The following is a 142,253-nucleotide window of genomic DNA, read 5'->3' as shown; positions in this document are numbered from 1 at the left end:
GCTAAAGCCAGAGTGGGGTGATTTTGGCATTAAAAAATAAATGCATATATACATATATAAGATTATTTGTTTTAAAACATACTTATTTTATGATATACCAGCAGAAACAGCCTTTTCTGTAATGCTTTGGGAAACTGGGGTGATACTGTGCAGAGGGAAATCCCCCAGAAGGTGTAGATCTGATCTCCCTACCCATCACATCACTCCTTTGATGTCGGTGGCCGTGATTTCTCATTTACACACTGTGATGTGCAACGAGCTCTGTGACTCAACAGGGACTGCAGGGTTATTGACCTCACAAAAATATGTAAGTAAACAGAGAGATGTAGATAGATAGATAGATAGATGATAGATAGATGAGATACAGATAGAGAGATAGAGAGATAGATAGATAAATAGATAGATATAAGTGAATAAATAGATAAATAAACAAATAAATCCTGATTCAGTGTAATTACTGAAATGTTTTGTTGAAACACAGTGTTTTGGGGGAGTCCAATGACTCATGGGCATGTGGGATCTCACACTGTCCTCTCTTGGAGCTGGGGATAAAAGCAAAGCATCTAACATGGGAATTTATTGGGACCCATGAACACTGTGATTCCCCAGTGGCCATAAAACAAATCCTTCACCTTGTGAATTCAGGAGGTTTGCATTTCCAGCTCAGAAGCTGTAACAAGATGGGCTGGACTTAGCACAACCAATATTCAAAATATCTAGACTTGAGATGCTGAAAATCAGGTGTTAGTTACAGAACTTAAAAAAAAGATCTCATCTCAGTGTTGAGATTTATACATATGCAAGTTCAATTTAAATCCTTCTGAATCTGGAAGCTGAAACATTTGTAAAGGGAGATTTCCCCTCTCTAGGAAGTGCCCCCCTGCACCTTGCAGACGCACTCCCTATTTGTTTACCAGCCTTATTTTAGAACTAATATTAACCAGCATTGCTCTCTTGGCAGAGATTTTTTTCCCCCTCAATGGTGAAATTGCATGTGAATTCTGAATTTTCCAGTTAATTGAGCGAGATAAGCACTGGCAGTGCAACAAGCCCCTGTAATGTACATATGCTTTATTCCGTTTTTCCTCAAGGGGTCCATATTAGAATAGTCATAAGGAAAAGAAAAGACCAAAAGAAATTCTTTAAAAATTAAAAACAAGGAAGACACTTTCTCTAGCTTGCATGGCTTCTGAAACAGCTTATTCTTCTCTGTATTTTGGGGGTTATCTCAGGATCCCCCAGAAGCAGTGATGCCTCCGTGAGTGATAGTTTTGAGGGGAAAAGGGCTCATAGGAGTTGGGAGGAACAGAAGTGACTGGAAATGGGACCCCTCTTCAGAGGCAAACACCAGGGAATGGCCATTCTGGGATGGAAATTTCAGCCTTTCCCAGGAATCTGGATGTTCTGGGTTAGGTTAAGGAGTAAAAGTGCAATAGGATGGGTGCACAGCAAGATAAGGGCTCAGACCTGGAATGGGGTAACCCAGAAAATCCCTCTCCAGTGTAAACAACCTGTTTGGCCACCCTACCATGGAGCCAACAGCATCCCAAGATGCACTTCAGTGGGTAAATGATGCAGTTGGGCTCAATGATCTTTAAGGTCTTTTCCAGCATTAATAACTCTTTATTTCTATGAAAGACACTCCATCAGCTCTGTGATACAAAACCCATCAGCTCCAAGGCGAAGTGTAATTGAGGGCCAGGTCCTTCTCCGGTGTAAAGCATTGTGGCTCCACTGACACCCAGCAGCAGAAAGCCGATGGGACAATTCCAATTTACACCCAGCAGGGAGCTGGCCCTGTATCCAAACACGCATTAAATCTCCATTTGGGCGACGGGATTTCATTTAACAGATGTTCCTCATTGACAGGGTTTGTTTTATGTGGAAGAGGATTTGCGTTAGGAGCATTGGCAAGAGCAGCAGATGTATGTAAACAGCACGCTCAGCAATGGCTCTGCCCCCCATGCTGGAGGGGACAAGACTGGTTATGTCCCTTGGCTGAATAAAGCTCCATATTTTGCAGACAGGGCTTGATTTCTCATACAGGTTTGGGACTGAGTTGCCAGTCAAAATATGAGTCAGGTGTGACTTCCACTGCTGGTGTTAGTGCAGTAAATTTCTTCCCTTTTCACACACACAAAAAAAAATAAGTATTATTCTCCCCCCATTTGAAGAGGGGCTATGCAGAAATTCTCCTTCCCATAGCTGAAAGCCAGGGATGGAAAACCCATGTGTTGCCTCTCCACGAGTTCAAAATGTCATAGAATCATGGAATGTCCTGAGTTGGAAGGGACCCACAAGGATCATTGAGTCCAACTCCTGTCCCTGCACGGGACAAGCCCGAAATTCACATCATGTCCTTAAAACAGAGAGGGACTGATTTCCATCCTCCTATTTTTAACCTGAATTTTAAGGCCCAAAGAAGACTTCTTACTTAAATGTTCCACTTATATTTCCCAAGGTATTTCTTTCTATCCTTCTGACCACTAGAAACCAAGATTTTAGCCATTTAAAGGTCTCCCGTGTTCCTTCTGTGCCTCACATTGGAAATTTGGGAAACTATAGCTGTTTTATCCCTTCCCCATCTTCCCTCTCAACCAGCTCTCCCACTGCCTTTTCTTTCACCACTCTGAGCTCATATACCCCTTACACTTCTTTTCCTCTTCCCTTGCAAGGGTTAAGAATAAATCACCTTTGAGTAGCCCAGCCACTTACTCCCAGAAACCCGTTCAAGTGGGACCTGCTGCCAACGCCGGAACATATTTATATCCCACTGTTCCCAGCCGTGTGGCAGGTGATTCTTAGTCACAACAAATTTGCTCTGCTCCTGCACGACTGTCATCTAGTGTTTACTCCGGGACCGCAGGAAAGAAATCACTGGTTGGAGGCAGGGCTTGAACATGGGAACAACTCATTTGCCATCTTGCACGGGGTGTCACAATTTTATTAAAATCCAGACAAGCCTGACACCTCGGTGGCAGAATATAGTTTCCATGACCAAATGGCTTGACGCCAAAAATTAGGCTAAATTGCATTATTTTAAAGGAGCAGATGGGAATGCTAAATATTTACCCAGGGAAATGCCTAGATTACCACAGTCCATTATTGCTGTGGCACGGCGGGGTACCTAATGGCCTCCATTAGCAGAAGCCACAGGTAAAAGTCCATCCCTGGGTGGTCATGTTCCTTTGCAAAAAATAGCTTTATTCCTCCCCAGACACAGCAGACCTGGAGATCCTGGAGTAGAAGATCAGGTTTATAGTGAGGCTGTGAACATAAGAAGGTTAAAGGGTCAAAGCGTGACCTGTGGTGGTACCTCTGCTTCCCATCCACACCGTGGACTGCTTGGCCGGCTACATAGAATCATGGAATAGTTTGGGTTGGAAGGGACATTCCCAGCTCCCCCAGTGCCACCCCTGCCATGAGCAGGGACATCTTCACCAGCTCAGGTTGCTCAGAGCCTGGCCTGGGATGTCTCCATGGAGAAGACATCTTCAGAGACATCCCACTTGGTATTGACTGAACCTTTCACAAGCGAATCCTCCCTGTGCAGCTCAAGTACAGGACTACAGCAAGGTGATTCCTGCACCATATGGTCTTTGCAGCTTTTATTCAAGCCGAGGTGACAGCACAGTCTCCACGAATGAGCATTACTGCCTTTCCAAGCTATGCATGGCCAAGCAAACCAGGAGAGCCCACATTTCTCAAGCAGGCGGTAGGAGACAATGTCCCTGGGGAAGGAGATGGAAGAAGGCGAGGAAGAAAACGTGAGAAATTTCCTTCAGCCAGCAGCAGGCTGTCAACACCCAGCCCCAGGAGATGGAGAGGGACCTGCAGGTCCCAGCAGAGCTCCAGCCTTGGTAGGACAGCCAGGTCAGGAGGTGGCAGTCCTCTGCCCAGGGCCCTCTGCCACCACTGGCAGACCTGCTGGTTTCTTTTCCCTTGAGGCACAGCTGAGCTCATTGTGTCCATATTCAGCACAGCTGCCCAAGCAAGGTCTGACCCAAATCAGAGCTCGGTTTGAGCACTGCTGAGTTTTAATAACCCGAAAAAGCCCTTGTGCTTGCCAGATCTTCATTTCTGCCTCAGAGCTGTCTTGCAATCGGCTCCAACGATGAGCAGAGTGAAATCCATGCTGACAAGTAACCCATGTCTTTCCTTGGACAGCAAGTTTTCCACAACTTATATCTTTCTGGTGGCACTTTTTTGAATGCTTTCCAAATGGTCGATGTGCTTTTTGAATCAAGGATTCCACGTTCAACCAGTTATGTCAACAGTTTTGGAGAAGGATGGCACATTCACCTCTCTTGTCGCACACCCGAAGTCCTCAGGACTTGCCAGCCCCATCCCTGATCTGAAACATCGTCAGCTATGAAGTGTCTGTAAAAAAAACAAAACAACCCAGAAAACCCAGGGCAATTTCTAGAAATGCAAACCCAAGTCCAAATTGGAGTGGATTGGACAATTTCTGCAGACTCTGGAAGCAGAAATGCAAGGAGTGTTTAAGAAACAGTTGGAAGAAAGCAATCAAGAAGATGACAACAATAACAACAACAAAAAAAGGAGAAGTGGACGTGAAAAAACAAACTTGATGTGCTGGAAACAGCAGTGCTTTAGCTGGAAAGAGACCCCCCCAAGAGAGCAAACAGATGATGTTGAGCAGGAGGAAAGGGGAGGAAACAGCATCAGAGAAAAAAATACAGTGAAGAGACTGAGCTGGGGAAGAGCCACAAAACAGGCAGAGAGAACACAAAGCAATCATTAATTAGAGGAGCAAAAAGAAATAATGTGCAACAAATTGCAGAGAGCACTGGCAATTAGGAGCAAGGAATCCATTCCCTTCTGCACACAATAGACGCCAGATAAGAACATCCATTTCGGGATGTTTTGCTCAAGTGTTGCTGGAGGGCAAGGAGCCACCTCAGTGCTGCTGGCGCCGCCACTGCAAGGGGAGAGGGAATTGTCATGAGAGGGAACAGCTGGCTGGGGTGAACACAAAGAGACTGGGAAAGTGTGTGTGGCAAAGTATTTAAGAAAAGCATTCCTATTTGATAATATTTTGAATAAGCTGAAATGTGTGTTTGAGACCCCCTTGCAGTGCTGGTCCAGCTCTGGGTCCTCAGCACAGGACACACATGGACCTGCTGAGAGGGGCCAGAGGAGCCACAGAAATGACCCGAGGCTGGAACAGCTCTGTTGGGAGGACGGGCTGAGAGAGTTGGGGTGTTCAGCTGGAGAAGAGAAGCTCCAGGGAGACCTTAGTGCGGCCTTTCTGGACTTAAATGGGGCTGATAAGGAAGACTGGGACAGACTTTTGAGCAGGGCCTGTTGTGATAGGACAAGGGGTGATGGTTTTAAACTAAAAGAGGAGATTTAGACTGGACACAAGGAAGAAATTGTTGTCCCTGAGGGTGGTGAGAGCCTGGCCCAGGTTGGGCAGAGAGGTGGTGGCTGAACCATCCCTGGAGACATCCCAGGCCAGGCTGGACGGGGCTCTGAGCAACCTGAGCTGGTGAAGATGTCCCTGCTCATGGCAGGGGTGGCACTGGATGAGCGTTGAAGGTCACTTCCAACCCAAACTATTCTGTGATTCTATGTTCTCTGCATACAAAAGAGTGGATCTGAAACACCAACACCCCCAGGTCCTTTTCCACCAGGCACTTTCCAGCCACTCTTCCCCAAGCCTGTAGCATTCATGGGGTTGTTGTGACCCCAGCGCTCAATCCAGCGCTTGGCCTTGTTGAACTTCATACAGTTGGTTTGGCCCATTGATCCAGCCTGTCCCACATGATGGGAAATGTGGGTGACAGGGGTGGTGGGAGGCATGGAGGAGGAAGAGGAGATGCAATAGAAGATCAGGCAGGGTTGGTGGTACATGGGTTGCACCTGAGGGCAGTGAGGGAAGTGGCAGGTGTTGCTGGCTCAAGAGGTGGTGTGGGGCTCAGGGGGTGATAGGGCAGTAAGGGATGGGGGAAAGGGTAAACAAATCTCTGATCCTTGGAGAACTTGGTAATCCTGGAGCCAGTAGAAAAGGTCAAACCCTTCCTATACTCCTCCCAGAGCTGCTGTCCTCTTCAGGGTGAACATCAGTCTTGGAGAAAAATAAATTAGCCATGTCCCTCACTTCTCGCTTCACACCTCTCTGTCGTTTTCAGCGAGTTAAGCACCACTGAAAGCCATGAAAACCCTGGGAAAGCCAGATAAAACCCTGCCCTGACTAAAGACAGCAGTGCAGGGACAAGAGGTCTCATTTAGGTGATTTGTCAAACGTCTTTGAAGACATCACTACTGCAGGATTGGAAGAAAATTACTCTCTCAGCCTGTGCTTTTTTTTTGCAAAGGGCATCTCAGAAGGTTTCATCTGTGAGATAAATGGTTGAAGTGAAGGGTTGGGGAGTGAGACGAAGGATGGAAAAAGCAGTTGGGAGCACAAACCAGTTAGAGAATGGGCAAAAAACCAATGCCAGAGGTAGGAACCATCTGAGCTCGGAAAGAAAACACAGGACAAGCTACATCAACAAGGCCATCGGGGCAGCTGTGATCTATAATGAGAAGGCAGCAAAACAATGCAAAGGAAAAGAGTGGGCAAAGCACTTGCAAGGCACACAAAGGACCTAAAGAGCCTAAATCTCTTCTCGAAATAGACACAGGCATCTACAATGGTTTTTTCCCTCAGATTTAAAGACCTTTTTCACTGGCTTTCACCAGTGCAGGGCCATGCCATAGCGCAACCTTTAGCTCCTGCAGTGCGGAAGGAAAACAAACCAACCTGAACAGTTCCTTTGAAATTCATAGGATTGGGATATAACCGAGTAAAATTATTATCATACAATTCTCCCCCACAAAAGAAGAAGAGAGAAACATGGTCTGAAGCAAAGGGGAAAGGTGCAGACATGGAATCTGTCTGTTCAGTAGAGCCAAACAGCATTTCAGATCCAAATTGGAGTTTGCAAATGAACATCTCACTGTAATTTTGTTTTCTAGGGCTCCTATTTCATCTTTTCTCATGAAAGGAATTAATGAAATATCCAGGAAAATTCTTGCGTTTCCAATATGAGTCTTACGCCTTTCACTTTCAAAAAAACCCAACTTTTCAACAATTAAAAATGAGAAGAATTCGATTCAACCCGAACTAAAAAGCACATCTTGTTTTGTTTCTAAATTTCTTAGCAAAAAAATCAAATCTTCCCATTTAAAGTGTTATTCTACATTCATGTCAGCACTATTCTGAGAGAGCGCGCGTTTGGAAACCAGAGTTTTGTCAACCAGCCTGTGGTACTAGGAAATTATTCCTTCTGAGCAGCTGAAGCAGCACGTTGACACTGAGAAAACCTCCTACATTCAATATTAGAATATGAACCTCACGCATGTACCAAATATCTGGTTACCATGCATCTTTTTACCTCTTTTCTTGAATTTTTTTCAATTCCTCTATCAGAGGTGCCATTCACTTTTCAGGTAAATATTTCATCCGGGAGCAATGGATTCTTTTTTTGGATAAATATCTGTCACTGCCTCCCATCAGCAGTAATTAAAGTCATATGATGCAGCTCTCAGCGTCACAGGTGATGAGCGGTTCGTGGCTGTTGTTGATGGGTAGCAAATTCTTTTGGGGAAGGAGCTGACAGTCACTTTACTGATAAAAACCACCACCAGCTCCTGGGTTCTCCCAGGTTGAAGAGGCCACAGGGATCCACCATCACACTGTTCCTAGGATACAGCAACTAATTTTCTTCATCAGGAGACACTGATGCTGCAGCTGGCAACAAAACCTGGCTTACTAGAGTCATGCTCATCCTTAGAACGGTCTTTCCCTGGCCACAACCTGCTTCACTCAACACAAGGTCTAGAAAAGTTCTGGTTTTTCTTTTTCAAAGGTCCTCTTTCCTTCCATCTCCATCTCACTGACCTCTCACACCAGCCACCTCATGCATCTCCATTCAACCCAACCCACCTCCGCCTGCCCAGGTTGTTCATCCCATAACTCTGGCTCCGTGTTGCTCAGATCTAAATATTTGTCTGTCCATAAATACATCTATTGGACAGATATAACTAAGCTTAATTGTCTTACATATTAATGGAGACAAGAAGGTGGCTGTGACACCCAGGCATTTCCTTACAGCTCAGACCACTGTTTTCCTACAAAACACCACGTCCCAGGGATTGCCAAAATGAAAACGAGGCCCCAAAAATTACAACCATCCCCTTCCCACTGAAAAGAAAACCTGGATGAGCTCAGAAATGCTCATAACTTGTTCTGCCACTGTTTCTCAGGTGAAGATCCCAACCTCCCTCCCTCCTGCTGCACCTAAGTCCATCCAGCCCTCAGGAATGGATAGACCTTATCCTTACATTAAGTTTGTTGCCCCTGAGGGTGGTGAGAGCCTGGCCCAGGTTGGGCAGAGAGGTGGTGGATGAACCATCCCTGGAGACATCCCAGGCCAGGCTGGACGGGGCTCTGAGCAACCTGAGCTGCTGAAGATGTCCCTGCTCATGGCAGGGGGGGCACTGGGGGAGCTTTGATAATTAACCCAAACTATTCTATGATTCTTACCCATATCCTTCTCCTGTTTGCACCATAGACTTGGCTTAAATATGTCCCCAGGTCATGGTAAAGAGGTGGAGAGGCTCCATCTACTTTTGATCTCAAAGCATGACAGACTCCCCATCCCCAGGAAACTGAGGTGAAGGGGATGAAGTGACATTCTGGATCACCCTACAAACAGTACATGTTTAACTTAGTCACGATGCCGCCAAGGAGGCTGGAAATGTATTAACTGGATTTCCTTCAGTCTACACCACACATCCATACACCACCACATGCACCAGATGTCCTTCCACCCCCAGACACACAAGCCACAAAACACAAACCACGTATGGACACTGCTCTCTGCCCCCAGAGCTAAAGCATCAGTCAGAGCATGGAAGCCAAGCAGGAGAGATGGTGGTTCTTATTTTCATTCAGTTCAGCATCCTCAAGAAGCAAAGCCACGCAGAGACACCGATAGTGGATTTCATAAAAAGTAATCAGAATGCAATAATATTCTCCCCAGTAACCGTCCTGGCAAAAGCCTGGGAGATGTTGACATTATTTGCATCTTTATTGTTCCTGAGCAGTAGAGCAATGATGTTTCTGTGTTTTGACTAAATAGACAGAGAGAGATGTTTTGTTGCTTCCTTGAGTGTAGAAAGATTAAGCCCAATTACACTTTCACTCCATCTCCCCCCGTTCACACATACAGATTCCACCTTTGCCGAAATTGCAGAACCACCCTGCAATTTATTTAAGGCGGGCTTTAACGGAGAGCGAGTATCATCTGCATGAAATGGAAGGGAACACTACCCTCCAAGGAGGTTTATAATGATTTTTTCTAGATTGCTTGAGGGTGGTGGTGCACAGGAGGTTCATGGCACCCCACGAGGCCCCATGGTCCTGGTCCCAGCCCCAGACACGTTCAGGTGCCAGCGTTAACACACCCAGCCTGTGGTCAGTCTGGTAAAGGGAGCTTGTGTGCTTCATTGCGTCCCCTTTTGCTCTGTTGGAGGAGAGAGGACAGGCCCTGGTCCCCAAGCTGTAGGAACATCCAAGCAAGGCCCTCAGGAGTCCATGAGTCACCTCCCCATGGAGATCACAAGTGGGGCTGCAGTATTTCTGCATCCGCAGCATCTCCAGGGAGGACATGGCAAGAACGGGTGCAGTACTGATCACCCAAGGGTGAGCACCCATCACCAAATCCCCTGCCTTCCAGTGCAGAGGGAACCACAATCCAGCACACTCCCCGGGAGATCAAACCCATCTTCCCAAAACTGCAGAGAGCTTTACAAGGCAATTCCCATCCTTCATCCTTCCTTCCCCCGCTTTTTTGCTTTGTGTGTCCTCAGACAACCCAGACTTCTGCTGTTCCCTTGCCAAGCAGAAAATCACGATGTCACTTTGGCTGTCAGGCTTCTGGCTTGGCATCAGCAAACGTCCAGAGGAGGAGGAGAAGGAGGAAGGTCACGGGGAAGAGGGAGGAGGAGAGTGACGGGAGAGAAGAGGAAAGCAAGCAAAGGTTTGTGCAGTTAAGTGGGCAACAGCTGCTGCTGCAAAATGCAAATGGCAAAGGGCCAGCACGAAGGATGGATTTTGCTCTCTGGCCTTCCCACCTGGAGGGAAGAAGGAACCATCGGTTGAAGATCTAGAATGAAAATTAAAGTCCAGGTGGTGAGGCTGACTGGAGGCAGCCTGCATTAACCAGGCAATGGTGGCATCTGGTCTTCCCCAGCTTACTAAGAAAATAACCATGCTTTACCACCCTTAAATCTAGTTTTGGGGGTGCTGGGCAATGAAGTTGGCATCTACATGCAGACTAAACCTGGGGTTACTATTGAGTGGTTTGGATAGTTTAGATTGGATATTAGGAACAATTTCTTCCCCAAAGGGCTGTGGGGCATTGGAACAGGCTGCTCAGGGTGGTGGTGGAGTCACCATCCCTGGAGGGGTTGAACAAACAGAGATGAGGTACTTAGGCACACAGGTTAGTGGCAGAGTTAGGTTATGGCTGGACACAATCTTGAGGGTCTTTTCCAAACTAAATGATTCTATGATGGAATTAGTAGGACCATCCTGGGCTAAAAAAACTAATAACCACCCTTCGTGGTGCCTCTCCACCTTTCTCTGACCCTCCAGATTCGGTATTTGTGCACCAGCAGGTCATGATTCCACACGCACACAGAAAACATCAAGGGATGGATGGTGCAAGCTGGGATGGTGACTCCTCATCCCACCTTTGCAGGACCTCCCTCACTAACCTGCTCCTCCATCTCTCTGCTGATGCCCTCCCCAAGGGACCTTTTTGCAACCCACCACAAGCTTCACCACCACCACCACCTGCATCTCCCCAGCCTCGATGGATGGAGATTACTCAAATCGCTGTGTAAACAGCATTTTCCTGCCCATGCATCATGAATCTCTCTCACCCTGAAAAAGGAAGAGCACGGTCCCACTTCTTTCCTGCCTTCCAGGTGATTTATTTAAGCTCCTGTCACCCCACTAGGCAGGAGGCTTTGCTAAGCTTAATGCATGGCAACAGCTGCTCCTTTTTCCACATCTAGTCTTCTCCTTCCACAATTTGTTCCACAAGTTTCTGTCCATCCCTCTCTCTGTGTCCTCCAGAGGTTTTTAAGCTGCAGATTCCCCAGGGACCTGTGTTTTTTCTAGGCTTTTCCCTAGATTTTCTAGATCAAGACACCCACAAAAAGTAAGTTGAACTAGGAGAGCCTTATGGGTTTGCCTTTTTTATCATAACATATTGGGGATTCACAAAGAAAAAGGTTGAAAACTGCAGGTGTAGGTGATTCCTTCTTGTCTTGTTTCACATACCTCAGAAGTCCAGGCTTTCAGTGAAGCTTCCTAAACACACCGCAGGGTCCAGCAGCACCCGTTTGTCCTCATCCCTCAGGTATCATCTTGGCATCTCTCCCTTCTTCTGTCCCTGTGGCACCCCAAGGAAGTAAGAAATAAAAGGAAATTCATGTATATTCCCCATGTTGCTTCCTCCAGAACTTGGTCCTACCTGCATTGCATCTCACCATTTTTCAAACACCCTGCAAAACAACAAGAAACTCAATTTTCCTAGGGGGAGAGCTGGCTTCATCTGCTGTGTCCACACTTTGCTTCACCCTTACATCAGAAGCCAAAGACAATTAAGGGTAATTAATGGCCACATGCTGCCAGGGCTACTTCATTTTTCACCCTGGAGTAACTGAGCTGTCACCAATTAAAACTCCTTTTCTCACACTTCCCCACCTTCAGTGAGAACAGGAATAGATACTGTTTGATTTGGTTTTCTTGTTCAAATGAAGAGAGTCTGCTAAACTCTAATTGCAGCCCCATCCACAGCTTAGCAAAATTATCTAATTATCCACAAACGCAACAGAAAGATGTTTGAAAGTGCAACAAGAAGCTGACCATCACTTAGCACGGAGGCAAGAACCAGCTTTAGCTTTTTCATAATAAAAAATAACAGGAGGGTGATGTTTATGGGGTGGCTTTGAGTTCTCCAAGGGTCTCCATTCATTGAGCAACGTGTTCCTACCTAAGGGAAGAACCCAGAAGCAAACATGAGTTTGGGGAGGAACATGGAGTTGCAGTGATGATCACCTGGTGCAGCCCAGCTGGGATGAGAGCTGATAAATCCTGCCACAGCAAAGCAGTGAATCTGGATCCACTGGTCTGTAATAACCCACCCTGCAGGATGGAAGAATTTTAAGAACATACAGATGGTAAGAAATCATTATTTTGTTTTTGAGCAGGGAACAAATGGAAATCACTGTGGAGATGGCCCTGGGTTGCTGGTTTTGGCCATGGGGTGCAGCATCTCTGGGGTTAATGGTGCTTGGAAGCTTTTTCCCCCCAGTTCAGTGCCTGAAGAATGAGCAACCCCTGTCTCCTGTGGACAGGAGATCAGCCCAAGGCAACAAGCACTGCGTTTTCTGCTCCCACCACCTCCTCCCAGGATCTGGGAAGGCTTTCAAACAGCCCATTTTTGTCATTAGCCACCAAGAAAGAACGGCTAGTTGCTTTCCGCCCTGGGTTGCCACTGCTTGAATCCTGCACATGGAGGCAACAGGCACAAAGCCACCGTTGACAGCAGCTGCTTTCAAGTGCCACCCAAGCTCAGTGGAAAATGGGGAATGTGAGTCACTAATTAGACAGTTAGCTTAAAGCCCCATCACAATCCTGCTTTTCTAGGATGCTTTTGTTGCTCTCCTTCGGTGAAATTCACCCCCCGTGTAAGAGCTGCGCACAATTTCAACCTGAATTTGAGGATCTAATGAATGTACCAGCCCCTGGCTGGTGTGAATTTCCAGCTCTTACCTCCCATTTTACCCACCACTTCCCATCTCAGGACCTTTCACCTCTCCCCAGCCATTGCAATCTATCCAATAGCGAATTTTTAAGTATCTGTCCCATCCAACCTGAGGGGCAATCACATACTGCTGCTTACAAATGTTTTTTAGTGTGCAAAACCCAGGCATTAACTTTCTTACTCTGGAGTGGGAGTTTTTGTGCTTGTAAGTCTTAATCCTACTAATACTTAGCTTTCAGACTTCACCAGGTTTTCAGCACCTCTCTTTATTCTTTCCCTGCTCTGAGCCTCCTGGAGAGGAGTCCCACCCTTTCCCCATTGGCATGGGGAGACCTCTTACCCATCTTCTCATCTGTTTGCTCCTCTGCACAACTCCAGTGCGATGCCCACATGTTTCTCCAGCTCTATTTTCTTCAGGGAGCAATCCCAGCAGCAAATTCAAAGCTAGGATTGGGTCACACATGCTCTTCTATTTCTAAGAAGAGGGTTTACAATGTTTTCCCAGCTCCAGATGCTTGGTTTGAGAGAAGCGCTTGGAGTCACACCTTGTAAGTTTGGATCTTCTCCAATTTCATAGAACCATAGAATCATTTTGGTTGGATGAGACCTTCAAGACTGAGTCCAACCATTAACCCACCCCTGGCACTACCCCATGTCCCTGAGAACCTCATGTCCGTCTGTCCAACTCTCCAGGGATGGTGACTCCACCACTGCCCTGTTCCAATGCCCAACAGCCCTTTCTGAGAATAATTTTTTCCTAATATCTAATCTAAACCTCTCATGGCACCATTTGAGGCTGTTTCCTCTCATCCTGACACTTGTTCCTTAGGAGAAAAAGCATTTTTTATGAGTAGAAACAACATCAAGGAGACCAGGGACATCAGCCCTGTGGTCCCTCCAATCCAGCATAGCCAGACCCCAGCCACCTCCAAACCAGTAACCTTGGCTGGTGTGACAGCTCCTATGAGACACAGCATGGGTGTCTGCCCACCTGCCAGGGGGATTACAGCCCTGAAATGTGATATATGTTAGGCTCCTGGTTTCACATAGTCACTGCTGTACTTACTTGACAGCCAGGACAACCTGTATCTGGTGCAGTAAGACCTCTGCTGAGCTTTCTGGCCTCTTTGGATCTTCACTGGAGAGCACTCAGCATGGTTTAGCCTGTGATATGATGGGCTTAAATGAAGGAAAGTAAGCATAGGTGTGCTTGTTACCCCTCACTTAAGATAAATGGGTCCTTGACCTGCTGGAGACAGCAAAAGCAATGTCCAACCCATAGTCTTGGGTGAAGACCTCCTGGAAAAAAGCCTTCTGCTTGTGTTATGGTTCATCTCCTTTAACCCCACCAGCACATCTGTATCTCGGTAGGAACCAATGGGATTTAACTGCATTAGCAAAATTACATCCCTTTTCTTTCTGGGGGTTTTACAAAAAAAAAAAAATCCTTCTAATTGGCTTTCAGGGTGTTGTCCTCCAAAATCCATGGGGTACCTTGGGAAAAGGATTTGGAAATGCTGGGTTCTTGCTGAATTTGAGTATCGAGCACATTCCCTAGGGGACTAATGCTGCTCATGCCTCTAAAAGTCTGGCTTAGTTAACACCAAAAGGATCAGAAAGTCCTTCCCTGCTGAAATAGGGTTTAAATGGCAGCATTTCTGCGCTTCTCAGTGACATCAGGGATGGTGATTGTGGGGTAGGAGGGTGGTGAGAAAAGTTCTATGATTAAGTGATTGAGCTGAAGAAAAACATTCTTTTGGACCCTTCGGAAAGGTATACTTTTCAATTTTTCACTGGCAAATCATTTGAAGAAAATAAGCCCATTTTGTTTACCTGCGAACTTCTTTCCATTTAAAATAAATAGTTCTGTGTTTTAAGTCAAAGTGAAGCAAGTGAAATATTGTTTCAAACAGAGACATCAAACTGTTTATGGTGGGGGGGAAAGGTAAATTGAAGCTTTTCTTCTTCAAAATTGTCTATTTTGGTTATTTCAACCCAAACAACAAACCAAGATTGATATAAAACCCCAGCATGTTGCAGGTGACCTGAAAGTGTATCTTTCAGCGTAAAAAGTTCCAGGTGAAAATGTTTTCCTGGCTTCAGCAGTGATTGATTCATGAGCAGAATGAGGATTTTAAGCTTGGGCCACACAGTTTAATTCACACACCCCCCCTCCTCAAACCCAGCCAAATCTGCTTTGAACACAACCAGGGTGGAGGAGAAAGGGGGGGGGCAGAGAAATCTGCAGGGGAAATAAAAGAGCAGCCTTAGAAGGCTGTGGCATCCACTTAACTCGAAAATGAGAAATAAAGCAGTGTAAAACCAGGACAATTAGATCCTGAGCAACACGGACCTTTCCAGAAATGAAAGACAGCAAGGGGAATTAATGGGCATAAATGCAACCCAGTAATTAATTGATAAATGGCATTAGAGAGTTTTCTAAAGAGGAAGACTCCAACGTGACTTATCTTCCCAAAGGCAGAAGACAATTTCTCTCTCCTTTCACCTTGCAGATAAGGACAGAGAACAGGGATCTTTCAGTTTCGAAGCTTAAGAGGGATCTGGAATTTGAAGAAAAGAGAGAAAGTAAAAAGCCCTGCATGGTAGGAAGAACACGGGGAGCTGTCGTTATTAACTAAGCTGCCAAAGCCAGAGAAGAGCAACCTGCCAATGTTGGCCACTAAATAATTCCTCTTGCAAGGGTGGGACCGAAGCGAGGAGTAAAATGTGAGTGGTAGCAAACTGAGTCTTGATACAAAGGCAAAGATATTATTTGAGGGTGGTAAAGCACTGGCCCAGGTTGGGCAGAGAGGTGGTGGATGAACCATCCCTGGAGACATCCCAGGCCAGGCTGGATGGGGCTCTGAGCAACCTGAGCTGGTGAAAATGTCCCTGCTCATGGCAGGGGTGGCACTGGGGGAGCTGGGAAGGTCCCTTCAACCAAAATTACTCTATATTTTGCAGGGAAGGGGGCAAAGCCAGGGGCTAGTTTGGCCCACAGCTTTCTGCATGGACCCCCTTGTTCCCCCCACTAGGCAGTGGGGTAGGTCTGCAGCATGGGACCACTTCTGTTTGCTGCAGCTGCAATTCCCAGCCAGCCCCTTGAACATGGGCATTGTCCACCCTGGACAAGATGAAGCCCGGTTGTGGGCTCTCCATCTGCTCTTCTTGTTGCTTCCATGCTGGGTTTTCTGTGTTTGGAAAGCAAGGCAGGGCTGTGAGGTGGCACAATGCACACCCAGGTCTTGTTCCTACAGGGACGATAGGGTTTAGCTAGGACATACTTCTGGTTCTGGGAACTAGGAAGACCTTGGCTTCCCCATCCCAGGCACCATCTCTGGTCCCATGAGCTGGTGATGGTGAAGTAAGGTCTCTGACTTGGAAATGCATCATTTAGAATCATAGAATAGTTTGAGTTGGAAGGGACCTTCAAAGCTCATCCAGTGCCACCCCTGCCATGAGCAGGGACATCTTCACCAGCTCAGGTTGCTCAGAGCCCCGTCCAGCCTGGCCTGGGATGTCTCCAGGGATGGTTCAGCCACCACCTCTCTGGCCAACCTGGGCCAGGCTCTCACCACCCTCAGGGCCAACAATTTCTTCCTTGTGTCCAGCCTGAATCTCCCTCCTTTAGTTTAAAACCATCGCCCCTTGTCCTATCACAACAGGCCCTGCTGAAAAGTCTGTCCCCATCTTTCTTCTCAGCCCCTCTTAAGTACAGAAGGGCTGCAATAAGGTCTCCCCGGAGCTTCTCTTCTCCAGCTGAACACCCCAACTCTCTCAGCCTGTCCTCCCAGCAGAGCTGTTCCAGCCTCGGGTCATTCCTGTGGCTCCTCTGGCCCCTCTCCAGCAGCTCCATGTGTGTCCTGTGCTGGGGACCCCAGAGCTGGACGCAGTTCTCTGACACCCTGGCTCTCCCAGGAGCAGTTCCTCCATTCCCAGTCCCGCTGGGCAGCAGGCGGACAGAACAGTTCAGCAGCTCTTCATTCTTGTCATGAAAATCGGTGTAATCTCCAGCCAACGCGCCAACCCATTTCAGTGAAAACCTCCACAATTGCCCTGAGCTGAATCAATAGCCCCCCAGCTTCATCGCTGGAACAGGTCACCCGCTTATCGAGGGAGAGCTGAAATAATTCATAGGATGCTTGTGGTTTCACTGTCCTTGCAATGGCTTTCCTGAACTCTGTCCGAAGCAGAGAGACATGTCATTTAGATTCTATTAAAACAAAGGTGCACGGCTGCACGTGCGGGAAGAGATGGAGGGAAGAGAAAAGAAAGAGGGAGCTGGATGTCCCCGAGGTCATGTCATCTAACAAATCACTGAGAAGCCATTAGCACCACGAGATGACAGGAGGCAAAACAAGGCAGAACATTAAGCGCCCAGCGCTACCAAATCCATCAGCTGCCTTCGTTGTTCTGATGGTGTGTCGGTGCAGCATATAATCATCAAAATTGGTATTCTGCTGCGAATCATCCGTCTCCTGCTTTCTCTCCAGGCTGAGTTTCGCTGGTCATTAGGAATCAAGGAGAAAGGACAGAGTCCACCTCGCATCAGTTCTGGCGCAAGGTCTGCGCAGCCCTGCTTCATCGGCAGAGCAAGCAAGCAGGGCCATAAATGCAATAACTCCTGTTTTGTCCCTGTAAGGAGGGGAAATAACTGGGACACAGGCTTAATCAGCCTTAAAGTCATGACAACTACAAGTGTGACGTTGTTTTGGAGGTGAGTGGTGGCAAAGGTAGCGATGTGCTAGATCTTCAGGGCCTTGGGGCTGGGTTGGTGTTTGGCAGAGTCCTTGTGTCGTTTGCAGACTTGTGATGGTATAAAAGCAGATCACCACCATCGGGACTGCAACAACCTGATGCTGGCAGGTGGTGTAGCCCATATGTGTGCACATGGAGCTGCCACTCAGGGGACACAGGCTGAAAGGGGCCCTGAGGGGTCTTACAATGCTCTTACTCAGCATGGGACTTGTCCTTCCAGCACAGCTCAGGCTTTATAAGACTCCCTTGTTGAAGCTGGTAGGGATGTTAGAATTGACCAGACACTAAGTACCATCAGCACCAGGTTTTTCATGGAAAGAAGAAGAGGAAAGGCTCTAAGCACACCCTCCAGACAGCCAATGGAGATCCTTTCCAGCCAGCACCTCTGGAATTCTTCAGAATGCATGGAAAATACGTTCTGCAAATGAAGAGAGGGGCTCGTCCCATGCCGAGGATCACAGAGCTTTGTAGCACCAGAAGATCTCCATCAGAGACAGAGCTTGCCCTGGGGTGGTTGCCAGCAACCCCATGGTCATTCCCGAGTCCTCAAGGAGAGACCAACATTGCAAGCTCTACTTGAGAGACCTCCCAGGACCTCTGCTCTCTGTAGATCATGTCCAGGGAGCAAAGTCCAGGCCAGATATGATGCTACCACGACTATTTCACAGATAAAATGTCCAGCAGCTCTTAAGGCTGGTTTTACACCAAGCTTTTGTCTGAACAGTGTTGGAGATCCAGCACGTAGCTGATGGGCATCCAAAAGGGCAGTCATGTTGCTTCTACCTGCTCCTCCATCCTTAAGCCTGGACACAAGACATTCCCACTGTGCTGTCAGACAACTGAAAGGAACAGCATCATGTTTGGGGTGGCCCAGTCTCTGCTCTGCAAGCCCTGGAGAAGATCCCGACCTCGTGCTGAAAATGCAGCAGAGCTCCATTCAGCAATACTCAAGGGCCTGTTCTCTAGCAAGATGGAGCAGGAAAGAAGAGCAGCCGTTTCCCATCCCAGAAAACACTGTGTTTTTTGAAGTTTAATGGGTAGAGTTCTCCAGCCAATTGACTGGTGGTTTTTCTAAAAGGTTTTGTGCATGTCACTCAGTGCCAAGGGTTTCAAAGTGTGTCATCGTTGATTTTCTTTTGTCATTAACTGCCTGGTTTGAGGGGTGGTTCAGAGCTGAGCCGGAGGAATATCGGAGGCAAAGCGGACGTGATTAAGACTGTGTTTTGAAACCTTTCTACATCTTGTTTAAATTGTTTTTCCTTCCGCTTCTGCTCAAAAAGAGGAAGAAAAAATAGAAGATCTCCATCCAAGGGAACATCAAAGGGAACTGAGCTATTTTCACTGCTGGTATAAAACCGAAAAACATGCAAAGACCAAACTGCACTACTGATGCTAATAAAGTGCCTGGGGACAGAGCCCTGCAGAGACGAGGCACAGGAATGGACAATAATACCTTGACTCAGTCCTCAGACACTTGCAATACAAAAGCTTCACGTGCACAAAACCCTCCTGCAAAAGACACTGTTGAGGAGAGAGCACGATGAGAGGAATCATGCCAGGAATGATTTGAAACTCAAAGAATGACTTGCAGTCGTGGCTTTTCTTTCTGGAAAGGGCAAGCGGGGAGAGAAAACCCAACAAAATGAAGCAGAAGAAAATAAAATAGTTGAAAAAGCCACCTGTTATTTTCATGCCCAGGAGAAAATGAGGCTCTTTGTGCAAACTGTGGCTCAGTTTGGATTCACTAAGCAAAGCCAGCAGAACAACTTGGCAGGTTGAACCCCAGCCTTTGGTTGTTTCAAAGACTATTAGGTCCAAAAGGGTAAATTCACACCTTGCTAGAAAATTAGTCCAAGAACTGTATTGAGTTGATCCACATGGGATTATTAAGGTGACTATTCATAAACAAAAGGCACCTTGCAAGGGTGTTAACATTTTCTTGTTCCTCGTATACACCACTGAGCACGGGAATAACTGGCTTCTCACAATGGAAGTGGATGTTGGCACCAGGGACTCCTCATCTAGACATTTAGAGGTACCTCTTAGATCAGTCCTTTTGCACTGATGTTGTCTAAGGTGACTGAAGGACTCTTCTTTTGTCTTTACCCCTTCTCTACCAACCACAGCCGGAAGCAGAAGGGACAAAAATGGACCATCCTTGATCGAGGAGAGCCACAGAGGTGAAACATTTTCCTTCTCAGCCTAGTCCCAAAATCTGTGTCTGTACTCGTGAGCTGAACAGTGACCTGAACTCAAGCTGCTGAATTGTTGGTCCTTCCTGGCACTCGTTTGGCCGTAGCACAAAGCACTGTACGACTCTTGCGTGGGTCAGCCACTTAAATGCCCCATGAATCATCCCAGCAGACAGTTTGCTGAAGGCCACTTTGTTTTGAAGGCAGGAGAATTTAATAACACAGATGAAGACTGCTCTGTGCCATTGGCCTCCGGACCCCCGAAATGTTCCCAAGCACATTTAATCTGCGAGCACAGCAATGACCAAAACTCCTTGCCCTGCAAGCCTAGGGATGACAAAGTGGATGAAGTCCCTCAGTCACAGAGGCTGCTTTGGACTGAAACTGCTTCTTTTCTTTATGCAAACCAATGAAGTTTAAATTATCTCTTTATGACGACAAATTAATCTTATTCCAGTTTATTTAAAACACCTTTGGGTACAAAAGAAGTGGCAGTAATAGCAATAAATAGCCCTGGGCGAGTGTCCCACCAGCCTTCCCTGTCCAAGTATGAAGGATGGTGAGCAACACCCCAACCTTCAGTGCTCTTCTGCAAGCAAATGAAGTGAAGGTGTGGGCTGGGGGGTGACTGCAAACTCAACCATTCTCCTGGGCCCTCTCAGCCCTGTTCAGTCCCTGGTTAGTCATGACTGCCCTCTGCATGCATCTCGTAGCAAACAATCAGTGACCACTGTGTAAAAGAGGCCAGGAAAGCACTTTGAGATGTGTTCCTCAAGGCAGTAATTCCATGCATCTTTGCTAATTAGGCCAGATTAGCTTTTTCTTCGTTTATATATCTCGCTTGTTGACAAGAGCTGGACACCTGGATTGCGTGCAGCACATTTGAAGCTGCACTGTGGTGTTTCCACCCCCATTTCTACATTCTCCAGCTTCCTCATTTTACTTCTTTAGAATGGTTTGGTTTGATTTTCTTAGCCGAGCATTTGGGACCAGAACAGGAGCATTACACACGCTCTCTGAAATCCAGATGCAACCCTATCTCCCCTCACAGATGCTCTTCAAACCATGGTGGACAACAGAAGCAGCGTCTTTGCATCCAGATGCTGCATCATCATGAAGCCACCAGGCAGGGCTTCTCCTCAGCTCCAAACATTGTCCAGACTTGCTCTGATTTCTGAACTTGTTTCTCTGCGGAAGGTTTAAAAACAGAAAGGAGAGCTGGAGAGGGAGAGCTGCTTTGACACAGCTGACACAAAAGTGCTCCATCTCCAAGCTCACTTTGTACTTCACAGCACTGGGACTTGAAAGACACTCAGTTCTTTAAGACGCACTTGGAAATTAGAGAGATAAGACATCAGCTTTAGGCAACACTTCAGTGACAGAACTCAACAGGACCCCAGTCTTCTTAGCATGTGTGTGTGTGTGTGGATAATATTATGAATTTATTTCTCTCCTTCCCTCCTTATATAGAGAAATGTTGACACCGTGAATTAAAATCAAGCTGCACTTTATACTTTCATTTTTAATGGGACCATTCTTGACTCCAAGGAGAGAGCTATCGGCCCCTGAATGGGTGGAGAGAGCAATCGTCTTCTGCCAAAGACAAATAAAGTATAAGGAAAGAAAAGGTGCTGGAAGATGATGAATGGCTCGACTCCCTCAGCTGCGGGAACCTCTTCATTAGCTGCCTCACTGCCTTTTTTTCCCATTTTTCAGTTCTTTTTTCCATTCGCCTCTCTGCCTGCAGCTCTGCATGCCCACGAGTGTGTTGTCTCCCTGCAGCTGGTCCCAGCTCAGGTGTCTGTCCCCCTTATCTCTCCCACCCCAGGATGCAGCATTAAAATGAGAAAAGTAAAAGGTTGTTTTACATTTTACACAAGCAACGTCACCTCAAGCCACATCCCAAGGGACGGAGCCTGCCTGGTGCCAGGACACCCACAATTAACTCGGTGCAAACCCAAGGAACCTTGAAACTCAGGCTCCAGAGAGTCAAGGGGGACACTTCATGTCCCAAGATGTCTTCCCCAGTGTGCTCTAGAAAAGCTCCACAATTTCGGAAGCTCATTGGAAGTCACTGGGGATTCAGCATCTCAGTGCAGTAGGATGATGGAGACTGTAAAAGCAGATCAAAGTTGGAGAAAATATTTGTATGCACAGGAAGATGCTCCCTGGAGCAGTGTGGGGTCTCCATCACTGAAAGGTTGATGAACATAAGGGCAATTATACCCAAACAAATGGCTGGCACCAGGCTCCATCAGTCAGGTTAAAATCTGAAAGGAGCCGGGCTTTGCTCCACCTGTCTTCCAAAATATCCGGATCTTGTTGCAGTTCAACATTGGATTTCAGACTAACTGGACTAAGGGGATGGGCCCATCTTGTCTTCCAAGACGTTACTGGGAATTAAAAGTGTGGTTGCATATACAAGCTACAGCCATAGAATTTGATATAGGAGCTTTCTCTTGAGCTAGAGAGGAGGTTTTTTTGTCGTCCCCATTTTGATCTCACAAGCTCCACCGCATAGTAAGTACAAGTACTGCTAGATAAATGAGAAATGAATATGCAAGAAGACTACTCAAACCAGCAGCGAAGCATTAGCCTGAGCCTCTCAGGCTCAGCCCTTGCTCAAGACCTCACTTGACATGGAGAGTTTCAGGACATCTCCACAACCGCTGTTCCAGGTTCTCTCTTACCTGACTGGAGGGGAAACAGCGAGGTCCAGCATCCCAGCAGATGTGGTATTTTGCGGACATTTAATCCCAAAAGGCAACAAGACCAATGCCAAAAAATGCAGGTGGGCTAAGGCAGGTCACAGCACTCAGTGTACTCACCCTGGTCCTGGTCTCCACATTGAAGTGCCTACAGGGACAGACGTGATATATGAGTTGGCCTCTACAGCAAAGCACCCAAAATGCCAAGGTGATGAAGGTAAAAGTGGTCTGATCTTCTTACCCCACACTCACCCTCTCCAAGCAACAAATGGATGTCTCAGTGTCCCCAAGTCTCAGTGAAACGACTGAGATGGGACAGCCAACATGGAAGTCTTCTCCTTTCTCCTTCACCAAGCACATGCTGTCTGAACAAGGCTCAGTTGGCCCAGAAGGTGCCTTTGATGCTTGAAGACACAGTACAGTGAAAGGCTGTGGTCATTTTCCAAAGGTACCCAAGCTTGCAACAGACCCCTTTAGAAAGGAGAAAGCTCCACTTGGACAGAATTCAAGCTCAACAGCTCGCAGAGGAACTTGGCAGCTTTCATGTCCAGCTCACGCTTTTAATGGATTTGCAGATGATGGAACAGGGGAGAAAGAACAAGGAGAAAAGCTGCATATGAGGATCTGGTCCCTGGAAATCCCAGCAACATCTCAGAGGGAAGGCTGAGCAGGGGATTTGCTGAGCATCTGCTGCCATCTAGTGTCATCTGAACACCCAAAAGCCCTCTCTGGATTCATGAATTTCTCTAACCAGGCCTCAAGTTCTGCCCAGCCCATGGACAACAGGCTACATCTTAATATTTGTGGATGCATCAGGATGTATTTCATCCATCTGCACCCCCTGTGGCCACCTCAAGTTAGACAGAACTCGTGAACAGACGAATGTGCACCATCCCTAAATGATAACCCCTCCTTATACCGCTGCTCCCAGAGGGGACCCAGTGTGCAGGTTGTTCTGGGCATGAGGACTAGGAGGGTCATTCCCAGCTCTGCTTCTCTTGCCTGGGGAGGCAACAGGTCATTCTGCACCACAGCACAGCCAATCTGCCTCAAGAGAAATCCACTGGTGCACACAAGGGCATCTCCCAGGCAAGAGAAAGGGTCTTTGATAAGCGTAAAAATACCTTTGAGCACTTACTACGCTGCTGAGCAGAGCCCTAGACCAGTACTTCTTTGCAGCATCCCTGTGATCAAAAATGGGGCGTTCTATTAACTCCTTTCTAGCTTGAATATCTCAAATTTAGCCCCCGAATGTGCATGTCCTGGCTCAGCACTGTCGGTGAAGTTTGGGTGGCTGTAGAGGGTGAACTGCCCATCTCTCCCCACTGCCAACAGGAGGAGACGAAGGGAAGTGTGATGGCCAGGTGGGTGACATTAATGGGCAAGAATCCAAGGCCAGGGACATTGCATCAGCTTGACATCATCACTTAATTGCTGACCCCCCAAATTAAGTTGGGATTTTTTGACTGCAGCACCATCATCCCTCACTTTGTCATTAAGCTGATGGTCCAACTCATTGAGAAAAGTTTTTCCAACCACTTCATCATTGCAGTGGCTTCTCCAAACCCTCTCCAACTGTTCAGCCCATAGCAGGGAGGACATTCACAGGCAGGGAGCAGGGTTTCCCCTCTTCAGGAGCTTTTAGGCTCTTCCTCAAGTCTGACCCTGCCAGAAGTCCTTGGGAGATCACTGGGGAAAAAATGAGACCTCAGAAACGTTTAGGGGGCAGTTCATTTATGCTGTCCTCTGGAGGTCCCTTTCAATCTAAATGACTCTGTGATTTAGTGACTTGTCATTGGATTAAGATGAGCTGCTGGATCCTACATCCTGCCTGGATATCCACTGACCAAGAAAACTATGGAAGTACTAGAGATGCTTCAAGGAAGACCCACGGGCACGACTAAAGACAGCGAAACAAAGCCTGATAGCGGAACGACAGCTTAGGTTAAGGTGGCCTTAAACACAACCTGTGATTAGCAGCCCATTTTTTAACATTGGGGATAATGAAACACCAGAACAGTTTCTTGAGGGTTGTCCCAGAGCCTACATCCTAAAGAACCTTTACATTGGTTGGACATTGCTCAAAAAAAGACCTGCCCTAGGTCAGATGGGATCTACCCAGGGTAGTTGATGTGTTGGACCAAATGATCCCAGGTTTAAGGACTAACAGAAGGGGCTCCAGGGATATCTGTTTGCACTGGTGTGGTGGGAGACACAGAACTTTCGGTGTCTAAAGCAACTTCTGAGTGATAAAAGAGCCAGAGGAGCCAAGGGACTGTACAAAGCCTTTGTTCGCATTTCAGACCCTGACAGAGCCGCATGTCAAGTCATAGGAAAGTGGCACCATATAGTACTGTGCAGGTCAACAGCACCTTTCATCTGAGGATTGTAAAGCCCTTTCAAGATATCAGTTTGTTAAACCTCACAACACCCCTGTGAGGTAGGTATTACCCCCCCATTTTACAGACGGGGGGAACTGAGGCACAGAGAAATGCAATGGCTTGGCCAAGACCTTTGGGCAAGCCAATGACTCAGGCAGGAGGTCTTCCTGCTCTTGTTCCCGACTTGTGGCTCCTTCCCCCTTTGGACAGCAGAGTGTTAGCAGCTCACAGAGCCACTGCTGGGCTTGTCCCACGGGCGGGGAACATGCAATGTTGATGGGGGGCTCCTGAGCCCTTTGAAAGCACCCTGGTAACCAGTTGCCACCAATACTCCAGACATTAAACCATTTCCCAGACAGCTTCTCCTTCCAGGTAGGACCCCAGGATTGTCACTGTTTTCTCTTGTGCAATCAGCCCGGAGGAGCCTGAGAACTTGGATCCTTGATGGAAACGTCCAAGCACAGTCCAAACTGGGAACCACGTTCTTCTCATGACAAATGTCTCCCCAAAGACAATGCCCAGCAATGAGCTCTGGTGGCAATGGGTGGGGGTTGAGGGGTCTCATCAGGTATGGAGGAGAAGGTGGAGGTAGCTAGAAGGATATTATATGGCTTTTGCTGCCAATGTCATCAGCATCTTTCATCAGTGTTGGATGTTCCCTTGACCCCAGGTCACCCCATCCCAGCCCATGTGCAATGTCAATAGGAAATTAAAGCTGGGGTGTAGATTGGCCAGGAAGCGATGCCAGGAGTGGTGGTGGAGTCTCCATCATGGTATCCCCACCACCAGCCCACCCGAACCCTTGGTTATGTCATGGTACCGATTTCCCCTCTCCTCCCCCCACCACTACAGTTTTTGTGCTGAATACATATTGTCTTATAAAAATAGTCCTCTGGTATCAAAAGACAAATAAGAGAGGAATAAAAGACCCCTGTCGCCAGCATCAGTGCAAATCAGGAGGGCCAGCTCAGGAAGGATGGGCTTAAGGTGTCCTTGGTCTGTCACTTCTTCAAGGGGAAGGAGGTTGATTGGACTTTGATGGCTGGGACTGGCCTAGAGCAAGAAGAAAGGAAACAACTTATTTGAGTGCAAAGACCAAGCATCCTCCACTTCCACCACAACCATCTTTCCACAGCTCAGGGAAGACAGACCAGCTGCTGTCCCCGAGACCTGAGGGGACCTGGGGCAGTCATGCTCACCCATGTCCTCTCTCAAAAATACACCACCAAATCGGATCACTTGGAGGTGTTTTCCTTTGGTGTACCCTCAAAACCCCAATAGGATGCAGAGTCCACCAAAGCAGATGATGGCACCAGGCAGTAACCAGCAGTAACCAACTGGAGCCCACCGGCCCCAGGAGTGATGTCCCCGAAGGAGTTACTGCTCGTGGCTTCCCAAGAACAGCCAAGGTGGTTTGTGCACTACCAAGAGACATCACCAAATCAGACAACCCGATATGGACCCTATAGTCCATCTTGGGAATCCATGAAATCTTTCACCTCATCCATCCAGGGAAGACAGCAGTTCCCTGGCCCTCTCCTACCACATTGACAGTCTCAAGTCATGAATTCCAGACCAGGACCACAGGGATGTCCTGCTCCCTGGCACAAGTCTGGCCCTGCCGGTCAACCCTTTCTGGTCTGGGCACCATTTCAAGAGAAGATGGCCAGGGACTGCTCCTGGAGCAAGGACAAAACCACGCTGTCTGGGGAGGGAGCCAAGTTTGGCTGCTGGGATGTGCCAAATCTTTCCCTTTTGGGACCACAGAAAGGCCTGTCATATCTACTAGAAGAAACAAGCGATAGTGATTGAGTTACACTGAGAAATTTTGAGGCATATTCAGCCTCCTTGTGGTGACAACTACAAAGGCATTAGAATCTAAAATGGTCCAAGATGGTCGAAGTAGTAATTAGCAAAGCAGACTGTCTGGACATGAGGGTCAACTTCAGTCCAGAGCGGTCCCTTCTCTCCGTGGTCTACAGGAGGATATGGAAGTGCAGTCCCGTGAGGTTCCACTGACCCATTTCCAGAGGATTTAGCAATACAGCAAGAGCTGAAAGCATTAGCGATATTGTAAAGGACTTAGACTGAATCTCCCGGTTCCAAACTGGGAAGTCCATGTCCTCCATTCCCTTGGACACAGCTGCACAAGCCCTGCTATTGAGTACTAAGAGGAACAATATCCTGCTCATCTAAGAGCCCCTGAGAAGGGGGACCTTTACTCTTCAGTCTCTTGAGCCCCAGCCCAGTGCTTAACCAAAGGCCACCCCCACAAGCAGCACAGACCATCCCCCCGTGGTTCTGCGTGGTGCCTGTGACTCACCTTTGAGGTGGCATCGGTCTGTAGGGAGGAAAGATGAAACAGAGCATCAGTGTCCATCCCTCCACTCGCTCCCAGCATCTCACCAGCAGCCCTCTCTGTGCTTTGAGACTGGGGGCCATACACATTCATTCATGTCCCTTAACCTATCAGGACCCTATAAGACCCAAAGTCCCAAACTTGGTCACCAGCTTTGCCCAAACCCTGTAGGCTCCTATCAGGTGGGGGCACGGCTGCAGACCCCAGACACCCACAGCTACCTTGTGCTGGTGGTCAGGAGGCTTTTCTCCTGCATCATGCAAGATGAAGCATGGGCACAGGGTTGTTTGTGTACACAGGGTACACTGGGACATCTGATTTGCTTTCTATCTGTTGTTGCTGCCCCAAGATGCTCCATACAAGATCCCCAACAGCCTACAGACCAGTTACCTCAAAGCTGGTGGGCTTCAAATGTCTCTATAGCTACAGCAGCAGGTACAGACTTGCAGAACCCAGAGCATTTCTCCTGCTCCTCAGCAGCCTGACCTGTACACACCAACCATATTGTGGAGGAGCAGGAGAAACCCTGGTCATGGTGAAGACACCATGAGGGCCAGACCAGAGCACATCAGTGACATTTGGGACATCCCACCCAGAAATGACCCACAAGACCCCCCACTGCATCCACCTGCAGGACCCCAGCAATGGTGGGAGGTAGCTCAGCTTCTCTCCCCACTTACTTTAACGGCCTCGTGGGGTGGCTCATGGCGCTTATACCCGACGCCTTGAAGTTGGTAGGAGGGACCATGACCAGCAGGGTCTGTCCATGTGCAGGAGGCAGCTCTTTGGCCAGAAGAGGACTTCCAGGCAGAGGCCGACGGGGAGGCTGGTGCTTTGGGACGACCTGGGATCACAAAGTGTATGGGGAGAGAAAACATCCTTAGAAAACACCCAATGACCTTCTACAAACATCTATCCCCTGCTGCAGAACTGAGATGCTTCAAAGCATGTAGGAACACCACTCAAACTACCTTAATATATTCTCATTACCTAATGAGCTTTCCTCACCATTGCAACAGATTCATCTCTTAGGGTGGAATGACAGCTCCTTAATAGTGCCCAACCCATAGAATCATAGAGTCATTTTGGCTGGAAAAGACCCTCAAGATCATCGAGTCCAGCAGTCCACCCAGGACTGCCAAGTCCACCACTGACCCATGTCCCTGAGAACCTCATCTCCATCTGTTCAATCCCTCCAGGGATGGTGACTCCAGCACTGCCCTGGGCAGCCTGTTCCAATGCCCCACAGCCCTTTGGGGAAGAAATTGTTCCACAGATCCAACCTCAACCTCCCCTGGCCCAACTTGAGGCCGTTTCCTCTGCTCCTGGCGCTTGTTCCTGGGGAGCAGAGCCCAACCCCCCCTGGCTCCAAGCTCCTTTCAGGCAGTTCAGAGATCAGAAGGTCTCCCCTCAGCTCCTGTTCTCCAGCTGAACCCCCCAGGTCCCTCAGCTGCTCTTCATAAGACTTGTGCTCCAGCTCCATAAAACTTGTGCTCCAGCTCCGTTCCCTTCTCTCAACTCACTCCAGCACCACAAGGACTTTCTTGGCTTGAGGGGCCCAAAACTGACCCCAGGATTCACAGTTGGGCCTCACCACGTCCCAGCACAGGGATGGTCACTGCCCTGGGCCTGCTGGCCACACCAGTGCTGGTACAAACCAGGATGCTGATAGCCTTCTTGGCCACCTGGGCACACTGCTGGCAACCCAAAAGAGCCACAGGCAGCCAAAAACTAGGGGATTTCTTTAAGTCTGGAAGGAAAGTACAGCCAACCAGCAAAACTCACCAGTGGGGTCCTCACGGGGCTGCAGGGAAGAGGTTTCTTTGGAGGTGGCAACTTGACCTGGGAGACAGCTGTTTTGGTGGGGACCATGGGTGATCTGCTGGCTGGTGGAGGTGGCCTGGCAGGCTTGGGATCTCTTGGGCGTGGAGGGATGGAGTGGGGAGCCGGGCGAAGAGGATGGACAATGTTGACAGGCTGGGAGCTGGGCTGGTGAGCGCTGGGTTTGGGGGGGAACGTGGCCCGTGGTGCCTGCAGGGATGAGAAGAAAAGAATTATGGAGGAAATCCTTAGGTGTGGTTTCCTGGGTGCTGAAACGCAGATGTCACCTCAAGGTCTGGGTGCTAGGGAGTTGCAGGAGGACCATTGGGTATTTATTCCATTTTCTGGGACCACCACTGTCACCATCCTGCCCAAGAGCTGAAAGTTTTTGCTCCTTGCTAACCCTATGCTGGGCTCAGGAGACCTGGAGCAGGGCCAGCTCTGGTGAATCTATACCAGATCTCCACCAGACAGAAGACACCATCCATTCTGACCTGTACCAGTTGCTTGTCCAGTTGGTAGAGGGAGATGTGACCACCCATGAGTATCAAGTCTCAGAGAGGGAAAGCAAACCTGGAAGGTGAATTATTACTTACTTTATTAGTGTGGCTGCAGGTGGAAATGTTCCGCAAGGTAAAAGCAGCTTTGGGATGGCCACCGGTTGACTTCCGACTGATGGTTTTGTTCCTGCCCGGGATCAAAACGTAAATCACAGTTGGCAAAATAAAGCAACCACTTTTGCAACATCTGCTTCCCCGAAATGCTGCACGTCAGTGAAATCCTGTCACCATTAACAGATCGTTAACAGTCTCGCAGTGCTGGGCGAGCAGGGATGACAAGTCTGTCTTGAGATAATGAGGGTAATGAAGTAGGTTGTTTGGTTCTGGTGTTTTTTCTCAAATTATTGCAGGGGCTTTGACGTTTGTGTGCGTGCGTCTGTACTGAGAGGGGAAATAATGAGAATATCTAAATTCGGTGCTACTTCAGAGCCCTTCCGACTCTTGTAGCCTGCGAGGAGCACATGGTGAGAAATCTCCTCAGTACCAGGCCAGGTTCATCATCACTCTCTGGGGTTGACCTGTCCAAGAGACCATTCCTGCCCTCCTCAGATTGTCCCAGGAGAGAGTTCTTCATATCTCAACCAGGTCTCCTATCAGTTGGGAACAGGCCCTGTGCACCATCAGCTCCCCCACAAACCATTCCTACCAGGCTGGATGCTGCCAGTGGCAAGAAAAGGTTTCAGGGTCACACTGGGTCTTCAAGAGAGAAGGGGGTTAGGACATAACACCCACCTATATGTCTCCTGGCTCCTCCTCCTCATCTCCTTTATCCATTTATTCAGGAGCGAGTTCTCCTGCCGATACCAGAAGTAGGTGATGATCATCAGGGCCGGGAGGAAGACCAGGAAGATGAGCAGAAGGGATATGAAGATGGCTTCGTGATCTGGCAGGGAAAGCACAAAGGTGAGCATGGGGCTGGGAGACCCAGCAGCCTCCAGCTTCACTCAATGCAAACATCAGTCCCGTATCCTCATTCCCAGCCACCCAGGCTGGAAATATCAGTGCTGATCGCACCTCCAGAAAGGGAGCGGTACCATCTGGTGGCTTCTGATTAAAATGGGTGGCCACAGAATCACAGAATCACAGACTGGTTGGGTTGAAGGGACGTCTGGAGATCACCCAGTCCAACCCACCTGCTCATGCAGGGTCACCAGAGCAGATCACATGGGATCATGTCCAGGTGGGTTTGAATGTCTCAGAGAAGGAGACTCCACAACCTCTCTGGGCAGCCTGGGCCAGGCTCTGACGCCTCAAAGTGAAGAAGTTTCTCCTCATATTGAGATGGAACCTCCTGTGTTTCAGTCTGTGCCCGTTGCCCCTCACCCTGTCATTCGGCATCACTGAACAGAGTCTGGTCCATCCTCTTGACACCCACCCTGAAGATATTTATCACCATAAATAAGGTCCACTCTCAGCCTTCTCTTCTCCAGGTTGCCACCAAGAAACAAGAGCTGGGCACAGCCTGTGAGTCAACCTGAACGCACCCAACCCAGCACATTTGGGAGCAGAGCTGTCAGCAGCTTTATGGCCCCATCTCCCCCTCTGGTGTCATCACTCCAGCCCCACCAGTGTCACAAGGCACTGGACCAGGAGTCGTGACTCACTGTCGCGCTGCACGGGGCCACTGTCCACGCTGCCACCCAAGCCTGGCTTCTCGCAATAGGGGGGAGCCCAGCCAGCATCACAGTGACAGTTCTTGTTGCTGTTGCAGACCTGCAGGATGAGAAGGAGGGTTGGAGACCACAAGGGACACATGGAAACGATGGTCCGTATGGTGGGGATGAGAGAGGTGGCCAATGATAGGAGTCTGGGTTGAAGGACCTTAATCCCTCCCAATATTCACTCCTTGAACATCACTCAGATTGTGACTGTGTGGCCCTCAAATGTGTGACTGCAATATACAGAGGTGTTCTCTTAATGACACTTCAATTTCTCTGATTTTTGCAGAAACCTTGAACAGGTATCTGATATCTCCAGTTTTCACACCGCTCAATTGGACAAGCTTGATGCCCTTAATACTTTGTATTAGGCCAGAAGTTTGTTAAACATCTTCCCCTCAGGGTTTTTCCCATTAAGCCACAGCAGTTCTGAGGTGGAGATCCCAAACCAAGAGCCTTGATGACGCTGAGCAGAATGGAAGGGTAAATTTGGGTGGTTTACATATCACATTTCTCTACATAATCCAGCAGTGATTTTGTTGTTGCTTTATCTGACTAAGCCCTGCATTTTGCAGAGGTCAAGTCTTTGTAGCCTTTAAGCTTTGGACAATAGCAGCTCCTATTTGCTGAACCATTTCCCTGTCTTTTTGCAGTCCCAGCTGTGTTACACAGCTCTAAACACTTCTCCATTTCAAACTGGACCCTAATCCAAATTTTGCAGATGGTCCTTACATCACGAACGATCTTCCTCTAACTTGGACACGGGTAAGCAAAGACCTCAGCTCTTTCTCACCCATAGCTGATGCATGTGAGAGTTATGAAAAGCAGATGCCCACCACCCTGTAAGGCTCATCCCTGCGGAAGATGCTTAAAAATCTGCTCTCATCCCAGGAGTTTGCCATAGGTCTGGGGCAGTAACTCACCCCATGGCCGTTGCACCGGGAAACACACTTTTCCAGCTCAAAAAGGGAGGCATTCTGGCACCGGCGATCTTTGCAAACCTGGGAGAGAGCCAAGAAGCTGAGGTCAGAGAAAGACCCAAGAGAAGGGGTACGGTGATCTTCTGGCTTCACAGATGGGAGCCCTCTGGAAGGATGTTGTCCTTTGGAAATGCAGGTTGGTTAAGTCGTGTTGTTGCACGTCAATGCATTTCACTCCAGGTTTTGGCACAGCCCAGGAAACCTCTGCCATCCCCGCATCCAGGACAGCTCAGCAGAGACCAGCCACCCTCCTCCCATGACAACCCACCTGGCAGCTCCTGGAGAAGGCATTTCCCACCTGGCCCTAAAAGGCATTTCCTATCTGGCCCTAAAATACAGTCACCAGCCAAAAAAAAAAGACACGGTGTTGCAAAACAAGCCATCCTTTCTCATTAAAATGTCAACATTTTGGCCTTCCATCCCAAACCAGGATGAAAATTTCACAATTAAAACAGCAAATAGCAAAGGCCCTATCTCCACTGTGAGCTCTGTCTGGCATGCATCCCTGCTACTGTGTTGTCTACCAGGCTTGTGCCCTTTCTCAGCTGAACTGACCCTCTGTAAAGTACTTGGAGATGCAGGGGATGTAAAATAGACTAATGCTCAGTTACCAGCATCAGTTTGGATTCGTCATCTTGATTCCTACCATGGCTTTCCCCTGGGAAAGTTTATTCGTAGGAGGAAGCCTCATCCATCAAGCCCTGGGGCATGAAATTCTTTTTGGGGTTGCTCCACTATGCATTAAATCAGTAAAGTGTGGAGGACAGAGAGAAAAATTTGGTGGCCTACACAAGTATCTGGTGATGTCTAGAAATGCCTCAGCTGAGATGTCACCAGGGCAATGTCTACGAGTGTGTGGGAAACCACATCCCACGGCCAAGCTGTAACACAGACAAGAGTCAATGATCACACTGGTGCTGGGAAAAGAATCATAGAATCAAAGAAACATAGAATCATTTTGGTTGGAAAAGACCCTCAAGATCGAGTCCAGCCATTAACTCAACCCTGACACTACCCCATGTCCCTGAGAACCTCATCTCTGTGTCTGTTCAACCCCTCCAGGCATGGTGACTCCACCACTGCCGTGGGCAGCCTGTTCCAATGCTCCTGAAGGAGATCCCATCTCTAGGAAGATGTACTCACCATCCCATCTCCACATTTCGTCCCAGTCATCACCAGCCCAGGGTCAGACAGGTCTTCTTCATCATCCTTCGCTGTGTACATGTAGGTGCCCCGGCACTTCACCTCCCGCCCGTTGAAACGGATGGTGGTGTCGATGGAGACGGTGTTGGTCCCCTGGGGCTTCTTAGCTGAGCTCTGGCACTGGATCTTCCCACACATCGCATCCCTGGGAGCAGGACACAGCCGAGGTGAGGGCAGGAGATGTGGGTACCAGCCACCTCACCCTCCCTGCCCCTTCACCCCCTGCCCGCAGGGTCGCCTCCCTCTGAATTTATGGCCGCAGGAGACCATGATGGGAGAGGCCCAGCAGGGTCATAGAATCACAGAATCATGGAACCATTTCGGTTGGAGGAGACCCTCAAGATCATTGAGTCCAAACATAACCTAACTCTAGCACTACCCCATGTCCCTGAGAACCTCATCTCCGCGTCCGTCCAACCCCTCCAGGGATGGTGACTCCACCACTGCCCTGGGCAGCCTGTTCCAATGCCCAACAGCCCTTTCCAAGAAGAATTTTCTCCTAATATCCAATCTACACCTCCCCTGGTGTAACTTGAGGCTGTTTCCTCTCATCCCCTGGTCAGAAAGGGCCTTAGATAAATCACGGACAGCACAGAGAAATGCTGGAGGGAACAGGCAGGGTTGTCTCTCTAACATCCCCAGTTTAACTGGGAACACTGGAGAGCACACTCTCCCTAAATAGCATCTCATGCTGATGCTGTCTCTGATTTTCCCTCCATGCTGGGCTGGGAGGTGGTGCATGGTGGGACAACCTCCCAGCACTGATGGGGACTGAGCCCAGGAAGGACCTGGTGGTTTGCTCAGGTCCAAAACAGAGCTGTCCCAAGCGGTGATGCCAGGAGGGTGGGCAGCAGAGGGCTGCGGGTGCAGGAGGAGGAGATGAGGCACCCATGGGTGCCAGCGCTGCACCCACCTCTTGTCGCATTTCACGTAGCGCCCTTGGCTGTCTTTGCCGCAGTTGCCATAGGTGTTGCCAGCCATGTTCACATCCTGGAAACAGGCGTCGGGGGCTGGCCAGGCACCTGCAGGGAGGGAGGAAAGGTCCTATATGAGATGGGAAATCATAAAATCATAGAATCACAGAATACAATGTTGGAAAGAACCATGAGGATCATCTGGTCCAACCTTTCTTGGCAAAAGTTCAGTCTAGATAAGCTGGCCCAGCACCCTGTCCAACTGAATCTAAAACATGTCCAATCTTGGGGAATCCACCACTTCCCTGGGGAGATTATTCCAATGGCTGATTGTTCTCATCGTGTTCCAGCCTTGGATCATTTCTGGGGCTCCTCTGGCCCCTCTCCAGCAGGTCCGTGTGTGTCCTGTGCTGAGGACCCAGAGCTGGACCAGCACTGCAGGGGGGTCTCACCAGAGCAGGGCAGAGGGGCAGAATCATGTAATGTATGGACTGTTTGTAATGTGTGGGCTGTATGTAATGTACGGGCTGTATGCAGTGTGGGGTCCATAGGCAGAGGGTAGATGGGCTGTGCAGAGCAGAGAACCAGACACCTATGGATGTGTGTGCAAAGCACCCCCAGACCTCCATGCCAGCCTCATGGATGCAAACCCCAACCCTGGATGGGGCCAGCAAGGACCATGGGGATGCAGAGACCCAACGTGGCTCCTGCTCTGGAAAGAGGTGACAAGGAGGCAAGGCTGGGGCTGGTGGGACTCACCAGGTCCCCAGAGCTGGACACATTGCTGGTGGTGGGTCATGCACATGCCGTTGTTGCAATAAGCCTCGCCGTAGGCGCAGGAGGAGCCGTCCAGCAGGTAGACGTTGGCCGGGCAGTAGGGTGAGGCACCCGTGCAGTATTCGGGGAGGTCGCAGGATCCCGCCGCTTCCCTGCAGATCGTCCCAGCCACCTTGAGCTGCCGCAGGAGGAGAGAGAAGCATCAGGACCAAGGGGCAGCGAAGGGGCTAAGATAGGAGTGACGCTGCCTCCCAGCAGAGCTTGGGGCCATAAACCATCTATAATGTCCCCTGTGGAACTATATGGGGCTGCCAAGGTATAAATCCACATAGATAAAGATATCGATATAGATAAAGATATCTATAATGATATAAATATCTATATAGATATCTATAAAGATATCTATCTATATAGATATCTATCTATATAGATATATAGATATATAGATATATAAAGCTGGGCTCCAGCCACAAAGCAGCCAGTAAAGATTCCTCTGCAGACACAAGTTTATCAGTAACCATCTGGCGTCAGGGGGCCTTTGGCCATATGGACATGAAGCACACGAGTCCTGAGGGAATGCTGGGGATATGTATGTCCCTGCTCAGCCCATGGGCATGATGGGGGCACACTGGGGTCTTACCTTGCAGTTCTGACAGCAATCGCCATGGGCACACTGAGCTCCTGCCTTCAGCGTGCAGTTATGCGCGTTGCAGCATGGGTTGGTGCATTCCTGGGTGGGGAGAAGAAGGAGGAGACACCACCATGACCAGTGAGTCCATCCCTTCCCCTTTGCTGCCCCCAGCCCCTTTTCCACCCATCGCAGTAGTGCTTTTCTCATTTTGCTGATGGGGAAACTGAGGCAGGAGGAGGTTGAGGAAAACCTGAGCACTCTGGGGCAATGTCAAGAAGAAAACCAGGATGCTTTCCAGAGGTGGTAGGTGCTCCATCCCTGGAGATACCCCAGGCCAGGCTGGACAAGGCTCTGAGCAACCTGAGCTGGTGAAGATGTCCCTGCTCATGGCAGGGGTGGCACTGGGGGAGCTGGGAAGGTCCCTTCAACCCAAATTATTCTGTAATTCTGTGATCAGGTTAAATAGATTTAGGACGATGGGACCAGGAAAAACATTTGGGATGGAGACCCTGTGGTGACCAGCAAACACCTTTCCCTTGGAAATACCCCTCTATACATGGTCTACATCCTGCCACCCACCACCTGAGCTGAGCTGCAAAAGCCTCTGCAGGAAAGCGATGCAGCACCCAGCACCATACCTCCACCTCCCCACAGTCACAGTCTTCTCCTTCCTCCAGAAAGCCGTTGCCGCATTTCCGTCCCACCACCAGGTCCTTGGTGTCGGGCAGGTTGAAGAGACACATGCCACCTCCCTTCTGGAAGTAGTTCTCCAGCTGCCTCTTGCTGCAGGAGCTGAACACGCGAGGGAAGGGATGTCTGTGCAGGGGAGGGACGAGAATTGAGGTGATCGGGACATGGAGAAGGTGGAAAACCACAGTGAGAGCTGGGAAATAAGGACACGGGAAAACAGGCACAAAGCCTTCCAAGAGGAGAGGACACCATCATGCATTAAGATCACTAACATAAGATGGCCTCAAGTTGTGCCAGGGGAGGTTGAGGTTGGATGTGGGAACAATTTCTTCCCCAAAGGGCTGTGGGGCATTGGAACAGGCTGCCCAGGGCAGTGCTGGAGTCACCATCCCTGGAGGGCTGGACAGACGGACATGAGGTTCTCAGGGACATGGGCAGTGCGAGGGGTGGGGGAACGGTTGGACTCCATGAACTTGATGATCTCTTCCAACCAAAATGATTCTGTGAACCTCAAAGTTCACCCATGTCTGCAGGCTCTGCCAGCTCGATGCTGGTGTAGGTGTCACCTCTGTGCCTCAGTCCCCTGCACCTGGGACACCGCAGCCCCCCTGTCCCAACCGCAAGGCGGGTCTGCACATCTGCAGTGACTATCTGCCCAGGATGTGCGCTCAGGATGTGCCTGCTCTCACTGAGCCGCTGACGGGAAATACCCGTTTGGGGCTACGTAAATAACTCTGAGACCGAGATGGAGAAAAATCCTCTGAAAAATAAAAATGTGAAAGAAACACCAAAAACTGAATTAAATCATTCACAAGGCCTGAATAGCAGAAAAATAATTAAAACGACCATTCTACATTTTATCTCCTTTTTCTAACAGCCCAACTGGCCTTTCCCCTAAGGAGCCAGAGGGAAACGGTGATTTTCTAGAGGAGCTCTGAGCACGGCTCTTCTCTAATTTTGCACAAGCTCATGGGGTTTTTTTGGTGTGCAGTGCATAAAGGAGGAAGCAGAGAGTATGAGCTGCGCAGCGCTCTCCGCTTCAGACCTGGTTTCATTTCCTTCTATCGCTGAAAAAACAGATTTTCATTGCATATGAGGACATCTCAATTTCCGAGATGACACAGAGGGCTTTTTCTAAAAGTAATTTTGAAGTCTGGGGGAAATCTCTTGAGCTATAGGGAAAGCTCTAAGTCCACGTAAATTATGGGAGGGTGTGCAAATAAATATATCTATAAGCTGGTGTGTGAAGGTGCAAAGAGGGACAGGCTGAAGATCGTCAAAAATGTGTTTTCTGCCCATGTGGGGGGAAAATAATTCAGTAAAAGAAGGAAGAAATGTCACGGGAGATGTCAGCTTTGCCTGGGTGGGGTGAGCAGGGGCAGAGCTACAGCATCTGCTATTGCTTTGCACTGGTGGGTGGGGGCAGGATAGTTAATTAGTAGAAAGGCAGGATAATTAATTAGTGGGAGAACTAAACAAACAAGGGCACAACTGTCTCATCCTGGAAAATTGGTGATTTTGCCCAACACAATCCACCTAGGCAGAGATTAACCTTGTGGGGTTATGGAAAAACAGCATGAGGACACCCCAAAACCACAGTGTGGGGTTTGGCTGTTATTCATTAATTGGAAGAGCTGGTGGGTTCAAATAAGGGGAATAAACAGCCGCTTTACTGCAGTGCAGTAAAATTTGGGATGACTGTGTTTTGGGGAGTTGGAAAACCCCACAGGAGAAGGAATTTTGGAAAGTGGCACCAACCAGCTGAATTTCATACAGCCCTGGGATGAATGAAAGGGGGAAAAAAAACCCTGGAGGGATATTAGAGGGTTTAAAAGCCAATGGCTGCCTCTCCAGAGCATTCTGCACCCAGATTTAGTGGGGTTGGGGTGAGGGATGTGAGCTCACCCCCCCACAGCATGGCTGGGGACTGCGCACCCCTTGGCCCCTCTAGTCTTACAATAAAGAACAATTCCATTGTGCCGAGGTGTGGGTTAGCACAGGAAAATATTTTGGATTCCTGTAACGTGTCTAGCAGATAACGTGATAAGGACGCTGAGGGGAGACCTTCCGATCTCTGAACTGCCTGAAAGGAGCTTGGAGCCACGGGGGTCGGGCTCTGCTCCCCAGGAACAAGCGCCAGGAGCAGAGGAAACGGCCTCAAGTTGCACCAGGGGAGGTTGAGGTTGGATCTGGGAACAATTTCTTCCCCAAAGGGCTGTGGGGCATTGGAACAGGCTGCCCAGGGCAGTGCTGGAGTCACCATCCCTGGAGGGTTGGACAGACGGACATGAGGTTCTCAGGGACATGAGGCAGTGCCAGGGGTGGGTTATGGTTAGACTGAATGATCTTGAGGGGTTTTTCCAACCAAAATGATTCTCTGATTCTATGCAATGGGACACTGCGCCCATGGGAGACTTGCAGGATAGGACCCCTTCCCTGCTACCCAGCCCACCACATCCCATCCCATCCCATCCCATCCCCATCACCACTTACCCAGTGGCCGCTGCCATGACACAACCGCCTTGTTCTGGGGTGGCCTCCACACAGCAGCCAGTGCTGTCGTGGCTCATGCCAAAATTGTGGCCAATTTCATGAGCCATGGTGGCAGCTGCTCCGATGGGCTGCTCCGAGTGGTCCTGTGTAGGGATGGGGGATGTGTCAGCACAGCAGCTGGGAGCGATGGAGAGGGGTGATCCCACAGCAGGGAATGGGGCTGGGGTGATGGACGGACCACAACATCCCTGGGATGGCAACTGGATGCCATGGGAGGAACAGAGGGAGGAATGGCGGAGGATTCGGGGTAGAAGTGGGCTTTGGTCTCCTAAAAGTCCAATGTGGGACTGTTGGGAAGCTCTTATGCTGGAGACAACTGCTGAAAACCTGGAGCCTTGGAAGGTGCATCCCAGAAACCTCAGTACCCCTTACCACCACCCTACCCAGGCACCACAGGTTACCAGGGCCACCATCTCCCCATCAGGAGGAGAATAAGAGTTATCTGAGGTGGAGGTGACCCTACAAATCCAGAGAGTGCAAGCAGGGAATAAGCAGGGACTGTTCAATATGAGGGGCAGAAGCAACATAGGAGATCCCCATGCTGCTGCAAGCTGGGGGTGTACATGGGCTGGGAGACCTTTAAATCAGTCCTTACTCTCCTTGGTACTTGGCCAACATCAATGAGGGTGGTAAAACACTGGCCCAGGTTGGCCAGAGAGGTGGTGGCTGAACCATCCCTGGAGACATCCCAGGCCAGGCTGGACGGGGCTCTGAGCAACCTGAGCTGGTGAAGATGTCCCTGCTCATGGCAGGGGGGGCACTGGGGGAGCTGGGAAGGTCCCTTCAACACAAACTGTTCTATGATTCTATGATCTGAGAGGAGTAAGGGGTTACCAGCATCGCTATTCCCTCTCAGTCTGCATCCCAGGATCAACCCCAGAAGGTTGGTCCTCCCATCCCATGAAGAATGCCAGCAAGACAGGATGGTGTTGGGTTCTCCCAGCCTGGAAGGAACACCTGGGACCTCCCTGTGTCCCTCTTACCACGCTGACACCCCCGGAGTTATCCGCACTGCACATCCCCTCCAGCGGGGCCATGCCGATGGTTGTCCCCCTGAACGTCTTCCCTCTGCCCAGAAAGGAGAACAAGGTGACAATTAGCACCCCGGAGTGGTTTGGAGACCCCAGTCCAAGCTGGGACCTCTAGCCCCAATGTCCCCATATGCAAAGGGCAGCTCACGTCAGCAGCTGGGCATTGTCGTGCTTCTTGCGTGACCTCAGGGCCTTCTTCCACTGCAGGAAGGACCAGAGCGTGGCGTTGGCATCGCTGGTGACTGCACACTGGTCCCGCTCTGTCCACACCTCCAGGCCGATCAGGGCCACCTTGATATTCAGTGACCTGTAAAACTGCAGGGAGAGGACAGGGATGGAGGGGACAGGAGTGGCATATGCTGTACATCCTCCATCCCTGGCACCGCGTTGCAGCTGACAGGTCTCCATGCTTTCCTTCCAGCTGAGTGACCCAGGGACACACTTGTCCCAAATCCATTGGCAAGTATGAGCTCTACAGGCACAGATGTGGGCACAGGAGCCAGTCGGAGTGGCACAATGCCATCCATCAGCTGACAATACCTAAACAAGTCCCTCTTTGTTTGAAGGATACCAGCATGATCCCCACAACCATCTAATTCCTAGCCCTAGTGACATGGGGACAGTCCCTGAGGGCCACCACCAGGCTGGCCCAGAGCTCAGGTGCTTTCACAGGCACTGGGAACGATGGAGATGGTCAAAGGGACCTGCAGGTCCCTCTCATCAGCAGTTACCTTGTCCACGTAGTTTGCGATCTCCACAATGCGCTGCTTGGTGTGGCCCAGGTTGAGGTGCTGGTTCCTGTACTGCAGAGAGATGGGGATGGGGAAGAGTCAGCAGAGAAAAGCAGGGAGGAAGACACAGAGGAGTCCTGGCTTTCAGCAAAGGACCAGGTTTCTGCTGCCCCCAGCACTCACCAGTGTGTGATCGGCAACAATGAAGAGCTCCATGTACTTCATGGTCCTCCAGGCATCTCTCTTCGCCTGCAAGACAGACAGAGAGCAAGGTTTGGAGGAGCAAAGGATTAAACAGTGCATGGCTCTGGGAATCTGAGGCTTGCCAGACACCACGGAGCTGCTCAGGAAGAAGAGCTGAGAGGGGAAACTGAGGCATGAGGCGACAAGGAAAGTTTCATAGACTCATAGAATAGTTTGGGTTGGAAGGGACCTTCGAAGCTCATCCAGTCCCACCATGAGCAGGGACATCTTCACCAGTTCAGGTTGCTCACAGCCCCGTCCAGCCTGGCCTTGATTAAAATTTGACTGGCTACAGTGTGATGCCCAATGTCACCTCACATCATGTCCCACACGGCTTGATGCAGCACCAGTACCCAACCCATACATATTCCCTTTGAGGTCTCCTGCCCAGATTCAAACCAGATCAGCTGCTCACACAGACACCTCACAACCCATCTGCTTGGGCAACCCCAACCAGGATCACAAAACTGTTCCCCCACCCCTGTCCCTGCCCCATGTCCTGAGAACCTCATGTCTGTCTGCCCAACCCTCCAGGGATGGTGACTCCAGCACTGCCCTGGGCAGCCTGTTCCAATGCCCCACAGCCCTTTGGGGAAGAAACTGTTCTCAAGATTCAACCTCAACCTCCCCTCAACCTCAACCTCCCCACACACTGCAGGGATGTATTAGGGACACAGACAATTCCTCTGCCCCTCCATGAGTGAAGGAACCCCACGCTGGACTTACTCGGTGATTAACTGGCTGGAAGAGCTGAGCGATGTCAGCGATGGTGCTCCCCAAATCATCGCCGTGGCCGCAGGTCCCACCTTGGATGGGCAAGTGCTCTGCTCGGTGGATGACATGGTGGTGGCCCGGCTCGGCGGTCCTCAGGGGTTTCAGGTAGTAGCTGGAGTTGTTGCTCAGCACTATCAGACCCCTGGAAATGGAGAACAGCCCCCGATGGCTCCTGTGGTGTTTTCACTTCACACTCGCAGCCCCTGCTGAGACCCCGCAAACTCACTGCACCTCAGCTTGGCCCACACTTGGGGAGGGAAGGGGACAGACAAGAGGTGGGTGTCTCTGTCCATCCTTGGCATTAAAACCCCTGTGCTGGTCAGACCACGCAAATGCGGGACAGCAGCTGGTGGTTGCAACAAGACAAAGCTCATTTCTGGGGCACCCGCTGTGGGGTGCAGGGTCTTGTTTTCCCCAGAGACAAATTTTCCTGAAAGCAGCTCGTGCTGCCAGAAAAATGTCCTCTCCCCACCCTCAGGCTCGGGTGAAGGCTGGGAGAATTACAGAAGGGTTTGGGTGGAAGGGACCTTCCCAGCTCCCCCAGTGCCACCCCTGCCATGACAGGGACATCTTCACCAGCTCAGGTTGCTCAGAGCCCCGTCCAGCCTGGCCTGGGATGTCTCCAGGGATGGTTCATCCACCACCTCTCTGCCCAACCTGGGCCAGGCTCTCACCACCCTCAGGGCCAACAATTTCTTCCTCATGTCAAGCCTGAATCTCTCTCCTTTATCTTAAAACCATCACACCTTGTCCTATCCCAACAGACCCTGCTGAAAAGTCTGTCCCCATTGGGGAGCAATGGAAAATCAGCCCCACGCAGCACCCAGAGCTGGGCTTGCAGGACCATTGGGGCTGCTCTGGGGGTTCCCTGCAGAGAAGAAGGGGGCAGCTGGATCCACCTCCCCATCACCAGCCCCACAAGTTCCCCCACCCCACACTTCTCCGTACCGTATTCCCGAGCAGGTGCTGAGGACAACCCAGGAGCCACCGTAACCCTGGACGTGCCCATGGTAGTAACAGTGGTCCTGGGAGAGAGGCAATGGAGATCTGTTAGAAACCACCTCAGAAGGCTGGGCAGCAACAAAACCCACATTCTCATCCCCAAAAAAACACACCCATTTTGCATTTCTCAGCCATTTCTCCACAGCAAGAGAGGCTGCCGGCTCCAGCGGTTCAGCCCAGGACACAGACAGCCCCACGCCGAGCTCGGTGCTTTGGAAGGGTGACAAATAACCGGTGGAGGGACATCGGGGAGAGCGAGAGCTGCTGGAGCCCGGCGCTGCCTGTGTTTATCTCCCGAGGTGCTGTATCGCGGCCAAGAGATACAGGAGCCACGTGCTGCTGCATTCCTGCCGCGACAGGCGCCGGGGATGCCGCCAGCCAAAGCACCGCGCCGTGTCCTGGTGGGGAGGTGGCTTCATCCCAAATACCAAGGCACCCCGAAAGATGGAGATAAGCTACAGCAAACCCTCAGCACCCACCGTGTGGTTGGGGGTCACCGTCACAGGCTGCCCATCCGCAGCGTAGTGCGTCTCGGTGTAACCTGGGGCCAGCAGCCTGTGGAGAGAAGAGGGGAAATGGAAGAGGACACTTGAGCTGTTCTGGGTGTCACAGTACAGGGACAGCGCTGGTGAGGCCAAACCTCAAATCCTGGGGGCAGTTTTGGGCCCCTCACGCCAAGAAAGGCCTTGAGGTGCTGGAGCGAGTTGAGAGAAGGGAACGGAGGTGGTGAGGGGCTGGAGCACAAGTGTGATGGGAGCGGCTGAGGGACCTGGGGGGTTCAGCTGGAGAACAGGAGCTGAGGGGAGACCTTGTGATCTCTGAACTGCCTGAAAGGAGCTTGGAGCCAGGGGGGTCGGGCTCTGCTCCCCAGGAACAAGCGCCAGGAGCAGAGGAAACGGCCTCAAGTTGCGCCAGGGGAGGTTGAGGTTGGATGTGGGAACAATTTCTTCCCCAAAGGGCTGTGGGGCATTGGAACAGGCTGCCCAGGGCAGTGCTGGAGTCACCATCCCTGGAGGGTGGACAGACAGAGATGAGGTTCTCAGGGACATGGGTCAGTGCTAGGAGTGGGGAAACGGTTGGACTTGATGATCCTGAGGGTCTTTTCCAACCAAAATGGTTCTGTGATTCTAAGGTCCTCCTGGTCTGGGACAGGGCATCTGCACAGGGCAGCACCCAGCCCTGGGATCACGCCCCCCTTGTCACCACTGAGGACAAGGAACTGTGCAGGGTGACATCATCTCCCTAGGGACCGAACCCTGCCATGGGACTACTGAAGTCCCCTGGGAGAAACATCTTGCTGGGAGAAGGGGTCAACCCCACGCTTGGGGTCCAGTTGGGAACACAGGAGATTTGGAGTCTCCGACACAGCCATCCCCTCTGGCCCTGGGCATGTCACTTTGCCTTACCCATGCCACAGCAAGCGTGATGCTCCCAATTCAAGACCCTAGCATCAGGGCAGGGGATCCCCCAAAATCAGAGCTGGTCATAGGAAAGCTCAGGCTGATTTTAGCAAAGCCTGCACCTCCCTTCACCCCCTGCCTTGACTTCACCCAATGTGCCTCAGTTTCCCCCCAGCTGCCAACTATGTCCCCAAAAGCCAGTCCTGGAGCCACTTGTGATGCAGCCTTGTCAAATGCATGAGGCTGTGGGTCCCGGAGAGCAGACATGGGGGATTTAGATTGAAACAACCCCACGTGTGGCGGAAGAGAAAAGAAGGGGATGAGGGTTTTCCATGCTTACAAAGGCTGTGTGATCCTGCCCAGATGCCAGGGTGATGGGCACCGCACCACGAGCTGCTGGTCTCTGTGGGGACAGCAGGTCCCGCAACGGACAGTGTGCACACAGGCGTCTCGGTCACCCGAAAAATGACAAAGCAGGGCCGGGTTTACCACGGCAGACAGTTTGGTCCTTGATTTGTGGGGTTTGGCCCGGACCCAGGGGTTTTATTTTGCAGCAGAAAATAAACCAAGCAGTAGGTCCCAGAATAGTCCTCCCGCCTCTGGGTTTCTATTTTGCAACCGGTTCAGCCTCAAAAATGTGGCTGTGGGCACATTCCCGGCTTCCCAGCCCGATTGTGAGTGGGCGCATGGCACCAGTAACTCCAGTAGCACTGGAGAAAGGAGACAGGAGCTCAGTCTGGGTCCTGGAAAAGGGACCCATGGGCAGCCTGGTGAGATGAGTACCTGGCAAGTGTGGGGACACATGGGTGGTGGGATGGGGACAAGGATAGGGACAGGGATGGGTCAGCTGAGAAGAGCAAAGAAGCAAAAGCCTCCATGCCATGGCTGGGAATGAGGGAACTAAGAATCATGGAATCACAGAAGGGTTTGGGTTGGAGGGACCTTCCCAGCTCCCCCAGTGCCACCCCTGCCATGAGCAGGGACATCTTCACCAGCTCAGGTTGCTCAGAGCCCCGTCCAGCCTGGCCTGGGATGTCTCCAGGGATGGTTCAGCCACCACCTCTCTGCCCAACCTGAGCCAGGCTCTCACTACCCAAGAAGGAAGGTTGAGTCAGTCTCCCAACCAGGGGCACAGCAAGTCCCAGCACAGCTCAGAGCCCCAGGATGTCCTCTCCAGGGCAGGCCAAGGACCAGGAGCCTCAGGGAAGGGAAGACAGGGAGATGTGGCTTCTCTTCCTGCGCAAGAGAAGACCTTGCTGGAAAACAAGTTACACCAGAGGAGGTTTAGATGGGACCTTGGAAACAATTTCTTCCCCAAAGGGCTGTGGGGCATTGCAACAGGCTGCCCAGGGCAGTGCTGGAGTCACCATCCCTGGAGGGTTGGACAGATGGACATGAGGTTCTCAGGGACATGGGGCAATGCCAGGGTTGGGATAACAGTTGGACTCAATGATTTTGAGGGTCTTTTCCGACCAAAATGATTCTATGACAAGACATGTAAACACCAGCAGGCCTAGTGCACCAGTTAGAACCAAGACTAAGCTTTGCACGTGAGCTTTCAACCCCTACTGCCCACAGTCACAAAACACAACGTGCACAGAACCCCCAGCTCTCCATCCCACACACCAAAAGCAGCTCTGTGGGTCATTGGGACCTGCTGCCTGTTCGAGGGACACCATGGTGGCTGCTTTTGTACCCGAACAGCAGCAAGAAGAGGGTTCTGCCAGCCACAAGCCTCCAAAGAGCTGCTGGTGAGAAGCAGAAGTGGCAGGAGAAGCCTGTCCTGCAGAGATCAGCTCCCTGCCCTGCTCCACCACGGGCACCAAGAGGGACCTGAAGCCAAAAACGGACAAATCCCACAAGGTCTTGGGGAGAGGGACTCTGAGAGCAGGAGATGGAGATGGTTCCTGTCCCTGCTCCAGCCCCAGCACGACGGGATGCCAGGCTGGGTGAGTGTCACAGGGGACAGATGCTGCTGGCACCTACATCCCAGCCAAACCAAAGGAGAAGCCCAGAAAGGGTCAAGCGAGGCTACATGGCAATGTCACCCAGAAAAGGTGCCCATAGAATCATAGAATGTCGTGAGTGTGAAGGGACCCACGAGGATCATGGAGTTCAACTGCTGTCCCTGCACAGGACACCCCACAGGTCACACCGTGTGTCTGAGGACGTTGCCCAGTCTCTTCTTGAACACTGTCAGGTTGGGGCCCTGACACCTCCCTGGGAGCCTGTTCAGTGTCCAGCACCTCTGGGTGAAGAACCTTTTCCTAATATCCAACCTAAACCTCCCCAAGACCAGTCCAGCAGAACAGCAGCTGAGGTTTCCAAATCCCTGCCAGCAGCCAGCATTGCCCACCAGAAGACACCATAAAGACCTTGCAAGATGAGCCCTACAGTGGGGTGGCAGCCCAAGAGCCCTCGTCCTGCTGACCTGGCACATCTCCATTCCCGTAACACCCCATACCACCTCCACCCATGCTGGGTCCTGCACCGTGGAATCGAGCCAAGGCTGGTTCTTGCACAACAAGGGTGTGGGCAGTGGAAAAAGGAACATTTTAGCCCAAACTGCCAGCAGGAAGCCACAGTGGGCTGTCCCTTCCCTTGCGGGCAGGAGAGCCAGGACAGAGTGGCCAGGATGCTCCTGCTTCAGGTGGGACCACGCCAGGGACACCCAACGCCCCTTCCCCGACCCAACACTTACTGATTCCTCTCCAGCACCAGGACGAGCTCCTTGCCCTCAGCCACCACGGCCACCTTTGCCCGGGTTGGTGCCGGCACCTGCGGAGGAAGCAGAGGAGGGATGGGGTTAGAGATGACATGGCCAGATGGGTGTCTGTCCATCCTGCTGCCTGCTTGTATTGTTGTAGGACCTACTGCTCTGTTGGAAACACAGAGGGCAGCAGGTGCAATGGATTTTGAGCATCATAGAAACACAGAATAGTTTGGAAGGGACCTTCCCAGCTCCTCCAGTGCCCCCCCTGCCATGACAGGGACATCTTCACCAGCTCAGGTTGCTCAGAGCCCCGTCCAGCCTGGCCTGGGATGTCTCCAGGGATGGTTCATCCACCACCTCACTGCTCTAACCTGGGCCAGGCTCTCCCCACCCTCATTATCCCTGTTTGGGAAAGCGGGAGCTGCTTTTCCAACTGCAAAAATGCCACAGGAATTGGGACATCACACATACCCCAGGGCAGGGACAGGCATGAGTGAGGACAAGGGGCCAGGAGGTCCCTGAGCATCCCCAGCCACTCTGCAGGGGACATCCCACACCAACCCACACCACCTCTCACCTCCCAGAAACTCAGCCCATTCAAGCTGGTAAAGGATCCAGGGGCACCCTGTGCTGTCCCCACCAGACACCATCTCCTCCCGCTCTCTGCAACTGCCTGAAAGGAGCTTGGAGCCAGGGGGGTCGGGCTCTGCTCCCCAGGAACAAGCGCCAGTAGCAGAGGAAACGGCCTCAAGTTGCCCAGGGGAGGTTGAGGTTGGATCTGGGAACAATTTCTTCCCCAAAGGGCTGTGGGGCATTGGAACAGGCTGCCCAGGGCAGTGCTGGAGTCACCATCCCTGGAGGGTTGGACAGACGGACATGAGGTCCTCAGGACATGGGGCAGTGCCAGGGGTGGGTTATGGTTGGACTCCATGATCTTGAGGAGCTTTTCCAACCAAAATGATTCCATGACTCCATCCCATGGCCCATCCTAAGCCAAATCCTGCACAGGCTGGTCCCGGGGTGGGTCGGCACCTGTGTGCACCCCCGCAGGGGACGGAAATAAGCAGCAACCACCCAGGCACCAGATAACTGCACCGTAAAAATACAATGAAACAGCAAGAGGAAGCGATTGACTCAGCTTCCCCAGGATGCCGGTGGTTTTACTCACTCCCTCACTTTGTAGGGCGTTCAATGGGAACCCTCCGCAGGATCCACACCAGCACGGCCTGTCTGCACATGACAGGATGGGCTGGAGCCCAAAATCCTGCCCTCCTCCGATGTCCCCACGTCCCTTCTGCAGCTCCGCGGATGCTAAAAGCATCACCCTGTCTCTGTTTATGGCCCAGCCGGTGGGGTTGGCTCCGTCTCCCTCGCTTGGTCCCTCCCCATCCCTTATGGATGCCGGGAGCCCGGCAGGTTGCCAGCCCTCAGAATCAGCACCTTAGCCACGACCTGGTGGGGTTTTTCCCAGCTCTGGAGGGAAGGGGGAGAGGAAGGAGCCGTCCCCGCAAGGCTCTGGATGCTCTGAGCATCACGGGGTTTTGTAGTCGGTCACCAGGAATGCAGCGGGGAGGGGGTGATGATGGGTGAGTCACGGCTTGGGCTAAAACAGAACCATAGAATCATTTGCTTGGAAAAGACCCTCAAGATCATGGAGTCCAACTATTCCCCCACCCCAGCACTACCCCATGTCCTGAGAACCTCATGTCCGTCTGTCCAACCCTCCAGGGATGGTGACTCCAGCACTGCCCTGGGCAGCCTGTTCCAATGCCCCACAGCCCTTTGGGGAAGAAATTGTTCCCCAGATCCAAAAAAGAGCCTAAATCCTGCTGTCTCCTCTCATCCCTACAGAGATGGCCAGCAAGGCTTTGCTCCTCAGTCCCACCCCCATGCCCTGGGCACTGGGGACACTGCAGGGACCTCCAGCCCACAGCCCCAGGGCCACCCTCCTGTGAACTGTCATATTTTTAAGTGACAGCATCAGGGGACAAAGCATTTTGCAGTGCAGGCCAGCTGCTGCACCCAAGAGATGGGTTCGTGCTCACAGAATGGGGGTCCCTGCAGGTCCACCCCAAAATTGAGCCCCGGGGATGAAAGCACCCGGTTAAGCTGCTCAAACTGGCCATGGTGGGGATGTTTCTGACCCCAAGGAGACCCGTGGGTCTGAGCCCTCTTGGCCCTGTTTCCCGCGGGTGGCAGCGTGGGGACGCGGTGACGGAGTCGGGCTGGCGGAGCCGCCCCCCCTCCCTCCTCCAGCACCATCTTCCCAGCTCCAAAAAAGGAGACCAGACACAGTGTTTAAAAAATAAATAAATAAAATAAAATCACAGCAAAGCAAACTGAGCGCAGAGCTCTGCCGCTTCCCAGAGAGCCCCTTGGTCACGGTCACGGTCACGGGCCCGGGCGATGCGGGGAGGGGGATGCTGGGGCACAGGGCTCCCGTCTAGCGCTGGTGGGAACGGGCTGTATTTTTAGAACATGATCTTATACAAACATCACTCCCTGGCCAAACATGGGCTGTAGGTTTTTCCTGCTGTTTCCCTTCTTTCCCCCCGCACCATCCCCTTTTTTCAAGCCCGTTTCTCCCCATCTCTGATCTTCCCGATGCCCTCTCCCCACAGCCCATCTCTTCCTCCTCCTCCTCCCCAAATCCCTGCCGACTCCTTCCCGGTTTTGAATTCCCCAGCAATTACTCCTCGCCTTGACTTAGGGGCCTTTACTGGCAAAATGCTCTTTCCCAGCTGCCGTCTTAAAGGGACACGTGTGTGTGCAGAATAATCCCGGGATTTGCTGCTCCCCGTGCACAAACCGTCGCATCTCTCAGGCTGGAAAATAAACCACTGCTAATGGGATCTGTGTCTGACCCCTGGGAGATGATGCACCGCAAGCTGTCCCTTCCCCGTGCCTCAGTTTCCCCTCAGAGCACACGGCAAGGCCGCGGGGAGCAGGGGATTGATCCCAGTTTCAGCTGGGATGGGCTGAAACCAGATCAGCCCCTGGAGAAATAAATAGCAGTAAAAAGGGGGAGAAGAAGGATGCGAGCATCACTCGTGCCTGGCAGGAGCCAAATAACCCAACTCTAAGGCTGGGAAAGGTTATTGTGTTAATTAAACACTGATTATTTTGCCTTAAGCCTAACTGGCAGGCGGTTGGGTCCCCAGGAGATGCTGGCCAAGATGTGCAGTAGGAACAAGCAGGGATCAGCATCTTCTTGGGCTCCAGCAGCATCCCAAACTCCAGCATCATCCCAAGCTCCAGTATCATCCCAAGCTCCAGCATCATCTTGGACTCCAGTATCATTCCAAGCTCGAGGATCGTCTTGGACCCCAGCATCATTCCGGGCTCCAGTATCATCCCAAACTCCAGCATCTTCTTGGACTCCAGCATCATCCCAGGCTGCAGCAGCATCCCAAGGCATCTTCCAAGGCTCCAGCATCCTCCTGGGCTACAGGACCTTCCTGGGCTCCAGCATCTTCCTCCTCCATCCAAACACCACCTGCTCCTTTGTCCCGCAGGCACCAAAAGGATGCTCCGGTCCCCATCAGCCCTGGCTGGATGTGGAGCTGGTGGCCCCTCTCCAGGACATCCCAGCAAAGTCAGTCCCACCAGAGGCTGAGCTGGGACAGGCAAAAAGCAACTGGAATGAATCTGCCTTGGCCAGGACCCAGCCCACGAGCAGCCCAGAAGACCCGCTAGGCCAAGCTCAACTCCATCTTTCTTTTTCAATCCACGGAGAAGCTGAGGCCAAGACGTTTGCGCCGCTCTTCAAGAGGAAAGACGATCTTTGTTTCCCCACAGCTCCTGAGCATCCTTCTCACCCAGGGTCTCTCCTCCATCCTTGCTGGAAAGCTCCAGGTCACCTTGCCCAGGAGTGCACTCAGAGAGTGCTGAGCTCCTTGGGAAATCACTAGTTAAGCCAAAATCCAAAAGCCATGTTCAAATCACAGCCCGGCCATCTGCTTGGCCAGGTCCCACAAGCCCTGATTTCCTAAGTAAATGCATGCGAGCCTGGATGTGATGCGGAAGACGGGGCTCGGAGTCACCAGGAGATGCTCCGTAGAGGATTCGGTGATGGGTTTTGCAGCTGGAGCATCATGGTTGAGCCAGGTCCTCCCCAGGCAGCTGGATCCCAGCAGCACAGTCAGGATTTGAAGAGCACAGCTTGGGGAATGCATCACCTCATCCGAAATGGTTGGACTCAATGATCTTGAGGGTCTCTTCCAACCAAAATGATTCTGTGATAGTATGATTCTAAGTGCACACCGGGATTGGGATCCAAGACCTCAAGCACAAGGCTCCTGCTGGAAAAGCAGCTCCAGAGGAATCGAAGGAAACCAGGATTTTGGCTGATTTGAAGCAAACTTGGCACAGGGATCACATCAGGGTTTGCTCTGTCCTGCCACAGGTTGCCAAGGGTTTCATTGCAGGAAACAGATTGCAGGAGCAGGTCCTCAACACCTGCAGCCCATCCCAGATCACAGGCGGTTCTTCTCCTCTCTTCCTCCTCAGGAGCAAGGCTGTGACCCCACACGTGTGTGATGCTCCCCAAGGAAAGGTCAGAGAATCACAGAAGGGCTTGGGTTGAAGGGACCTTCCCAGCTCCCCCAGTGCCCCCCCTGCCATGAGAAGGGACATCTTCACCAGCTCAGGTTGCTCAGAGCCCCGTCCAGCCTGGCCTGGGATGTCTCCAGGGATGGTTCATCCACCACCTCTCTGGCCAACCTGGGCCAGGCTCTCACCACCCTCAGGGACAACAATTTCTTCCTCATATCTAATCTAAATCTCTCCTCTTGCAGTTAGAAACCATTGCAGTGAAAAAACACACTTGGGGGAAAAAGGAATTAAGAAGGGCAAGAAATGAGGCTGGGAACAGCACAGGCAGCAGAACAGGCTGGATGGGTCCCCAAGGTGGGGAGAGGCAACTCCTGTGCCTCGGGGCTGGACACTGATGGGACACCTGGGCCGTGATGCTGGGGACACCTCCATCTCCATCTCTGAAGGGCTGGAAAAGCCCACGGTCAGCTCTGGCAGCCTTGGGGATGAAGCAGGAGGAGGAGGATGGTGGCAGCAGCAGCAGGATCCCACCCCAAGGCAGCAGCGACCAGGGAGCTGTTTGCAATCCAGGTCCCCACGACCTCCTCCCCGGCCTCTCCGAAATCACTTCCATGTGTGCCGGGAGCTGTGGAGCCCGCGGGGAGTTCAGCCTCAAACAATAGGAGAGAGGAGGGTGTAGATGGGGGAGGAAAGGTCCAGCTCCCCCCAGCGCCATGGCAGCCCGCACACGATGGGACCGCAGGGCCACCACCAACCTCTTCCCACCGGCCTGACCTCACTCCTCTGGGATGAGGGACAGGAGATGGGGTGATGTCCCCCGGGACCGTGGTGTGGGCCACCCCACAGCATCCTGCCCATGGGGGAGGGATGAAGGAGCTTCTAGGGGTCACCATGCTTGAACCCATCATCATTTCACCCACTGGGATGCTGTCTCCTTGCAGCCTCCCTCCCCAAAAGCCGACAGTGCCCGGACAACCAGAGCAGATCTATTTCCAGGATCTTTGCTGGAGGGCAGGAGGAGACGGCACGGGATAAATTTATCCAAAAATAAAAACACATTCAGCAATAGCAGGGCAAATAGGGACAGTTTGGGGCTCTGTCTGCAAAACAGGAGCCCACTCACCCCCACTCCATCCTTTGGTTGCCACCGTCCTTTCCCAAAAAGCTTCTCCGCTCCTGACCGTGACCCCCCTGCCTCTCCCCACCTTCCCCCCGCTACCAGGAACAGGAGCCTCCTTGTTTCGGGCTGGCTGGGGCCAGCGGAGGCGAAGCAGATGCCAGGAAACACGCCAGGACCAGCCCAGCCACCCTGTCCCCAGCTGGTGGCCACCCCAGCCCCTGGGTCCCCAGTGACCCCCCCAAGCCCCCTGCACTCACCCAGAAGAATTCTGAGCAGGGGGGGTGTAAGCAGGAGTATAAATAAACCTCCCACTGCCACGTGTTCCCCGTCTCGAGTGCCCTCCAGCCTAAATTTAGACCAACCCGGTGCTGCTAGGAAGGGAGGGGACGTTTCTGCAGGGTGACCACAGCGTCCCTAGCACCATAGGCTATTTCAGCTACTGGAGACACACGATTCCCAGCAGCTGGAGGATGGAGCGACGCTCCCGATTCCCCCAGGAAAAGGCATCGTCCAGACTCTCAGAGAAGACACAGAATCACAAAGCTCCTCTCTGCTTCACTACTGGGAATAGGGGCTGATTTCGCCCTCGGTATCTCCTGCCTGGAACAAGGACACCTCACTTGGAGGCATCTCAGGTGGCTTCACTGAATTGTAGAATCACAGAATGGTTTGGGTTGGAGGGACCTTCCCAGCTCCCCCAGTGCCACCCCTGCCATGAGCAGGGACATCTTCACCAGCTCAGGTTGCTCAGAGCCCCGTCCAGCCTGGCCTGGGATGTCTCCAGGGATGGTTCATCCACCACCTCTCTGGCCAACCTGGGCCAGGCTCTCACCACCCTCAGGGCAACAATTCCTTCCTCAAGTCCAGCCTGAATCTCCCCTCTTCTTAGCTCCATTCTCAGCCAAGGAGATGCCACCAGAGAAGATGACTTCTCAGCACTTAGTTCTTCTCCACCCCAAAGCACAATGGTTTCCTGCAACCACCCATATCAGTGCTTGGTGTGCTGGGAAGCGATTTGATCCACCATGAAGGAGACCACAGCCCTGGGGACCCTCCCAGCTGTTGGGTACAAGGACCAGCTGCTGCGGCCGATGGGCAGCTGTGGAGCCCATTGACCCCAGAGCTGGGCAAGGGGCCAAAGGCAGGGGAGAGTCACCACAAGCACCTCCTGACATGGATTTGGAGACAGTGGGGGTGGTGAGGAGGGTGAGAGAGGCCAGCAGAGCAGCCCTGGGAAGAGATGTCCTCTCTGCCCATCTCCCCTGCAGTCTTCCCCAGGACACCGCTCCTAAATCCTGCGGCATTTTCCCGTTACCAGATACTGTTGTTCTGTCTGTCCTGGCAAAACCATCAGTCTGATGAGTTAGCTCCATCTCCTCTCTCCAAACTGCCCAGCTCCTTTCTGCTCACCCTGTGCCTCCTGGCCACCCTACCTACTGCCCAACACTCAGGACCACACTTAATTCATAGAAAAACAGAACCATTTTGGCTGGAAGAGATGCCCAAGATCATTGATTCCAACCATAAACCCAACACCATCACTAAACCGTGTCTCTAAGAACCTCATCTATGCATCTGTTAAACCTCTCCAGGGATGGTGGCTCCACCACTTCCCTGGACAGACCATTCCAACACCTGACAACCAGGAAGAAATCTCTCCCAACATCCAAGCTAAACCATCCCTGGCGCAACTCAAGGCCATTAATTAACTCGCTGTTGAACCTTCTCCTCTCCCTGATCATCAGCTAAAGAAGATGATGGGTCCTGCAAACTCAACATCTCCACCCAAGTCCCACCATGCAGACCCCTGGGTGAAGGACCCAGCACTGTCTCCACCTTCACCTTTTCATCCAGGCTGACAGCTCGTCTGGTTCGTCCCCCGAGGAGCCAGTGAGGGGTGACACGTTCTCCGTGGGACAGCGGACCTGGAAAAGGGAAGACCTGATGAGCACCAGGACGGACCATGCAAATCCCTGAGAGAAGCGGCTTCTCTGCAGCCACATCAAGAGAGAAATGGGGGGAGGACACAGAGCTGGGGGCTCTGCCCAACATCCAGGGCCACCCCAGCCACCAACCAGCCAAGGAAAACCCCACCGAGCATCCCCATGGTTTCTTTTTATCCCCTTTTTTCCAGCTTTATACTTTTACACCATCAATCCTCCTCATTTACAGGATGGGGTGAATGATGCAGTTTGATCTCCCAGAAATCAAACCATTATCTTTCCAGCCAGAACTCGGCTGGAGCAGGAGCAGAGGAGCTAAAATAACCACAGCATGTTACGGGTTTCTCTGAGCCCCCCCAGCTCCCCAGGGCAGAGCAGCACAAGCAATTAATTCCTTGGCTCCATTAGACACAGGCAGACTTTCTAAGATATTTTCTTCCCTAAACAATGTGTCTGTATTTGATTGTGGCAGCCAGCGATGATTTAAGCCTGGACAACAAACCAATCTGAAGATGCTGCGGAGAGAGGATGAGCAAAAACATCGAGGGCTGGACCGCTTCGCCAAGCCAAATGTTGTCAGAGAAAGCTCAGACCCAGTAACCTCACCCAGCTAATGATAAAGTTATTTACTAAGGGAGTGGAATAACAGGGCTTCACAATTTTATATGCTTGTTTTGGTTCCTCGTGCCATGATCTGGGGGGATTTGGCTTGAGGAATGAGGAGGTTATTGGAAAGAAGAAAGAAAATTAAAATAAAACAAAAGAGTTATGGGTTGGGAATTGCAGATTAAGTTACCCAGCCCGGCCACGTCTGTCCCACCAGGCCCCAATCGCCGCTATCGCACAGTGGCATTTAATCAGTTTTCATTATATATAGCGTGTAATCAGATTCCAGGAATAACTGCAGATAAGGTGGTGGCACCATCCCAATTTCCCTCTCCTCACCTCCTCCCAAAGGCTCGGCCAGGCCCCCCAGCCATATATCAGCCTTCTTATCTGGTGGGGAAACTGAGGCACAGCCGCAATGGGACTCGTGTTCAGCCACAAAGAACAGGCAGCTCTGGGGGGGGTTTGCCTTCCCATTACAGAGAAAAGGAGGAAAATATCCTATTTTTGTCCCCGCTGGCTGCTGCAGGAGGAGGACAGGGAGATGCTCCATGCTCAGAGCCCATCTTTCTCCCACGCTGCCTTGGGGAGGGGACGGGATGGGACACAGGGGGCGGCCGTTCTGCTGGGATTACTGGTTTGGGCTCCGGGCCACGTCGTAAAAACCCCTTGGTTATTATATTAAAGCTTCTCGCTGTTTTGACTTCAGCTTTTGCTGGGAATGGGAGAGACTCAGAGCATGAGACAGAGCCTTGAAAATCTAAGTCAAATAAACCCAAGCGCAGCGCAGAGGAGGTTTCCCACCCCCTTCTTCTCTTTTAATTTATTTCCTGGAAAACACACATTCCCAGCCCTTTCTGGGAACGCTGCGTTGTTTCGGCGTTTGGGATGTCGGCAGCATTGCAGCCCTGTGTTGTGGGGGATGCTTGACCCCAAAACTGAGCCCCCCAGCACCCAGACTCCACACGAAGCCGCCGGCTTTCCCCGTCTGCTTTTCCTCTCCCATTTAATCCAAACAGAGGGTTCTGGCTCCCACCACCCTCCCCGTTCCTCTCCCAGCTGCGCGTCCCTCTCCGAGTTGTCGGAAAACTTCTTTTCGGCAGCCACAGGGAAGCCAAAAAGGCTCAAAAGTATAAGAATAATAATAAAAATGGTGCTTAGAGTGGAGAAGCAGCAGCCCCAAACTTCTCGGTGGGGTTGTGGAAGGAATTAGGGATGGAGAAGAGAAACCAGAGGCTGAACCCAACCGGGTAACCCCCCCCCTTTCTCCTGTTTGAAAAGCAATAGGAAGCTCTAAGGAAAATAATGTGTTTTCTCAGCAACAGAAAAAGCCAAGTTTCACCCCAAAACATGCAGCAGCAGCACAAGCACCGTCTCCCTTCAGAGGTGCACCCAGCTGGGGCTGGGAGGGTTGTGGGGACCCAAGGGAGGTGTGAAATGGGGGGACAAGGGGGGTCTGTGCCGGTTGGGGGGTGCAGGGGGGGTGAGGAGCCAAATCCATCGCCTCTCAAGGGAAGGGGGAGCCGGTCCCAGCCCTCCCATCCCAACCAGACCATATAGAGTCATGGCGCAGAGTCCACCCCCCCACCCCGGGCAGCGCTGGGATGGGGCTTGGGGGGAACCCACCCGAAAGGGGGATCTGGGGGCTGCACATCCCCAGCAGTGCGATGGGGCCGATGGGAGGGAGCGCTGCCCCCCACCCCGAGCCCTGGGACCCCCCGCAAAACCCAAATCCATCCCCCCTCTGCAAACCCCGGGGTACCCGCACCCCCTTCCCCGCGGGGTGAACTTGGGGTTCGCCCCCCCCACTCCACCCCCTTTTTTCTCTTACCTCGTGCTCCAGAAGCATCTCCCCGCCCGGGCAGCAGCAACAACATCCCCAGGACAAAGATACGAGTCCCCCCAAAATCCGCCGAGCCCCGGGGGCCGCAGGGTTTGCGGGCCCCCCCCGCGGCCATGCCGGCCGCTCCCCGGGGCTGTCACCGCCTCTGCTCGCCGGTCCCGGCTCTGCCGTCCCCTCTTATCCTCTCGGGTCCCCTCCCCTCCGCCCGGCTTCCCCCCACCAGCCCCATTCACTCGCCCCGGGGTCGGTCCCGGTCGCCCCCGATCCCCCTCGTTCCCAGGCGCCCGGGCTGGATGCGGGGCCGGGCGGAGGGTGGGGGTTATTGTTCGCCTTTATTTATTGCTGTGTTTCTTGGCCCGGCCGGATCGCTCTAATGAAAACCAGACCGGAGGAGAAGGCGGCTCCCAGGCTCCCCCCGCCGGGAGCAGCCGCTGCAGCCGGGCCGGCAGCTGCGCCCCACGAACCGGGGTCCCCCCGCTGCCCCGGGGTCCCCCCCGCAGCTTCAGCCCCTGCCCGGGGAGGAGAAACGGGACGAGGGGGAACAAGAGGCTGCGTGCAAACGAAAGGGAGGAAAGGCAATTAATGACTTTTAAAAATCAAATTTAAAAATTAATAAAAAGAATAAAATTAATAAAATTACGATTAATAAAATTAATAAAATTAAAATTAATCAAATGAATAAAATTAAAATTACAATTAATTAAATGAATAAAATTACAATTAATCAAATGTATAAAGTTAAAATTAAGAAAATTAAGAAAATTAAAATCAAAATTAAAATCAATAAAATCACGATTAATAAAATTAAAAGTAATCAAATGAATAAAATTAAAATTACAATTAATGAAACTAATAAAATTAAAATTAATGAAACTAATAAAATTAAAATTAATGAAACTAATACAATTAAAATCAATAAAACTAATACAATTAAAATCAATAAAACTAATACAATTAAAATCAATAAAATTAAAATTAATCACATGAATAAAATTAAAATTAATCAAATGAATAAAATTAAAAAACAAAACAAATGCATTCATTAATTTTATTAATAAAACTAATAAGTATTGATTAATGTTAAGTATTGATAAATTAATAACAAGTGATACACTGATAAAGTCAATGAATTGCGAAAGTTAAACTAATACAATAAGTAAAATAGAAAATAAATACAGTAAAGATAATCAAATTTACACAATCAATAAAATAAATAAAAACAATAAACAAAATAACGTTAATAAAATAAATTAAAATTAAGTAAAATAACATTAATAAAATAAAGTTAATAAGAACAATTAAAACAAAATAAAGTCAAATTAATAAAAACAATAAAAATAAGCCCATCCACCCCAACCAGGGCGAGATGGAGCAGAGATGTTTCTGCAACCCTCACCACACTCCACAATGCTTATTACTTATTATTATTTATTATTATTTATTATTATTTATTATTATTTATTATTATTTATTATTAGCAGTGGTGGAGTCGCCATCCCTGAAGGGTTGAACAGACAGAGGTGACATTCTCAGGCCATGGGGCAGTGCCAGGGGCGGGTTAGGGGTTGGACTCCATGATCTTGAGGGCCTTGTCCAACCAAAATGATTCTAAGACTATTATTTATCATTCTTTAATTTTTTATTATTTATTACTATTAAGATTTTCTTCCCCAAGGAACCAGCTCGGTGAGCATGGGATGAGGTGCCCCTCACTTTCCGTCCCGCGTACACTCGCCCCCCTATCCCACCTTCATTGCTTCAGCCCTTTTGGGTCCTTTCCCTGGGTCATCGCTATTTATGGAAGTCCTAATAATAATATAGATTAACAGTAGTAATTAAAGCTTTGTGAATTATTTTACCCTAAAAACGGAGGCAGATGTGAGATGCCCCTACCCGAAGGGCTCTGGGGACGCCCACTCGATGTCACCATCTTACAAGAGGAGGGGACAAGGGACTTTTCAGGGGTTTCCGAGCACAAAAGGACAAATCTCAAGCCCTCCCAGCACCCAGACACATGAGCAGGTTCTGTTACAGGGCCCTGGGATGTGACCAGCAGATGCAAACATCTGGACGCAGTGAGTCTTCCCCTTCAAGTCCCACCATTAAGCCTCAGATCTGGCATTTTTGAGGTGGGTTCATGTCATTTAGCAAAACCTCACTCTCCCCACAAGCTCGATCTTCTGCTTTTCCTGGGTCAAGCTCTGCAGAGCACCAGGAAGGACCCCCTGGGGAAGTTCAGCATATCTGGGTCCCACCACTTCCACGAGAGGACAAACACTGCACAAAACAAAGTCACCCCAAAGAATAAAACCTGTGAGAAGCGAGGGCATTGCCGTCCCGTCTCGGATCGGGCAGCTCGGTGGAAGTCGAGCGGAGCAGCTGGAGATGAGCACAACGAGGAGAGGCACAAACTCACAACGGGACGTCCAGACATCGGGAAACCATCAGCAGCGAGGTCCAGAGGGATGGAGATATGTGGAGACACGGAGAGGTGGGAATGCCTCTCCAAGAAAGGGCGCTTGGTGGTCAGGAATGCTGAGGAGAACCAGGGGCCGGGATGGAGCAGGGACCATAAGCTGGAGGAAACCCATAGTAGATGACAGGCTCCAGCCTATACCTCGGCAGCTTGCTGCTATATGTTACACAACATTTTTCTTCATTCCTTCACTTTCTCAACCAGTACAAATTACAGAAAGTAGGACACTTGGTACTAAAAGAAAGCAGAAGTTTCTCTGCTTCCCAGTAGCACAGGGAACACAAGCGGGGCCGTTGGCCATGGAGGGGAACGTGGCCCTACATGGGAATGGGGATGGTCCGCAGCAGCTTATAAAAGGCCTTTTTGTGAAAGGAACAGGCGTTCTTCCCCCGTCTGCTGCCTCAATCACTTGATATCTCTGCTGACAAAAGCCAACAGAAGCCGTGGCACCCGAGCGTGGTCCACAGCTGGGTCACACAGCCTGGCAGCTGGGAGCGGGGATTTCTGCGTCCTGGTGCGAGCCAAGAGCAGCACATGTGGAGGGTAGGCGGGATCGCTCACAACTGGGGAATGAAAGGGAGAACCCATTGGTATCTATTTTCACCATAGAATCTTAGAATCATAGAATGGTTTGGCTTGGAAGGAACCTTCAAAGCTCCCCCAGTGCCACCCCTGCCATGACAGGGACATCTTCACCAGCTCAGGTTGCTCAGAGCCCCGTCCAGCCTGGCCTGGGATGTCTCCAGGGATGCTTCATCCACCACCTCTCTGCCCAACCTGGGCCAGGCTCTCACCACCCTCAGGGCAACAATTCCTTCCTCGTGTCCAGCCTGAATCTCCCTCCTTTAGTTTAAAACCATCACTCCTTGTCCTACCACAACAGGCCCTGCTCAATAGTCTGTCCCCATCTTTCTTATCAGCCCCTTTTAAGTCCAGAAAGGCCGCACTAAGGTCTTCCCAGAGCTTCTCTTCTCCAGCTGAACACCCCAACTCTCTCAGCCTGTCCTCCCAGCAGAGCTGTTCCAGCCTCGGGTCATTTCTGTGGCTCCTCTGGCCCCTCTCCAGCAGGTCCATGTGTGTCCTGTGCTGGGGACCCAGAGCTGGACCAGCACTGCAGGGGGGTCTCACCAGAGGATGCTCCTGTGCTCCCAGGAACTGCTGCTACAGAGTCACGAAGGAGACAACCAGCACGTGGAGCACACAAGCACAGGAGATGCGCTCAGCGAGATCCCAGGCACCCAACCTTGGGTCTCCCACCACAGTGTTGTCAGCACAGTCTCAGCCTCTCACGGGCCCTTCTGCATAGGAGAGGACAGATGTAGCATAGCAAAACAGCTCTACATCATTCATAAAAACTTGTTGCCCTGATAGACCAAAAAAATAACATCTCCTTAGGCCAAATTTCACATAATCTCCTATTAAAATGACTATTCCATCTGCACACGTTGCCACAGGAACTCAATTCTTCATGCACTGACATTCAGGAGGCTGCAGCTTGTAGCTGACACCACACCTGCTCCAGACCCAACCAGGAAGTCTCAGTCTGGTTACTCAGGAGATGACTCACCAAGGAGTCCCCTATGGCAAAGTGACTCATGGGACACACCAAATCGAACTCGGGTACAGGAGTCATTGAGTCACAGAATCACTTTGGTTGGAAGAGACCTTCAGGATCATTGAATCCAACCGTTCCCCCACCCCTGGCACTGCCTCATGTTCCTGAGAACCTCATCTCCATCTGTTCAACCCCTCCAGGGATGGTGACTCCAGCACAGCCCTGGGCAGCCTGTTCCAATGCCCCACAGCCCTTTGGGGAAGAAATTGTTCCCACATCCAACCTCAACCTCCCCTGGCGCAACTTGAGGCCATTTCCTCTGCTCCTGGCGCTTGTTCCTGGGGAGCAGAGCCCGACCCCCCTGGCTCCAAGCTCCTTTCAGGCAGTTCAGAGATCAGAAGGTCTCCCCTCAACCTACTTTTCAACACAACTTTGGGAAGATGAGCTGGAATCTCTCCTTTACATCACGAAGCCAAGTTTAAAGTAGGTTCTGATAAAGCTACAAAGCAACCGGGCTGCAGCACATGAATAAAGTTAGATTGCGTTAAAAAAAAACCAAAATAAAATAAACAAAAACCAACTTCTCCTCTTTTGAGACTTCTCACAACTGTGGAATTTGAGTGCCTTCCAGAAGTGTATTAATCAACTCGGCTTTCATTTGTCATGCGGAGGTCAGTCGCCCTCCCGCAGGGTCTCATTTGGCCTGGAGAATTCAGTTTATCTGCTGATGTAGGGAGAAAAATATTAATAAAAAGTTTGACTTTCAAACCTCGCTTGTGTGAAAGAGCCGCGTCTTCTCCATTTACAGCAGTTCAGCTGAATTCCTTCCCCGAGCCCACGATGAGCATCTCCAGTGACTTCACGGGACACTTTCAAGCCTTACAGAAGCACAGTGGCCCAGCTGGCCAACCAAGAATTGCAGCATAAAGGAAACAATATGTTATTCATTATTGGATTAAAGTTTGGGCTGGGCTAATGAACAGCCAGTCAGGAAGTCATTTCTTCGTTAGGGTATTGTTTCAGGAAAAGTGGGTTATAAAGCAGCAGAAACCACTGGTTTACCTGCGTTTGCACGGGGCAAATCTCTTTCTTCAGTCTCCTCCTCTTCCGAGTCGTTGGGTTCTCCTGCAGACTCAAATTCACCCCCGACAGCAGCAGGAAGCAGAAGTGCTCCTGGGATAAAGTTCTCCAGAAGTCAACCACCCTGGACCAGGCCAAATACACAGGAACACAACCATATTCTGTGGGGAACTTACTTTTCCAAGGAAATTGGCACTTCAACTGTATTTTTACATCATCCTTGTAGTTGCTTTCCATAGCGATCTTGCCAGTTACCAGAGACATGTCCCAAACGTCATTTCAAGCCTCATCACTGATCAGAGAATCATTTTGGTTGGAAAAGATCCTCAAGATCATCAAGTCCAACAATTAACCCAACACTGGCACTGACCCACGTCCCTGAGAACCTCATCTCCATATCTTTTAAACATCTCCAGGGATGGTGACTCAACCGTTGGTGTGACAGACATCTAACTTGAGACTGGTTCTCCATAGAAAGGTCTCCAAAAACATCCACCAAAAGCCAAAGGACTTACCGTGTTCTTATAAAAGGGCCATCAGGGTGGAACACAAAAGGCAGAACTAGTGGAAATGATCACAAAAGAGGAAACTGAAGTTGTTTCTGAAGGGCAAACAAGCCTCTTATCTTAAAATAAGGAACTGTTCCAAGCATAAGGTGGCTTTTTACATCCCCTTTCTGCTGTTTCCTTGCCTTGTCCACCTCACCCACACATCCATCACGCTTCCCACCTCAAGTTCAGTTTGTATGCCACATATCTACAGGCAATCCAAAGCCAAAGACCAGTTGTTGTATTTACTTAATGATGAACACGATACAAATGATCAACAATCAAAGCTACTTTCAGTTTCTAGAAACAATACACAACCGTGCTGCCTTTTCCCATTTTTGAGATAGCAGCTCCAAAATCTGCCTTTTGGTGAGACTCAAACATGCATTTGGCATCTAAACAATAAGCATTTTGCACAGCAAATGCTGAGCAAAGAACATTTCTGATTAACTAAGGAAAGCCTGTTCCTGCAGGGTTAAAAAATATATAGATCTGCCCTCTTCAAACTTTCAAAGATTTGCAGAATTTACCCTAAATGTCCTTATGTAGCAGTGGATTAAGATGCGATTACTCCACTCTGGAACCAACACAAGACAAGCATAATTTCCTGGGTATTTGGAAAGATGTTTTGCATGTTGGAAGCAAGGACTCCAAATGTCAACAGCCTGCTTCCACGGAACTGTAAACACTGGATGCTTAGACCCAGAACAAGCTTTATCTGACCTGATGACAACAAGGAACGGTGGTGGAGTGCGTGTGAGTCAGATTCATGGGCATCCCTCGGGAAGGAAGGACAATAATGTTGTCAGAGAAAGAGCTGAGGAGCAGAACCACCTCCTTTAAACTATGGTACACGAGACCTACCGTCCAGTAGTTCTGAGAAGCTGCTGCTCCTGCCAATTTCATAGAATGACAGAACAGCTCTGGTTGGAAGAGACCTTCAGGATCATTGAGTCCAACCATTAACCTCACACTGCCTTGTCCACCTCTACCCCATGTCCTGAGAACCTCGTCTCCATCTGTCCAGCCCTCCAGGGATGGTGACTCCAGCACTGCCCTGGGCAGCCTGTTCCAATGCCCCACAGCCCTTTGGGGAAGAAATTGTTCCCACATCCAACCTCAACCTCCCCTGGTGCAACTTGAGGCCGTTTCCTCTGCTCCTGGCGCTTGTTCCTGGGGAGCAGAGCCCGACCCCCCCGGCTCCAAGCTCCTTTCAGGCAGTTCAGAGATCAGAAGGTCTCCCCTCAGCTCCTGTTCTCCAGGCTGGGATTGCAGGTGCTCACTCCGCTGGGGAGAAAAAGCAAACCAAACTCATACTGTTCCTCTACAAAACTTTCTTTCTCCTTTGTGTGCAAAGCAAATAGAACATTTGCTTTATGCTATTTCAGAAAACGGAACGTAAACTCTTGGTGTGGTCCAAGACCAGGGTAAAACATAGAATGACAAAATGGTTTGGGTGGGAAGGGTCCCAGTGCCCTTCAGATCTCCCCCAGTGCCACCCCTGCCATGAGCAGGGACATCTTCACCAGCTCAGGTTGCTCAGAGCCCCGTCCAGCCTGGCCTGGGATGTCTCCAGGGATGGTTCATCCACCACCTCTCTGGCCAAACTGTTCCAACATCCAAGCCCAGTGTTCAGATCGCACATTCTGACACATTAAAGCATTCCAAACCAGAAGATTTTCAACAGAAACCAATGCTCCTCTCCTGGCAGAGAAAAACACACCACAAAATTACCACCAAACGAGGAGCTGCAGCTCCTTGTCACTCAACCTCTCAAGCTGCAACTCTGCCAACTCACAGAATGACAGTGATTGTCAGACAACTTCTGTAGTTAGTGAACATTTTTAAGCAAGGTAAAACATCAAAGATTTGCAGCAGCTCCTTGTTTTGCAAGGTTTTTCAATGCCTGGTTCCCTACTTAGATGAAGATGGGTACTCCAGCCAGCTGAAATTAATTGCCTCTACCTTCCTTCAATTTGCAATGTGCTTCTTTATTGACCTCTGTGTTTTTTTAACACAGACACACTACATTTAAATAAAAACAACCACTCTCCGTGTTATCTGACTGTAATAAAACTACCAAGCACCCCCTGAGGCATCAGCAAGGCCCTTAAGCTCTTGTTCTTCCATCACTTGAAAGCTTAAAGGCATATTTAGAGAAGGTAACTGGCTTTAAATGAGCACTTAGTGAGACAATAGCTTGTCGTGATTCCAACACAAGGACAAGTGTATTCATATGAATATCAGAGAATCACAGGACAAATCTCGGTACCAGCAAATTTTAGCACCTTCTGCTTCAACATACAGAGCTGCTTTCTAGCCCCAAAACAGCAAAGCAGCAACTTGCGCCCAAATAGATCCCAAGAACACGACAGTGGAAGGAGCATATAGGTAAAAAAGGAGATTTTGGAAAGTGGAAAGATTGGAGATCAGAATTCTATGAGTGGATTTATCAGAGCCATGTAATATTTTATTATTTTAAACCTGCACTTTTAACTTTGCATTTCTGAGACCAGATGTATTTTGAGACCTTCTGATGTATTAGATCACGGTTTTGTTATGGTTGGCTTTTTTGCACGCTACTCTGGTAAGAAGAGTATGTCTAAATAAAATATACATCTTATACCTGCATATGTTCTGTCACTTGACCCTGGATTAACAGCTGCTTTAACAGCACGTGGTGCCACCAGCACAGGGCACAACTTGAACAACACTGTGTGCAACCTTTGCCTGGTGTGATTTAGCGCGGTTGTACTGACCTTCAGGGAATCAGGTTATTTCCCAGCATCTGAAGATTCGATTCATTACACCCCAGCGTGAACTCTGGGGGTTCACGGCAGAGCTGGGCGGCTCAGCCAAAGGCTGGAACAAGACCTTCTATGAAACTCTTGGTGAACATAAGAAGCCAAAAGTTGTGCCTCGCCCTTCGTAGAACCCGGTGCACCCTCACAGCTGCTCTTTGAACTAAATCACTATGAATAGCTGAAGAAAGGAAAATAGGAAACCACTGTTCACACCCATTTAGGTTTCCTCAGAGTCTTTTCCTGTTCAATACAAACTCTGTTACGATAAGCAGATGAAACTCAGACTTCAGGTTTCTATCACCAAGAACCACAATCTTTGTATTTCATCTTTCGTTGCTGTGATGCTGGTGAAGTGTAGACCTGTCAGCACACGAGCATCTAATGAAGCGAGGGGGACTCTCCCGATATCATAAGGAATGTCTTGGATTAGACTCTCCTGTTTCACACAGGAAGATGCAAATCAGTGAAGTCATGTGCAAATAAAACCCAGTTTAAGCAGCCCTTACGGTTACCTGGCCAGTTCTTAGGTTCTGTGCTGAGCAGAGCAAGAGCTGATTATGTCCCAGTTTCTTTAGGTGAGGTCCATATAGACAGCAAAGCTGTATTACACGAGCGCTGCAGTCGTTACTACAAACTGATTCGATGTTATTTATTTAAGAGGTTTTTGCAGTACAAAACAAGTATTTTTTCTACATCAAGATAAAAAATTAAAAAATTAAAAATCACTGTTCAAAGCAATTAAAAAATATATATTAAACTGCTATTTCCATCAGGTAGTTATAAATATATTATGAGCCAAGTGCTTCCAATCTATGTTTAGTTTGGAAGTGCATAACACCGCTACAAAAACCAGCCGTTTATTTTAAAAAGATCTGCCATTTATATCAAATCATTGATTCTTAAATACAGCACGATTAGATCAGTACAAAAATGACACAAGTGAATACCACAAAACATCCACTGCACAAGTATTTACTTCATTAGCTTTTTCACATCACAGTTTCCTCTGTGCTGCAAGTTGATGAAGCACAAGACGCCTTCTCTGAACAGATCGTTATCAGTTCCAGGGAACCTTCCTCCCTAAGACACGGTTGGTGATTTTCTGAAGAGATAAAAACAAAGCGAGAGATGAGTATTATTGCTCTAAAAAGTAAAACCGCTAAGCATGAAGATAGTGGAAGACACAGAAGGTGTTTTCTATAATAAATAGTAACTGGTTAAATGAGGATTCCTCATTACAGTGGGAGGGATGAGCCATGGCTGAAGGGGAAGGGATCAAAGTCTGTACAATCCTGAGCAGCCTGAAGCAGGTGAAAATGTAACGTTATTTGCAGATTCTTCTGAAAACAATCTGGGGAGGTATCATGTAAAATAACAGGTTATACGTTTTAAAGAAACAAAACAAGACGACGCAGAATACTTGAAGAGGCCCAGCCTTGCGCCCTTGAGCTGTGGGACTCTGCCAGCACCGGAGGGTTGCGCTTCACAAAGCAAATGGACAAATCCCTGAGAAAAAGAAAGTCCAAAGGTGGACTCGAAGCCCCCTGGACACAAATCACAGCAGAGTTCAAGCATCTTGGAGAATCGCTGCTGCAGCTGGCTCTGTCATGGTGTTCTTCCCCAGGCAATCGGATAACGGAACAGCACCTCATTCTCCAGCTCACTGATGTTTTGATGTGTGGAATATATATATTACGTGGCTTTATAGATGCATACGATAAGGTGAGAGCTTTGGGTAACTCAGGTGTTACTAACAGCAGTGGGGATGATATAACCGCTACCTTATGAGACCTTTCGTATCACGCAGATGAACGCAGCTCAGCTCTTTATACACACACAGAATGTGCAATGTATGTGTATATAGATACTATGTATAGTGTATATACCACCACAGAATCCTCTGAACTGCCCTTCTGCCATCCAAGCAGCAATTCGATATGATCTCCCCTCTCGGCTTCACTTCCAGGAAGCGACTACAAACCAAAGCAACCCTTACCATGCTGCTGACAGGAGCGAAAATGTAGCCAAGGGGATGAAAAAACAAATATTAAACCAAAATAGGACTCTGAAGCAGCCAGAGTGTAATTCAGTTCTACACCTCTAGAAGAATGTGCTGTTTCCTTTGGGGTAGTGACACCTTGTGGCCCCTACCTTGTATTGGCTCTAAAAGACACGTCCCACGCATAAATAGAATGGTGTTTAGTGTTCCTGAATGCTGATATATTTTTAAGGATTAGAGGGAAATATATAAATTAATAACTTTGCTGTCCCCTTTATGGAGGTTTCTCCCATGCTCTCTATTTACAAAAATAGAAAAGGCTCAGTAATGGAACCAATTTGTATCTGATAAACTCATGAAGTTCATTTTCATTTCACTGAGGGTTGCAAGAGTTCTGATTTGTGCTGCCATCAGCTCAGAAATCTGCCCTGACCATACGGTTTTCAAAATTAAAGAGCACGCACCATTCCCTGATCTGACTGGTATAATTTCACACTCTTTTTGAAATTAAAAGTACAAAAGCGAAGGGACACGGGGACAGAACACCAGCCCATGCACATCCTCTGATAAAAAGAACGTTGCTATCTTAATAAAGATAAGTATTTAACAATTGGGAAAATTAAGAAAGCTTGTACAAGCCTCAGTCGCCTTCCAGCACAGGAATTGTAATACAATTTAATATGTTTTCAGTTCTCCCCTCACCCAGTGCTAACAAAAGTCATTTTGTTCTCTCTTCACCTCCCATCGCTTTGCCCCATATCAGCACATTAATGCCTTAAAACAAGCACCGACAGCCCTTAATTCTCAGGTGTCCTGTATAAGTATTTCCCATTGTACTTTACAAAAGGTAAGCAAATTTTGTTCATTTTTATTCACTAATTCGGGGCCTTATTTGGAGCCAAATAAACTCAGTTTGACCTCATCCCTCAACCTGGACACTAAGATCATTATTCCTGGTTCCCTATGGGGGATGAAAGAAGACGCCACCTCCAGCGAGCAGCACATCCCAGACAGGCCGTCATTGCTCACGCTGCAAACATACAGCTCTGGTTTTCTCCTCACATTAGATTTCCAAGAAGCTGGTGTTCATTTTTCTTCTGAAGCATCAGCCCATAAATGACATCAATAAACCGTTATACCTAACATACCGTTAAACTCTGGTGTGAGGATTCTTCAGCAAACAACCCTTGTCCACATTCATGTGTTGTGTGTGCACATGTTTAATTCATTGCTTCCTTTCCCCCTGGGTGCCCTCAACACCCTTTAGAAATGGCATGAACGATGTAGCGCTTGCTAATCCCATCCCCAGAGCCAGCTATTAGTGAGGTGTGCACCTAGTTTTACTTTTAAATGTCCGCTCCTTAGGTTATCAGCAACAGAAATAGAAGCAACCAGTGTCCCAGCGCTGTATTATATCACGGCTGAGGTGTAATAACTGTAAGAGATAAACATATTTCATCATTACAACAAAGTGTTCAGCCAAAGGTGCTGGGAGAAGAAAATAAAGGCTTAGTCTCTCCTTCACTAAGCCAAACTATCTGGCAGTTTTAAGACATCCCCACCTGCCCAGCGGTTTCCTCTGCACAGCAGAAATTCAGCCAAGAAGATACAAGTGGAGGCCTCAGACAGCCCAGAACAGGATCCCCAGCACACACTTTATCCAGCAGTTTCACCTACAAGCTGTTCTCTGGGGTGGTGGGGACACGAATTCATCCTTTCCCCAACAAGGTGTTCAGTGCTGGCTTGTTAAAACCCAAAAAGTGAAGGATAAAGAAGTTAATCGTTAAGGATGCGTGTCTGGGTACATGCCAAATGCTCTTGGGAGGAACTGTCCTCTACTATCAGGCACAACAGGACTCCATTAGGTGACTGCAATTAAAATAAATTAGATTTATTCCAGAGTACTGATCTGCTGGTTTACATCAGCAGTTCACAAACTTGACACTGAGAGGGTTACGATGTTACAGATCATTTAAATTATACAACCCTAGATTACACACATTTTCAGTCTAACTTTTTTACCAGCTGTTCTCTTCTCCTAATAATCCATATAATCTCCTAATAATCTCCTAAATCTTGTGTTATCTTTGGAGTCATTCCACACAATCTGTGGTTCTTTTACTTCATGCGCAATCAGATCCGCTCAGAAACGGATGCTCTCAGCAACATATTAACCAAATTCTAAACAACCCATTCACTGTATTTACAGAGACTCTCTACAGCTATTCCGCATCGTCGAAGGAGACAAAAAGATGACAGTGTTTTACTGCAATGAACCACCATCTCTCTTCCAATCAAAACCACACTTGGATACAAACCTTCTGACCCAATTCCCTCTTCGCTTCCAGCTGCCTTCGCTACTTCAAGTCAACAATTCCCAGCGTTTATTCCCTCTTAAATCAAATTCCTGCCTTTCCCAATGAATAACTAACCCTGTTATTCCAGCTCTGGCAGGACAACTCAGCCAGAAAAGAGTCGCAATGCTAAAGCTGAAGTGCAACCTTAAGATCCATAGGAGAAAAAGAAAATCAGGTTTAATTATTGTCCTGAAACCACTGAGGTGTATTTATTTACAATGCAGTTTATTGCCTGCTGCCAGTGTTCTCCAGAAGGCCACGTTTTATGGTATATAGGTTAGTTAAAAAGCGAGAAGGTAAGTCAGGTTAGAATGTCAGTGTTTGTATTGCAAACTGTTGCATCTTATTAAGTCTTAAGAGAAAGCTTAAGCATATGGATGCCCAGAACAGCTCAAAAAGCAATAATATATACTGGTCAGTTTTGGAGATGCACTTCTCAGAGGGGACTGATGGGTGTCCTCTAGCAGAACATTTATCAGATCACTGTATAAATTGATATGGCTTGTTACACAAAAATATCAGATAATAAGACGTGGGCACATGGGAGGGGACAGAGACAGAAGACTCTTATCAGGCTTAACCCAGCATTCTTCAATCTATCATTAATTAAACTTGTGTTTAGAGAGAGACACAAAGCACATGTTATACTGCTTGAAGAGCCAGGGAGGAAGAGCACGAGCAGCAGTTGTTAGCAGGGATCTCACAGTTTCACAGCAGAATGAATCCTAGAGAAACCCAGAGAAATGGGCCCCGCTGGTGCCTTCTCCTGCTCCCCAAAACCCCAGAGCCCTCAGCCCAGTCTGCTGCTGGTTGTGTGGTGAGGCCCCCACACAGACACTGTTCTTGAACTGCTGGGTAAGTGTTTGTGGTCCAAATTTAGTCCTATCTGCCCTTAGGGATACTGGTTTATTTGACAGAGGAGATCCCATGCTGTTCACTGCCATGATGATACAACAAACACTTACTGGTGAATCAGAGAATCACGGAATAGTTTGTGTTGAAGGGACCTTCCCAGCTTCCCCTGTGCCACCCCTGCCATGAGCAGGGACATCTTCACCAGCTCAGGTTGCTCAGAGCCCCGTCCAGCCTGGCCTGGGATGTCTCCAGGGATGGTTCATCCACCACCTCTCTGCCCAACCTGGGCCAGGCTCTCACCACCCTCAGGGCAACAATTCCGTCCTCATGTCCAGCCTGAATGCCCCCTCCTTTAGTCCTCTTGCCCTACCATACTAACATACCTAACATACCCTTGTTAAAAGTCCCTCTCCAGCTTTCTTTTCAGCCCCTTTCTGTACTTAAAAGGCCACACTAAGGTCTCCCTGGAGCTTCTCTTCTCCAGCTGAACACCCCTAACTCTCTCAGTCTGTGAAACCCACAGCCCCCCCAAGTTTAACAGGTTACAACCAGGATGGCCTGTTCTCCATTGGAGCAAAATAAAGAGCAATGACTCCAGGCTTTGTTAATCGTGGTTGCGTGAGAGCTAAATCCATCTACAGCAAGGGTACACGAGAGCAAAACCAGCAGCCTTCAGTCCATGGAGTATCTTCTTTGAATATGCTCCACAACCCCTCTCGTTCTGCCCTCAATACCTTTTTTATATGGTTTAATCAGGACCGTGCTTGTCTTTTTTTCCATAGACCATGTGTAGGTAACTGGAAGGATTTTGGGTTAGGCAGGGGGATTTTGTGTCCCATGTTTTGCTAAGCTTGACTGCATCCATCCTGATTAAATGCTAATATATCCTAATCACCTAGAAGCTGCAAAATCATATCATGGAATTAACATGTAGTAAGTGTTACTATCACGCTTGTGACCTCAAGAAGAAGCAAATTCTGCAACATTTGAGTACAAATCCTTGACCAGAACACCCACCGTTTTGTAAAGCTGTGCTTTCAGGCGGTATGAGTCGTATTCCATCTTCCTCTTCTCCTCCTCTCGCTTCTTCTGCACCTCTGGCAGCTGCTCATAGATCCTGGAGTGTAAATAGAAAAAGCCAAAAATAGTGACTTGGAAGGGATTTATTGATATTAAAAAAAAAATTAAAACATCCTCTGTTTTATCTTCACATTCTGTTAAAAGCCACTGGCCAACCACATCACAGAAACATTTATTCGGGGGTTTACCAGTGTCACACAGGGAAAACGAGGGACACGGAGCAGTTGTGATACCGGAAATTCCCACATCCCGTAATGTCTTTCTTTTACAAGCAGCACCCTCCTAAAAAGCAATATTTATAACATTAAAATGAGTGTACAGCTGATATGATTACCCAGCTCCAAAGGTAGAGTTCAATATCTTCAGCACAGAACAGCCCCATTGCTTTGAGAATAGTCTGGGGATATTTACCTATCAATACCAATAGTTCTATTGCAAGAATAACTTGATTTAAGCTATTCAGACATCTTCAACCCTATTTAGGTGAATGTTTTGTTTTCTCCAGTGCTGAACTTCTCCCTATCAGAGTCAAAAAGCAAGGGATACTTCGTATTGATGGAAGATGACTGAAAATCCTTCAACACGCCCCATTTTGAACATTTTAAATGAATACAGCCCGCCAGCCAGAAGGGGCATCTCTGACAGTTGTCCTGGTACTAATTCCAGTAGGAAAATAATATTTCAGATCAGTAAGAGAAGTGATGGAGGCAAATGTGCATCAGTTTGCACCTGTCTGCTATTTAGTCGGTACAAGTTGGGTGTTGCTTGCGTGTTTCAGAGGAGAGAAGGACAAGAAATTAGCTGGAAAAGTAATAGGAAGCTGTAGGATAATGTATAACTAAGTAAGGAGAATCAAGAAAGCAAAGACGTTTGTTTACCAGCTGTGAGAGTCGGTCCGAAGATGGAGCACTATTTGCCTGAACATCGCCATCAAGAACTTAGAGAACTGAGGCCCTGGCAGAAAGAACGTGTGGACAATGATTTGGAAAGAGGTCCGAGGAGAAGCATCGTGTTGCACTGGTTTCTCTGATACAGGGGGGCTGCTGCTAACAATGGCTGTTGTGTGGACTTTACCTGCTGCTTCAGCCAAACCAGGCCCAGCCTCCTAAAAGGTCTCTTTGGCCGAGAGACAAGAGCTGCCATCCAGAAGCTGTGTTCTCACCTGCAGCCTCAGTCACACGTGTCCCTCACCTGCTCCCCCAAACAACGGTCAATGAAAAGGAGCACACCCAGAAGCTCGCCAAGGGTCCTGAGGTCACCCAATGGACCAGAGAAAGACCCCTGAAGGCTGGACATGTAAGCGTTGGCAAAAGCAAGCGTGAATCTTTCGAGCCTGCGCAGTATGAGCCTGGGTTGTGAAATCAAGGCATAATCTGGCCTAAAACAACAGGAGCAAGGGGGGCACAGAAGCATAAAAGATGATTCCAGAATGAACACCATTGAAGATCTTCCCGCCAGAGGATCCCGAACCACAACAGAGGACCAGCAGGACTCCACGGGACCAGAGGGAGCTTCTGGAACTCAACTGGTGATAAACGCAGCCTCAGTTCTCATCTCTATTTCTACTTTTCCCCGTTTCTTTTCCTGTTTCCTTTTCTTACTCTTTCTCTCTATCGTGTGCCGCTTTACAGGGAAATTAATAAAGTAACACTGCTTGATTGAATTATAACCCCTTGGCATTTTGGTCACCTTAATTTTGCGCTCTGAGATCAAGGTAAAAGAACCATCATGAGTCCATCATGGAATGGAACGTGACACCAGCCCATCAAACTTCAGACTGGAACTGATAAGCAAGCAAATACACACCCAACACCAAAAAGATACTTTAAAAAAGCAACTGTAGTCCTCCAGTGACCTATGTTCTGTGTATCCCTATTTTCCTGCTCTGTCTGCAGATGCTTGTAGGCCATATTTTCTAAAAATGTCACTACCCACATTACCACTACAGAAAAGATGAAATAAATCACATTTTGATGTTTATTTTATTCCACTTACGCTTTGCTGTAAGGGTTATTGATGTGATAATGGATGGGGGGAGATACCTCCAAGATTTGGGGGTTTGCTTTATTACCATCTCACCATCCTCTCAAGGCTTTCGCCATTCCAGGGCTCCCTCAAAGAAAGATCAGGATTCCCCATCATAAACCATCCAACCATAAAGACGTTTAAAACAAGAAGGGACCAGCGCAAAATTGTAGGTAAATTCATTGCAATTTGCTTTCACTCCCTCTAGCTAATTTGCCACGAGAAATTCCATTTATAGCCTCACAAAGAAAAAGCTTCTGCACTCATAGGTGTGGATTCCAAAAGAATATTACGGAATAGATTATTTCTCGGCTCCAACCGAGAGCTGGAATACGACAGCAGCAAGAACAGAAAGAAGTGGCCAAGCATGACGGCCTCAATCAGTTTCTGTACGAGTCCTGCTGACTTGGGTTATTCTGAAATCAGAGTTTCTGAGAATTCCTGAGTTCAGACACATCGATCTCCCAGTGCAAGAGACCCAAACACGAATCCTACCACAGCTAGAACACGTGGAGGTGCATTCCCTCACTAACTGGTATATTTACCATATTTACCACTTTTGCCACCTCTCTATTAATGCCCTAAAAATACTTCTAACATTTTTTGACTCTCCCAGCATATGTATCAAGGGGGTTATTCTATATATTGTGTATTCCAGTAGGTAGTTTGCAGAATCCTTATGTTGGAAGGAGCTCTGGGGGTCACCCAGTCCAAGCTCCTGCTCCCAGCAGGACTCACTTCAAGGCTGGATCAGGTTGCTCAGGCCTCATCCTGCCAACTTGTGATTATTTCCAAGGACGGAGATCCAACCACGTCTGTGGGCGCTGGTCCAGCACTTCACCACCCTCCTCGTGAAAAACTCATCTCCAGTTGGAATTTTTCCTACTGTAACACATCACCACTGCTGCTTGTCCTGTCACTATGCACCTCCAAGGAGGTTCTTCCTCTGCCTTCTCCAAATCTCTCTTCTGGTAGGGAAGCACCACTGCCACCTATTACTTAGTTTGTTCATGCTTAGAACTATTGACACACTCCACATTTTCTGTCCTTTTTGGACCTGCAGATTTGCTGGAGTGCTTGGAGGGCAGATACCACAGCAGAATACTCAGGTTTAGTTAAAAGTAACTCTTCCAAAGTTATATTGTTTCTTGGGTTTTCTAAATAGGTGCTTTCTTCCTCTGATAAGGTGTCTACATCCTGCACTGAAAAATCTGAATTATGCCCAACACCCAACTCTTTGACTGCAAATACAATTTATCCATCTTTCCCACGCATTTACTCAGGTCACTTATCTACCCAAAACCAAATTTACTTAACCTTACCGTTTAGATCTTTGAAACATTTCACTCTTTGGAACTGTTCTTCTCTTTTCTCTCATCAAAAAGCCTAAATGGAAAACGTTGAGATAAGAGAACGGTGAGCAAGTCTACTTCTCAATAAGAATATTGCCGCAACGATAATGACTCCTTTGTAAGTTATGGGTTTTTATAGATAGGAATGTTAAATAAGTGTAATACTTTTATTAAAAATACATGCAAATTTAAGTATAACGTGGGAATTCCTTAATTTCTATAGAGTGTACAAAGCAGAACCATGGAGGTACCTCTGTCAGACAGCACGTGACTTGCGTTCCTGTAGCCCTTTCTTTTCTCTGGGGGATTAAAGAGCTCTTGTCGCTCGGCCTGCAGGACGCTCTGCATCCTCCTTTCCTCCATCACCAGCTTCAGGTGCTTCACCCGCTCTCCAGAGCGGGAGATGAAATCAGGACGATGCACTGCAAGGGCCTCCTAAAATTGATGGAGAAAAATAAAGGGTGAAGTGCCCGGATTGTCTCCCTACAGCTGGAAGGGAATAATCAAAATATCTAACACCATTAATCAAAGTACGGAAAAAAATCCTAACAAAATACTATTTGCTATAACAGACAAAATCTTGTATGCTTAATGCTGAGTAGTTCCTCAGAGATCTTGTTTAACAAACTATAAATGGCCAGAAATAATAATTAGCAAAACCCCTTCATCAAAAAGTGTGGCAATGTTCACAAAGTTGAGCCCACAGGACGGATGATTCTGTAACTTATTAGTGTATCCCTTGCTATAAATCCGTGGGTATATCACAATCAGCAATTCCTTTTGGATCAGAAGTGGAATTTTGATCGCATACTATGTATATCACACATTATTATTCTTGCATGGAAGCAAGTATGACGCTACCTAGGCTCCTTTCCCTCTAATTCCTAAAGCCAAATGATTTAAGCCTTAAAATATCAGGTCAATTCAAATATATTAGCACATTGTAGAAAGCCAGATTACCATAACAAAACTCACAAATTCATTGGTTTTCTTGTTTTGGTGGCTTTGTGTTGTTTGGTTTTTGTTTGCTTTGATTTTTGGTGTTTTGGTTTTGTTTGGTTGGTTTTGGGGGGTGTGTTTGGTGTTTGTTCCAAGCAGAAGCCGTATGTAACATGTTGACTTGCACTGATGACAAAGGTGAAATAGCAATATCCAAATATCCAGCGTTCCTCCCAAAATCCCACTGAGACCCCAGCAGCCTCTACCTGCAGCGTGAGCTTCACGAGCGGCCGCAAGGGCCTGTTCTCGGCAGCTCTTTCTGGGCCCTCTGGTTGGATCCCGCTGCTGTGCTGCTGCTCCTGCCAGTTCTTCTCCCGGAGAGGCTCTCGCCAAGGCTTTGTGCTGCTCAGAGGTTCAAACCAAGCAGGACCAGGACCAGGAAAGGAGTTGGCGTGGTTTTCTTTCCTAGATTCGGATTTCAGGTCTTCTGCTTGGAGGAACCATGAAATCCCTGTTGAAAGGCCACAGAAGAGAATGAACATTTGTAGGCAATACACATGTCCATTTTCCATCCCCATCTACGGTCCTTCATAGAATCACAGAATCATTTTGGTTGGAAAAGACCCTCAAGATCATCAAGTCCAATCCTTCCCCCACCCCTGGCACTGCCCCATGTCCTGAGAACCTCATGTCCGTCTGTCCAACCCTCCAGGGATGGTGACTCCAGCACTGCCCTGGGCAGCCTGTTCCAATGCCCCACAGCCCTTTGGGGAAGAAATTGTTCCCCACATCCAACCTCAACCTCCCCTGGCGCAACTTGAGGCCGTTTCCTCTGCTCCCGGCGCTTGTTCCTTGGGAGAAGAGATGGTTCGTGCCCAAGGCCTTAGACAAATCCAATCAGAGGCCCAACAGCACCATAAATACTTCAGTTTAACAACAGTGGGACTCTGCAGCAAACACCTTTAGCAGCCTCAAAAGAATCTGTTTGCCAAGTGTCACAAAACCAGCAAGTCTTTATCAAACAATACTCGTGAAAAAGCACAAAAATGCTTAGTTTGCAACTATGTCTGTTGATAGAAAGAATAGTTATTCCTCAGCAATTACACATTGCCGTCCTAAGTCCTACGTTGTCATATAGATATTTTTGAAGATGAGTGCTTTACATCTTCCAAATGTTAAATATGTGTTTAAGAATTAGATTACTCACAGATCACATCCATAACTGAATGGGAATGCATCAGCTGGTACTGAGCAGATATTCCAAATTTTCTAAATTAAACTGGTATAAGAGAGAATGATGTGTCCCTATAACAACAATGATGACTAGTGAAAATATTTTTAAACATTTAATCATGAGATTGTGAGGACTGACAGGAAATTTAAATTTATAAAAATAAAGGCTGGAAGCTACACTATCAGCTCAAAAACACAACTCTAGCCAGAAGATGGTGATGAGTCTAGTTCTTCTGGTACCACAACCTTCCCCCATGTATTCCTGACCAAATCCTGTTTTTTTGAGGTCTCTGTGCATGAAACATTAAGTACAACTCAGAGTGGCCGAACTTAGAGCTTAACGGAACCTTTTATACCTTGGAAATCAAAATTAAGTATCTACATGATTCCTACCTCATCCATCTTTCCTCGCCTTATTCCCTGCTCCCTATTTATGACCTTCCCAGGTTCCAGTATAAGTTGGGGAATGTCCTATTAGAGAGCAGTGTAGGGGAAAGGGAGCTGGGGGTCCTGGGGACAGCAGGGTGACCATGAGCCAGCACTGGGCCCTTGTGGCCAGGAAGGCCAATGGTACCTGGGGTGGGTTAGAAGGGGGTGGTCAGTAGGTCAGAGAGGTTCTCCTGCCCCTCTGCTCTGCCCTGGGGAGACCACACCTGGAATATTGTGTCCAGTTGTGGCCCCTCAGCTCCAGAAGGACAGGGAACTGCTGGAGAGAGTCCAGCGCAGCCACCAAGATGCTGAAGGGAGTGGAGCATCTCCCGTGGGAGGAAAGGCTGAGGGAGCTGGGGCTCTGGAGCTGGAGAAGAGGACACTGAGGGGGGACTCATTCATGGGATCAATATGGAAAGGGGCAGTGTCAGGAGGATGGAGCCAGGCTCTTCTGGGTGACAACCGATGGTAGGACAAGGCGTAATGGGTTCAAACTGGAACACAGGAGGTTCCACTTAAATTTGAGAAGAAACTTCTTCATGGTGAGGGTGTCAGAGCCTGGCCCAGGCTGCCCAGGGAGGTTGTGGAGTCTCCTTCTCTGCAGACATTCAAACCCGCCTGGACACCTTCCTGTGGAACCTCAGCTGGGTGTTCCTGCTCCATGGGGGGATTGCACTGGATGAGCTTTCCAGGGCCCTTCCAACTCCTGACATTGTGGGATTCTCTGATTCTGTGACATCTAACAGCCTGATTGAATAGTGCCACGATAATCGAGGACTAGAGAGCTCACTTGGTGTGGTGTTTTTGCTTAAAATTCATTGATTAAAAGCAGAATAAGAACTGGCCGTACTAGTGAAAGACAACTCTGTGTCCTAGCTAATCCTCCTCACGGATTTTGCTGGTCGCTGTTGAGGTGTAGAGCTCTCTTGGTCTGGAGAGAAAGCGGATTTTAGGCTGACCTTGTGGTAAATGCCGCCTGCTCCTTTTTGTCCTTTTCTCCACGAACAAATGGCCCGGCTGTCCCTCCCGCTTACCCTTGTTTCCTGCTGCCCGATGATCTGCAACCAGTCCAGCTGACTCTCCAAAAATACCCTGGACACGATGCCAGGGTTCCTGCGGCCGTCGATGCGGTTGGTTGCATCTCGGGGTAGGAAAAGTCACACCAACATCGCGAGTGTTTTTCTTGGTTGCGCTGTTCACTATTTCCAAGTCTCCTGGAGTCAAAAATGAAGCAGTAACATCTTATTCCAGAGCAGCTGGAAGTATAATAGTAATACTTACAACATCAGCACGCGTGACGTGCATCATTCAGGAGGTGAACCTCAATTCTTACTGTGAAGGGTCACTTTCTTTATCCCACTTTCGAAAGGGAAAATCTTCTATATTTTCATTTCCAATTCAAGGAGAGTTTACAGTGACTCAGGTTTGTTACTACATGATAATCTGAGTAACACTAATGTGGTGTAAACCAAGTACCCCAAGGAAAATAAGCACATATATATATCTATTTAATACATATATAAACATGTTTTAATATTTAATTCTCATCCCCCCATACAGATATCTATAGATAGATATATATCTATATGGGGGGGTGAGAATTAAATTATGAACCAATCATGCTCCTTGCTGGGGACCCAAGTTGACTCTCTCAGCTTCAAACCTGCTGCTGAACAACACAATGGCAGGTCCATGCACAGCTTTAAATTTTGGACAATGGAACTACAGGTTTTTCTGGACCTGGTTTGCCCAGAGCATCACAGATATTTGACAGAAAAGCACCACAAATTTTGAACAGAAACATGTAAAGCGGAAGGTGTCAACGAACATTCAAAAAGCCACAACATGATCCTGAAAACAAGCCAAGAAATTGCTTTTCTGATTCAATCCACTTGCACGTGGGGGAAAAAAAGGCAGTAATAAATAAATAATTGATATGTCTGACAAATTAAACAGTCATTACTCAATCTTATGATGGGAACTTGGTGTGTGAATGAAAGCAATGGAGAAACTGATCACTGCCACCAGAAAAACCCAAATGCAGAACTGCACCAGTCCAGGATGAGCTTGTTTTAAATAGGATATAACATCCAAAATATTACCAAGAACATGAAACACTGTGGTTGACTTCTGAAATAGCACATGCCTACAAACTACATTCTGTAAGTAACAGATGGTTTGAGGAGAAAACAATATATAAAAAAATATAGTTAGTCCACCTTTACTATGGAACTGAATCACAAGCTTATTAGGTTAATAAACTTCTAAGTGAGAAAAGTGGCTATGCGAGCAGACCAAGAACGGAAATTAAATGGCTTATTTTAATTATAATGTAACACCTTTCTCTAAAAATACTTGAAGGGAATGTGAAGAATGCTGTGTGTAGGTACCCACATCAGAAACAGCCACAGACTTTGGAGACGGTTTCCAAAGAGATGAAAATCAGAAGCAAATACAGAGAAGTCCAGAATTCAACAACTCACCTGTTTGGATCCCTTTGTTTAACATCCGTGTGCGGCGCTTGGTGCTAAGAGCAGAGCTTGGCCCCCAAGAACCTGCAGAAGTCGAATCAGACGAAAGGGAGATTGCGTTCTAGAAACAAAAAAACAGGGAAGAGAACAGAAATTCCTGAATTACTAAATGAACAGAAAGTAGGTTTTAAACAGCAAAAATAAGTCATCACTCTTTACTTGATTTTCCTGCTACTGCTGGAGGGACAAACTGTCTCGAAAGACGAACACGTTGTTTTGTAAATTCATATCGAAGCACTTGTACGAAAGAGCAAAGTTCTTGCAAACCATGGGAAGGTCCCTCAGCCTGGGATCCTCGTTACACAAAGTTCTCCAGGTGGGGAACATTCAACTCGATAAAAGCAAGAAATAGAAGACGCTTGGTAAGGCCACGGCTTAGGCACAACAGTAGTTTCAGATCTTCAGAACTCACCCAAGCAGCAGTTCCAGCTGCAGGGATGTGAGCAGCACAACGGCGTCACAATAGATTAATTGAAATTTTACAACACGTTCTAATTTTACAGCCATTTCAACAGGAATACACTCTACAAGTCTATCTAGTCCACAAGTTTTTTGGTGCTATAGAGAAGGTTAGTGCTTTATTAACAGCAATTAACTGATAGAGCTTCCCCAGGCTTCAAACTCAGTGCGGCACAGACCAATCTCCGCAACTCCATTTTTAATTATGACACTGATTTTTTTTCCTCCTTGATCATAGCAATTAGTATCCTATTAGTAACTCATAACGCCAGTCCCGATGGACATGAACAGAGGCTTTTTTATTACCTTTTTATTGAACCTCTGCTTTGCTGCAGATCATAATTTCATTTCAACATGAAAAGGAGGTGATTTTTACGCTGGTGCATACTGACAAAAACTGGGTTTAGCTTCATAAAGCTATTTCAGCTCTTGTAGAGTACACCAGACAGATGTAGTAGTTGTGTATCTTCTTTGAGAGAATGGAAGCAAATGTGTTTGGCAAAAGACAGTATAAAGGAAAACACTTAAACATTTCCACGCAGATCAGCTCACAGAAATAAATATAAGCAGCTGCTCAATACTGAATATTGACATGAATATTCCTCTTTGGGTTAGAACATTCAGCGCGGTGTTTTCAAAGCCGTTGAACAGCGTCACCTTTAGCTCTGTACCTGCGACCAGATGGCAGCTTGAAAAGTGCTTTAGAAATACCAGCAACTGGAAGAGAGTAAAACCCGCTGGGATGGGTTCGACAGCTATAAATACGTTTCTCAAAAGCTGTAAGCAGGTTTTCTGGAAGCAGGAGCTGACAATAGGCTCGTACTGAAATAAAATCAGCTGCAAAATGCAGCGTTTGCCTGAAGAATTTGTACAGGGATCTGTCTAGGAGGAGGGATCCTCAATACATCTTCATTTCTGTTCAGCCAAGTATCACAGAAATCACCCAAATTTGGATATTAAATTAAGTCTGCCATCAATTTCCTCTCATTCCTCATTCGAAGTGGGTCCTGTGTCTCTGTATATGGATTTTTAAAAAAGAACAGTGCATTGGCAGGTAAAAGATGCTGCTTTCTAAAGCCATAGGGGTTCAACGCAACATGAAGCACTGGGAACAGTGAGCCTTTAATCTAAATATTACTGCAAGCAGTGATTTTAACAGGCATAAGACTGGATATTCTTTAAGGTCCAAATAGACATAGAAAGATCAGTCTCATGAATGGAATACGGAATATAAGCTCCTACAGCCACGCAAGAAATGTTGGATCCTAATTTCATTGTTAGTCAGCGTTTTGATTTATGATTGCAAAGTTTATGACAATTTTCTTTTACCTTTAAATAAAGATTATAAATAAAAATACTAATTAAAAACAATTTAAACCATTTTTAGTCTTGAAAAGGGCTGTTTCTCCCCCGGACATGCATTCACAGAATCGCAGAATCCCAGAGTGTCAGGGGTTGGAAGGGCCCTGGAAAGCTCATCCAGTGCAATCCCCCATGGAGCAGGAACACCCAGCTGAGGTTCCACAGGAAGGTGTCCAGGCGGGTTTGAATGTCTGCACAGAAGGAGACTCCACAACCTCCCTGGGCAGCCTGGGCCAGGCTCTGACACCCTCACCAGGAACAAGTTTCTTCTCAAATTTAAGTGGAACCTCCTGTGTTCCAGTTCGAACCCATTGCCCCTTGTCCTATCATTGGTTGTCACCCAGAAGAGCCTGGCTCCATCCTCCTGACACTCCCCCTTTCCATATTGATCCCCAGGAATGAGTCCCCCCTCAGTCTCCTCTTCTCCAGCTCCAGAGCCCCAGCTCCCTCAGCCTTTCCTCCCACGGGAGATGCTCCACTCCCTTCAGCATCTTGGTGGCTGCGCTGGACTCTCTCCAGCAGTTCCCTGTCCTTCTGGAGCTGAGGGGCCACAACTGGACACAAGATTCCAGGTGTGGCCTCCTTAGCTTACTTGACACACAGACTAAGTTTGACTTGTTTCTATTAAAAACACTAACTCATTTCAATGAAATCTGTTGGTACTGCTGACACTACCACTTTCTTCTGCTAATTCAAAATAAAAGAAAAACATTTCTCACTTGTTCCTGTACTTTTCGGCATCAATGCTTATCACAGAGCACCAAAACTCTGGGTGTTCTTACTGTAATCTTTTAATACGCCCAAACGGCCGAGTACAGAAGTTGAAGAAGGAACTCAACAACCACCACTCAGCAAGACAAAATAATTCCAACATTTCAAATAGAAAAACACTAAGAAAATTCAAATCATTTTCCATTTTTATGAAATGCTATTTATCGAGATATTGAGGCAGCAACGTGGAGTCAAAACCTACAAGCCCAACGTGCCCCGTGGCGTTCAGGGTTGCGAAAGCACAGAACCTGCAGAGAACCAGAAATCAGATATAACAGGATCTGCCTTCCCAAGATAGATGGGAGAAAAAACAGACAAATAAGAAGAAAGGGGAAGAAAACACAATCGATGTTTTAAGATCATTTGATCTCATCCTTATTCTTGGAAAGACAGAGACTTGTTTGAGCTGCTTGGATCAAAGAGAGAAGCCAACCATATAAACAACACGCTCTGGGATATTTTAAACGATTCTCCGAATAACAAACTCTACAACTTATATAGTAGTCTAAGAGTTTCCCTAAAGATTATTTAAAATTGTCTTTTGGTCTAACTGACCACATACCTGGATCTCTTTCCTTTTCCTGTGTCTCTCAGAAGCCATTTTGGAATATTCTACACCCACCGCTTTGTCGCTTCCCTTGTCCCGCTTTTCCGAGCGGTTTTTCTGGTGGTCGATGGTGCAATAAAGCCGGGAGAGCCTCGGTGACACCCGCACTCGTTCGTGCCCAAAAGCCCTGATCAACCTGGCTGTGTCGATGGTGGAACCGGAACTGCTCCCCTCGCTCTGGGTGGTGGTTTCCACCTCCGTTTGCGTCGCCACGTCCCATTCGGAGGTGGTGGAACTGATGGTGGTGCCGTGATCTCCGCTGAGCCGTGGCTCCGAACAAGTGTCACTGGGAGTTTCCAAGTATTGCTGATGCTCCAGAATTTTCTTCACCTGGGAGATAATTTTCTTGCTCGACCTATTTTTCCTGAGCTCAACAAAACTATTTGTATCATGGGTGATGCGTGGTCTTTCTTCAACATCAGGCTCTAAGGTACTTTCAGACACGTTCTTTTCTGGCAGTCTTATCTTCTGCTCTCCTCCATCAAAAACATCCTTTTCAGAATTTGCTGGTATTAGCGTATGCTTGATGGGGTTCTGAAGGACCCTGGCCAGTCGATCGAGGCGTTCAACGAGGGAGAGCTCACCGCTCCTCCTAAAATCATGGCACTGGTGTCTCTTCTGGCGCTCCAAAAATTTAATCCAGAGTTCATCTAAGCCGCTGCTGGAGTGGGTTTGGTGTCTCGATGGTAGATCTTTTTCCACAGTCTCATCGACACGAGTTGTTTGGCTGCATGGCAAAGGATAATTTCTACCTGCCTTTTGTTCTGCTTCTCTTCTGCCAGGCTGAAGCTGCTCCTTCCCTGATGTATCGTTCTCCAAAGACGCGGTAACATTGAGCTCCTCGTTCTTGCTGTAATCTGCTTCTGCGGTGAGTGGAAAGAACTCATTTTCACTCTCTCTTTTATGACAAAAAGACAGAAGCCACTGAGGACGATGTGCTTTTTTCCGACTGTGCAGCACAGCTCTTGAGGAAGGTCTGGGGTGTCCGACACCAGAACTGTCTTCCGACAACTCGCTGTTGGACAAGAAGCAGCTCTCACCCGTGGGCACTGGATGGTGAAGGTAGAACCGGGCAGATTTGAAGAGCGAATGCGTTGTTTTGACGGCCTTCGGGTGATCTGTGTGTTCTAGGAGAGAAGAAAACACTCAAAATTGGTGTCTCTTTACAGCAAACCTTAAACAGGATGATTTTCATCTTAACACTTTCCAACCACGTCGAAGGGTTAAAAGAGGAATCATTGTACCCATTCTCAAACTGCAACAAATGTAGACGTTTCAGCATTATTAAAAGAACATAAAGAATATTTTCTATCATTTGCAACACGGAACCCAAGAGAATATTACACCCAACTGAATCTGAAGGATGAATCTAATTACACCACAGGTAATTACCCTGATCAAAATTTGGGCTGAGGCTTTATTTGTATTTAGGGAAACTCAGGACAGGCAGTCACAGCTCATTTTGCCTCTTTTTAGACCGATGCCCTGCAGCAAACATCCCCTGAACATCCTCTCTTACCTCACTTGGAACACCACCATATATAACCCAAATAATACCACTTACTCCTAGATATCGTCTGATATCACACCAAGATCCAGATCTAGCTCTGCTTTGCTTTCAAGCTCAAATGACACAATTTAATTCAAAGCAGCAGTGAAATTCCCCCCAAATATGCTTCTCTCTGAAATTACAATGCACTCGATGCAGAAATGCAATTATAAACTCATTGGTAATAGACATACAATGAAGTACATGCACGGCATGTGCAAGCAGGAACACACTTCAAAATAATTTTAAAGCCGTTTGTAATCTACTGTAAAAAAAAAATAACTAAAAAGTAAAAATGTGTTTCATGTTACGTTCTTTATATAATGGACCAAATTATACCATGAACCATAAGGGCTGAAAGTAGAAGTTACAGACACAAGTGCAAGGATTTCCCAAGTTGCTACGCTTACTGCAAGATATTCCAAGCTCTTTTTAGCCAAGTACGTCATTCAAAGATGCTTTACAGTGTAGTAATAGCTTTAATATAAATAAAAAGTCAATGTAATAAAAGAACAGTCCATTGACTAATGGTAAGAACGAGTCGATGATGCGGAGCTGGTTTGCTTTTTTGTTTGCATTTTTATCAGTTTGTTTTAAAGAGTCTTGTGTTCATGACCTGTGGATGACAACAGACCTGGGAAGCAGGTTTTCTTCTCTTCATCCGAAGAGGATTTGTCACTGATTCTGCAGCAGGGTGGCAAGTCCAACACCCAGGAGGAAACCAACCACCCACCTCAGCAAGAGCCACAAGGTTTATTGTTATAAAACCTCAGTTCCAGGTGGGAAAAACATAAGCTCAGGAAGGGTAAAATTGCATGAATTCATACCTTATTTTTATTTAGCCACTTGTTTTGCTCACGTTTTATCCATCTCTTGCTTCCCAACACAGAGATGCTTGAGTATAATGTCAAAAGCATGAACAGCATCACCAGAGCTGGTCTCAGCAACTCTGACAATGGAGGAATTTGTCTTTCCCTACAAGATCAGTGGTTATATATTTATGGAAGATTATTCCTCCTCATCCTCCTGACAAATGAGATCAGGTTTGGGAATACTATGCAGAATTGTTGCTATTCCTGTATCTTTTAAAAGTTGCCAACAAAATGGAAGGAATGCAAACAGGCAAAGTTTATATAGCGAAACTTTCAAACCACATACATAACTTGCATAATTTTACACTCTAGACAAGCCCTGTGGGTAGAGCTAAACTTTTATTAGACCATCTAAAAATAAAGTTGCAGAAGTCAGAGAAGATTTTTGACACACGAGTCTCTTCAGAAAACCTGTTTAAATTTCTACCCGTACTGGCTGGTTTAACAAAAGATCATTTCTTCCTACAGATCTTTTCTTGCCTGTGTCTTCAGACCATCACAGCTACACGAAAATACCATTATATAATTTTATATTAACACGTGTGTTCCCCTTTTCATTTTTATCCGGGCTACGCACAGACAGGTTTCCATTGACTTCTGCTCCAACGTGATATTTTGTCTGTTCCTGCAGATTTTTGCTCAGAGAACTCACTTCTACACACAGACTCGTTCTCCATGACCTCCGCTCTTCTGCGTTACCCACAGTCAATGAAGAAAAGCATTTGTCTACCTCACTCCACTTGTTTCCTCATCCTTGCATTTGGTAAATGTTCACAGATAATTATTTCTTCCATTAGAAAATCAATGTTATGACACCAAGTGAGGAGCAGTGGTGACACTGGAAGCTGTGCTGCCGTCCAGAGACCTGGACAGGCTGGAGAGCTGGACGGGGAGAAATTTAATGAAATAGAACAAGGGCAAGTGTAGAGTCTTGAATCTGGGCAGGAACAACCCCAGGTTCCAGTGTAAGCTGGGGAATGACCTATTAGAGAGCAGTGTAGGGGAAAGGGACCTGGGGTTCCTGGGGACAGCAGGGTGAGCATGAGCCAGCACTGGGCCCTTGCGGCCAGGAAGCCAATGGTACCTGGGGTGGGTTAGAAGGGGGTGGTCAGTAGGTCAGAGAGGTTCTCCTGCCCCTCTGCTCTGCCCTGGGGAGACCACACCTGGAATATTGTGTCCAGTTGTGGCCCCTCAGTTCCAGAAGGACAGGGAACTGCTGGAGAGAGTCCAGCGCAGCCACCAAGATGCTGAAGGGAGTGGAGCATCTCCCGTGTGAGGAAAGGCTGAGGGAGCTGGGGCTCTGGAGCTGGAGAAGAGGAGACTGAGGGGGGACTCATTCATGGGGATCAATATGGAAAGGGGTAGTGTCAGGAGGATGGAGCCAGGCTCTTCTGGGTGACAACCACTGGTAGGACAAGGGACAATGGGTTCAAACTGGAACACAGGAGGTTCCACTTAAATTGAGAAGAAACTTGTTGGGGGTGAGGGTGTCAGAGCCTGGCCCAGGCTGCCCAGGGAGGCTGTGGAGTCTCCTTCTCTGCAGACATTCAAACCCGCCTGGACACCTTCCTGTGGAACCTCAGCTGGGTGTTCCTGCTCCATGGGGGGATTGCACTGGATGAGCTTTCCAGGTCCCTTCCATTCTGTGAACGTTGCCTTTATTGTTGCATTAATTCAACTACTGGTGCTAGGTACACTTACCAAAAAATTAAAATGAATATAAAATAAGAAGTTCAGTGTGTCTTATACGAGCATTTTAAATTGTCTTCCAGAAGTACCAAAATCTCTCCATTCTGAAGAGGAAACCTCCCAAGAAAACTCCTCCTAACATGAAGAATTAAAATGATCAGAAGGCATCCTTATTAGTCTATCGGCGCATTTCTGTGGGGTAAACTTACCCCAGGCATATTGAGCTGCCTGCTTAAAAAGGACAATAATAATCACACTGAGGTATTCCACAAAAATCTCTTTCATTAAATGTCTTCATATAAGAAATTTGTGTGATACTAAGGAAAAAAAATGGGCTCCCAAGAAGCCTATATAAATATATATATGAGTGCCTAGGAGAGAGCACAAACTCTCTAATTCAGAATCCATTATGCTGATGTTCATATATTTTTGGGTCTCATCCCTCGTTAACAGCCACAATTGTATTACCTCCTCGCAATTTGCTCTCTCTTCGTTTAATACATGTTGCAGAATGCAGTATGCGCAATAAACAGCTTCCCTGAGGAATTAGTGGCTGTATTCGGGAGACGGCAGCCACTCGGCAATTCTCCGTTCCCAGTTATTCCTGTCCAGGAACAAGATGTAATTCTCAACCACCACAAAAATCCTCATCCTTGCTCAGTTTATCGGTCGCTCAAAATCACAGAATGAGGTTTGGTACAAAAGGAGTGTCCATCAGGACTAATTTTAGCTGCTGTCATAAGATAAAGTGTCAAAATCAACAGTTAGCGCAGCGCAGTTTCATTTTATCAGCATTCTCAACAAATAAAGCCTTAAAGCAGGTTACTATAGTAGTAAATCCTGACCATCCTGCAGGAGTACAAGGTTAACGGAGGGGAGAAAGAGACATCAGTCAAATCAAATTCAGTTAAATATCAACGTTACAGAGATACTTTACATGGCATCAAAAGATATCAGTGGATTTGTGGGGAGGAACATAATCCCAGCCTGAGCAATTCCCACCTGCTCTTATTTACCAGGGGATTTCTCTCATTTTCAACATGGGCATCCTTGCTACACTTCAAGACTTTGCACTTCACAAACTTAAGAGTGGCCAAAATATATATATATATATAATACTAATGTCCAAGTATTTGGACTGTCAGGGAAAAGTATAAAGATGGGGAAGAGAAAAATGAGACATTCAGCATCTTGAGGCAGATTCTCAGCAATATCATGAGACCAGAAATCATGGATCCTGAAACAGAATTCTTTTGCTCTACTTTTGTGTGTATGAAAATACATGTAAATTAAACACACACTACCTGAGGAAGCTCCCAGTGGTATCACCTGCTCCTCAGCCCAGACCAGCTTGGGCTTGACCCTTTTACTATAAATTCCTTCTTTATGGTCAATGGCAGCAATGTCGGGAGGATTTTCATCCCTTAAATGGAGCAGGTTTGTTGGAAACCTTGGAAGAGGAGCATCGTTTGACCCTAGAGGGAAAGACAGCAATAATTAGGAGTAAAAAGAGAAAGCAGGAGAAATACTCGTGTTAAAAAACAACATCCGAAAGAAAGCTGGTTATCCAAATATCAGTGCCAGCACATTCACCACCAATCACGATCCCTAGAGAGCAGTTCCAGTGACTAACGCAGCAGCAATTGTACCGTATTCTTTTCCATGATTTTTGGTTCTTCCCTGAGAGGTAAATTAATTTTATCTATTCTACAAAAGAACACGAGAAAAATGAGCATTAGACAAGGCTGCTAGGAAGCCAGACATAGGATTTGGAATGTCCAGACGCCCTCCTGTTCCCATTAAAATTCCAGACATTTTCACTGATGGATGTAAATATCTATTTTCCGAGCTCGGAATAAGCAATGGAGGAAAAACTGGAGCACTAGGTCTGTGTAACCCCTACATACGAATTCAGGACAAGAAGAGCAGAGCGCTCTTACTATCGTATTGTTGTTACCCAATGTTAAAAACCTAAAATGTCCCTTCAGTGATTGATCATCCTTGTCAACACCACCTGGCTACATTCAATGGACTTGACTTAGTTTCCTGCAGCGACTGCTCCAAACTGCAGCAGGCAGCTTAAAAACAGATTTAGTTTTGAATTGTGCTGTACATTTGCTGGAACCTTGCACTGCCTCCTATGCATATGGAATTTTTACATCTAGCGTCGTAGTTTCTGCAAAACAACAGACTCGCCTCGCATTTGTTTCTCTCATTTTGACCATATTACAACAGACAGAGTGGAAAAAATAATGATGGGAGACACTTAAGGAATGACAAGCAGGATTTGTGGCTATAATGACCATTCTGTGCACTTACTGTCAGTGTCGTATCAAACTGCTCCCCTTGGGCACATCTGTCAGGAATGGGACATCTTTGTCCTATTAGTTTTGTCTACAAATAACTTTGGATGTCAAAAAGCTCTGACTGAAAACAATCTGCACATAAGATCTATAACGCTTAAGTGATGCATTCCGTACGTATATATAGGAGAGAAGTGAAAAATAACAGCAGGCAAAGCAAAAGAAGTTGATGAATCACAGACCATCATTTCCTCCGGTAAATGAGACGTGTTTTTACTGGGAGGATGTGGGGAAGACGTGAATATATATTTCAAAGCAGAGTTACAAATTACATTGTTTATAGAAAGGCTTTCTACACTAGATTAATCTAATGGGGAGGAAAGAAATTCAGGGCTGAAAAAGCTATTGTCTGAAATGTGTGTTGTATTATGCAGAACGCACACATAACAAATTAATAAGAAAAGGGGGAGAATGTACATAAATAAGGGAACTAAAAAGGAGAACTGGCAGAGATATGAACGAGTCCAAAACTGAAGAGTAATTCCCAAAGGAAAATAAAGAATTTCCAAGCTGTAAAATATTGAGCCTTGTTTCTTGTCACGGCCAGAATGGAGCTCTAACATCCTTTTCATCACAGAACCTGAAACCACAGCCTTCAGTCAGGACTCGTACGTCTTTGTGTTATAAAGTGGTGTGAACGTGAACAATTTTTCTAGTAAAATCAATGCACTTACTCTAAACCGGTAGGACAAGAGTTCTGAGCTCAGCTGAGCCAACTCCGCATAAGAAATTGATATATTTTGAATTACATGAACTACAACCATCATTTTGCGTTTGGGAGACCCGAGATAAAGAAGTACCTGAGGGAGAGCTCTCAGCGCTGGTTTCTGCCCCAAGTGGAGGAATTTTGGATCCCGCTTTTCGATAAGGAACATAATACATCCCAGTGCTCCCAGCAGGTTTGTATGGCAGCAGCAAGGGCTGGTCTGTGGGGACGGAAGGCAAAGGTTTAACTCCTTTAAAGCAAACAAAGACAAAAGCAACAAATAAGGACCCAAAGAGACTGCTGAAGATGTTCACTGTGGTAAATCTGGAGAAACAGCATATTCTTTTGGAAAATTAATCATAATTATTGATTATTTCATTAATACCCACCCAACGGTTTGAAGGTTGATTGTCGCTTCACTACAACAAAATAGTTTCCTTACCTATTCAATATTAAATTTCTGACTAAGGTGACAAATACTAACTTCAAAAAAGACTCACAATCCCCACCTGACCAGAACTGCCTTTCAGGTGGTTCTAGAGAGTGCTGAGCTCACCTCTAAGCCTCCTCTGCTCCAGACTGAACAAGCCCAGCTCCCTCAGCCTCTCCCCATAGGGCTTGTGCTCAAGTCCCTTCCCCAGTCTTGTTGCTCTTCTCTGGACCCGCTCCAGCACTTCAATCTCTTTCCTGACCTGAGGGGCCCAGAATTCAGTTCCAAATAAACCAGAACTAAACTGTATTTATACAACTCCCTACCATCAAGACTGCAGAGCACAAGTTTAAAGGTTGGGTTTTGTCCCATCTGAGTGACGTTAAATATCAAAATGATCTCAAGAATGTTATTTCCACAAAAAAGTTGGGTTTGGCTTTGGTTTTTTAATACCTATGAATACCTTGAACTCCAATAAAGTCTATATATACAAATAAGCCACTAATTTGCTCACCACCCTGCCTTGGGAAAGAGGAAACCTCGTTAAGAGACGAAGTTGTATTGGTGGGAAGTTCACGTGCTTTCTGGAGGGACGATCGGCAGGCAGCATTTTCACTGTCTGGCAAATTAACATAAATTTCTGCCGAAAAGGTCGTTTTTTCAGGACTTTCTGTTGTTATCTGCGTGGCAGCATCTGAAGTACTTTTCCCAGTTCGTGCAGGAACAGAGCTGAAGATATTCTTCACATTACAACCCCCTGAACCCAAAACTTGTGGCCTCTCGCTGCTTTGTAGGGGCAGCTCTGCGCTTGTAACATAGGGAAGCACCAGGCAGGGGTCTCCCAAAGATCCTGGTGTCCGGAAAGGTGAAGATCTTTGATCTTCTGGAATGAAATCAGCAGTTGATAATTTAGAAGCAGCCTCTGGAGTTTTTAAAGGCACTGGTGGAGCATTAACTACAGGTTTATCCCACGACCTTGTCTCATTTGCAGTATTCAAGTGGCTACGCAGCTCTGAGTCGTTACCCTTTGGGGACAGGGTGATGTGGACACAGGACAGGACTTTCTTAGTTGGTGATGAAGGGGACAGAGATGTGGTGGATAAAATCTCATGCACAGGTGAGAGGTGAGACATACCAATTTGTTCTGTCGTAACCTCTTTCTGAATGAGAGCTACTTCATCAGAACGACTTTTCTCTTCTTCTTCCAACAATTTAATCTGGTCCTTCAGCAAATCAGTTTGTATGGCTGGACCTGAACCTTCTAAGCTTCCATACAACCGGCTGTGGGCAGGTGAGCTGCTTTTGTCCTGCTGGGAAGAGCTTCTAGAATGGGGTTCATTAAATCTGTTTGTTTCTTGGCTGAATCTTATATCGCAGTCAAGCCCCCCAGGCCTGGCACTGTGCCTGCCAAATTCACTCACATCTTGTGGCGGAACATCACAATTTTTTGCACTAAGGGTCTGTCTTTTAGCAGCACGGATGCTTCCAGAATCCTGCTCTGACAAACAGTCTGTTTCTCGATAAGCTCCAATTCTGTTCCTGTCAGTGGAGAGATGATGAAACTCATCTTTCTCAGCAGCAAAAGGAGTTTCAGCAGACACTGAGCAAGCAAGTGCTGGACTCAAAGGACAGGTCCAAGATCTTTCCCAGTGGTGGCTGCCATGGCTCTGTTCCTCAGAACCAGTGGAGTCAACCTCCGAAGGCATCATCCCATCCAGACCATCTCTGGTCAGACCGCTGCTGCGTGCCAGGGAAGCCAACGGTGATGGCAAACGTTTTCGGGATGAAAAGGTGATGGATGTAATTTGCTGAGTCGGATCTTCAGAACACTTCACCCACAGCTGCTTCTGAGCTGGTATATCGGTGTCTCTTTGTGGATCGGAAGCAGCTACAGACCTCACTGCACATGTGTCCCATTCTTCCTGCACTGGTGGATGAAGTTCAGCAGCATCAGAATGACCAGTTTCAACTGTCTGGTGCTGGTTGCAATGAGGTGTTTGAATGGTACTCAGAGACGTAAGCTGCGTGTCCTTCAGCGGGCAACAAGCAGGAGGATCAGCTCTATAGAATGGCACGATGCCTCTTAAGCTGGACTCTAAAAGTTCCTTAGTCTTGACTGCTTGTGTTTGTCTGTCAGTTTGAAACCTTTTGTCCCTTGGAGCTTTGAACCACTCTGTGTTCTGTTCCTGATCACGGTTACGCTCAGAAGCGGCTTCCAAACCACGTACCCACGGATCCTGAAAAATACAGAACAATTCCCATCAATTAGGTGGGGAATTTCCTGCCTTTGCCAAACTCTGCATTGCAGAATTCAAAGAACCACCAGGGCTGTCAACCATCAGGAGTCTGTCACCACGAATGAGCACACGCTTTCTCTGGAACTCATCTGTTAATGGAACTAATTAAACATTTGTCACATTTGAAGCGCCAACAAATTAGCTAACGTGGTTTTGAGGCTGTAACAAACAGCAGCAGTGACATCTATCAAACAACACATTCATTTTGTGAACTATAAAGTTGTAATATTGATAAATAGGCAAAGTTTCTTCAACATCACTCACAGGAAAACAAGAATAAAACTTTCTATCCGTTGGCTTCATACAGAGCTCAACATTTGTCATAAACTCCAGTCAGAACATACTAGGAAAAAATTATTATTTTGAATTAATATCCACTAAGTTCAAGGGGATTTATAGAGATGTGCATGCATCACTAAAGCTTTGTGATTTCGATTTTGTTAATTAAAATATAGTCAATTAGCCACACAAAATCACAGAAACACTTAGGTTGGATGTCTGCAAGTCTCTCACTCCAAGGAGGGAACTTGAACTTGGAACAGGTTGCTCAGGTCCCACCAAGTTTTGAAAACCTCCAAGGATGGGGATCTCGTATACGACTCAACTACTTGTGATCTGTAAATTACCGATGAAAAGTGTCTCTCCAAAGCTCCACAGAACTAATACAACACCACAGAAACCCACATTTACTTCCAGTTGTAAGACTCAAAACTTTGACCAAGTATGTAAAGATCTGGTGACCTCCAAGAAATCACAGACACGCACTAAAACCCTTCTGGTTTGGACCACAGTCCGAACAAACTCCACACTATTAATGCTCTACATTACGTGACATTTGAAGGTTACGGGGACACTTCTGCATCAGATATTTGCTGTGCCGTAACTACCACCACACGAAACAGAGCTGGATGTAAAAGGTTTCCCCTTGCGCTTGAATTATTTCACTCTAGTGGTTATGAAACAAATACAATGAAAGGAATTCAGTTACATGGGAACAAGTGAGGAGAAAAGAAAGCTGTTCACCACCAAGCATGAGAAAATATTTAATTAGAAAAGGTTTAATTTTCCCTAACTGATATTGCTCTTTTCTCCTAAAACAAGGATGCCAATTTCCCCCTCGGACAAGACCTGTAATAAACCTTATTATGGTCACCACCCACTGCTGACAATAATTAAAACTGAAAATAATGAGAGCTTTGATTTGCTCTTTAAGGTACATGATAACTTGTGAAAAGTTTCCAGTTCTCGGGTGCAGATCATTTCAGTCTCCCACCAAAACAGATCCGTTTGCCACAAAAAAGAAAAGATATTCCTAGAAAATGACACAAATCCCATCAAAACTAAGTTCACTGTCAGTTGTCTCTACTCAGAAAGCATTTTCTATAAATAAGTTACAATTACACATTTGTTTCCATGGAAATTGTCCCATATCTCTATCACCCCCAGTATCACAGCCACTATATTTGGGGTTCTGCTATTAGACTACATGTATTGAGGCATCTCTGCTGCGTATTTATATAACGGTGTGTCTTCAATTACCTACCTGTGGTCACGTAGAACACAGAAACTAATAATTGACTTTACTACTAACTTCAGGCCTGGCTTCTGTCCCCGATTTTATGAACCATTCCCATTTTCAGCATTCTCTCTCGTCCTCATTGCTTTATCTTCTCCTGTACCTCGAGCCCCTTTCCACCATCAACAAACAAGTCCCAAGGGCAACAATCAACAGCAAATTATCATACCAGGTAAATAAAATTAAGCAACATATAGTATCGCCCCTCAGCAGAATGGGAGCAAAAACACCCACACCCAGCTCTGAGCATGCTCAGATGATGCTGCCTTTCAGCTGCCTGGTAATGAGGCTGATTACTGATGGTTAATTGGGAAATTGCCAGGGTTACAGTCCCCGCTCGCTAAGAAACCTCCATACTCTTCTGGCATCTCAATACATCACCTGATTTCTCCGTGCACCTTTTGCAGACAACGCTAAATACACAGAGATAAAAGGTATGAAGGGCTCAGCAAACGGCTCTCGTTACTTGCCAAGCGAAGCAGGAATGTTACTAAATACTCAATGAAGTCTGGATATTCCAAACCCTTTGGCTCATTATGAACAGCAGGTACTAACACAGCACATTCATTTGCCTGCAGAGATTTACCGAGGTTAATAAAACAGATCAAACAAAACCTGATCCTTTCTTTCCGCCTTGTTCCCCAATTCCCAGTGCACGTGGAGGGATCAGGAGGGATCTTGGCTTCCAAGACTTCCCTCATTGCAGCAGAAGCTCCCAAACGCCGATCTTTGCAGCTCCTTACCTGGTTGGTGGTAAAGGAGAAGGTAGTTTGGAAGAAAAGAAATGCAAATACCTCTAGATTAAAGGTCACAAGACAAAAGAAGCGAATAAAACATCACGCTGCCAGGTGCATGCAGAAAGCCTGTCAAAGAGCACAAAGAGAAAGCCTTGCAAGTGAAACTGGGAAAATCTGAAGTTCCCACTCTTGGTGATTTATTATTGTCAGCATTGATCAAAAAACTGCAACAGATTTTGCCCTGGAGCAAATGAAGGCAACTACTCAGCTGATCTGTTACCAACGCACCTCCAAGGAGGGGCAATAACCAAGCAGCCTTAACACCAACCTCTGGAAGCAGCTGGATTGATTCTGGAGAAATGAATGTTTATTTACACACCGAGATTGCCCTCACTTCAATAGGCACTAACTAAAATGGGTATGGTACAGTCAGTCCCACACCACATGCTAGAAAGCAGCTCTCTCTTACATTAATTCCCCCCGATTTTTATGATGGGTCAGTTTGGAGTCAGAGGTGGTATCAGGGTTAGTGAACACTGGAAATAGCCAAAAGACAATTTCATCAGCATCCAAACCTTGCATCAAAATCATTAGAGCTCATGTTAGTGTGTGTGAAGCTATAGGTCACCAGCTTTCCGTAGAGAGAATTTAAGTGTGGACATAATTTTATTAAGTGTCGTTAAAAATGACAATACTTAAATTGAGGTGTGGAGAGCAAATCTGAGATAGATGTACTCACAGAATCATTTTGGTTGGGAAAGACCATCAAGATCATCAAGTCCAACCAGAACCTAAATGAAGCACTACCCCATGTCCCTGAGAACCACATCTCTATGTCTTTTAGACCCCTGCAGGGATGGTGACTCCAGCACTGCCCTGGGCAGCCTGTTCCAAAGCCCAAGAGCCCTTTATGGGAAGGAATATTTCATAAAATCCAATCTGAACCTTCCCTGGTGCAGATGGTCCAGATAAGCTTATTTAAAAAAAATAAATCTAGATTATGTCTATTTTTTCCTACTGATTGGAACTACTATGGAAACAGCAGAGCGTATTACATTAATAAAGTGCATCCCTGGATGATGCCATCTTCAGCAAGAAGGGACTGTAGCAACTCCTACTACAGAAAGCAAGCACAGAAGTTGCTATAAACTTGTCTTCCCAAACCTTTCACATGTGTTATTGTGCTTGTTATGTGTCATCTTTCCAAAAAAGAGCTGTGTGGCATATGATCCGCAGGAGATCGCAGCGCAAATTTAGAGCTACAACTCGGTGAACTTCCTGAAAAAGTGAGAAAGCACAAGGAGTGGAAAAATACAGCATCTAGTGGAAGAAAACCACGTACTAAAGGAGAATATTCTTAGGTAAGTCAAGAGGTAGCTCTTTGGCACCCATCAAAATACAGGTGGGTAATAAGTTCCTCAATTTAGAAGGAAAGTTCTTCGGTTTAATAAGCTGGAGCTTTACCCACATTTAACAGCAACTCGATCTCACCTGGGCGACCGAAACACACGCACCAAGGGCACAAGAAGGTGGTTAAATCTGACAGTGTTTCTGGAACAGAAGCCCAGCTGCAAGCCTTTGGTTTTTCCCAGTTTCTTATGCTTGAAATTGAAGACTCTGATGATTTCAGTGGAAGAACAATAACAGGGTTGATTTCTGGAGCCTAGGATCCATTTTTCGCTTACAAATCCCAACCACCTTCATGTCCTATCGCTCTTTACGACCAAAGAGCATCATCCACCCTCGTGTTAAACTCCTCAAGCCTATCAAAATAATAAATACCACCAATTTACCAGCTCAGGCGAAAACGAGATCTCTACAGCCACACCAGGAGGGTCACAGATGCAGGAATATTTATCAAACACAAAGCTATCGACGGGTTCAGGTGGGAACTGGTCTCTTCTCCCAGGCAGTTAGCAATAGGACAAGGGGACATGGGCTTAAACTCTGCCAGGGGAAGTTTAGGCTGGATATTAGGAAGAAGTTCTTTACGGAAAGAGTGATCAGGCATTGGAATGGCCTGCCTAGGGAGGTGGTGGACTCACCGTCCCTGGAGGTTTTTAAACTGAGATTGGACATGGCTCTTAGTGCCATGATCTAGTAAATGGGCTGAAGTTGGACCAAGGGTTGGACTTGATGATCTCTGAGGTCTTTTCCAACCTAGCCAATTCTGTGATTCTGTGATTCTGTGAATGTCTCGGTGACTCTGCTCCCTCCATCACAAACAGGTTTACAGCAAAGTGCCATCAGAAGTTTCACAAGACCCGTCTTGTTCTGAAGCATTTCTGCCAAGTTTTAGTATTTATTATAAAACATAAGTGTATTTTTCTCCTGGTGGAATGGACAAGCTATAAAATCACCAGGAAGACTCCACGGATTGAGGGTAAGCAGATGGACTACGCAAGAATTGTGGATTTTACAGAAGAGAAAGCAAAACAGAGAAAATAAAGCGGTGAATTACGCTCATGAGCGCTGCTCGCTATTAGAGATACCTCTTCAAAATTCAATTTTCATACTGAACATTCCCTTTTCTGGGCTGTGCACTTGGGTACACATTTGCAGCCCGTTTATGAGTGTGTGTCCCAATCACCTCCTCAAACGCTCAGCGAGAAATCATTCTGATGCTGCTTTTTAGAGCGTCTGTTACCGCATCACCAGTGACAAACAGCCAAACAGACCCTCGACTCTCTCAAAAGCTGGAACCATCTTTAGAAATAAAAGATCACTGAGAAGAACCTTCCCAAGCCGTCCTGCTCCTTCCTTGCGTTCTCTTTTTATAGCCGGGCTTCACACGCTTCCTGCAGGAACAATAAAACAGCGCAGCGCCACATTAGATCTCTTGAGTTGTCACTTATAACAACGAAAGGCAGAGCCTAAAGTTTCTATAAAGAACACTCATCACAAGGCTGCAGCAGGAGCACTAAATAAAGATGAGGGTCTGACGAAAATCATTTGCGCTGTTTGGGAACAGTTTGTCTTTCTCAGGCTTCAGTGTTGAGAAGGAAAATATCTTTTCAGAATCTTTGTTCCGTTCTTTTGAAGTCAGCACATTGGCAGCTTTGCTCTTTAGATTCAACAGGTATTTTACAGAAGAGTTTCTAGTAGGTTATTTTGTCAGCAATAAAAGGGGCTGCATTTCTTTCGGTTAAACAGTTTTCAACAATCTGTATTTTCCGGTGACATTGTTTTTCTTGGAGGGAAAAAACACATTTATCTCCAGCATAACAAAACAGAAATCCAGCCACCTTCATTCTGTAAATCCCAAGCCATTTTTTATCTCAAATTAAAGTCATCGCAGAGCAAAAACATTTTCAAGATGCAAGCAGAAAGTGTTGTGCTTGGCCTAAGGCAACTTCTCGGCTTGGTTTGAAAAGTTGGTTTCTTATTTTAAATCAGTATAAAATAATTAATCGCTGACACTGAATCACATAAAGGTAAAACACCTGGGTCCAGTGTGTAACCAGTTAATGTCAGGGACAAAGCTGCTACCTGATAAAATCTAAAAGGTGGAAAAAGTAGGTTCAGAGGCTCCAGTTTTTAATGAAGAAACTGAAGCACAAATGCATTTTGTTCATTTCTTCCTGCGTAAGAGTTGTCTGAATGTCTAAAAGCAAATCTAATTGTTAAAACAGATTGTTTTCAGGCTCCCCACTCAAAGATAACGTCAATACGCGAATAACCAAGAGCTCAGTCTGATGGGATTTTGGAAGCTGAGATTACCCACACTTTTCATACCCAAAAAACTACAAACACAGACACACACTACTCTTTAGTTACTGTTTTTCATTCAAGAGCATTTATGTGAAACACCAAATTTAGGACAGGTGATGATTCTCTGCATAGTGCCCTATTTTGGGACACTCGGACAGCCCCTAGAAATCATGACATAATCAGACTGGACATGAGATGGATGCTGGAAATAGATATTTCAAGTCAAACGGAAGGTGCTATTTTCAACTTGGATACACTCTGTGTTAATATATGACCTAGGAATGTTCCATAGGAGATATGCAAAGCGTGACAGCAACACAATGTGAGGTTTTCATACAAAAATAGAGCTGTGAGAGACTGAAAGCTCACCCAGGCCACATCCCTGCCCCAAAGCAGCATTAACTACACTTAGATTATTCTTCACTGATACAAACACAAGCTCTTCTTAAAAAATACTATGATTAACAGTGCATGATCTTGCTCTCATCTTCCTTACCGTTAAGGAGTTTCTTTCTTAATAAGACTCTTCCTCGTACTTGAAGCCCGTTGCCTTTGATGCAATCAACATAAAGGAGGAACAATTTCCTCCCTTCTCCCCTGAAGCATCGTCTCAAAAATAATTATCACGCTCCTTTGTAAGCATTTCAGAACACACGGGAAGTAACACAACAAACGCTCCTATCACCAAGGTAATATCGCATCGTACATTCAACTCCTTCCACAGAAGGAGGAGTTTACAAGGTACCATCTGCCTAAATATTTTGTGTAAAGCAGAACTCATTAAGCCAATTAATGAGCTTAATGGCTGGTCCGAAAACACACATAAGAACTGATTAAACCAAAACTCTTAAACAGAGCGCTCATTAGTCTGCATCCCCCTCTCCCCGTCTAAGTGCTAATCTTCAAAAATCTTGCAGGAATATAATTCATCATTTTAAGATGACAGGCCAGGCAGCAGCATTTATCCCCCACTTCAAACACTCTCTCCAGAGCAGCAGGTTTGGTGCTTTGTACCTTGGCTGGGGTGGATTTCTTGGCGCTCAGAAGCAGCTCTGCCTTTATTTCCTCTGTTCTTCGCTGGTCCTCGTCATCGAAGCCCGACACAGATTCCTGGGACCGGCTGGTCAGGCTGAGCTTCAGCCACGCTGCACAAACAACACAAACCAGAAATCCATTCCCTTTCCGTTTTCTCACATCATGTTTAAGAGTTTTGTAACTTAAAAACAAAAGTTTGCTACGCATTTCTAGCTACCATGGGAACAAAGGCCGCTATCAAACAAGCAGAGCTCATGGATAGACCAAAAATACAATTTTAAATGGGTCTTTTGAGTATTTCATTGCAAAAATGGATCCAAACCCCATTGCCATCCTCACAGTCTCAGGCACAAGGCGACACTCTGGCACAAAATCCCTTCCCAAATTCTTAACCAGGCCTAATAGCTATGTGGACAAAACACTGTGTGTATTTAAGGCAAAAGAACATATTCAAATTTGGAAGGTCTAATTCTACCCCATTCCATCATACTATGTGAGACGACTAAAAAACATTGATTTAAGCCCCATCCCATTAATGCTCATCATTAATAATACAACAGAAACACCTCTAAAATCAGAGGAACACACTCAGGTCACCTATGTCCATATCTCTTCATTTCAAAGTAATCCCTTAAATTTAGACCTAAATATTTGCCGTTCTAACCTAACACTTGATGAAACACAACCGAGCCATTTTCTCACCTCGCGCTTTCCTCTCGTCTTCATCCACACTCTTCTGCAGTTGTGTTGCGGGTACCGCAGACGAGCCATTTCTCAGAAGGTTTTTGACACAAGCAGCTAGAGAATCACCACTGCTGCTGTCATTGCTCTGTCTCCTGTCTCCTGCTTTATCTAAAGCCAGTGCGGCTGGAAGCAAAGTGCTCTGGAAGCCTCCAGTGACATTGGTGACGCTGCCCAGAGGCTCTGAGGAAGGAGGATTCTCCAGAAGGTTTTTGACCTTGGCAGCCAGAGAATCTCCACTGCTGCTGTCATCGCTCCCTCCAATACGTCCTGCTTTGCTTCCAGCTGCGCTGCTTTTAGACAACACGCTCTGGATGCGTCCTGTGACATCGGTGACGCTGCTCAGAGGTTCTGAGGAGGAAGGATTCCCCAGTTCTGAAGTTATCCCAGTGCTGACTTCACTACTTCCGCTGCTTTGGGCGAGACTCACAAAACCAGGCTGATTTCTGTCTGAAGTTGCGCTACTGCAGCCTTCTGGCTCAGATCTTCCTACAGATTTCCCTGTCCTAAACTCTTTGGTCATTTCCTTCATCATCTCTTCTCTATTGCGCAAATTGACGTCAAAGGAATTTTCCCACCTTGAATTCAGAGGTTTTACTGCTGTCCCCTCTTCTTGCAAACTTCTTCGGGTCACAATCTCATCCCTTGACAGTATCTTCTGACCCTGAGGGACGCTGTCCTTCCCTAACCTGGAACCTTCAGGACCGCTCTCCTTTCTAACCAGCACTGGGGAAGACTCCCCAGTTTCTCTACAAGAGACAGTAGAAAAGCCGGGATCACCCCACCTGTCAGCTATTTCCTCCGCCTCTGCAAAAAGCTTCCGTATTTGCTTGGATCTGGTGCGTTGCAAGAAAGAATCGCTTTCTTGACCCTTATTTCTCTTACTACCTACACTTGAAGTTCGTGATCCTCTGTCAACTTCCAGTTCATTTTTAACTCCAGCCAAAGAGCCGGCAGTCCACGTCTGTAGGCCGATATCCACATCTTTGGACTCATTTTTAGCTAGCAGATCCTGCAGGCTTTTTGCAAGAAGCATGAGGCCGTCTCCGTCCGAATGGCAGGCAGGTGAAACACTCTGCGGACGCTGGGTTGGTTCTCGCAGTTTGGAGGCAGCCGAACACTCTGCCTCCGGTTGTACGGAAAGCAGAACAGGGATTTCCAGTTCGTGCAGCGACATAACGTCTTGACTCACCGGTTTGTCTCCAAAAGATCTTGGGAAGCAGGGAGAGAGTTCACGGGGTGACAGAATATCAGAGCCGACTTCTGAACTCATTGGTATAGACGTACTGAGAGTGGAAGTGCTGGAGTTAAAACTTGTCTGCGTAATTTCAACGGCTGATGGCAATTCACCTACAAAGAAACAGGACATGAGTTAAGTTTAGGGCTCCAGAAAACAGCTGCATCAGTAAAGATTGCTTTTGCTTGCACTAGAGGGCTTGCAAAGGGAGGGAAGAACTCAAATATTAGTAAATATTTAGGAAACTGTTTTAGGAATAAGACTGGAAGTAAGACTTAATGAGAACTGTCTACTGAAAGAAATCCCTTAGACCATTTCCATAAATATACAAGAAACTACAGAACTTGACTTGTTTTTAAATAAACGCTTAAAGTAGATTTTAAATAAATATTCTTAGACAAATGACATAGTGGTGCTTTGATATCCAAATGTAGAAAAGCAGCCCTGCAAGAAACAGGAGGGTTGTGGGGCAGTATTTCCAAAATATCCTTTTGGAAAAGGCAAAGGATGTGCTATGGATAAGTTTGTTTCCCACTACTGGTCAGAAAGGTCCCAAATCAGACAAGATGCACTTTTACCATTTGGATATGCAACACCTAATTGCTTTAAAAATAAATAAATAGGCCAAAGTGTAAATACTGATCTGAAATCCACGTTGCCGGGTACAGAGCACAGTGAGGAGCCAGCTCCCAGGTATTCTTGCCCACAGTTATTTTATGTTTCAAACACAGTTTTGTTTCATGGCCCAACCACTGATATTTTCACGTACATCAAGTAGCCCAGAGCCCAGGTGAACAATATCTCTACCAAGAACAACTCTACTCCTGCCCTGATTGCCAAGTTGTTTCAGTTGCCACATCTCCCACAATGCTGAAAGCAGGAAAAAATACTAAAAGAAGAGAAACAAGCCCAACGGGCATGAGAAGAGACACATTTAATCGCTTCTGGTCAGAAAGGTCAAATGCCCAAGCAGAATACGCAAAGGAAAATACACATTTGAAGTACTTGCAATGTGCATTTTTATATTTTAATGGCATGCTACATGGGCACGCCACTGAGGAACAGCTTAACCCTACCTGAGCACACTGCTCTTTATATAGAAGTGACTGAACACTTGTTAAAGTCACAGCGATTGTTTTTTTAGATGGATGGATTTACGAACTGATCTGGTCATTTATCCAATGTGTATAACTTTGTGTCACACTGAACACACCGAGGCTGAGAAAGAAAGGGAAATCAAACGTTTCTCTCACAGGAAGAACAAGCCTGGTAACATTTCTTTAACCTTCGGATGTAAAACATTTCTTAAGAACTCTCGTAAAAAGAAAAATAAGGATAGAATGTCACTGCACTGGCTAGAAGATGCCACATAGCCACAACTCCTTGGTGAGAAGGCACATTTTCAAAGGTTTTAACACTTTTTCCAATGTCAAATATCTCACGCTTGAGATGGGAGGAGATGAACTCAAGCAGAGCATCACTTGAGAAGAAACACACTTGACACAACCAGGCCAAGAAAAACCTCACAGGCAAGTCTGCACTTGTGTGTTCTCCAAGCCACAAGGTTCTCCTTGCCCATACCTGGTGGCTGCCGAACGGTCCTCGTCAGCGTGTCCGTGGATTCCTTCAGCGTTCTAAGCTCTGAAGGAGAAAACTCAACTTCCCTGATGGGTCCTCGGGGCACAAACGGCGTCAGTATCGTCCCAGGCGACTGATCGATGCCAAGGTTGCGAAGGTATATCTGGTAAAAGAAGAAATAAGTAACACACGCGGCACTCTCACAGAACATCAACGGATTCTGAACTTGCACGTTCTCCACATCGTTTTAAATGCAAACAACTTGCTTTAAAACATCTTGAGCCTCAGCCTTGTTCAACTCGCACTAAAGCAGTCACATATGAGACAACATTTCCAGCTTATTCTTTTTCAGACCACGAGTGACGAGCCTTTTTTCTAGCTGGTATAACTAGGCCTACATAAGGGGCACCTCACAAGCCACATCTATTCCTTATTAATTTATGCTTGGCAGCAATTCACAAATAAGTTCAAGAACTGTTCTGGTGGCCATAGCTTGTACTTGCGCTCACCAACAGGATTTTCCTGACCTTTCCTTCATCATGTGCCAAAGATGGCACCAAACCAGTGCCCAGCCCTTTCCACAGGTCCAGAAATGATGGAATTGGTGAACTTCAGCCTCACCTGTTTAAAATGACATTTGCCAGCTGGAAGGAGAACACAAAGGTTTGGTTTCCAAAGCTTTTTCCTCCCTGAACGATTGCTGCACAGCAATTCAAGCTGGGCCGATGGGAAATTCCTCACTATTAAGGACAAGCTCGTTATCATGGGCAAGTCTTCAAGGCAAATAGTTGGGAAGCCTTTTGTCAGAGCTGGTTAACCAAAAGAGCTTTTGTGATGTTGCTGTAGAGAATAAACTTGTTCTGGCCAAGGGGTAAAATCACTTTCTGCTGCCGATAGTTTTAGGAAGAAACACAGGTAGTCTCAGTTATAATTGCCCATCTACTCAGCGGCCTAATGTGCAATGACCAAAAACTCCCTGGCTATGAAACCATTTCTGGGTACAACGAACTGCGCTGGTTTAACTCCATAAAATGTAGAATACTCGAATATACAAATTCTATATCTAACCTCGACTTAGTTTTAGCAGCACAGGTAAAGCAATAAACCCCTTCTTGGTAAAGATGGGATAAAATGTGGGTGTTTTTCCCTTTTCCATAAGTACAGAACAAATACATGCAAGCACTATTTCTGCTTTTATACTGTATATATATAAAATTACTATTCAAGTAGAACTTCAGTAACATTTAAACAAATTCAGAGAAGCTAAACAAAAACCATACTCAAAATCTAACTCAGTGATATACTAGAGAAATATATGAGGATGAGACCAGTTCCCTGTGCAACATTCCCTATATTAATATGTTTTGAAAGCTGGAGGAGTCTCGTGGAGGTAAAATCCTCCCAAAGGCCATCCAGGACCTTTTGAGAATGTAATTCCTTCCCTTTTAATAGAGTATCTGAGTTTACATACAGACATTATATGCAGGAAAAAAGTACCTTGACTTTATCACCTATAGGGGCAAATTAATTTTAATTCACGTAAATCATCCCCTAAACTAGTCAACAAAATTAAATAAATTACCCTATGGATTTTAGCCAACTCTATTTCCTATTTTATTATAAACCTACTTAGTAACAGCCATGTATGTGACTGAATCTCCTTTGCCTTCTCAGTGATTTATGAGAGCTGAACTGCTCAGAACTAGGGCTGGAGAAGATGCTTAATTATAGTCATAAAAAAGAGGTAACAGCGGCCTTTACATCTCATGAATTTCACTTAAAATATCCTCCCTACAATATTTATATTTGTTTCAACACGTATTTGCACAGACAACCGAGAAGAGTGCTTCTGTATCACAGCTCCAAGGACCTCATGATTATAGGAGTCATCTTGCGAGAGGAACAGCCACTTACTCAGAAGATAATTACATGTTTATCATTAACATAAATCTGCATTTAATTTGTCCTAACGCTCAAACAGCTATTAGTACAGTAACATGGCTGCCACAATGCACCCTCCATTCTCACCAACCATCCTCAAATGGGGAAGAAACATATAGAAGAAGAATCTACATTTGCCAAATAGAGGGAAAGGTACACAGAGACTTGGAACATCCTTTATGAGGAATACATGAAGAATCGGGAATTTCTGCCATAGATACTGGAATGAAGTGAACAAGCAAAATGAGTATTTATAGAAGAAAAGAAAAAGGCAATTTGATTTGCCAAGGAGTTTTGTGTTGGTTTTGCTATTATTGCAGCCCCGTGGGCGGGCGAAGTTCGTCCCTCTCCTCCTGGCGTTTCCTTACTCAGCACTTGAGGCTCAGCCTCGTGTTTGGATAATTATAACCTGATCTTTTGAAAGAATCCGGAAGATGACAAACGGTTTATCAATGCTCCGCTAAAAGAGCTAGAATCCATTTATTTACAAGTGTTTTATCAAACAGATTTCACTTTGTATCACTATGTTCTTGTGTCTTTTACGTTCCATCACCACCAGTCACTGATCTTTACATTCCCCTTGCATTCTGTTACCATGATACTATCATCTATATCTGGAAAAAACAACAAAAAACCCACTTTCCCATATCCAACCCTTTCGTTGCCTACGTTAAATATTACCTAAAGGTTATTTCTTACACCTCTATATTTAAGATAAGCTGAACTAATATCATGGATGAAATCCAGCAGTAACACACACCAGTGTAAAACCATTTCATTTAGTCTGTAGTGATTAAATCCCTACCCAGGTCTTATAAAAAACAGTGGGGAAAAAGTGCGATAACTCCGAAATCAAAGTTTAAATTAGAATCAGTTATTGAGGGTCCTTTAAGATTATCTTCTTAGGCTTTTATATAAATCACATTTGCTAAAATTTCTAAGTGAATGATGGCATGACAGGTTGGCAACATGACTGAATATCAGGAACTATAAGCACTCTCTAGTGTATGGTTTCTGTGACACCTTCTGCACTTCTGTCCTACTCACTCTGTTACAATCTTTTGTTAGAAACAAACTTACTGGGATCCTTTCTTCAATATTAAGCTCCTCTTTTTGCGGAGTTTCCAAAGCAGTTGCTCCAATTGGGATGAAGTTCTCGTCCTTCACGCTGGTGATGAAGTGTCTGGAAAGCACCGAGGAGCACCTTGTGGAGCCCAAGTTGCCTTGGCCACCTTCCCCTGAACTAAGCGGAACATTCAAACTATCTGGGGAAATATCACCAAAATTGTCAGCGCTGACATGGCCAGCAGGAACATCCACATTGTGAGATCGATTTTCAAGAGCGGCACAAGTCAGCTGGTCAAAAGTTGGAGAGTTTCCATCCTCTCTAAGGAGCTGAGCAACTTCTCTGGAGACAACGACTTTTGGGTCTGAATTTTGCCCTGTACTATCACTTTCTGCGTCTTTACCGCTAGATTCGGAAACAATCTCAGCCACGAACTTTTGTGTCACGAAGCCTAAAGTATGCTCAGACACCCCTAAAGCATTACTTTTTTCTTCCAGAGGCTGCACTGCCTCTGTTGAATTTGCTGGTGCAATAAATTCAACCAAGGACATGTTCTTGCTGGAAACATTTACCACGTTGTCAGATTGAGATCTAGTAAGAGGGTGGACAAGCAGTAAGTCTTCATTATGAAAATGCAAACTTCCCAGGGATGCTGTCCCTCTAGAGGATGCAGCAAGATGATCTCTGGGGTCTCTACAGCTTTTTTGTGTTGACAAAATACGGTTTGAAGAGCTGGCAATGTCACTGTAGGCTTTCTTTCCAGGAGAAACTCCACCTGGGTCACATGAAGTCAATGCATCAGATGTTTCCTCTGGTTGCTTCATGTTCCAAGCCCCCACCTTGTCTATGAAACTGAGCGAGGGGAGAGACTGAATCCTCCCAGAGTGGGGATATTTCAGCTTTAAGGACTCAAAATGTTCCTCGCTTTCTTTCGGAGCACATTGGAGTGAATGTTGCTTCTCAACAGCTACAGGTGGAGATGAGTTCCCTGAAGTTTCTTCACTGAAGCATGAAGGAGAGGCCTGAAGAGCTGATTTCATCACAAGGACACCAAGTTCTGCCGCTTTAACATTTTTCTTTAGAAGTATCCCCGGAGTCGACTGATAGCTTGGGTGAGCAAAGTGTACAGAGAATGAACCATCACCAACAAGATTAAAGGAAGGGGAAATGCCTGTAACTTTATGTCCCCTTTCTATGGAAAAATCTGAAATAGTTAATTCACTTACTGCAGGTTCTACCTCCACTGGGGCATCCCCACCACTTGGGGAAGGAGTTTCCACATCGGTCACAAACAGTCTGTTAGGTGCATGATCACTGATGCTGGTCACAGTAGGAACGACCTCCTCCGTCTCAAATCTCACCACAGGAGACGGTTCTTTGCCCTGAGGATCTAGGAAAGCTCCCTGGAGCTCCTCGGGAACCGCCGTGAGCTTCAGGCTTTCAGAGCCATTGAAATCCACACCATCTTCCTGCGACATTTTGGCTATTTCAGAAATCTTTGCTGGAAAAACACCCTGAGCATATGAATTTTCACAATTGTCTTTCCTCAAATCATCAGATAAACCATTAGAATTATCAAGCTCAAAAACCTTTTCTTCTTGTAGCTTCTCCAGCTGCTTTGTGCACCCCTCTGACTCACCCTCAGTCATCTTCCCCTTCTCCTTTTGCGTCTCTCTGTCACTCTTTCTTGAATTCTCAGCCAGTGCTGTTTTACAAAAGGAGTTTTCTCCAGATGAGAGCCCATCGCACCTCAGGAACCCTTTTTCTTCCTCCAAAAGCTCCAAACCAGGTACGCTGCTGTTGGGGGAGAAATATTCCTCTTTTCCAGCCGTACTACAGGGCTGTTTTACAAGAGAAGCTTCTGTTTGGTTCAGTCTATTTGCCTTGGCGAGCATCACGTTCGAAGCAGACTTTGCTAAACTGTCACTCGTTTGGGGAATCAACGCCTTCTCATTAGTATCATTTTTCCAGCCTTCGTTTGCCTCCAGATGCCCAGAGAAAGAGGTTTGAGACAAAGAGCCGCTACAAGCGGCATCACACGGTTCCAGGTGTCTGAAGGGGAGGTGAAGGGACAAAGCGAAGTCGTCACCGGGAGCATCTGCGGGAGTTTCCGCGTCCGGCGGCGACGCAGCTTCACGGACACACGAGGGCTCGCGATGCTCTTCAGACAGCCCAGAGACATCTGGGAACCCTCTGTACAGGGCAAGAAAAGAGCATTGCTGAATATTCTGCATTCCAGCACCCATATTCTCTGCTTAAATAGAAGAGGAAAAGCTTCACTCAAACAAATAACTAGAGTTTAGCAACGTGAACATAAATACATCCCCTAAACAGGCTAACATGTGAAGAAATATAAAGAAAGTCCAAACAATATCAAAAAGCCCTAATGCCCTACAAAGGTTTGAAAATAATATGAGTTTCTGCTTAGTATGTCAATATTTTTCATACTACTTAGGACTGAAATATTTTTTACTAACGGGATTTTATTAATTAAATAAAATATAGGACGGACATACATAAATTTGTATGTGATTTAATCTAAATGTAATGAGATTTAATCCAAATCACCTATTTCAGTTTCATTATATCAATTATTTCTTCAGAGGATACAAAATAAGCCAGGTCTCAGAGGAACACAAGCGACAAACTCCTATAAACCTCTACTATTTTTATAGTGAATTTTGAATTAATAGTTATTTTACATAAAAATGATGATCAAACCCCAATTAATATGACTCCGTGGATGCAGATCACCACTTCTAGTGGAACTAAGATCTGATGCACAAACTGAAGTCAGAGTGTATTAAATTAGGAAAGAAATCTGTCACCTGTCACACACCAAAAGCACAAGGAAGCTCAAACACCAGTGACACTGTAAATATCTTTTTTATCCCTTTTTAGTAAAAGGTAGAGGATTTCTTGCCTTCTTTACACAAAAGGAATCATTCGTCACACCTCAAAATGAAGGCTTGGGCAAAGACTTTTAATGAAATAGCTACTTATGTATTCATACTTTATCTAAAAATCTTTATTTTAGATTATACAGAACATATATTCTGGTTTGAATATGCTGGAGTAATGTTATTCCATGTACATGTGTGCACATATTTACAACTGTAAATACAAATTGTATCTGATCTGTGTCCCCAAAACTTGATGAAGCTCATCTCAGAGTCTAAGAAAGCTCCAGTCTAAGAGGCTGGAGTTCCTAATTGTCCCATTTTCTTTAGATACGTTAAGGATGACAAGTTCAGAAGAGGCTTGTTGTGGTTTTCTCTTGTTCAAACTCTTTTGAGTGCAAAATAAAAAGATGTGCAGAAGTCAGACAACGCCTTCTCTCTCTATGAGACAAACAAAGAGGAAACCACACCTCTGTCTTATTGCCGTGACCAAAAACCTGTAATTATTTAATTATCCAACGCAGGACAATTTATGGCCACTCAGGACAAAAGGTTTTGGTTGTGCCGTGACACCAGGTGATTTTATCCTACCTTAAGGGAACAAAATCCATCTCTGATCGCTGGAGAAGCGTCTCATCTGAAAATCTTGGGCCTTGCGTTGGATACATCAAGAGTGGGAAACAGGGAGAGAATTGACTGTCCTGGATATCTGTTAAAAACAACAGTACCAGAGTCATAAACCTGGCCGGGCAATCCCTCTTTAAGCCACCCTGCCAACTAATACAGCCTTCAAAATTCAAAACATGCCAAGCACAGTGAAAATGATGTAATCCCATCATCTAAATCCTCTGCTGGAGCATGTTCCCTCATGGATTTAATCCCTTTTTCTTACCACGGATCACACTGCGGTTTCTTCTCGTCAGTCTCAAAAAGCTCCATGACAACGACAGCTCCAGCTCACCCTCTTAAACCTCTTTTTGGGCACATTTCTGGCCTTCTCCACTCACTACTCAACACCTCCCCTCACCATTTCCATGCAGCCTGATGCTCTTCCCAGTCTCCATTTCTCCGTAAAGGTTGTATAGGCTTTTTCTTTACAGTTTCAAGATACAAGTAATAATAAAACTTAGTCATTACAATCATACCAGTACCACTGTCTACTGCTCTAGCAGTACATTTAGTTTATATCATATATTTCTTTGCTCTTTGAGTATTTCTTTTTTCAGCTGACTGCTTACAAAACCCAACGGAAATGTTTTATACCACAAGAATAAAAACAACTATAAGCTGTATAAGTCTAAAAGACTAAATACATGTTTTGATGGATGAAAAAAAATTACTTGTAACACTTTGACAAGCGAGATTTTCTTTTTAAAGCCAAAAAGCTCTTTGTTGCCAAGACTATGGCTTTCGGAACCATATTAAATGAACTGATGTTCATTTAATTTAGATTTATTAGTTTTGAACCATCTCAGCCAAGCTCCACTCTGTGTCACTTACAGAACGATAATCACATCAGATGTGATGGCCATTACATATAAGGAATTAGGTTTACATTACATCAGCTTTATCCTGAGGGTTCCTACAGCCTGTATTACATCACCTGATGAGTGATATCCAACCACAAGATGACCTTTCTGATTCATTTGTAATTTAATATTTCCAATGAATGGGGTTTTTAATTACTTTAGAACTCTATGCAGTGAGTGGATAATGATATGGATAAAAATAATTCTACATTGCACAGCAAAGCTGGCTCAAAATTTGGATGCTCCCTTCATCCCACCCCATCAGCAGCTAGAAAATAATAAATAATAATAATAATAATAATTGTTATACAGTTTCAAAGCTTCCTTTCTACCTTAGCAGCTGCATCCACCACACGGCCAGCCTCATATCCCCTAGATCCAGCCAAATGTATATTTTAGCATCTGTAGTACAGATGGCACAAACATGCTACAGCAATTTAAGCAGGGAGTCTTTGTTGTTCTAGCAGCCAGGACCTGTGCTAAGCTGGGTGGAAATATCATTATAACACACACAGAAGGGTTAAAAAAAGTACAGAAAACTCGCAATTGGCAGCATCGGCACAGAGGGAATGGGAGCCAAGCAAATAAGGAGCAAGGTCAGAGGTGTCTCATCTATAATGGAACAGCAGCTCAGGGCTCTGTGTGTTAGAGGGCACAACAAGATCGTGGCCTAATGTACCACACTGATGTGATTTTAATCACAACTTGAATCATGATTTAAAATCATGGAACAAGAGACTGATCTAATTCACTGTAATCTCCTTCGAATTTGTTTTATATGTATTTCACAGGAAACAAAGAGGTTTGGTTTCAGTGGCTGATACTGACTTAGAACCAAATAAACCTTATTCCTTATTCCCAAGGAGCAGACAATATTTACAATGCGTTTATTCTGTTTAGTGTACATTTATTCAAACAATTTTTATTATACTTGAAAATACTGAGTACATTCACCATAGTCAGCTTGGATACCGAATTTTATTAAAGAAACAAAAACATATATTTTAAGAAACATTAAGTTGGAATCTAATCTATCTCAGATGTGTTCAATGGACTTGTTTCCTCCCAAAACTTGCTTTATATTTAAAATTCTATTAGTGAATAAAGGCAACAGTAATTGCAGTTATTGAATTAGACTCCTCATCTCGCATCACGATACGCTTCGTGTTTTCAGAACTGGCATCTCATTTTTATTCATACAATAAAAGAGGAGAACGAGCTTTCCTGATTTGCAGCTCAGCTTATTCGCTTTGAACGAAAATGTCTTTTCCAGCTAAACTGGAAATCAGGAGTGATTAAGGAAAAAGCTTTTGCACACAATTAAGACTGGGTGTGCTGTCCTTGTAAATGAAGAAACAAGAAAGACTGAAGGAGGGAAGCTGTCAAACGCTGTCAATAGATCTTGCCAAACAATTTGAATGCATCTACGCATGTATTGATAAAATAAATATGCATGTACACACACACAACACAAGTCACAAATTTGGCTGATATATTAATGCTTTAGAGATTTATATCGACAAAAATTTAAGTACTGCTGAACATTTGTATTAAGAAAGTCAACCCAGCACTCTCCAAGCAGACTAAAACAGGAAATCCTCACCGTATGGGGATGGATCCAGTCGGTCCCTTCAGAAATCCCCACGTTCTTAAAGATATTTGCCAAATAATAAAAGTACAGGGCAGCCTGGGTCACCTGCTATCACAACACAGGATAGATAAGGTTTAATCCAGCCATAGGATGGTGGGAACAACGCAGCCCAGCAAGCCCAACAAAGCCAAGGACTAACTCAGAAAGCAACAACTCAGACCAAGACTTGGGCTCACGATGAACAATCCATTGACAGGAGGCCAGTGCAATACCGTATCCAAACTGGCACACAGATTTGTCGTATATATAATATAGAATAGTGAAGAAGTAGTAACAAGGAGCATTCTTTCCAATCTTTTACTGAAACTACCACTGAAATGGTGTTTGCAGGTTCTGATGACCAAAACTCCATATTCATAAAGAAATCACAGGGGGGTCAGAGAAAACAGCTAAAAGATTGGTGCCTCATCACAAGAGCCTCCTGGAACTAAATCTGTTTCCTGTAATTGACGAAAAGATTAAGGGTGACTTGCTTACATCTGTACGTACATACATAAGACCAGAAATGTGGTCATTAAGAGCACTTGAGCTGAGATAATACACAAGAATCCAAGGGAAAACAGTGAAGCTGTGCAAACCTAGAGACAAAGACGACACTTCTGAGTTCATGGACACACCACATCACAGCTGGCTCTCTACAAAACATGCACAGCCATGTAGATCATTAATGGCTTTGACAGTTATTTAGCAGCAGAGTTTTGCTTCAATTCTCTCTTTGCTCCCTCCTCAAGCCCTTACACATAGCCCTGAATAAGAAGTACCAGCGTTTGACTGAATAAATATCTTGTAAAACTTCAGACTGCCATTTTGCTCCCCTGGTTTCTCTGTAGAATGCGCTGGTTTTGCTGTGCAGCACAAATCTGCCTCGGGCTGACAGTCCCAACCTTCCCCAGAGGTTTCCAGTCACAGGAACTGTGGCAGTGATCGCTGACCTGAAGCAACAGAAGAGTGACAAGGCCAGGAAAGAGTGAGGAAAAAGGGAACAGGAAAAAAAGGAGGAAAGAGAATAAGTCGAGCTTCACTGCAGTGACAACCTTGGGGGAAACCCTGCTTTCCAGCTTGGCCCCTGCAGAGGTGACCTGTGAAAACACAGAATCCCAGAATGGACTGGGTTGGAAAAGCCCTCAGAGCTCATCCAGTCCAACCCTTGGTCCAACTCCAGTCCATTGACCAGATCATGGCACTAAGTGCCATGGCCAATCTCAGTTTCAAAACCTCCAGGGCCGGTGAGTCCAGCACCTCCCTGGGCAGCCATTCCAATGCTGACCACTCTCTCTGCACAGAATTGCTTTCTAATCTCCAGCCTCAGTTTCCCCTGGCAGAGTTGAAGCCCATGCCCCCTTGTCCTATTGCTGACTGCCTGGGAGAAGAGCCCAATCCCCCCTGGCTAGAACTGCCCTTCAGGTCGTTCTAGAGAGTGCTGAGCTCACCTCTAAGCCTCCTCTTCTCCAGACTGAACAAGCCCAGCTCCCTCAGCCTCTCCCCATAGGGCTTGTGTTCAAGTCCCTTCCCCAGTCTTGCTGCTCTTCTCTGGACCCGCTCCAGCACTTCAATCTCTTTCCTGACCTGAGGGGCCCAGAACTGAACACAACACTCCAGGTGTGGCCTCCCCAATGCAGAGCACAGGGGAAGGATCACTGCCCTTGTCCTGCTGACCACGCTGGTTTGGATAAAGGACAGGACACCACTGGCCTTCTTGGCCACCTGGGCACACTGTTGGCTCATGTTGAGCTTCCTGTCCATTAGCACCCCCAGGTCCCTTTCTGCCTGACTGCTCTCCAGCCACTCTGTGCCAGCCTGGAGCGCTGCAGGGGGGTCTTGTGGCCAAAGTGCAGCACCCGGCACTTGGCCTTGCTGAACTTCAGCCCATTGGAATCAGCCCATTTTTCCAGTCTATCCAGATCCCTCTGCAGAGCCCTCCTGCCTTCCAGCAGGTCCACACTCCCTCCCAACTTGGTGTCATCAGCAAATGTGCTGATGGAGTTCAATAAAAGACATTTAACTAGGGCTACAAGACTGATTTTTCACCTATATAAAACATAACCCCAACCACGTCACATATTCTGCCTCCTCGGGCTTTTCTGAACGTTCTCTAATCTTACAGCACTAACGCTTTCAGTAACTTATTTTCTTCAGGAGGCAGAAAGATCATCGCTATCATATTTTGGATGCTTAGAATGATTTGGGGGCTCATTACACTCAGGCAGAACCTGGGTTTCGCAGGCAGAAAAGCAGGTGCTCGATGCTGAAAGCAGCAAGTGACGTCAGTCCGACACTCTTGGAGCATCTTGTGTCAAAACAGTAATTCTTCCTGCTGTCGCTCTGAAGGTCAAAAGCTTCCTCACCGTTGAATTCACTGAACAAGCAAAGCTGGGCATGTTACTTTATCTTGCAGCCTGCTGACAATTCTGAATGCCAGAGTCAAACTGCCATTTGGGGAAGATTTAAAAGAAAAAAGAAAGGCAAAACAAAAACAAAACCTTCTTGGCTTTGGCAATCTGTTCCACAATGTAGCAGCAGCAATGTCGATACAACTGTCATTGTGATTTCCCCCCTCTCCTGCCAAATGAAATTCAAAATACTTTTTGAAGAGGAAAACGAATAAATTAGAATTATAGCTTATGTTTCCTCCTCCCCTCTCACCTTTCCTCCTATAGCTTGAAATTGAAGTGCGTATACAAAAAGGCTGCAGCAACTGGCACAATCACTAGAGAGTAACAAAATACCAGCGCTATCCAGAATTCTTACATCTAAAAAGCCTTATACTTTTTCTTTAGTTCCAGTTGTATTTAAAAGCAAACACTGATAAATATCAGGAATTTTTTCTTGATCAAATGGATTTCAGTTCTGCAAACCCCAATAATGTGGGCAAAAATGCCACAAAACGCACTAAAGGCAGCAATCCCATGCAGAGGATGTAGGCAAAAGCAAAGCATTCCTAAGCTACCATGTCCATCTAACTTTTAATACCCATCTTAAGCCTGAATGTCCCACAAATCAAAAACAAAAGGGGGGTTTTATCAATATTAATCACTACTCGCTGTGATGCACATGCGGCTTTTAATCACCGAGCTGTCTGTAGATCCAAACATGAGATAGATAACCAAGAGTGCTTTTTATTTCATAAAGGAGAAAACCTCTTCACAAATCTCTCGGAAGTGGCTCCAAATCCACAGCAGCCTGTAATTCATTCAGTCATCCCAAGCTTGTCTGCCTGTGTTATGCTGGAATAGAATCTCACTTCATCTTCCTAACACATCTAACAACATTTTAACAAGCTTAGCAAGGGACTGGGCTTAGTGTTCAGCGTAGACTAAAACCAATTTATTAACTCTGTATGGGCAAATATTGGGGATTTCCAATAAATTACCCGAACTTTTTAAGGAAGCAAAAAAAGTGCTGGTCTTTCCTTTAAGGCTTTTGTATGACAAAGGATTTTACAAGTTCCTTCAGCAGATGTATTACTGCTCCCAAGACCACCCTCATCCCAGCTTCTGCCTTTACAGACAGAAGTCGGCTTCCGTCTTACTTTTTTTCATGGAAATCCACATATATTCACCACCATAAAGTTAACAGAGAACCATTTGCAAGAGAAGCATTACCTAAAAAAAATGATAAAATGAGCAAGAGCTGCACGTTGTGATTACAGCCTGTGAGAGTCGGTCCGAAGATGGAGCACTATTTGCCTGAACATCGCCATCAAGAACTTAGAGAACTGAGGCCCTGGCAAAAAGAACGTGTGGACAATGATTTGGAGAGAGGCCCGAGGAGAAGCATCGTGTTGCACTGGTTTCTCTGATACAGGGGGGCTGCTGCTAACAATGGCTGTTGTGTGGACTTTACCTGCTGCTTCAGCCAAACCAGGCCCAGCCTCCTAAAAGGTCTCTTCGACCGAGGGACAACAGCTGCCATCCAGAAGCTGTGTTCTCACCTGCAGCCTCAGTCACACGTGTCCCTCACCTGCTCCTCCAAACAACGGCCAACGAAAAGGAGCACACCCAGAAGTTCGCCAAGGGTCCTGAGGTCACCCAATGGACCAGAGAAAGACCCCTGAATGCTGGACATGTAAGCGTTGGCAAAAGCAAGCGTGAATCTTTCGAGCCTGTGCAGTATGAGCCTGGGTTGCGAAATCAAGGCGGAGTCTGGCCTGAAACAAGGGGAGCTAGGGGGGTGAAGAAGCATAAAAGATGATTCCAGAATGGACACTGTTGAAGATCTTCCCGCCAGAGGATCCCGAACCACAATAGAGGACCAGCAGGACTCCACGGGACCAGAGGGAACTTCTGGAACTCAACTGGTGATAAACGCAACCTCAGTTCTCATCTTTACTTTTACTTTTCCCCGTTTCTTTTCCCTTTTCTCTTTCTTACTTTTTCTCTCTATCGTGTGCCGCTTTACGGGCAAATTAATAAAGTGACACTGCTTGATTGAATTATAACCCCTTGGCATTTTGGTCGCCTTAATTTTGCGCTCTGAGATCACGGTAAAAGAACCATCATGAGTCCATCATGGAATGGACCGTGACACAGCCAAACTCCTAAAACCCTCAGGAGTTGCCATGAATGTTCCTCACGCAATTTCAACTCCATCCCCTTACGCAATTGTTTAACTTGCATACAAGTAATATCACACAAACAGGTACAGGAATGGCAAACTGCAATGGAACTTGCGGCAAACTGGAAGCAACGCAGGTTTATTTTAAAATATCGTAAGCAATCATGTTATTTGCCTATAATAATTGTGTTTGTTTCTGAAAAAACTTCGCCCAATGGTGTAACCAAAGCAGCTTTAGAAGCACCTTTATTCAGCAATTTCAACTGCATGCTGGAAAGTGAGTCACAAATATAATAACCGAAGGGGTTGGGTAACGCTTGATTTTGCAGAGTGATCCTCTAAGGGATATTCATACAAAAAGACACACTTTGGGCTTAGCAACAGCATTGTCAAGTTACGCGTTTCCAAGGAAGCGTATGCAAGTATATTCATAAAAGGAGTCAAGGTGGAGTGTCGTAAAAGTAAAGAAGGAAGAAAAACAAGTGTTAGCAGCAGGTAAGAAGTTAACAGATGACAGAACAGGAAATTCCAGTGTGCACACACAAAGGTTTGCGCAGGAAAAATTAACAATTCCATTAGAACTGAAACAGAGCTGACCTTGAAACCAAAAGGTAACACACAGCTGTTGAATTTGATGTTAGAACTGGCATTTAAGAGTTGAAAAAAAAATCTATGCCTAAATGTAACAACTGCAAGTTTAAGAGTGGAACCGATGGGTAACAGTCACGTCTGAGGTCTGGGAACCGTTGTTTAGCTCAAGAACTTGGACGCATAAGGAAGCAGAAATGCAATAAATGGAAATAAAACAACTGAAGTAAGATAGGCAAGGAAAAAGTTTGAGCTTGGGTAAATAAAATAGCTATCGATAATAATCTTGGCTAATTTTGTCTTCTATAGATAGCACAAAAGGGAAAGTAGAACACTTCGGCCGTATGAGTATTCTCAACTACACATCCCTTAGTGCTGCTTTTGATTTCATTAAATGTGCACATACAAAAAGGGAAAGATAATTCTTTCCAGATTGATTTCCACAGCCGAAGCTTGAAATTAAAAAACAAGAGGAAAATATGAGCATGCAAAGGTAATAAAGAAAAATAGAGCTGATAAAAGTTGCGTTTATTTCCAAGAAAAACAAGTTTATCTTGTTGGGGAAGATGTGTTTCCAATGATTAACAGCAATGAGGGAAAGAAGTGAGCGTCTCCATCTCCATCATTTTGAGGATTCTAAGAAATTATTACAAATATGGTTTGTGTCTCAAGATGCAGAGAATAATACTGCATTATAAAGAGAAACTGTATGTTTGAAAGATGTACTACTACCAGTGGACTAAAAATTATATTACCAGAATTAACCAGAAAACACTGATCCCACACGGATGAAAATGAACATAACCAAGAACAGATCAAGGTGAATCTCAAACCATCATTTACTGAAAATAATCCGTCAATCACTTTGGATACCTAAAGCAAGAGCTTGATGCATCACTAATGGTAATGAGTTAAAAATGTATTACAAAAAATGGAGTTAGAAACTACTCGGCACTGCTGTGTTATTCTTAAAGGACGCTCATAGCTACACCTCACAGTGGTTTTTTGTATTTCAAATTGTATTGTTAATTGTAACACTTAGAATCATAGAATACCAGGTTGGAAGGGACCATAAGGATCATCTGGTCCAGCCCTTCTTGGCAAAAGCTTGTAATTCACCAATACACTGCACAGAGGCTTTCTCATCTCAGTGCTGACAATAGCACACCTATTAAGGAGGCATTCTGAGGCCCAGATGAGCAATATATTGAAAAGAATTGATATTCACATTAATGTGGTACATTCCAACATGGGTATTGACCCAACCCAGAAAAAAATGTAAGAACTTGGAACAAAGATAAGTTTATAGACACATTCTTACTCCATTATTATGTCTACGGACCAGAACTGAGAACTCCTCCGAACAGAAGAGTTTGGGTTGAAGGGACCTTCCCAGCTCCCCCAGCGCCACCCCTGCCATGAGCAGGGACATCTTCACCAGCTCAGGTTGCTCAGAGCCCCGTCCAGCCTGGCCTGGGATGTCTCCAGGGATGGTTCATCCACCACCCCTCTGCTCAACCTGGGCCAGGCTCTCACCACCTTCAAGGGGCAACAATTTCTTCCTCGTATCCAGCCTCGTATCCTCCCCTCCTTCAGTTTAAAACCGTCACCCCTTGTCCTAACACAACAGGCCCTGCTCAAAAGTCTGTCCCCACCTTTCTTATCGGCCCCTTTTAAGTCCAGAAAGGCCGCACTAAGGTCTCCCCGGAGTTTCTCTTCTCCAGCTGAACACCCCAACTCTCTCAGCAGAGCTGTTCCAGCCTCGGATCATTAAATGCTCCTGTGCTGTGACAATGGAAGGATGACGAGGTTGTTGTATTTCTTGCACACAGCTCGTTATTTATTAGCGCAACAGGACAGCAGAGCACAGCAAAGTCACGCCCCAGCACCTCACAGTTACTATACATGGGGCACTGAGTTACTGGCAAGTGAAACCACTTGGGGAAAAAACAAAGAAGAGTTGGTGCTTGTAAGTACAACATTGAAAGTGGGTGAACATCAACATACTCAGACATTATCACCTTCCCCTTCCATGTTGTCTTTGTTATGTTAACTTCCTACATAAGAAAAACCCCTTTAATTAGATAGTTTGGGTTAAACCTTGCAGTAGTACAGTGCTTATAGCTATAATTTCTCAGTTTTTCCTCTTATCTGAAAAGGAATACAAAAGTAAAGAGCAGTAATGCTTATAAGACAAGTTTGTGAAGGACTACTGAAAACCTTTAAGAACAGTATTTGGAGTTTACTTCGTCTACAAAGAAATCGTGTGAGACACAATGAGACATAGAAACAGCATATGGTAGTTTGAATATATGAAAAAGGGGTGCAATTATGAGCACACTTATCAGTTATAAATACAATTATATCTGCCTTAGTGCTTTGGAATTAATGAAGAGTTTTTTACTAACAAATTAATACAGATTCTGAGGACACAGAACTATTGCCTCACCTAGAGAGAACCCCAAAGATTTCTAACTTTACTCAGGTTTACTAGCAATTCTAAAGGAAAACAATTCTACACTTTTACCTGAGACCAAAGATAATTAGTTCATCTGTTAAAAGTTCCAGGGAAGATACACAAACCCTCTGCTTCATTTTGAAGATGAGCTTTGACAATAAAATTAAACAGGATGTATTTTGTAAACACCAGTTTTCATTAAAAGAAGTCAAATCCAGGTTAGGGATTGATTCAAAAGGAAAACTAAAATGCTAAGTGTTTAGCAGTTAAACAAAGGGTAACTTTGAACATACCCAGCAGTAAACTATGTGCTGGGTCTCCAGGAAACCGCCTTCTCGGTGCTTCTGCTGAAGGTAACACTCCTTCCTCCAGCGTGGGGAACTCGGTCAGGTCACTTCTGTCACAAGTCAGGCCAAGCCTGGTCTGCGAGGCAGCGGTTGAGCAGCTGGCGTCCACTTCTGCTGGAAGCTGATACCATGGCTCGATTCCCTGAGAACAAGCAGGGAGACACGTGTTCAAGCATCGAGAAAGTTTTACGAGACACATTTCCAAAGGAAATGAGGACTAAGTACTGAAACAGTGGAATTACTGCCTCTAAACTGTATTTCTTATACAAAGAAGAATTGAATCTCTCACTCAGAAAGAAAGATCTTGATGAGGACAAATGCTTCAGCAGGATGCTGGGCCAATAGTGCTCCTGACACTGTAGTAAAGATGGTTTGCACCGAATAACTGGGGAGTAACAAGCAGCACAGCTTCTGATTCATCTTTAAAGAAAGTTTCTAGTTAATTCTGATTCTAATCTGAGCTCACACAGATAATTCCTTTGAATGCTACATAACTGTTTGGTATATTTTAGGAGTTTTAGTTCATGTTCAAATGGAAAGGAGCATCTTCAGTTCAAGGAATTCACTACAGAACGTGCATTGGGATTACCGTGGCAGTAATTAAACAGAAATTTTAATTATAGAAAAGGCATAGACCAGTCTTCAGTTCAGAGAATTAAGAATATCAATCATTTATAAGGCAAATCATTACCACCACCATACATAACTCATCATTACATATACATTAATATAAGCAAGAATGTCCCAATGAATAGGCAGAAGGACGGTACTACCAGCACTTAATAACTGCAAGCTCTCTACCTTTTGAAACACCACTATGGTATTAAAAGCTACTCTTCACATCAGAATTTTACCATATGAACTACAACTCTTGCACAATGTTCTTATAATCATTTGGAAATCAAATTTCTTATCAACTCAGTCTTTTCAAAACACCTGTGATCCTATGCAGTTCTTAGAGTAATTAATTATTTGGCAGCATATCCATCAGATGTAACTACTATGACTGTATCATGATGCGAGAACAGTTTTCCTTAATCACATATGGAATGGGTAATTAGAACTAAGATCTAAAAGCAGTCAGACTCCCCAGGAACTGGAGCACGGTTCTGTGCTAACATGGAAATCCACTGTTTTAAGGCAGACAGATCCAACAATCTAAGAGGCAGGAGCAGGACCAGGATTACAGCAAATTCATACTGAATACAGATCGAAGACACTGTTGCAAAGAAGAAAACATTACACTGGAAAATATCATTGGCTTATAACCAGAAAACAGAAAGAGGGGGAGGAAAAACATAATAATTAAAAAGAATTAATTACTGGGGATTCAGTTTTAAACGATACGTCAAAATGGTTTGTAGCAGTTGGATCAAGATTAGACAACTTGTCAGAGTTTGCAAATCTCCTGTTATTCTGCACTTCCAAGATACAGAAACGCAGACCTTTACAGGGCAAGGACGTTGGTCTAAATTATACAGAAAAAGCAGTTCATATTCTTTTCAATCATATAATTAACTGTGAACCACAAGCAAAAAGCACAGTGCAAATACCGAATTGAGGGCAGTCTTCTGACGTATGGCTTCTCCCAAGGAGATGCCGCTGGTCACCGATGCCTGCGTGTCGCTGCTGCTGCGGCTCAGGGAATCCTCCTTCCAGCCACGGGCCGGGGGGGTTGTTGCAATAGGCTACAAGAAAGAATAAGCGTCTTTAAAACAGAATTTCAACACAGACAATGAAATCTATAAAATACACAAGCCACAGTTTTGTGACTGCTTCAACGCGCTTTGACAGTGACCCAAATTCCATTGAGAGTGCCAAAACTTAACTAAAAGGGGCAGGTTCGTTTGCCACTGTTAATCCCCAAAAAAAGTGAGTATGATTTTCTGCACGTTAGCCAAGCATTTCTGAGGGCCAGAATTTGTTTCTCACTTCCAACCCATGTACACACAGCTCTCGGTAAATCAGAAAATACTGAAAAGACTCATCACCTTGATGAAAGTCGGGTTCTCTCATTTGATCTCTCTGGTTGTTGGGTTTTTAATAGTAATTTTTTGAATAGTCATTGGTTTTTTTAATAGTAATTAATAGTAATTTTAATATATGTATTAGTTTATTAAAAACAGAAGTGTTTTATCTTTATAAAGGTTGTAAACTAAACTTTCAAGGCCATCTCGCACATGTATCTTAAAGCAAATTGAGGTTGATTTCTATATTACAATTTAGCAATACTGACATACTTTGAAGCCATGAAATGAAGTTAAATTGGACTGCAGCCTAGAAAAGCAGCTGTAACCATTTTCTCTTCCCCACGAGGTAGCAGAGGAAGCTGTTGTGAAGTCAGGATGAAATTCCTCTGCTGTACCATCCCATGGCTGAGGTCACAGCGACCGCAACAGCTTTCCCCAGAAAAGAGAGCCAGCCAGGTTCAAACACAATGGGCCGTAATGGTGAAAATAGACATTTCTGGAACACCAAGGTACAGTCCAAACACAAATCTTCCAGGAAAGTAGCTAAAAAAACCCCTAGAGACTCAAACTGGAGAATATCAGGTAATATTATTAATGCAACAATTCAACACGAAGCCTCAATCAGAAAGACTTGTAGTAATGCCCCACCTACCCCCTTCCTCTTCCTCGTGTCAACTCAAGTTCCAGTTTAACTCAATAATAATAATTTTTTTAAAAGTCGAGTCAGCCTGGGAGGTGTTTTTAGGGACTAAATCAGCAAATGGTGGGGTCTGAAGAACATGGCAGTGAGGACGAGCCAAGCTCCTCACCACCTCCTCCTTTATGGTGAATGATGTATCTGTCTGGTGGTACCTGGCTGCCGTGAGAATTACAACGGCCATAATTTGGGCAAGAGACCCGCGAAGGGCAGAAGTAAAAGGTAAGAGATGGAAAAAAGGAGAGCATCAGCAAAAAAGAAGCACTGAATTCCCAGAATATGAATATGCATCATACTGTTGGATATGCGCCTTCGGTTATGAAGTCCTCCAGTGACAACTGGCTTCTTTTCCTGACAAATTGGTCTAATATTCATTTGGAAATTTCCGTTCAGCGGCACAGATCTACCTCGACAGACTGAGCGCATCATTTGTAACCTTTAGCACAACAGAAACCAAGCCCTGGAATTTTTCATGAAGACATTAATTACATTCGAAGAGATCAGACTCAGGTTAGAGCAAAGCCCAGAACGCAGACCTGTGTAAAAGAAACACGTAAAATCCAACATTCGAGATTGTTTTCTTTAAATGCGACTGTTACCTACTAGATTAGCTAAATTGACACCTGAAGTCTGTTTCATCCCTCTTACGCATTCAATGATGTGATTGTTCTTTAATTTATTACAAAATGCTAGTCCCTATTGGAACTTAGGAAAGGTGAACTCACTCTTGACTGCTTATGGCACCTCAGTTGAATGTGATCCCTATATAAAACATACCATCTCTGCATTTTTCAAGCACAGTTACCAAAAGCTCAACTCTACACAGCAATGCCACAAATTGTCGCTTTTGGGAGGGCAATAATTTCCAGAATTTCAGTACCGTATGCCATCTTAAATCCTTCAACCAAACACTGATATAAAAACAATGTAGCTTTCTCTACAGGTCAGCACCAGTAAATAAATTACTTGGAACAGCAAGTATATTTTTGTGCAAGTTTAAAAAAGCTGCAGCTTGTTTATTAACAATGATGTGTAAATCATACCTGGGAAACTAGGACTCAACCAGGCACAAAATACTCTTCCAAATTAATTTCCTGCACAAAATGAATTTGTTTGGGCTTTGTATTTGAACTAACAAAACCAATTGTAGCCTGTATACATATACTCAATTCCTATTGCATTCCCGTAGTTCCTATTGTTCATACTAATCAAGTTATTAAAAGAAACAGCACTGAAGTGTACGTGACAATAACTTTGAATGTAAAGCATTCCAGTAGCTATTTGGTAATTTAATTAAGGCCTATTATTGAAACTCTGGGTTTACAATATGCATCTGTAGAAAAGGGCAATTTTATTAATCTGGAAATTAATAGTGTTAGGTACTGGAAATAAATAGCGATAGGGAAGGGACCCATATTGTGATTATAAAACTAATTCCACAAAAAAAAAGTACTGATTTTATTTAGATAGGCTGGGCATTGCTAATTAAGTGGGTGTTCTAGAATTTCGAATGGATGAGTAACGACAGCATTCAAGATGCACACGATGAACAAAAGACTAAACAACCCGATTGTGCACGTTGTTCTTCACTCTCCCCTTTCAAATGCCCTTCTCTAGCCTGTGGTGAGCAATCCCTCTCCACATTGTTTAATTACTCCTATACCTGTCAGCCACTTCAAGTCGCATGGCAGACTTCCCTCTTCACTTTGCGTGAAGGGAATTCTTCAGTTCCCAAAGCCTCCTGATTAACCTAAAAAAATAGAAGTTGACTGGCAACCTAAACAAAATCTGACCAAGGCAATAATTGAATTAAGACTTAGAGTCAAACTTTGAATTTGAGCCTTTTCCTGTATAGTTTCAACACATCTGAAGTGACATATTCTTCGTCACAACACTGCAGAGAAATAGCATGAGAAACATCATCTGAACAGGTTGCTTCTACCTGTAGCTTCATTTCTTCATCTTTTACTAAAACATTTTATTATAGAATGGAAAAAAAAAACCAACGAACCCACAATCAACTAACACCAGACAGAATCCTCCTTGGAGAGAGAATTTAACTTAAACAAGGCAAATGGGGATAAAATGAGAGTATAGAACGATAAAATACAACTGAGCTTCTGCTTTGTGGGAATTTCTTCCCTCCTCCTAAATGTACAGTTCTCAAAAGCCGTTCATTTCACATCAGAATTTTGAATAGGTGTGACCAGTCTTATTTTGGGAAAAGTCAGCCAGTGATGTATCACATGCAGATTTCTCAAGAAGAAATTGGTGGAGAAATGCTAATGAGTTCTGATGCAATTACTACAAATAGCAATATTCTAGAAGAGTCAGAGTACAATCCAGAGCTACCAAAAGCTCCAATACTCAGTCACCCAGAAGAGCAGGATAGAATCAAAGCAGCATTATTATTGCTAAGAGTACTCACATAGCACCTTCCATGCAAAGACCCAAATATGTTTCAGAAACACTGATTCATAGCACTACTTTAGAATGTACATAATAAATATTTATCCTGCTTTTACTACGCACACAGAACTTAACGTACAACAATATGGGAAATCAGCTGCAGAACTGATTTCCCAATTAGTGTGATCTGACCATCATGCTGCAAATGTCTCTTATTTGATGCTCTAAAATTTCATCTGTCTTTGACTGTATGTTCTGAAAGAAAGTCAAAAAAAACAGCTACAGCATCACAAGGCAAGGAGATTAAAGCATCAATGAGAATGTGAAATAAGATATGAAATTAATCTTTGTATTGCAATAACATGATACCCTTTACATATTTTAACATTCCACGTAAGTAGCTGCTGTCATTGTCACAGCGATGCTGCAGCATCATGAACATTCAAAGTGGTCTGCAGTGGCAGAACTGTAGAATAAGATAATTACAGAGTCGATTGCTGTTAAAACATAATTCAAATGATTTTGCAGCTCCCTCATGTAAACAAGAAACACACTTCTGTTTTGTTTAAGCAAGCCAAAAAAAAACATGACAGAAAAGCAAGAAACACTCGTTAGTCTCCCAGCTCCATCCAGGTTTTCCAGTTTTGATTTCCAGCTGTCAACATTTCTTATCAAAATACTCATAAACTATTGATCTGTGGGGAGAGAGAGGGGAAGAGCATTTGAATTGGGGGGGGTTGAAAGGAAATGAAGCAGAACCTCAAAAAAAGGAATATACTTATAATTAATCAGGAATTCTCCCCTGAAACGCCCCCCAGAAAACATCAGTAGTGTTCAATGCAAGAAATCTCATGTCAAATAAAAAATGACCATCAATGGTTGATTTTCTCAAGAAGGCTGGGAAAAAACAGCCACACCATAAAGCAAAAGCTCTAGAAATGAAGCAGCAACCCCAGCACCCCAGGTCCGGAGCAGCAAACGCTCAGTGGCACCACACGTACCCATCCCGGCGCCACTCATTCAATCATTCAGCCCTTGAGTATCATCACAAAATCATCTGCATGGTCCTCACAAACTTAATTATACCAATGCATTTCAGCAAATCTTCCCAGAAAAATCTAAGGCTTCTTTGGAGTTAGATCTTTCAATATTTCCTTCAAATAAAATTTTAAAAGGTAAGTTTTTGCACACCTGCGTATATCCGCTACTACATAAATCCAAATTTTAGGGTGGTAAGGCTTCAGGCTCATCAGCTGTAGTTTGTGCTGTGCGTTTAGCACGGCTCTTTAAAGGAAGGAAGCAAACAGGCAAGAGCACATTCTGTTTCATCATTTCATTTTTAATCCTCACACCAAAAAGCAAATATTAAAGAAACAGCCCAACGGAAGAGATCTGCCGCACATTAGTGCTGCGCGTCGAAGGGTGAGGGTGCAGCACAAAGCAGCTGCAAGCAAAAATAAATTAGGATTTAGTACGAGTATAATCATCTCTGAGGGCTTCCATATAATTAAAGTCAAATGAAGAAAATATAACAAGGTTTTTCTTCCTGAAATCCAATACAGTAAAAGTCAGGCTTTTGTTGCTAAATGCATAATGAGAGGAAAAGACAAAAATAAAGCTGAACAACTACAACCACCCCCAGAGAACACAGTGCCATTAACTTAAATGGTAGGAACAGCCGATCCTGTTTGGCATTCCTGACCGATGCTGATTTCATAGAAAGAAAAAGGAACATTTCTCAGTTTTGAGCAACTGAAAGTTCAAATATCCAGGCTTGGCTCTTACTTTATTCTGACCTACAGACCACTGAAAATATCCTAGTAAAAATATCATACAATAGCACAACAAATAAATACATCTAGATAGACATGGGAAAGAGAACTACCTAGGTTATTAATTCTAACAACCTGATCATCCCAGAACATCAGAAATACACTATAATTTCTTCCAAACAGTTCATTTCATCTCGTTTCTCCTTCCTAAAAATCAGAGGCACATGGCCAGGTTAATTCAGTATAAATCTTGTGTTTCAGCTCCCTTGTCTATCTCAACATGCAAAAACATGCAGTGGAGGTCAGGACCAACTATTCCAAGACCCAGGAGTAATTATCCAAACGAGGTGATCGCATAGAAGTGCCAGAGGTAGATCCCACTCTGAAATTACCTTTGCTGCATTTCACCTTCCTAACTTCAGGACTTATTTTTGCTTATTTTGTCAAGAGTATTCCAGATCCTGATACCATTTTCCAAAGCATTTATCACTCACCCCAGCATAGCCTAATCTACTTATTTTCAAGGTCTCACTATATAATAATCACGCAATTCATCAGTGAAAATACTTAACAGGAATAAGCCAAGAAAAGCATCAAAAACTGTACCTGAAATGCCTTCCAAACTGCTGTATATTTTCTTAGTTTGTCCCAAGATCAAAACCTCTTCTGAGGCCATAATACAACCATACACCACCACCCCCTGAGCTACTAGATCACTTACCCTCTCAAAGATGATAATTAAATGAGTTTGAATACAATTGTCCTTAACTGAGTCACACTGGGTATTTTCTTAATTTATTTAAAACGGTTTCAAGTAGTTTGTTCTAAATTCTTGTGTTTCTCTGTTTTTGCTGCCTATTCCTAGTGGATAAACAAGCATGCAATATAAAAACCACAATTAATGAATAATTAAACAACGGATAATAATAATAATTAAATAATAATTACATAAACAAGTAACAAAGGAACACAGGCACATATTTACCTCTCCAAACATGGAATTAACCCTGAAGAAACAATTTTGCCAGACCACAAAGAATGTAGGTTGCACTGTCCCATACGTACCTGCTCATTTATGGCACAGTTATCAGCTTGTAATGAACAGCCAAGGAAAAGCAAAGCAACTGTCGTGCAAAGCACTTCAAAGGCTACGTGAAAACTCAGAATTCCCTTAACACTACAGAAACGCAACTGCACTTCATAATAAAGCCATGAGAAATTAAGTTGTTGGATTACAGTCTGTATCAACCCTACTTTGTGTATCAGAACACAAAGGGAAAAAAAACAAACCCTCATTCAAATGCAGAAGTAGTTTTTACATCAAAGATTTTTTTTGGCCAGAAACCCAGAACCAAAAGTTGCATGAAAACTGCCAGTATTGGAGTCCAGCTACTGAAATCAGTAACAAAATTCCCATTGGCTGCAAACAGTTCAGCACTAGAAGTTCATCTAGAATCATAAAACACTTTGGGTTGGAAGAGACCTTCAAAGATCACCTAGTTCCAACCCCTGGCATGAGCAGGGACATCTTCACCAGCTCAGGTTGCTCAGAGCCCCGTCCAGCCTAGTCTGGGATGTCTCCAGGGATGCTTCACCCACCACCTCTCTGGCCAGCCTGGGCCAGGCTCTCACCACCCTCAGGGGGAAGAATTTCTTCCTTATATCTAATCTAAATCTCCCCTCTTTCAGTTTAAAGGCATCACGCCTTGTCCCATTACCACCCTGTAAAAAGTCCCTCTCCAGCTTTCCTGTAGGTCCCCTTGAGGCACTGGTGGCTGCAATAAGGTCTCCCCAGAGCTTCTCTTCTCCAGCTGAACACCCCAGCTCTCTCAGCCTGTCCTCCCAGCAGAGCTGTTCCAGCCTCCGATCATTTCTGTGGTTCTTCTGGCCTCTCTCCAGCAGGTCCATGTGTGTCCTGTGCTGAGGACCCAGAGCTGGACCAGCACTGCAGGGGGGTCTCACCAGAGTGGAGCAGAGGGGCGGAATCACCTCCCTCCACCTGCTGCCCACAGGGCTGGGGATGCAGCCCGAGATACAGTTGGGTTTCTGGGCTGCAAGCACACATTGTCGGGTCACGTTGAGCTTCTCATCAACCAGCACACCAAAGTCCTTCTCCTCAGGGCTGCTCTTCATCCATTCTCTGCCCAGTCTGTATATGTGCTTCGGGCTGACCGAACCCGTGTGCAAGACCTTGCACTTGGCCTTGTTGAACTTCATGAGGTTCATACAGTCCCACCTCTCCAGCCTGTCAAGGTCCACCTCATCATTGACGTCCACTGGGACACCGAGCCTTTGACCCCAACTCTTTGAGTGCAAACCTCCAGCCAATTTCTTACCCATTCAGTGATCCATACATCAAATCCATATCTCTCCAACACAGAGACAAGGATGTCATGCAGGACAGCATCAAATGCTTTGCACAAGTCCAGGTAGGTGACATTTACCAACGCTGTAACTCCACCACAGGCCACCAAGTTTGTCAGGCATGATATGCCCTTGGTGAAGTCATGTTGGCTGTCACCAATCACCTCCTCATTTTCCATGTGCCTTAGCACAGTTTCCAAAAGGACCTTCTCCATGACCTTGCCAGGCACAGAGGTGAGACTGACGGGCCTGTAGTTCCCTAGGTCTTCCTTTTCTCTCTTCTTAAAAATGTGGGTTATGTTTCCTCTTTTCCAGCCAGTGGGAACCTTCACCAGACTGCCACAACTTCTCAAATGCAAAGGACGTACCAGTAAATAATATACATTTAGAAAACATTATTCAAAAAAATGTAACAATGATTTGGTGCTGTCGGGTATGAGAAACACAAATTATTTGAGATGTAACTTGCTTTTTCAATAAGGACTGGCGTGCTAGCAGCACTTTCCAGACCCACACCATTCTGGTACAAAGGTAACACCAACCAGCACTATGTAAATTCTGAACTGTTTTATCACCTTTGTGCAACAAACCTCAGGCTTTCAAACACCTACAAGAGATCAGAACCAGCACAGCAGATCTCAAATGAAAACAAGGGAAGATTCAAAACATAGTAAACTGCCAGGGTGTGCTGAAAGCGTTCCAGAAAGGTAACTGGTATATGTACACAATGTACACTGACATTGCAAAGATTCTGAATCCTTTAAAAATCGTAGTTTTCACTGTCAAGTTTATAACATCAATAGCGTTATGGAGCATCCTAAAACAACAAGTAGAAAATTAATTGCCACTGATTTGCAACAAGTCTGCCTGGTTTTTGCTTGGTTTCCTAAGACAGGGAGGCTTCCAAGGCTGAGAACACCCTGCTCAGTGGCACTGTAAGGCAATCTGAAAGCCGATTACTGTAATACAGCGTAATGCCCAAAGCAGAGGTTTTATTCATGTAATCACAGTGTAACTTATGTTGGAAGGACCTCTGGAGGTCACCCAGTCCAACCTGCTGCTCACAGCAGGACTCACTTCAAGGCTGGATCAGGATACTCAGGCCTCATCCAGCCAACATGTGATTATTTCCAAGGATGGAGATCCAACCACATCTGTGGGTGCTGGTCCAGCACTTCACCACCCTCCTCATGAAAAACACATCTGCAGTTGGAATTTCGCCTACTGTAACACATCACCACTGCTGCTTGTCCTGTCACTATGCACCTCCAAGGAGATTCTTCCTCTGCCTTCTCCAAATCTCTCTTTTGGTAGGGAAGCATCACTTTCAGGTCCTCACCTTCAGCCTCCTCCTCCTCCCAAGGGCAAAGCAACCTCCACAGTTTCTGCTCATGCACCACGTTCACCAGCTGCTGAATGTCCTGGTGGCCTTCACCAGACTGAGGTCATTTTGCTGACCTCTCTCTTGTCCTGGCAGTCCAGAACTTGGGACAGGATGCAGCTGTGGCCAAGAGGAGGGAATATTCAGGTCCCTCCAGCTGCCAGTTATACTCTTATTAATACAGCCCAGTACATGACTGGCATTCATTGCTGCAAGACTGAGCAGTCACCTCACATTTAACTTGCTGCCCATCAGGTCCTCATGCTCTTCTCTGAAGGGCCACCAGTTGGTACTGATGTACAGGAATTTTCTTTCTTGGTGAGAAAGACTGAATTTTTCATAGCTAAAGATCATGAAATACCTCTTGGGCCATTAATCCAGCTTGCCAAGGTGCCTCTGAAGTTTCCCCATGTCCAACAGAGCCAACATCAGCTGGCTCCAAGATGGACCCACTGCTGGCCAAGGCCAAGTCAGTCAGCAATGGTGGTAGCGCCTCCAGGATAACATATTTAAGAACAGGAAAAAAACCTGCTAAGGAACAATAGCAGTGGAGAAAGGAGTGAGAATATGTGAGAGAAACAGCCCTGTAGACACCAAGGCCAGTGAAGAAGGAGGGACAGGAGGTGCTCCAGATGCTGCAGCAGAGATTCCTCTGCAGTCTATGGTGAGACCACCTGTCTCCTGCAGCCCATGGAGGTTAAAGGTGGAGCAGATCTCATGCTGGAGAAGCTCATGAAGAACTGTTTCCCTTGGGAAGGACCCCATGTTGGAACAGGGAAGAGTGTGAGGCGACCTCCCCATTCTTTATATATAAACTTCTACATATTCTCTGCTTTGGACCACTGAAAAAAGCAATGAGTATCCCCAATGTTTAGACTTTTGTTTGTTTGTTTACATGATATTGACAAGAGCTGTAACTTTTCTTTGTTTAGATGATATTTACAAGAGCTGCCCTCTGACTTTAATAAAAATGCTCATTCCTTTCTCTTTTCCACACTAAATTACTACTGAAATAAAAGGTACCACTGTCAGAAGGACCTTATTTTGATGTTTCTACTTGGATTAATTAAAAGAAAAAGAGACAGGATTTAAACCCTCCTCATAATCAAAAATAAACTAAAAGAGGAAAGAGACAACGTTTTTGCTGATAAGGGAAAACAGCATAAACAGCAGAAAGTATCACTATGTTGGTTACAGAATTTCTTCTCACTCTTACAGTCTGATGCCAAAAGTTCAATAATCCCTTTAAATTGTCACGAACAGGCACTTGGGCTGCAAGATACAGTCCCAGTGTCTCCTCAGTAAGCAAAAACTTGAGGTTAGAGCTGAGTAGATGTTTCTTAAGCCAATTTTAACCACAATTAACAGTCCAGCTGGTTCGTTGTCTCTTGGAATATGTGACAAAACAACACAGAGGTAACAACAAGTACCCAGGGCACAGCAGCACAGGTCACTTCATCTGACTGGCAAGCTGGGACTTGCAGATTTATAGCACTCCTGAAACTACAGTCATGCACATCAATAGCTACAAAGCTTTTTGGTGTTATTCTCTCTTTGTCAACTGAAATTAGAGCTAAAAGAGTTTCTTGCAATAGGAATACGCAATAAAGGCGCAAAAGCAGCCATGCTACAACAGACAGAAGATGTCCTCAGTCTATTCCCTTGGCCCAGAAGAACAGCAGAGCACTAGCAACAAGCCTGGTATTCCCAAAGCTGCGCTGGTTGTCAGAGCAGCAATTAAACCACAGAGCAAAACAAACACCAAGAAGGAAGCAACGGCCACCGTAAAACACAACTCGATAGCCAAAAAGGATCAAAATAAGCGGACCTGCGATGAACACGGTGAAGGTGAAACAAGAAGCAGGAGGGAGGTTCACTTGGCTAGAACATCACATACAACTTCATAAAGCTAACGAGGAAATTTGCCTGTAAATCAGCATTCAAATGAACTTCATTCCTGTTTAAATACATACGAGAATACACAGTAGTGAAAGAACTGTCCCTTCCATTTGGTGGCAAATTAGCCTTCCTGAAAACACAGGGTGAAGGTCCTTCAGCAGATGGCTTTTGAAAACCAAATTGAGATCGCATCATCCAAAATCCCATATAGACATGTTCATTAAGGCTGGTCTTGCCTTTAACAGATCAAATTTATTCACACAGCGGCTTTTATTCTTTGTTTTAGTCTCTATTAATTTTCCTGATAAGACTGAAATGTATTGATCCTTGTTTCATCCCAGGGAAGGTTTGTGAAAATTGATACGACATCTACCACTTGTTGCCATTTGGCTGTTGAGTCTCCGAGTTCCTTCAGACCTCTGAGATGATGCTCTGGGGTGATCACTGACCCTCACAACTTGGGGTTGTCCTCTAGTACCTTTCCTAATACAGACCTGCAGACGAGAAATCCATAAACACCTCCAGACCCACGTGTCCAACATCAGGCACGCTGCACAAAGATGCCTCCCAACAGTTTGCAAGAATCAGAACCTGAGCAGGTAATACAAGCCCTTTACAATTCTGGAAAACACCATGAGAACAGCAGGACAGATGACACCAGGGGCCAGAATCCCACAATGTCAGGGACTGGAAGGGACCTGGAAAGCTCATCCAGTGCAATCCCCCCATGGAGCAGGAACACCCAGCTGAGGTTCCACAGGAAGGTGTCCAGGCGGGTTTGAATGTCTGCAGAGAAGGAGACTCCACAACCTCCCTGGGCAGCCTGGGCCAGGCTCTGACACCCTTACCACGAACAAGTTTCTTCTCAAATTCAAGTGGAACCTCTTGTGTTCCAGTTTGTACCCATTGCCCCTTGTCCTATAACTGGTTGTCACCGAGAAGAGCCTGGCTCCATCCTCCTGACACTCCCCCTTTCCATATTGATCCCCATGAATCAGTCACCCCTCAGTGTCCTCTTCTCCAGCTCCAGAGCCCCAGCTCCCTCAGCCTTTCCTCACACAGGAGATGCTCCACTCCCTTCAGCATCTTGGTGGCTGCGCTGGACTCTCTCCAGCAGTTCCCTGTCCTTCTGGAACTGAGGGGCCACAGCTGGACACAATATTCCAGGTGTGGTCTCCCCAGGGCAGAGCAGAGGGGCAGGAGAACCTCTCTGACCTACTGACCACCCCCTTCTAACCCACCCCAGGTACCATTGGCCTTCCTGGCCACAAGGGCCCAGTGCTGGCTCATGGTCACCCTGCTGTCCCCAGGACCCCCAGGTCCCTTCCTCCTACACTGCTCTCTAATAGGTCCTTCCCCAACTTATACTCAAACCTGGGGTTGTTCCTACTCAGATGCAACAGTGCAATACCACAGGAAAGGAGCTTCCCAATGCTCTCACAAGAGAATCATGATGTTGATCCCAGGACATGAGGGTAGCAGCATACGATGGGACATCTGTGACCTCCAGAGATCTCCCCTTGCCCATCTCCAGCACTGGGATGAACACAGCAAAGTGCACAGAGCCAAATATGAGCCCTTCTGGGGCACCAATGGCTCCATGGGGCCACTGGCTGTGACCTCCGAGGAGAGTCAGTGACAAAACCAACCACACGGGTCAAGCCAACTGCACCCAACCTTCCCCAGGGCAGAGTAAGGGACAAAGGCAATAGGACAATGACACACACAGGAGGAGGAATCAGCCCAGCTGCAGTCCCCCCGTTCTCAAAGACAGAGCTTTTGCACCCTCCCTATTGCTGGGGCAGAACAATAAGCTGCAGCCCCTTCCCGGGGCACAAGGCGAGATCACGCCAGCTTCCACACACACGCAGGGAAGGAAAAACACGAGTGAACCCGCCAGTCACTCCCCCGGCCCCAAGGCCGGGCTGAGGGGCAGCCCAGGGCAGTCACCGCCTCCCCGCAAAGGCCGCCTGCGCCAACCCCTCCGCAGACCGCGTACTCACAGGAACTTGCTCTTCCTCCTCCTCCTCTTCCTCCTCCTCTCCCGACTTCATGGCGGCAGACGGACATGCAGACAGACACACGGACAGACGAGACCCCCCGGCCCCTCACAGCGGCCGCCCGGGCCCGCCCCGCCGCGCATGCGCCGCCGCCCCGTCATCCCGCCCCGCGTCGTTAGGGACTCGCTCCCCGCCCTGCGCATGCGCAGCCGCCACCGGTGGCCGTTGCGGGGCGGGGCGGCGCGGGCGCCGCCGAGCGGCGGGTGGGGGTGCGCGCGGCGCTGGTTTTGGCGCGCAGAGCGGCAGCGAGTGGCCGGAAGGGGCGGGGGGGGTGTGCATACAAACACGTGCAACACAGAATCGTACACTCACAGAGCCGTTTTGGTTGGAAAAGACCCTCAACGTATGAAACATTTTGCAAATATAATAGGCTCAGGCAGGATCTCTCATTAAAGCAATTTTTTTTAATAACGATATTGCAACACTACGTGTTCTACCTAAACGTGGGTGTGTGCACATATGCAGGCACGTCGCAAGAAGAGCCAGAGGCCACGAATGCATTGCAAAGAGCAAGTTTTATTTTAGTTCTCTCTCTACTGGGGGATCTCCAAAGTCACACTTGAGACCCCAGGCAGAGGTGGCACCAGCGGGGATGCAGGCGCGGGTCAGTTCAGCCCTGCTGGAAGATCCCTGGGCTTGCTGAGCTCACCTGTATTTCAAGGCTTCAGGCAGGCACAGCCTCCTGCTCTTTCTCACAACAAAGCAGGAATCTCAGACATAGTGATGAGGTGCCTGGAGTTTCTCATAGGCCTATGTTATCTAACACAGAGGTTCTACTCACCAAGCACACAAAGTCAATTAGTGTGATGTATGTGCCTTTTCTACAGACAGGTGCAAGTCACTTGAGCGTATTCACACTGAACTAACCTCCTTACCAATCTTACACTACATTCCCATACAGTAGGCACACATAATAAGGCAAAAAGCCCTTGCTTATATCCCCCCAAAATCCCAGCTGCAATTTCCCTGCCCTGTTCCCCATTGGTTGGGTACTTCAGGGTTTACAGACTACCCCAACCTCAGTTTACATACAATACTCTTCCCCTTATCAATCTATTTAAAATGTGGATTCCTGGTACTCTGGCTACCCTTCCCCCTGAATTAACTTGTAAATACAAGTATCAGTATGCATACAGGTGTCAGTATGTATTCCGGGAAGAGACTGTTTTATATTAAGGATCCATAGTCCGATGTTTCTCGGTCCTTCTACCCTGCTGGGGTCAGGCACCAGGTCCTCAGTTATGTAAAAACAATAGTTCTTCGTTAAATGTTCCTTACACTCAAGATCAACGAGTCCAACTATAACCCAGCCCCAGCACTACCCCATGGCCCTGAGAACCTCATGTCCATCTGTCCAGCCCTCTAGGGATGGTGACTCCAGCACTGCCCTGGGCAGCCTGTTCCAATGCCCCACAGCCCTTTGGGGAAGAAATTGTTCCCCAGATCCAACATCAACCTCCCCTGGTGCAACTTGAGGCCATCACATCAGCAGCCCTACCAACACATCCTGTGCCCTCCCGGCTCTCAGGGCAGCCCGCTGGGTCAGACTGAGCTCACAGTAAATGCACAATCACAGAATCCCAGAATGTCAGGGGTTGGAAGGGACCTGGAAAGCTCATCCAGTGCAATCCCCCCATGGAGCAGGAACACCCAGCTGAGGTTCCACAGGAAGGGGTCCAGGCGGGTTTGAATGTCTGCAGAGAAGGAGACTCCACAGCCTCCCTGGGCAGCCTGGGCCAGGCTCTGACACCCTCACCAGAAGAAGTTTCTTCTCAAATTTAAGTGGAACCTCTTGTGTTCCAGTTTGAACCCATTGCCCCTTGTCCTGTCACTGGTTGTCACTGAGAAGAGCCTGGCTCCATCCTCCTGACACTGCCCCTTTCCGTATTGATCCCCATGAATGAGGTCACCCCTCAGTGTCCTCTTCTCCAGCTCCAGAGCCCCAGCTCCCTCAGCCTTTCCTCCCACGGGAGATGCTCCACTCCCTTCAGCATCTTGGTGGCTGCGCTGGACTCTCTCCAGCAGTTCCCTGTCCTTCTCGAATTGAGGGAAAATTCCTCTTAAGTGAAAGGTTTTTCAAATGAGCGTGGTGACTGCATGATTTTCCTGTGACGGAACCATTTCTGCTACTGTTCTGTGCCAGTGCACTTGCAGAAAGGCAATACCTGGTCATAACAGGCTTTGGAATTTGGTGATGGGCATTCATTAAAATCCAACAGCATTTTGAGACTGTGTAGGTGTTACCGGGGAATGAGCTGGAGTTCCTAGGTGGGAGGTCCATTCAGCTTACTCAAAGGTCTCCATTGGAGAGGTGGTCTGTCTGTGGCAGTCTGTCAGGGACCACCTTCCCCGTTGGGTTGCTGAAAGGACAGGCTTCAAGTTTGGGGGAGACTCTGCCACCCGAGCACGCGGTGAAGAACAGATGAACCCCTGCAAGGACAAGTTCAGGTCTGGGTGTCAGCGGCTGTCCCCTGGTTGTTCGTTCCTTCCCTTTGGGTGCCATGGAGGAACAAGGAGCTCCACATTTTTCTTGATAAAGCCATGATGCTCTCCCTGAGGCCTTCAGCACAAGTCCTGACTATAACAATATTTTGTGTTTCAGGTGGTTGTCAGCAGGTGCAAGGATGGACCAGACTCTGTTCAGTGGTGCCCAGTGACAGGGTGAGGGGCAACGGGCACAGACTGAAATACAGGAGGTTCCATCTCAATATGAGGAGAAACTTCTTCACTTTGAGGTGCCAGAGCCTGGCCCAGGCTGCCCAGAGAGGCTGTGGAGTCTCCTTCTCTGAGACATTCAAACCCGCCTGGACCGACCTGTGTGATCTGCTCTGGTGACCCTGCGTGAGCAGGGGGGTTGGACTGGATGATCTCCAGAGGTCCCTTCAACCCAACCAGGCTGGGATACTGTAATTTCCCCCTAAAAGCACAGTCGTCCAGTGGTATTTTATTTTCTTAGCCTTCCTCTGAAGCACCAAGAGCAGGTGACAGTTGAAGCAACAGAAGATGCAGATCATTGATCTGGCTCTGACAGACCTTCCCCTGTGGCTCGAGAGGAACGGAGGAGCCACAGGAGCCTCCAGGGTCACTGACTGCAGCTTCACCATCCGCGTTTCACCTCATTTAATCTTTCCTCAAGTTATTGAGCTCCTTCTCAAAAGCAATTAAGCTTTTCTGGTGTTGATATAAGCAACATATCCAGCTGTCTATATGAACATAGCTCCAGACTGTCCACCTCTCTGCATGTAAGACAATAAATAACTGCACCAATTTGCATTCTCTACTAAGCAGAGGGAAGCTCAAATAAACTGAAAAATAACATTGCCTCCATAACATTTTCTGTCTCCGGAGTTATTTATTCTCCTCCTAGCAGTTATCTGTCGTGTATCCACTGTAACATCTCCCAAAAGGCAGCGGATGTTCATTTTTGTCTGCGTTGATTCTGCAGTGAATTGGGTGTTATTTTTCAGTACCACATAAATCAGAACGCTAAAGTACGTCAAGGCAAGCTTTCATTAAAATAATTAAAATGCTGACAAGAAAACGCAGGTTTATATCTGAACCCATCTCCTACTACAAATGCAATTAAATTTGCTAGTCTCAGCCCATCCTGTTCCTTGTTTATGCAAATCCCCCCAAATCATCACCTAATAATTTACAAGTAAGGCTTAAGAAAACAAGATGTAATGGGATGTGTGCCTGGGGTGACTGGGTGAGGAAGAGCCAGCAATATTAAAGTCGATATCACCGCGAGAAGCAGAGGTTCCACGCTTGCTTTCCCTGGGAAATACAAGGAATAGTCTGATTGATTTCAGTGCCATTTTCCCCTAATTACAGCAGCGCGAGGGAAAGCAGAAATCAGCCCGTGCGTTGCGGCGCTAATAACAGTTCCAAATGTCATCTGTGAGAAAGCTTGCCATTTGCTTTTCCCCGCTGCAAGTGACTGAAGGGCTCCTCTTGTCACACAAGACAGAAATTCTGTCATTCCCTTTATTTTTAGAAGAGCAATTCGCAGGCGGAGAGGGGAGGAGGAAGGGTTTGCTAAATGTTTATCGCTCGCACATCACACAGGAAGCTGTTTGCATTCTTTATTAATTTCCTAACGATATCCAGAGACTCGCTCAGTTGGAGATGTAATATGCTGAAATCCTTTCCAATAAAATGTCACTTGAAATGAAGATCGGAGAGGAATGTTAAAAAAGGCCATCGCTGCGGGAGATTGTTAGAAAGAGATGGGCCAAACCAGCCCTGCCTGGTTTGGCTTTGCCCAAAACCCTGTAAATCCCGAAGCCTTTTAAAGGTGGAATATAATGTATTAAAATACAGTGATGGATCAACGTGCTAATTCCAGAGAAGGATATAAAATGCAGGTGTCCCTCACATCTGCGAATAACTTGTAAAAAGGAATATTGAAAAATCAGGTTCTGGCGTGTGCCAATGACGTGTTCATTGCGAAGTTTTTGACGTACGGATTCTTTCTATGGAGCGCAGAGGACTCTGGATGTGACCCCAGTGGAAGTGCTTAATAAAGGCAGATACACAATACTGTGAATATTAGAGCCTGTTAATTAAGAGTCTCTGTCCGTTAGCACCACTGACGGTACCAGGCAGCTTAAGAGGATAAAAAGTGATCCATGAATGTCTGCAATATCCTCAGCGCTCTTTAACCGACCTCTTGGTACGCCAACAAAATACTAAACTGTTTTTCAAGCCTTTTGCTGAAGATCTAATTGAGTTTTCAGGCTGACAGATTTGGATGCGCTGAGGTGGTTGGAAATTCGTAATTAGTGGGAGCTACTCAACAGGATTCTTTAGCTGGCTTGGAAAATCTCGGCTATTTTAGTGTTTGCGGACGCAGGACATGAAACCAGGTATTAGGATAATGATGATAATAATGAGTTAGGGCTCGTGACTAGAACAGAGGCACGGAAGAGTCGGTGCTATGCGGGGAAGATGGAAAGAAATGTGTGAATGGGGAGGCTGTGCCCACTGCTGGGCTTTATGAGGATGGAGAAACAGGAGCTGGAAGGGGTGGAACAAAACCAGGGGAAGTCAACGTGGCTTTGAGGAAAAGTGGAAGAAGATTTCTCTCCTCACGGTCTGCGGTGGCACTAACGATGCCGGAATTACCAAAATACCATTGGAGAAAGCGTGAGGGTTTATTAGCCGATTCTCTCTAAATCAGATTGAGGGATAAACAGAATCTGGGTTTAGCTTCCATTTCCCATCTCAAAAGAGCGAATCAGGATTAAACCGAGAAAAGTGTTTAATGAAATAAGATTATTTGGGCCCAGCATCACTTCACCAAAGCTCAGGCTATAAACTCCTGTGTTTATGTTGGGACAGCGGTTGTCTCACCATCCCTGCTGAGATACAGGATGAGAGAATGGTTTGGGTTGGAAGGGACCTTCAAAGATCATCTCATCCAACCCCCTGCTACGAGCAAGGACACCCAAAATAAGGTTACATAGGAGCAAGGACACCTACGAGCAAGGACACCTAAAGTAAGGTTAAACTCAAGTTTTGAGGACATGAACATCAAGAAAGCTTGAAATTTCTTTCTGTCAATGGTGCATGAGTTGTTTAGAATTTTATTCCATATACAAGGGGGAAAAACTTGCATGAAAAAGCTTTGGACATGGGGAAAAAACAAACTTAAAGGGAGTACTGGAAGTGAACAGAGCCCCTGAGAGAGTGATCAAGAGGACTCATCACCAAGAAAAGCTTTATTTTGGGGGTCAGAAAGCTCAGATGCAGTTAGGAGAGTGGAAGGGCAAGTTGTGATGAGAAGTGGAACCCCAACGTCTTCCTCCCGAAGAGGGGGTGTAGTGCTGAGCCCTCAATTTCAAGCGAAAGGAGAACATTTTAGCTGACCTGACCCAAAGCCGCTGCTGCGAAACGTGCTGTCCATTGACATCCCCATCACCAAGCAGACAGTGCAGCTCCCGCAGGTGTCGCAGCCACAGATTCAGGACCGGTGTCTTGACTCACATCTTATGCAATCCTTCTCCTCCCCAGGAAACGAGAAAAAATACCTAAAACCTCTTAAATCTGCCCACACAGCGTCTCTAATGCCAGAGCTGAAAGTGGTAGGAAATGATGATAGATGCATGGAGCCCTTTCCCCGGGTTTCAGGCAAATCAGGGGAAAGCTCCTTTGGAAAAATGTACGGCTAATTATGGATTTTTCCAGCTGTGATAATGTTTGGAGGTCTAAGTCTTTCTTTAATTAAAATCGGAGGTTTACGACTGAGCGCTTACATTTCTGGTAGGAGTCTGTAGGGAGTAGCTTTTGAATTAGTAAATGAGCTGGGTGAATAAACCACTTGTCAAGCGAAAATGTTGCATTCTTTGAGTTATGCGCTAAGTTCAAGCAATTTAAAAAGGAGTGAATTAAGTGGGGATGAAAAATGACAAACTGGAAATGCTGGAAACTGGGGTCTTTCTTTACCCGCCCCAGGTCAGAAAAGCTTCTGCTGTACAATTTCTGCTGTGCTGTCCCACCAGCGCATTTCTACTCTCACAGTGGACTCGTTTTCCCTCCATCACCCATCCAAATCTGCCTTTCCATGCTGCACCTGCCTGCCAGAAATGTATTAATTTGTGCTAATTCTATTAGTGGCTTTTAGGCACTTTGGACCTGGTTATACCAGGGCTACCTCGTTCTTCAGACTCATCTCCCTGATAAAATC

General features: G+C 46.5%; 2 protein-coding genes across 3 annotated transcripts; both read right to left on the bottom strand.

Moving 5' to 3' along the window:
- Positions 1 to 24,782: 24,782 nt before the first annotated feature.
- On the bottom strand, positions 24,783 to 57,366 carry ADAM33 (ADAM metallopeptidase domain 33). Its single transcript, XM_065836961.2, has 24 exons — positions 56,985 to 57,366; positions 54,447 to 54,529; positions 46,919 to 46,995; positions 43,297 to 43,372; positions 42,764 to 42,840; positions 41,768 to 41,957; positions 40,982 to 41,047; positions 40,799 to 40,870; positions 40,216 to 40,382; positions 40,020 to 40,104; positions 38,977 to 39,119; positions 36,432 to 36,609; positions 35,803 to 35,892; positions 35,145 to 35,340; positions 34,385 to 34,493; positions 33,412 to 33,616; positions 32,212 to 32,289; positions 31,235 to 31,343; positions 30,363 to 30,513; positions 29,667 to 29,757; positions 29,035 to 29,280; positions 27,930 to 28,093; positions 27,214 to 27,231; positions 24,783 to 25,943 (listed from the first exon to the last, which is right to left on the bottom strand). Exons 1-24 carry the CDS (start codon positions 57,109 to 57,111, stop codon positions 25,892 to 25,894), a joined length of 2,850 nt encoding a protein of 949 aa, XP_065693033.2. The 5' UTR covers positions 57,112 to 57,366; the 3' UTR covers positions 24,783 to 25,891.
- An 8,721-nt stretch (positions 57,367 to 66,087) lies between these two features.
- On the bottom strand, positions 66,088 to 135,655 carry ALMS1 (ALMS1 centrosome and basal body associated protein). Of its 2 annotated transcripts, none has more exons than XM_065836422.2 (19): positions 135,509 to 135,655; positions 122,567 to 122,701; positions 120,960 to 121,155; positions 110,478 to 110,595; positions 107,001 to 109,179; positions 103,983 to 104,142; positions 101,126 to 102,514; positions 100,403 to 100,533; positions 91,582 to 93,304; positions 90,732 to 90,857; positions 88,873 to 89,043; positions 83,414 to 84,585; positions 80,212 to 80,320; positions 78,763 to 78,942; positions 76,333 to 76,577; positions 75,379 to 75,562; positions 75,098 to 75,161; positions 71,688 to 71,787; positions 66,088 to 66,561 (listed from the first exon to the last, which is right to left on the bottom strand). In XM_065836422.2, exons 1-19 carry the CDS (start codon positions 135,557 to 135,559, stop codon positions 66,517 to 66,519), a joined length of 8,478 nt encoding a protein of 2,825 aa, XP_065692494.2. In that variant the 5' UTR covers positions 135,560 to 135,655; the 3' UTR covers positions 66,088 to 66,516. The 2 variants fall into 2 exon arrangements, with proteins under 2 accessions (XP_065692494.2, XP_065692495.2); XM_065836423.2 differs by having other exon boundaries at positions 92,203 to 93,304.
- Between the last annotated feature and the right edge of the window lie 6,598 nt (positions 135,656 to 142,253).

Source organism: Patagioenas fasciata, chromosome 4 (assembly GCF_037038585.1).
Source record: "Patagioenas fasciata isolate bPatFas1 chromosome 4, bPatFas1.hap1, whole genome shotgun sequence".
Taxonomy (NCBI): Eukaryota; Metazoa; Chordata; class Aves; order Columbiformes; family Columbidae; genus Patagioenas; species Patagioenas fasciata.
This window is presented reverse-complemented; position numbering and strand designations above follow the sequence as displayed.

Bases quoted from the DNA above. Each gene is read 5' to 3' on its own strand.
- ADAM33 (XM_065836961.2), bottom strand. From the start codon at position 57,111: ATGGCCGCGGGGGGGGCCCGCAAACCCTGCGGCCCCCGGGGCTCGGCG. The intron at 40,105-40,215 runs GTGAGCTGCCCT...CTTTCTGGGCAG, and splicing joins GACAATGCCCAGCTGCTGAC to AGGGAAGACGTTCAGGGGGA. The intron at 33,617-34,384 runs GTGGGTGCAGCG...TCCTGCTCCCAG, and splicing joins TACGTGAAATGCGACAAGAG to GGATGCGATGTGTGGGAAGA.
- ALMS1 (XM_065836422.2), bottom strand. From the start codon at position 135,559: ATGAAGTCGGGAGAGGAGGAGGAAGAGGAGGAGGAGGAAGAGCAAGTT. The intron at 109,180-110,477 runs GTAGGATAAAAT...TGCCCTGTACAG, and splicing joins ATGGATTTTGTTCCCTTAAG to AGGGTTCCCAGATGTCTCTG. The intron at 78,943-80,211 runs GTGAGTTGTTGA...TTTTGACTCCAG, and splicing joins AAACAAAGGGATCCAAACAG to GAGACTTGGAAATAGTGAAC.